The sequence below is a fragment of the Anabrus simplex genome, chromosome 1 (genome assembly GCF_040414725.1).
Source record: "Anabrus simplex isolate iqAnaSimp1 chromosome 1, ASM4041472v1, whole genome shotgun sequence".
Taxonomy (NCBI): domain Eukaryota; kingdom Metazoa; phylum Arthropoda; class Insecta; order Orthoptera; family Tettigoniidae; genus Anabrus; species Anabrus simplex.
The window spans coordinates 821,631,591-821,775,769 of NC_090265.1; the positions used below are offsets into that span (position 1 = coordinate 821,631,591).

A 144,179-nucleotide genomic window follows, 5' to 3' on the forward strand; every position below is an offset into this window, starting at 1 on the left:
CACATGTGTGTTTGGTACAGGAAAGGGCATTTATGTAAGATAATTATGAGAAAACAGAGTCTTGCAGGGAAGTCGTTAGGCGATTTGTTAACACCGTTTCCAGGTGTACGCCCTCCACATAGAAAGACCTGCGGAAACTGAGAAGAACTCGTAAACGAATTGAATTGTTTCTGAATTACTAATTTTCTTCATTCTTAACTTTAACTGTTGTCTCATGTCATGCATGGATAAAGTGAGCGAAATGCTTCCCCTGTTGCTATGCCTTGAAGCGGGCAGTGATGAGTCAACGGGAGGTGGATAAGCTGGGCGCCGCTGCCGGCCAACCAATGAAAGAAATTCGCTGTATAACTGTGGTTTCTATTTCTTCTTGGCCTTCAGGTAAGAGGTGGTGAATGACTGGTTATAGGCAGGTGCGAAGGCTAGTGGATTTCTTGCGCTTGATGTACTGAGCCCGTAATTCTACGTAGCTAAAGGAACCGCCGCACAGCTATGTAGGGCCAAATGCGAGAGGGGAAAATTTCGCATCCATCTTGAATGTTATGCTCATTTCGTGTTCCTTTCTTTGTCAGCCACAGCAGGTGGCGATCCCCAAATCATCGAAGGAGGTCGGAACATTTCGGAAGACCTAGGGAAATTAAAAATGAAATTTTGCCTAATATCCTCAATTATGAGATATTTCGGCACTGTCATTAGCGAGGAAGTAATTAGTTAAGAATTCTGTAAGGATTTGATGAAGCTCACTTCATAGGGAGGAAATATATTTAATTATGCACAGAGAGAACTTAACATGCCTGTCAGCACAGTGAAGCTTCAGGTGTCAAGGACATACAGTCACAATAGGGGGGATCATCGTACACGGAATTAATTAATTACGCCTATGAAAGAAACAGGACAAATCCGCGCACAACACCACTGTGATTGGAAAAATAGGCGGAATCTCTGGGGTGGGTCTCAAAGAAATCGGCCCAACGGTTAACAGATGGAATGATTGCACAATCATAGATAATGCGGTGTACCGCGTCTCTAAAGCGCATATAAATACCCCGAACGAAAACAGGAGGCTCACTCAGCATTCAGTGGACCGAGAGGAAGAACCTATGTCAATTGATATCAAGAAGAGGACTTCCAAAAGTTAAAGTGTTAGGAGATAGACTTGGAAATTTCGAAAATCAGGTGAGAGACGGAACATTTTTACAAAGTATTAACGAGGAGTAGAGATAACTTTGACATTTAAACATTTTAATTACGAAATTCATCCCAGTAGGTGGGAAGATCATAGTGGATATTGGTAGGATTCATGAACTTCCGCAAGAAGACAGCGAAATCAAAGAGAGTTCTTTTAAATTATTACTGACACGGTTATTTAGATAATTTGTAAAGGAGAACTTTTGGGTTCAGGGAGAGACAGCATAATCGTCCCATGGTCATTTACGTGTAGGAAACACCTGATGAAGAGGAGGTAGGAACTTTCCACTACTTCACCAGTTGCTTGGTCGTAACATAGCGGTGTGGTTCATTTTTGTGTATATGTGTCTAATAAAATTTGTTATTATGTTAGTTCCTGCTCAAGAAAATTGGTGTGTGTTGCCTCAAGAAGAGTGTAGAATCAGCGTATTGAAAAGGTAGTATTTAAGAGAAGAATGCCACCTATCATGATGAGAGGCTAAGTCCGATGTTGCTGATCTTGCTAATTGCAGCCAGAAATGTCGCCACATCATTCAACACAATTACAGACCTGTCTAATGTATGTATTATATCTTTGTAGTTAGAAATGTAAATGCTTGTCCTTAAAATTAGTTAGCAAATCATGACGTTATTCACATTATTTATGTGAAAGGTTGATCTACCGATCACTTGTAGTTTAAGGGGACAAGTGTAGGTAGACAGGTTTGTAATTGTAGTTGTAGTTATGTAGAATTGGAAAGATTTTTTGTTGTTCGTTTATATTGTGAACTTGTACTTTAACGAATTTTACGACGTAACTCTTTCATAACCTGAAATTTGGTTTTATCACTTTTATTTAACTTCAGTGAATACATAGTGAATTAATGTTTCGCTGCATTTCGCAGTTTTGTTCCTTCAGAACGATGTAACGTGAGATCCTCTCGGCTCAAGTATTGTTGGTGATGTATGTTTCAGCATCGGGATTCCTTTATAACGTAAGGGTGTCACGAGATGACAATACAGGGTGGAATTTTATTTAGATTGTGGTAATTGCCGTTAATTTGTAATAAACACCTTGATTTCAAGTTATATTTCACAACCTATCCAAAGCAACTGATAGTCAATTTGCTTCGATTAAGGATCCATTCGGGGGATATTCCAATATCCGAGAGGATAGTCGACTGATGGATAAACTTGATTAAATGTAAATCTGGAATTCTACTTGTTGAAGGTCAGAATTTTTTTTTTTTTTTTTTTTTGCTACGGGCTTTACGTCGCACCGACACAGATAGGTCTTATGGCGACGATGGGATAGAAAGGGCCTAGGAGTTGGAAGGAAGCGGCCGTGGCCTTCATTAAGGTACAGCCCCAGCATTTGCCTGGTGTGAAAATGAGAAACCACGGAAAACCATCTTCAGGGCTGCCGACAGTGGGATTCGAACCCACGATCTCCCTGATGCAAGCTCACAGCCGCACGCCTCTACGCGCACGGCCAACTCGCCCGGTGGTCAGATTTTCCACGGATCGTGTGAGTTAACTCTCACTTATTGTTCGGGTCAATGTTGCTCGATTTTCAGGTTTCCCATTCTTTTCCTGATTTTGCTGTCCACAAATCTTATATTGCATTTTCACACTTTGAAAAATATTAGGCCTAATGCAAATCATTTCAAGATCCTTTCACCATGCACGTTATGCATTGCAACTGCGTTATACCATGTTGTGACAAATTTAATTGATTTTCTTTGTAATTTAGTAAATATATTATCGTGATATCATTGAATACATTTTAGTAAGCACATTTTTGCTCCTCATTTGATCTAGTTATGCTCTCCTCTGAACCCTGTCGATCGGTCAGTGAAGTGACTGAAAAGAACCCGAGGCGACCCCAAGATCTAACAATCGATATTGTTCTACCGAAGTAGCCTAGGCATACGACCGACGAAGGAACGGTAAGTTCGATGGTTCGATACGTTAGGAAATACCTTATCCTAATTATCTGAGTTCTGCATTGTGTTTCTTCACATATCTTGGAAACACAAGACTTAAGGTATAAAACCTTCCCTTGCTCTATTAGTCACCTACAGCAGTTGGTCAGTTCGCTTGGTCATGAAATATATTTAGGAAATTTAACCATTGGTAAGAGAAATGTATAACTTCTTATGTTGTCATTTGTGTGATTTCATCAGTCTGACAATAAAGAATACATGCATAAATTTAAAGAAATACTTTAAAATGATCTAAAAAGTTCTAAAAATGCATATTGACAGGGAAACCTTCATAAAAGTTGAAATAATTACTGATTATCCGAAATCGGCAAATAATGCAAAATACAAATCCACAAGAAACTCAACGTTGAAAATGTCCTAAGAATATGAACTAAGAATTTTAGGTGAATAAAATATAATAATAATAATATAATAATAAGAATATTTTCTACATTTATTCCTAAATATTACAATCCTTTCCTTAATCATCGTTATCCAGTCGATTAGATTATCAGTTTTCCTTTTTATACCACTACAAGCGCTAAAGTGAGTCAATTCATTAAGCACTTATATAACTATATTCGGCGTGAAATTGTTTCAAAAAATAAATAGATTTCTTAGGGTATTAAGACAAGGAACACATTAAAGAAAGAATTATGTGAAAACGTGAAATTTGGCTAGTATCTGAATCGAAAAGAAAATATGGAACGGTACCTTCGATTTTAGGCAGTTTTCCGTAACTGCATTTAGGCCGGAAGTGATTTTCGAACATTGTTTTTTTAATTTGATAGAGCTATGCAAGACGCGAAATTTGAAACCTTTCTGAGCTCCTTTACCCTTCAACTTCATGTACAATTGAGGAAATTGCTTAATTTTGCGTTTTCCGTAGTATAAGAACCAATGTTTTGTCTGCTCAGCAACGTTTTCGACATTAAAACGTGTTATTATCGTTTGTCACATCACCTAATGAATTTATGTATTACTGAACCACGTCCTAATGAAAAAATAAATTTCAACAACATCCATCCCTAATTGTAACTTATGAAGAAGATATCCAAAGTCCTCCCAGCACCCACACCCGTACAGAAAAGTCGGTATTGAAACAAGGTTATTAAGAAAATAACTTCCTCCGTGAGTTCACTTCCTGTTAAATAAATTTTAATCTCTTCTATATATTCATCTTGTTTCGTTTCCAAAATTAATTGTAAGTGATATTATTTTACATTATTTTGACTACGAATATTTTGAAGCCTCATACTCTTTGCACTACACTCGTAGAGAACCAATATTTTGTAACCGTGGTACAGATGAACGCATCGCTCTTTGTGAGACCACACAAGGAAGAGCCACGTTGCTATGCAACCCACTTGCCACATGATGGCGTCTGACTACCACAGTGGAACGATCGTCAGCCTTGGAGCATTATTTGTATAGCCCTATAAAATATTTATTGAGTGCAAAATCTGGCTCCTTCCTGATGTATGCCTGCCATGAACAAATAAAATATTTCAAGGTTATGGACATAAAGAAGAAGCGTCGAAAATGTAACGGAATAGACGCGCTGAACAACAAGGTATAGCGCCCAATATGCAAAGTGTAACAAAGCTTTCAGACTTGAATAAAAATGTTATGTGAAGAAGAATATGGCTGCAAGATTCTGGGATGGGAATAGACAGATTGCGGCAGAGGTTACTAAAATTCAACACGATAAAAACTGGGTGCTACTATTATTTCATACTTATGAACTGGTTGACACCGTATTCTTTCTGCTCGTTCTCAAAAGAAGAATGCCATATTTACGAATTATTATGAGCGCAGTCATATGATACTACCACTAGTTTAGAGGATAGAAATTAATATATGAAAAGGAAAAATTATCAACACAGATGGATAATTAAATAAATACTACATTAAGTCGGTCAGTCATTAATTCATTCATAAACGAATGCTCTCTCCCCAGTTGCTGGCTATCCATGACTAGATGAGAGGAGTGCTTACTCATTCATTCATGCACGAACACAATACGTTAATGAAATCATTCATTGACCAATTCATGCAGTCATTCATTCAATTCGTTCATAATGTATGTTGTAATTGTAGGATAACTATATAAAGACTGGTGATACAAAATTAAGCACTAATACAACTTATGAAGGGTAAGATACATCTTGTCTTAGACTTTCTAACACTGCTAACATCTAGGATAAATTAAATAAATACATTTAAAAACTAAAATTTAGAAAGTGGAATAGTTAAAAAGTTTACTTGAATTGGTATTTAATGTAATAATAGCAGTAATCCATGTATCATAAAATATTTTGGATCACAATAAATTATTACTTCCTCCACATTTACAGGTGATTCGAAACTATAAAGATGGGGGTATTCTATTCTATCGTATCATAAATACTACAAATAATAATTATTAGAAATAATTAGCAAATTAAGATTTTAAAAAATCAAGTTATAACACAGTAAGTTATAAATGAATGCTCAGTGGACAGAATGCCGGTAGTGACTAGTGAATGACAACCTTATCTCTTCTATATTTTACTCTTCTTTCGTTTCCAAAATTAATAGTAAGTGAATTTTACCTCTTGACCAGTAACACTTTTAAGCTTCAGAATTTTCTCAATACAGTCGTTGAGAACCACTACGTTATAACCGTGTCTTACCACCAGAGTATTCTTTGTGTGTAACAGTGATCTGCCCATCTATCTGACTGGAAATATTCAGAAATTTGTAATCCTCAGCATTTTCAAAATTACTTTATGCGTAAGTTCTGCAACGAAATTTCCAAGATAATTATTAATAAAAATGATAATTGATTTTGCGTCCCGCTAACTGCGTTTAAGGTTTTCAGAGATACTGAGGTGCTGTAATATTTTCTCACATGAACTAATTTAGTAGTCCATCAAACTACCGACACGAGGACGATTCATTTGAGCACCTTCAAATAACACTGAACTGAGCCGGGAGAGCACAAGCACCCGCCACCTTGAGCTCAAAAGAACAGCGTTCTTCCATCTGAGCTACTCAACCTGACCAAAATACAATAAAAATAAGTAGTATAATACAAGGATTCGGGCGCCACCGCCACCGCAGGCTCCCAGAGGCCACCTCCACCGCCACCACAGCCAGAGGCCTCCCAGATGCCTCCTCCACCACCACCACAGCCAGAGGCCTCCCAGAGGCCTCCTCCACCACCACGACAGCCAGAGGCCACCCAGAGGCCTCCTCCACCACCCGCGGGAAATTTGAATTTGTAAACAAAGCCACGTGCTTTTTGACAGCTATCATCGACAACAACGCATCGCTAACCTCAGTACTGCCATCTTGACGGGCCTAAACCTCAGTAGTACCAACTTAACCTAACTAGCGCGAGATAAACAAATCCACGTGTTTTTTGACAGCCACGTGCTATTTGACAGACAACAACGCATCGCTAACCTCAGTACTGCCATCTTGACGGGCCTAAACCTCAGTAGTACCAACTTAACCTCAGAAGCGTGAGATAAACAAATCCACGTGCTTTCTTGACAGCTGTCATCCGCCATCTTTAAACTACAGAGCACTGTGCTGGCCTCTTTATCGCAGTAGCTGTAAATTCGTCACCTGTCATCCGCAGTGCTGCCATCTTGACGGGTCTAAACCTTAGTGCTACCAACTTAACCTCACTAGCGCGAGATAAACAAATCCACGTGCTTTTCTGACAGCTGACATCCGCCATCTTTAATCTATAGAGCACAGTGCTGCCCTCTTTAGCTACTTACCTTTGAAATGTGGTACGTCACAGCTGTCATCCGCCATCTTGCATCGCAAACCTCAGTGCTGCACTCTTTAGCTAGATTCCTTTGAAATGTGTGGCGGTAATTTGAGAAATTCTTTATGCTCTTGTTTGTAAACAAATCCACGTGCAGCTGCCATCCGCCATCTTTAATCCATAGAGCACCGTGCTGCCCTCTTTAGCTACTTACCTTTGAAATGTGGTACGTCACAGCTGTCATCCGCCATCTTGCATCGAAAACCTCAGTGCTGCACTCTTTAGCTAGATACCTTTGAAATGTAGTGGCAGCAATTTGAGAAATTCTTTATGCTCTTGTTTGGAAACAAAGTCACATGCTTTTTTGTCAGCTGTCATCCGCCATCTTTAATCCAGAGAGCACCGTGCTGCCCTCTTTAGCTACTTACCTTTGAAATGTGATACGTCACAGCTGTCATCCGCCATCTTGCATCGCAAACCTCAGAGCTGCACTCTGTAGCTAGATACCTTTGAAATGTAGTGGCGGCAATTTGAAAAATTCTTTATGCTCTTGTTTGGAAACAAACCTATGCGCTTATTTGACAGCTATCATCCGCCATCTTTAATCCAGAGAGCACCGTGCTGCCCCCTATGTGGGGGTGGTAAATTCTACGCGCTCTTGTTTGGAAACAAACCCATGTGCTTTTCTGACAGCTGTCAACCGCCAGAGAGCACCGTGCTGCCCTCTTTGTGCCAGTGGAAAATTCCACGTGCTTTACAAACTCACGTGCTTTTTGACAGCTGTCATCCGCCATCTTGCATCACAAACCTCAGTGCTGTACTCTTTAGCTAGATACCTCTTGAAATGTGGTGGCGGCAAATTCCACGTGCTCTTGTTTGAAAACAAAGCCACGTGCTTTTTTGACAGCTGTCGTCCGCCATCTTTAATCAATAGAGCACTGTGCTGCTATCATGCGGGTAATTTCGTCAGCTGTCATCCGGTGCTGCTCTCTGTAGTAGCGGGTAATTTGAAAAGTTCTCTTAGCTGTCATCCGCCATCTTTAATCAAGAGAGCACCGTGCTGCCATCTTTAGCTAGATACCTTTGAACTGTGGTGGTGGCAAATTCCACGTGCTCTTGTTTAGTAAACAAACTCACGCGCTTTTTGTCAGCTGTCATCCGCCATCTTACATCGCAAACCTCAGTGCTACACTCTTTAGTTGAAAAATGGTGGCGGATAATTTAAAAAGAAAAATTCTACAGCAGCCATCTCTCGACGCTAATTGCACAAGATGGTGGCTATACATGACTCCTTAAAGGTGCTTATGCAAGATGATCGCTATACATAGGTTCTTATGAGACCCCCTTGGGATGCTTGCGCAAGATGGCGGTTATACAAGGCTACTTATGAGACACCCTAGGGATGCTTGCGCAAGATGGTGGTTGCTCTTATGAGGCGGCTTAAGGATCCTTGCACAAGATGGCTAGAGACGCCCCCTAAGGATGCTTGCGCAAGATGGCTGACGCAAGATGGCGGCTATACATAGCTCCTTATGAGGGGGTGCTCGCACAAGATGGCGGCTACTCTTATGAAGAAAGCTAGCTTAGAGGCTACTGCGCAAGATAACGGTTGCTGTTATGCATGCGGTGGAGAGCAAATTGAAATTCTATGTGCTTAATCAACAGAGCACCCTGCTACCCTCTTTAGCTGAAATGTGGTGGTGGATAATTTGAAAAATTCTTTTGACAGGTGTCATCTTTAAACAATGACGACTATACATAGGCTGTTAAGACCTTATCATTCTCCTCCTCCTCCTTCTCTACCTCCGCCTCTTATGTCAAGGCATAGCTTTATATCGAACAAGTTTAAACCTGCATCGCGAAGGCAAGCGTGTGCAGCGATAACATTATTGTACATGTTTAGACTTGCGAAACATAAGAAGAGTAGAATCAAATGCTGTACTCGAAACAACATGTGATCAGAACATTGATTGATGTGTTCAGAACACAAAATAAGTGATCAAGACTAGAATCGAACACTGTACTCGATGTCGTTAACTTCAACATGTGATTAAAACATTGTTTGGTGTGTTCAGAACACTACATAAGTAGAATCGAACGCTGTACTTAATACAACATGTTAGGGGATACCTTTGTTCTAAGAAGATCAGATTGAAACATAACAAGACTAGAATTGAACACTGCACTCGATGTCGTTAACCTTAACATGTGATCAGAACATTGATTGATGTGTTCAGATCACTAAACAAGTAGAACCGAACACTGTACTCGATACAACATATTAGGGGATACCTTTGTTCTAAGAAAATTGGACTGAAACATAACAAGACTAGAATCCAACACTGCACTCGATGTCGTTAACCTTAACATGTGATCGGAACATTGATTGATGTGTTCAGATCACTAAACAAGTAGAACCGAACACTGTACAACATGTCAGGGGATACCTTTGTTCTACGAAAATTAGATTGAAACATAACAAGACTAGAACCGGACACTGTACTCGATACAACATGTTAGGGAATACCTTTGTTTTAAGAAAATTAGATTGAAACATAACAAGACTAGAATCGAACACTGCAATCGATATCGTTAACCTTAACATGTGATCAGAACATTTATTGATGTGTTCAGATCACTAAACAAGTAGAACCGAACACTGTACAACATGTCAGGGAATACCTTTGTTCTAAGAAAATTAGATTGAAACATAACAAGACTAGAACCGGACACTACACTCGATGTCGTTAACCTTAACATGTGATCCGATACAACATGTTAGGGGATACCTTTGTTCTAAGAAATTTAGATTGAAACATAGCAAGCCTAGAATCGAACACTGTAAGAACATTGTTTGATGTATTCAGAGCAAAAGTACAACTTCAATGATTTACCTAGTGTAAAAATCAAAAACGCACACTGTGCACATATCGCATAGCTATCTCGCCTATCACTTGCCTAGTACGAAAATCAAAAACACACTGTGCACATATCGCATAGCTAACTCGGCAACACTTCAAATGATTTGCATAGTGCGAAAATAAAAGATCTATACCGCGTAGCTAACTCGTTCACCGCACTGCTAAGACGCTTAGTAATTGCAAATACACTGATATATGTCATGCGAAAATCAAGAAAGCACACTGCGTAGCCAACTCGCTCGGTCACTCGCTTAGTAATTGCAACACGACTAGAACACTGATACACGTTACTCTTTTTTTCTCGAAACACACACACACATGGATAAGAATGTTGCGAGATACTACATACTTACATGTTTTTTTAAGAAATAGGGGGATGAAAGATCATAAATTATATGTACACATGTTGTCTCCTCCAAGTTGTAAGACGAAATAGACGCAGTACTGCGAGTTTCCGCTATAGCTGGCGAACGGAAGTAGCATGATATCTCAGCAAAAAAATACGCGTGAGCTTGCATACATGCAAGTCAGACACAATGATGCATACCGCGATTCAAATCCTGGCAACTTATGCCGTCAGGAAGGGCATCCGGCTAGATCATGTTATGACGATCGCGCAGGTCCCTCGCCTAGCATTTGATATTTTTTACGGCTTCCGACAGTAGAAGTTCGAACCTGCTATCTCCCGAAGTAGCGAGAATGATTGCGGGTACAAGAGTGTTGAGGGTGATTCATTTGTCGGATGGAGGTGATAAGCCTTGTGCAGGCTTCTTCGGTAGGAGTAGGCTATATGCCAGTACCGGGACATCTAATTATAAAACCCGTTACAACAAATTTATCGCGTATACTGCGATTTAAAATCCTAGTCAGGAAGGGTAACCGGTCGTAAAACTATGGTGTATGATCTAAGGGGCGGGGTGTGCAAAAAGCCAGCATTAAGTAAGGGCTGTTGATGGGGACGTTAAACCTTGTGCAGACTCCTTCGAAAATGATTGTGAGTACAAGAGTGTTGAGGGTGATTCATTTGTCGGATGGAGGTGATAAGCCTTGTGCAGGCTTCTTCGGTAGGAGTAGGCTATGTGCTGGTACCGGGATATCTAGTTATAAAACCCGCTACAACAAATTTATCGCGTATACTGCGATTTAAAATCCTAGTCCTTTAACGTCAGGAAGGGTAACCGGTCGTAAAACTATTGTGTATGATCTAAGAGGTGGGGTGTGCAAAAAGCCAGCATTAAGTAAGGGCTGTTGATAGGGACGTTAAACCTTGTGCAGACTCCTTCGAAAATGATTATGAGTATAAGATATTGATGGTGATTCATCTGTCGGATGGAGGCGTTAAGCTATGTGCAGGCTTCTTCGGTAGGAGTAGGCTATGTGCCGGCACTGGGTTTTACCCTCTCCCTACGGTAGTATATTACATTCTTAGGTAGTTTCGAGGCCATGCAAAAAGCCAGCATTAAGTAAGGGCTGTTGATAGGGACGTTAAACCTTATACAGACTCCTTCGAAACTGATTGTGAATACAAGATGTTGATGGTGATTCATCTGTCGGATGGAGGTGTTAAGCCTTGTGCAGGCTTCTTCGGTAGGAGTAGGCTATGTGCCGGCACCGGTTTTTACCCTCTCCCTACGGTAGTATATTACATTCTTAGGCAGTTTCGAGGGCATGCAAAAAAGCCAGCATTAAGTAAGGGCTGTTGATGGGGGTGTTGAAACTTGTACAGGCTCCTTCAACAGGAGTAGCCTATATGCCGGCACCGTGCAGGTTCTTTCGATAGGGCTAGGCTATGTTCTGGCGCTGTGTTTTATCCTCTCCGTACAATCATAACATTTTATGTTAGGAACGTACACAAGCTAAATGCTACACGGTTAAGAAGACGTTCCGTGAGTTACAAGTGGCTTATCAGCACGCAGTGTCCTCGTTCAAGGTTAGTACAGCCTGAAGCCGAGTGTACAATTTCAGTCAACACATGCATTCCGCACATCGCTCTGAATGACTGCGCCGATACAACTTCAAAGACTGTGGAAGAAAAAAAATGTAACCTATAGCCAACAGTTTGGTTTAGTTTGCTTGCCTCTCACCCGGCAGTCTCGGGTTCGATTCTCTTGGATTAAAAATATGTTTTACAGCCGAGTGGCCCCTCCTGACGCAAGAGTTTAAATCATAAGAATCTGTTTTACAGCCGATTGCCCTTCCTGACGCGAGATTTTAAACCACAATAATCTGTTTAACGACTGGTTGCCCTTCCTAACGTCAAAGAACTGGGATTAAGAATCTGTTTTAGAACTAGTTGCCCTTTCTAACACAAGAATCGGGGTTTTACAGCTAGATGCTCTTCTTAGATTTTAAAAAGCAGTATCTAGTCTCTTACATCATACACTATTGTTTCACGGTACGGCCGGTTGCCCTTCCTGACGCGAGATTTTAAATCACAATAACCTGTTTGACGACTGGTTGCCCTTCCTGACACAAAACTAGCAGTATCTAGCCTCTTACATCATACACTATTGTTTTCGGCCGGTTGCCCTTCCTAACGTCCAAGAACTGGGATTAAGTATCTGTTTTACAATTAGTTGCCCTTTCTAACACGAGAATCGGGGTTTTACAGCTAGATGCTCTTCTTAGATTTTAGAAAGCAGTATCTAGCCTCTTACATCATACACTATTGTTTCACGGTACGACCGGTTGCCCTTCCTGACGCGAGATTTTCAATCACAATAAACTGTTTTACGACTGGTTGCCCTTCCTGACACAAAACTAGCAGTATCTAGCCTCTTACATCATACACTATTGTTTTCGACCGGTTGCCCTTCCTAACGTCAAAGAACTGGGATTAAGAATCTGTCTTACAACTAGTTGCCCTTTCTAACACGAGAATCGGGGTTTTACAGCTAGATGCTCTTCTTAGATTTTAAAAAGCAGTATCTAGCCTCTCACATCATACACTATTGTTTCACGGTACGGCCGGTTGCTCTTCCTGACGCGAGATTTTAAATCACAATAATCTGTTTTACGACTGGTTGCCCTTTCTGACACAAAACTAGCAGTATCTAGCCTCTTACATCATACACTATTGTTTTCGACCGGTTGCCCTTCCTAACGTCAAAGAACTGGGATTAAGAATCTGTTTTACAACTAGTTGCCCTTTCTAACACGAGAATCGGGGTTTTACAGATAGATGCTCTTCTTAGTGCAGGAACTAAGATTTTAAATCGCTGTATCACGAACTATTGTTTTACAGCCGGATGCCCTTCCTGACGCAAAACTAAGATTTTAAATCGCAAGAATTTGTTTTAAGACTAGTTGCCCCTTCCTGACGCAAAACTGGCAGTATCTAGCCTCTTACATCATACACTATTGTTATCGACCGGTTGCCCTTCCTGACGTCAAAGAACTGGGATAAAGAATCTGTTTTACAACTAGTTGCCCTTTCTAACACGAGAATCGGGGATTTACAGCCAGATGCTCTTCTTAGTGTAGGAACTAAGGTTTTAAATTGCTGTATCATGAACTATTGTTTTACAGCCGGATGCCCTTCCTGACGCAAAACTAAGATTTTAAATCGCAAGAATTTGTTTTAAGACTAGTTGCCCTTCCTGACGCAAAACTGGCAGTATCTAGCCTCTTACATCATACACTATTGTTTTCGACCTGTTGCCCTTCCTGACGTCAAAGAACTGGGATTAAGAATCTGTTTTACAACTAGTTGCCCTTTCTAACATGAGAATCGGGGATTTACAGCTAGATGCTCTTCTTAGTGCAGGAACTAAGATTTTATATCGCTGTATCATGAACTATTGTTTTACAGCCGGATGCCCTTCCTGACGCAAAACTAAGAATTTGGTTTAAGACTAGTTACCCTTCGTGATGCAAGAAGTAGGATTTTAAATCACAAGATTTAATTTTACAGCCGGGTGTTATTTTTGATGAGAGAAACAAGATTTTAAATTGTGTCCCACTCCACAAACTATTGTTTAATAGCTAGATGCCCTTCTTGACGCATAAACTATTAGTATCCAGCCTCTTACATAATACACTATTGTTTTACGGTCGGATGCCCTTCCTGACTAGGATTTTAAATCGCAGTATACGCAACAAATCTGTTTTAGCGGGTTTTATAACTAGATGTCCCGGTACTGGCATATAGCCTACTCCTACCGAAGAAGCCTGCACAAGGCTTATCACCTCCATCCGACAAATGAATCACCCTCAACACTCTTGTACCCGCAATCATTCTCGCTACTTCGGGAGATAGCAGGTTCGAACTCTACTGTCGGAAGCCGTAAAAAATATCAAATGCTAGGCGAGGGACCTGCGCGATCGTCATAACATGATCTAGACGGATGCCCTTCCTGACGGCATAAGTTGCAAGGATTTGAATCGCGGTACCCATCATTGTGTCTGACTTGCATGTATGCAAGCTCACCCGTATTATTTTGCTGAGATATCATGCTACTTCCGTTCGCCAGCTATAGCGGAAACTCGCAGTACTGCGTCTAATTCGTCTTACAACTTGGAGGAGACAACATGTGTACATATAATTTATGATCTTTTATCCCCCCTATTTCTTTTTTAAAAAAACATGTAAGTATGTAGTATCTCGCAACATTCTTATCCATGTGTGTGTGTGTTTCGAGAAAAAAAGAGTAACGTGTATCAGTGTTCTAGTCGTGTTGCAATTACTAAGCGAGTGACTGAGCGAGTTGGCTACGCAGTGTGCTTTCTTGATTTTCGCATGACATATATCAGTGTATTTGCAATTACTAAGCGTCTTAGCAGTGCGCTGAACGAGTTAGCTACGCGGTATAGATTTCTTATTTTCTCACTAAGCAAATCATTTGAAGTGTTGCCGAGTTAGCTATGCAATATGTGCACAGTGTGTTTTTGATTTTCGTACTAGGCAAGTGATAGGCGAGATTGCTATGTGATATGTGCACAGTGTGTGTTTTTGATTTTTGCACTAGGTAAAACATTGAAGTTGTACTTTTGCTCTGAATACATCAAACAATGTTCTTACAGTGTTCGATTCTAGTCTTGCTATGTTTCAAACTAATTTTTTTAGAACAAAGGTATCCCCTAACATGTTAGTAGTATAATAGGAGAGTTCGGCGGCCACCTCCACCTCGGGCTCCCAGAGGCCACCTCCACCTCCACCTCAGCCAGAGGCCTCTCAGATGCCTCCCCCACCTCCACCACAGCCAGAGGCCTCCCAGAGGTCTCCTCCACCTCTCGCGGGAAATTTGAATTTGTAAACAAAGCCACGTGCTTTTTGACAGCTGTCGTCGACAACAACGCATCGCTAACCTCACTGCTGCCATCTTGACGGGCCTAAATCTCAGTAGTGCCAACTTAACCTAACTAGCGCAAGGTAAACAAAGCCACGTGTTTTTTGACAGCCACGTGCTTTTTGACAGACAACAACGCATCGCTAACCTCAGTACTGCCATCTTGACGGGCCTAAACCTCAGTAGTGCCAACTTAACCTAACTAGCGTGTGGTAAACAAAGCCACGTGCTTTTTTGACAGCTGTCATCCGCCATCTTTAAACTACAAAGCCACGTGCTTTTTGACAGCTGTCATTGACAACAACGCATCGCTAACCTCAGTACTGCCATCTTGACGGGCCTAAACCTCAGTAGTACCAACTTAACCTAACTAGCGCGAGGTAAACAAAGCCACGTGTTTTTTGACAACCACGTGCTTTTTGACAGACAACAACGCATCGCTAACCTCAGTACTGCCATCTTGACGGGCCTAAACCTCAGTAGTACCAACTTAACCTAACTAGCGCGTGGTAAACAAACCACGTGCTTTTTTTGACAGCTCTCATCCGCCATCTTTAAACCACAGAGATCTGTGCTGCCCTCTTTATCGCAGTAGCTGCAAATTCGTCACCTGTCATCGGCAGTGCTGCCATCTTGGCGGGCCTAAACCTTAGTGCTACCAACATAACCTCACTAGCGTGAGATAAACAAATCCACGTGCTTTTTTGACAGCTGTCATCTGCCATCTTTAAACCACAGAGCACTGTGCTGCCCTCTTTATCGCAGTAGCTGTAAATTCGTCACCTGTCATCCGCAGTGCTGCCATCTTAACGGGCCTAAAACTTAGTGCTACCAACTTAACCTCACTAGCGCGAGTTTAGAATCGGTAAACAAATCTACGTGCTTTTTTGACAGCTGTCATCCGCCATCTTTAATCTATAGAGCACAGTGGTGCTCTCTTTAGCTACTTACCTTTGAAATGTGGTAGCGGATAATTTGAAAAATGCTTTTTGACAGCAGCTATCTTTAATCCAGAGAGCACCGTGCTGCCCTCTTTAGCTAGATACCTGTGGTGGCAGGCAATTCCACATGACGGCAGCCATCTTTAATCAAGAGGGCACCGTGCTGCCCTCTATGTGGTGGCGGCAATTTGAAAAATTCTACATGCTCTTGTTTGGAAACAGCCGTCATCCGCCATCTTTAATCAACAGAGCACAGTACCGCCCTCTTTAGCTAGGTACCTTTGAAATGTGGTGGCGGCAAATTCCACGTGCTCTTGTTTGGAAACAAAGCCATGTGATTTTTCGACAGCTGACATCCGCCATCCTTAATCTATAGAGCACAGCGCTGCCCTCCTTAGCTACTTACCTTTGAAATGTGGTACGTCACAGCTGTCATCCGCAGTGCTGCCATCTTAACGGGCCTAAAACTTAGTGCTACCAACTTAACCTTACTAGCGCGAGATTTGAATCGGTAAACAAATCCACGTGCTTTTTTGATAGCTGTCATCCACCATCTTTAATCTATAGAGCACAGTGGAGCCCTCTTTAGCTACTTACCTTTGAAATGTGGTGGCGGATAATTTGAAAAATGCTTTTTGATAGCAGCCATGTTTAATCCAGAGAGCACCGTGCTGCCCTCTTTAGCTAGATACCTGTGGTGGCATGCAATTCCACGTGTCAGCAGCCATCTTTAATCAAGAGGGCACCGTGCTGCCCTCTTTGTGGCGGTGGCAAATTCCACGTGCTTTACAAACTCACGTGCCTTTTTCTGACAGCTGTCATCCGCCATCTTGCGTCACAAACCTCAGTGCTGCGCTCTTTAGCTAGTTACCTTTGAAATGTGGTGGCGGCAATTTGAAAAATTCTATGTGCTCTTGTTTAGTAAACAAAGCCACGTGCTTTTTTGACAGCTGTCATCCACCATCTTCAATCAATAGAGCACTGTGCTGCTATCATGCGGGCAATTTCGTCAGCTGTCATCCGCCATCTTTAATCCACAGAGCGCCGTGCTGCTCTCTGTAGTAGCGGGCAATTTGAAAAGTTCTGTCAGCTGTCATCCGCCATCTTTAATCAAGAGAGCACCGTGCTGCCATCTTTAGCTAGATACCTTTGAAATGTGGTGGCGGCAAATTGAAAAATTCCACGTGCTCTTGTTTAGTAAACAAACTCACGCGCTTTTTGTCAGCTGTCATCCGCCATCTTTAATCTATAGAGCTCAGTGCTACACTCTTTAGGTACATACCTTTGAAATATGGTGGCGGATAATTTAAAAAGAAAAATTCTACAGCAGCCATCTCTCGACGCTAATTGCACAAGATGGTGGCTATACATGACTCCTTAAAGGTGCTTATGCAAGATGGCCGCTATACATAGGTTCTTATGAGATGCCCTTGGGATGCTTGCGCAAGATGGCGGTTATACAAGGCTCCTTATGAGACGCCCTAGAGATGCTTTGCGCAAGATGGCGGTTGCTCTTATGAGGCGGCTTAAGGGTCCTTGCACAAGATGGCTAGAGATGCCCTAAGGATGCTTGCGCAAGATGGCGGGCGCAAGATGGCGGCTATACACGACTCCTTATGAGACGCCTTAAGGGTGCTTGCGCAAGATGGCTGCTGCTCTTATGAAGAAAGCTAGCTTAGAGGCTAACGTGTCGTGCTAGTTCGATTCATTAAATTTGGGGCTTAAATGCATAATGTTAAATATCTCGAAAACGGTGCATCGTAGAGCAAAACGGACAAAATTTTTCTACCCAATACCTCGGTTCGCAGTACGAGGAACAAGTAAAACATAGTCTAATGATGAGATCAACGGTTCGGTTCTAACTTAGGCCCTTTGGCATTAGCTCTGTTTCAGCTTGTAATGAAGCAAGTCTTCGTAACATGATCAGGTCTAGCTATGGTAGAGAGTATAACGTACCGTGCAGGTTCGATTCATTACATTTGGGGCTTAAATGCAAAATGTTAAATATCTCGAAAACGACAAAAAATTTCCACCTGAAACCTAGGTTTGCAGTATCAGGAACATGATAGCATAAGAAAAACATAGTCTAATGATGAGATCGACTGTTCGATTCCTACTTAGGCCCTTTGGCATTGGCAGCTATCTATTTCTACAAGATGGCGGCTATACATAGCTTCTTATGAGACAGCTTAAGAGCGCTTGCACAAGATGGCTGCTGCTCTTATGAGACGCTCTAGGGGTGCTTGCGGGAGGTAGCAGCGACAAGACGATGACTATACACAGCTGCTTATGATACGGCCTAGAGGTGCTTACACAAGATGGTGGCTGCTCTGATGAAGAAAGCTAGCTTTGCAACGTGCAGGTATCTTTACAGCACTAAACCTCATACCTTTGAAATGTGGTGGCGGGTAATTTGAAAAATTCGACGTGCTTTCCCTTCACAGCGGCTATCTTTAGACAATAGCGGCTATACATAAGCTGTTAAGGCCTCCTCTTATGTCAAGGCATAGCTCTATCGAACAAGTTTAAACCTGCATCGGAATAGCTAGAGTAAGCGCGTGCTGCAGTGATGACGTCATTAAGCATGTTTAGACTTGCAAATCACAGAAGAAACGTAACAAGGCTGGAATCGAAAACTGCACTCTATGCCGTTAACTTTATCATGTGATCGGAACATTGACTGAAGTGTTTAGAACACTATATAAGTAGAACCGAACACTGTACTCGATACAACATGTGTTTAGAACATGTCAGGGGATATCTTTGTTCTAAGAAGATTAGTTTACCGCACATTCCTTGGCTAAAGGGCTAATGGGCAAAAGGGCTAAAGGGCTAAAGGGCTAAAGGAGCAACAACCTCATCGATCGCTATCAGCAAGAACGCTTGTACTTTGTTAAGTGTAGAAAATTAATCTTTATTTGTAAATGGTTTCATGTTCAGAACAAGGAATGGAACCTAGGGGTTACGTCTTACCTAATAAAATCCCCGAGGTGCGATGACTTACGTTTTTCGAACTAGTGTTTGGAACACTGAACTTTTCAAGATGATAGCAGAGAGTTTAGCAATGTTCTGTTGTTGGATTATAAATTCCGCGCTACAACATGCATAAGGTGGCAGCCCTTGAGGTTTACTGCCGTAAAGATGACAAGAGTGAGGTTAACAATGTTCCGTTGTTGGATTTTAAATTCCGCGCTATAACATGCATAAGGTGGCAGCCTTGAGGTTTACCGCCGTAAAGATGGCAGCAGTGAGGTTAGCGACGCTCTATTGTCCTTCAAAGTGAGGTTAGGGTTCGTCAAGAAGAAAGCTGTCACAAAAGCACGTGGCTATGTTTACCAAACAAGAGCACGTGGTCGTGACGTCACGGTCACGTAATCAATCCTTAGCTCGACGTCGTTAAGAGCAGCATTAGGATTAGCTATGCTTAAAAGTCTTGGGAACAGAGCAGCAGTATGAATTGCCATGTTTCAAAGCATGTACACATCACCTATCGATTTTACATGCATCGACCATCGAACTAAACTTCATCCGCTAGATCGTGTGGCTATCTTAGCATAACGTATACCCATAAAATTAAAGTACAATGAATAGCCATGTTTCAAAGCGTGTACACATTACCTATCGATTTTGCATGCATCGACTTACGTACTAAACTTCTTCCGCTAGATTGTGCTGCTATCTTAGCATAACCTATACGCGAGACCTTAAAGTACAATGAATAGCCATGTTTCAAAGCGTGTACACAATACCTATCGACTTTGCATGCAACAAATATCGTACTAAACTTCTTCCGCTAGGTTGTGCTGCTATCTTAGCATAATTTATACACATGAACTTAAGGTACAGAGAATAGCCATGTTTCAAAGCGTGTACACATTATCTATCGATTTTGCATGCATCGAATCTCGTACTGAACTTCTTCCGCTAGATTGTGCTGCTATCTTAGCATAACCTATACCCATGAACTTAAAGTACAATGAATAGTCATGTTTCAAAGCGTGTACACATCAACTATCGAATTTCCATGTATCGACTCTCGTACTAAACTTCTGCAGGTAGATTGTGCTGCTATCTCAGCATAACTAAGACGCATGAACTTAAAGTACAAAGAATAGCTATGTCTCAAAGCGTGTACACATTACCTATCGATTTTGCAAGCATCGACTCTCGTACTAAACTTCTTCCGCTAGATTGTGCTGCTATCTTAGCATAACCTATAGGCATGACCTTAAGGTACAAAGAATAGCCATGTTTCAAAGCGTGTACACATTACCTATCGACTTTGCATGCAACAAATATCGTACTAAACTTCTTCCGCTAGGTTGTGCTGCTATCTTAGCATAATTTATACACATGAACTTAAGGTACAGAGAATAGCCATGTTTCAAAGCGTGTACACATTATCTATCGATTTTGCATGCATCGAATCTCGTACTGAAATTCTTCCGCTAGGTTGTGCTGCTATCTTAGCATAACCTATACCCATGAACTTAAAGTACAATGAATAGTCATGTTTCAAAGCGTGTACACATCAACTATCGAATTTGCATGTATCGACTCTCGTACTAAATTTCTGCAGGTAGATTGTGATGCTATCTCCGCATAACAAAGACGCATGAACTTAAAGTACAAAGAATAGCTATGTCTCAAAGCGTGTACACATTACCTATCGATTTTGCAAGCATCGACTCTCGTACTAAACTTCTTCCGCTAGATTGTGCTGCTATCTTAGCATAACCTATACGCATGACCTTAAGGTACAAAGAATAGCCATGTTTCAAAGCGTGTACACATTACCTATCGACTTTGCATGCAACAAATATCGTACTAAACTTCTTCCGCTAGGTTGTGCTGCTATCTTAGCATAACTTATACACATGAACTTAAAGTACAAAGAATAGCCATGTTTCAAAGCGTGTACACATTACTTATTGATTTTGCATTCATCGAATCTCGTACTGAACTTCTTCCGCTAGATTGTGCTGGTATCTTAGCATAACTTATACACATGAACTTAAAAGTACAAAGAATAGCCATGTTTCAAAGCGTGTACACATTACCTATCTATTTTGCATGCATTGACTCTCGTACTAAACTCCTTCCGCTAGATTGTGCTGCTATCTTAGCCTAACCTATACGCATGACCTTAAAGTACAATGAATAGCCATGTTTCAAAGCGTGTACACATTACCTATCGACTTTGCATGCAACAAATATCATACTAAACTTCTTCCGCTAGGTTGTGCTGCTATCTTAGCATAACTTATACACATGAACTTAAAGTACAAAGAATAGCCATGTTTCAAAGCGTGTAGACATTACTTATTGATTTTGCATGCATCAAATATCGTACTAAATTTCTTCCGCTAGATTGTGCTGCTATCTTTGCATAACCTATACCCATGAACTTAAAGTACAATGAATAGTCATGTTTCAAAGCGTGTACGCATCAACTATCGATTTTGCATGTATCGACTCTCGTACAAAACTTCTTCAGGTAGATTGTGCTGCTATCTTAGCATAACTAAGACGCATGAACTTAAAGTACAAAGAATAGCTATGTTTCAAAGCGTGTACACATCACCTATCGATTTTGCATTCATCGACTCTCGTACTAAACTTCTTACGCTAGACTGTGCTGCTATCTTAGCCTAACCTATACGCATGAACTTAAAGTACGAAGAATAACCATGCTTTAAAGCGTGTACACGTCACCTATCGATTTTGCATGCATCAAATATCGTACTAAACTTCTTGCGCTAGATTGTGCTGCTATCTTAGCATAACCTGTACGCATGAACTTAAAGTACAAAGAATAGCCTTGTTTCAAAGCGTGTACACATTACCTAATGATTTTGCATGAAACGACTATCATACTAAACTTTTTCCACTAGATTGTACTAAAATCGTGTAAGTGTGCTGTTATCTTAGCATAACCTATCGATTTTACATGCATCGACTATCGTACTAGACTTCTTCCGCTAGAGCATGTAGCAATCGATTTTGTGTATCCCTAACCCATGTGCATGAACTTAAAGCATAAAGAAGAGCTATGTTCTAAAGCGTGTACACATCACCTATCGATAATGTATGTATCGAATATCGTACTAAACTTCTCCTGCCAGAGCGTACGACTATCGCTTGTGTGTGAACGAACTTGAAGCATAAAGAATAGCAATGTATAAAAATCTTGTAAACAAAGCAGCAGCATTAAGTATAGCCATGTTTAAATGCGTGTACACATCATGTATCCATGATGGACGCAGTACTAAACTTATTCTATTAGAATGTACAAAGTTCGCATATGTTTGTGCTGCTATCTTAGCATAGTCTATGTGCATGAACTTAAAGCATAAAGAATAGTTTTGAGTAAAAAATCTTGTGAACATAGCAGAATGTTTACTACGTAGGTGTAGACATTGAACTTTGCATGCTAAGGCAGCATACTACGTGACCGTGACGTCACGACCACGTGCTCTTGTTTGGTAAACATAGCCACGTGCTTTTTTGACAGCTGTCTTCTTGACGAACCCTAACCTCACTTTGAAGGACAATAGAGCGTCGCTAACCTCACTGCTGCCATCTTTACGGCGGTAAACCTCAAGGCTGCCACCTTATGCATGTTATAGCGCGGAATTTAAAATCCAACAACGGAACATTGTTAACCTCACTCTTGTCATCTTTACGGCAGTAAACCTCAAGGGCTGCCACCTTATGCATGTTGTAGCGCGGAATTTATAATCCAACAACAGAACATTGCTAAACTCTCTGCTATCATCTTGAAAAGTTCAGTGTTCCAAACACTAGTTCGAAAAACGTAAGTCATCGCACCTCGGGGATTTTATTAGGTAAGTCGTAACCCCTAGGTTCCATTCCTTGTTCTGAACATGAAACCATTTACAAATAAAGATTAATTTTCTACACTTAACAAAGTACAAGCGTTCTTGCTGATAGCGATCGATGAGGTTGTTGCTCCTTTAGACCTTTAGCCCTTTAGCCCATTAGCCCTTTAGCCCATTAGCCCTTTAGCCAAGGAATGTGCGGTAAACTAATCTTCTTAGAACAAAGATATCCCCTGACATGTTCTAAACACATGTTGTATCGAGTACAGTGTTCGGTTCTACTTATTTAGTATTCTAAACACTTCAATCAATGTTCCGATCACATGATAAAGTTAACGGCATAGAGTGCAGTTTTCGATTCCAGCCTTGTTACGTTTCTTCTGTGATTTGCAAGTCTAAACATGCTTAATGACGTCATCACTGCAGCACGCGCTTACTCTAGCTATTCCGAATCAGGTTTAAACTTGTTCAATAGAGCTATGCCTTGACATAAGAGGAGGCCTTAACAGCTTATGTATAGCCGCTATTGTCTAAAGATAGCCGCTGTGAAGGGAAAGCACGTCGAATTTTTCAAATTACCCGCCACCACATTTCAAAGGTATGAGGTTTAGTGCTGTAAAAATACCTGCACGTTGCAAAGCTAGCTTTCTTCATCAGAGCAGCCACCATCTTGTGTAAGCACCTCTAGGCCGTATCATAAGCAGCTGTGTATAGTCATCGCCTTGTCGCTGCTACCTCCCGCAAGCACCCCTAGGGCGTCTCATAAGAGCAGCAGCCATCTTGTGCAAGCGCTCTTAAGCTGTCTCATAAGAAGAAATGTATAGCCGCCATCTTGTAGAAATAGATAGCTGCCAATGCCAAAGGGCCTAAGTAGGAATAGAACCGTCGATCTCATCATTAGACTATGTTTTTCTTATGCTATCATGTTCCTGATACTGCAAACCTAGGTATCAGGTGGAAAAATTTTGTCCGTTTTCGAGATATTTAACATTTTGCATTTAAGCCCCAAATGTAATGAATCGAACCTGCACGGTACGTTATACTCTCTACCATAGCTAGACCTGATCATGTTACGAAGACTTGCTTCATTACAAGCTGAAACAGAGCTAATGCCAAAGGGCCTAAGTTAGAACCGAACCGTTGATCTCATCATTAGACTATGTTTTACTTGTTCCTCGTACTGCGAACCGAGGTATTGGGTAGAAAAATTTTGTCCGTTTTGCTCTACGATGCACCGTTTTCGAGATATTTAACATTATGCATTTAAGCCCCAAATTTAATGAATCGAACTAGCACGACACGTTAGCCTCTAAGCTAGCTTTCTTCATAAGAGCAGCAGCCATCTTGCGCAAGCACCCTTAAGGCGTCTCATAAGGAGTCGTGTATAGCCGCCATCTTGCGCCCGCCATATTGCGCAAGCATCTCTAGGGCGTCTCATAAGGAGCCTTGTATAACCGCCATCTTGCGCAAGCATCCCAAGGGCATCTCATAAGAACCTATGTATAGCGGCCATCTTGCATAAGCACCTTTAAGGAGTCATGTATAGCCACCATCTTGTGCAATTAGCGTCGAGAGATGGCTGCTGTAGAATTTTTCTTTTTAAATTATCCGCCACCATATTTCAAAGGTATGTACCTAAAGAGTGTAGCACTGAGCTCTATAGATTAAAGATGGCGGATGACAGCTGACAAAAAGCGCGTGAGTTTGTTTACTAAACAAGAGCACGTGGAATTTTTCAATTTGCCGCCACCACATTTCAAAGGTATCTAGCTAAAGATGGCAGCACGGTGCTCTCTTGATTAAAGATGGCGGATGACAGCTAACAGAACTTTTCAAATTGCCCGCTACTACAGAGAGCAGCACGGCGCTCTGTGGATTAAAGATGGCGGATGACAGCTGACGAAATTGCCCGCATGATAGCAGCACAGTGCTCTATTGATTAAAGATGGTGGATGACAGCTGTCAAAAAAGCACGTGGCTTTGTTTACTAAACAAGAGCACATTGAATTTTTCTAATTGCTGCCACCACATTTCAAAGGTAACTAGCTAAAGAGCGCTGCACTGAGGTTTGTGAAGCAAGATGGCGGATGACAGCTGTCAGAAAAAGGCACGTGAGTTTGTAAAGCACGTGGAATTTGCCACCGCCACAAAGAGGGCAGCACGGTGCCCTCTTGATTAAAGATGGCTGCTGTCACGTGGAATTGCCTGCCACCACAGGTATCTAGCTAAAGAGGACAGCACGGTGCTCTCTGGATTATAGATGGCTGCTATCAAAAAGCATTTTTCAAATTATCCGCCACCACATTTCAAAGGTAAGTAGCTAAAGAGGGCACCACTGTGCTCTATGGATTAAAGATGGTGGATGACAGCTATCAAAAAAGCACGTGGATTTGTTTACCGATTCAAATCTCGCGCTAGTAAGGTTAAGTTGGTAGCACTAAGGTTTAGGCCCGTTAAGATGGCAGCACTGCGGATGACAGCTGTGACGTACCACATTTCAAAGGTAAGTAGCTAAAGAGGGCAGCACTGTGCTCTATAGATTAAAGATGGCGGATGTCAGCTGTCGAAAAAGCACATGGCTTTGTTTCCAAACAAGAGCACGTGGAATTTGCCGCCACCACACTTCAAAGGTATCTAGCTAAAGAGGGCGGCACTGTGCTCTGTTGATTAAAGATGGCGGATGACGGCTGTCAAAAAAGCACGTGAGTTTGTTTCCAAACAAGAGCATGTAGAATTTTTCAAATTGCCGCCACCACATAGAGGGCAGCACGGTACCCTCTTGATTAAAGATAGCTGCCGTCATGTGGAATTGCCTGCCACCACAGGTATCTAGCTAAAGAGGGCAGCACGGTGCTCTCTGGATTAAAGATGGCTGCTGTCAAAAAGCATTTTTCAAATTATCCGCCACCATTTTTCAAAGGTAAGTAGCTAAAGAGAGCACCACTGTGCTCTATAGGTTAAAGATGGCGGATGACAGCTGTCAAAAAAGCACGTAGATTTGTTTACCGATTCTAAACTCGCGCTAGTGAGGTTAAGTTGGTAGCACTAAGGTTTAGGCCCGTTAAGATGGCAGCACTGCGGATGACAGGTGACGAATTTACAGCTACTGCGATAAAGAGGGCAGCACAGTGCTCTGTGGTTTAAAGATGGCGGATGACAGCTGTCAAAAAAGCACGTGGATATGTTTATCTCACGCTAGTGAGGTTAAGTTGGTAGCACTAAGGTTTAGGCCCGCCAAGATGGCAGCACTGCCGATGACAGGTGACGAATTTGCAGCTATTGCGATAAAGAGGGCAGCACAGATCTCTGTGGTTTAAAGATGGCGGATGAGAGCTGTCAAAAAAGCACGTGGCTTTGTTTACCACGCGCTAGTTAGGTTAAGTTGGTACTACTGAGGTTTAGGCCCGTCAAGATGGCAGTACTGAGGTTAGCGATGCGTTGTTGTCTGTCAAAAAGCACGTGGTTGTCAAAAAACACGTGGCTTTGTTTACCTCGCGCTAGTTAGGTTAAGTTGGTACTACTGAGGTTTAGGCCCGTCAAGATGGCAGTACTGAGGTTAGCGATGCGTTGTTGTCAATGACAGCTGTCAAAAAGCACGTGGCTTTGTAGTTTAAAGATGGCGGATGACAGCTGTCAAAAAAGCACGTGGCTTTGTTTACCACATGCTAGTTAGTTTAAGTTGGCACTACTGAGGTTTAGGCCCGTCAAGATGGCAGTACTGAGGTTAGCGATGCGTTGTTGTCTGTCAAAAAGCACGTGGCTGTCAAAAAAACACGTTGCTCTGTTTACCTCGCGCTAGATAGGTTTAGTTGGCACTACTGAGGTTTAGTCCCGTCAAGATGGCAGTACTGAGGTTAGCGATGCGTTGTTGTCGATGACAGCTGTCATAAAGCACATGGCTTTTTAGTTTAAAGATGGCGGATGACAGCTGTCAAAAAAGCACGTGGCTTTGTTTACCACACGCTAGTTAGGTTAAGTTGGCACTACTGAGGTTTAGGCCCGTCAAGATGGCAGTATGAGGTTAGCGATGCGTTGTTGTCTGTCAAAAAGCACGTGGCTGTCAAAAATCACGTGGCTTTGTTTACCTCGCGCTAGATAGGTTAAGTTGGCACTACTGAGGTTTAGGCCCGTCAAGATGGCAGTACTGAGGTTAGCGATGCGTTGTTGTCGATGACAGCTGTCAAAAAGCACGTGGCTTTGTTTACAAATTCAAATTTCCCGCGGGAGGTGGAGGAGACCTCTGGGAGTCCTCTGGCTGTGGTGGAGGTGGAGGAGGCATCTAGGAGGCCTCTGGCTGAGGTGGAGGTGGAGGTGGCCTCTGGGTGCCCGAGGTGGAGGTGGCCGCCGAACTCTCCTATTATACTACTGATGTTGTATCGGATCACATGTTAAGGTTAACGACATCGAGTGTAGTGTTCGATTCTAGTCTTGTTATGTTTCAATCAAATTTTCTTAGAACAAAGGTATCCCCTAACATGTTGTACAGTGCTTGGTTCTACTTGTTTAGTGATCTGAACACATCAATAAATGTTCTGATCACATGTTAAGGTTAACGACATCGAGTGCAGTGTTCGATTCTAGTCTTGTTATGTTTCAATCCAATTTTCTTGGAACAAAGGTAACCCCTAACATGTTGTATCGAGTACAGTGTCCAGTTCTAGTCTTGTTATGTTTCAATCTAATTTTCTTAGAACAAAGGTATTCCCTGACATGTTGTACAGTGTTCGGTTCTACTTGTTTAGTGATCTGAACACATCAATCAATGTTCTGATCACATGTTAAGGTTAACGACATCGAGTGCAGTGTTCGATTCTAGTTTTGTTTTGTTTCAATCTAATTTTCTTAGAACAAAGGTATCCCCTAATATGTTGTATCGAATACAGTGTCCGGTTCTAGTCTTGTTATGTCTCAATCTAATTTTCTTAGAACAAAGGTATCCCCTGACATGTTGTACATTGTTCGGTTCTACTTGTTTAGTGATCTGAACACATCAATCAATGTTTTGATCACATGCTAAGGTTAACGACATCGAGTGCAGTGTTCAATTCTAGTCTTGTTATGTTTCAATCTGATCTTCTTAGAACAAATGTATCCCCTAACATGTTGTATTAAGTACAGCGTTCGATTCTACTTATGTAGTGTTCTGAACACACCAAACAATGTTTTAATCACATGTTGAATTTAACGACATCGAGTACAGTGTTCGATTCTAGTATTGATCACTTATTTTGTGTTCTGAACACATCAATCAATGTTCTGATCACATGTTGTATCGAGTACAGCGTTTGATTCTACTCTTCTTATGTTTGGCAAGTCTAAACATGTACAATAATGTTATCGCTGCAAACGCTTGCCTTCGCGATGCAGGTTTAAACTTGTTCGATATAAAGCTATGCCTTGACATAAGAGGCGGAGGTAGAGAAGGAGGAGGAGGAGAATGATAAGGTCTTAACAGCCTATGTATAGTCGTCATTGTTTAAAGATGACACCTGTCAAAAGAATTTTTCAAATTATCCACCACCACATTTCAGCTAAAGAGGGTAGCAGGGTGCTCTGTTGATTAAGCACATAGAATTTCAATTTGCTCTCCACCGCATGCATAACAGCAACCGTTATCTTGCGCAGTAGCCTCTAAGCTAGCTTTCTTCATAAGAGTAGCCGCCATCTTGTGCGAGCACCCCCTCATAAGGAGCTATGTATAGCCACCATCTTGCGTCAGCCATCTTGCGCAAGCATCCTTAGGGGGCGTCTCTAGCCATCTTGTGCAAGGATCCTTAAGCCGCCTCATAAGAGCAACCACCATCTTGCGCAAGCATCCCTAGGGTGTCTCATAAGTAGCCTTGTATAACCGCCATCTTGCGCAAGCATCCCAAGGGCGTCTCATAAGAACCTATGTATAGCGATCATCTTGCATAAGCACCTTTAAGGTGTCATGTATAGCCACCATCTTGTGCAATTAGCGTCGAGAGATGGCTGCTGTAGAATTTTTCTTTTTAAATTATCCGCCACCATTTTTCAACTAAAGAGTGTAGCACTGAGGTTTGCGATGTAAGATGGCGGATGACAGCTGACAAAAAGCGCGTGAGTTTGTTTACTAAACAAGAGCACGTGGAATTTGCCGCCACCACAGTTCAAAGGTATCTAGCTAAAGATGGCAGCACGGTGCTCTCTTGATTAAAGATGGCGGATGACAGCTAAGAGAACTTTTCAAATTACCCGCTACTACAGAGAGCAGCACCGGATGACAGCTGACGAAATTACCCGCATGATAGCAGCACAGTGCTCTATTGATTAAAGATGGCGGACGACAGCTGTCAAAAAAGCACGTGGCTTTGTTTTCAAACAAGAGCACGTGGAATTTGCCGCCACCACATTTCAAGAGGTATCTAGCTAAAGAGTACAGCACTGAGGTTTGTGATGCAAGATGGCGGATGACAGCTGTCAAAAAGCACGTGAGTTTGTAAAGCACGTGGAATTTTCCACTGGCACAAAGAGGGCAGCACGGTGCTCTCTGGTGGTTGACAGCTGTCAGAAAAGCACATGGGTTTGTTTCAAAACAAGAGCGCGTAGAATTTACCACCCCCACATAGGGGGCAGCACGGTGCTCTCTGGATTAAAGATGGCGGATGATAGCTGTCAAATAAGCGCATAGGTTTGTTTCCAAACAAGAGCATAAAGAATTTTTCAAATTGCCGCCACTACATTTCAAAGGTATCTAGCTAAAGAGTGCAGCACTGAGGTTTGCGATGCAAGATGGCGGATGACAGCTGTGACGTACCACATTTCAAAGTTAAGTAGCTAAAGAGGGCAGCACGGTGCTCTATGGATTAAAGATGGCGGATGGCAGCTGCATGTGGATTTGTTTACAAACAAGAGCATAAAGAATTTCTCAAATTACCGCCACTACATTTCAAAGGTATCTAGCTAAAGAGTGCAGCACTGAGGTTTGCGATGCAAGATGGCGGATGACAGCTGTGACGCACCACATTTCAAAGGTAAGTAGCTAAAGAGGGCAGCACTGTGCTCTATAGATTAAAGATGGCGGATGTCAGCTGTCAAAAAAGCACGTGGATTTGTTTATCTCACGCTTGTGAGGTTAAGTTGGTACTACTGAGGTTTAGACCCGTCAAGATGGCAGTACTGAGGTTAGCGATGCGTTGTTGTCTGTCTAAAAGCACGTGGCTGTCAAAAAACCCGTGGATTTGTTTATCTCGCGCTAGTTAGGTTAAGTTGGTACTAATGAGGTTTCGGCCAGTCAAGATGGCAGTACTGAGGTTAGCGATGCGTTGTTGTCGATGATAGCTGTCAAAAAGCACGTGGCTTTGTTTACAAATTCAAAGTTCCCGCGGGTGGTGGAGGAGGCCTCTGGGTGGCCTCTGGCTGTGGTGGTGGTGGTGGAGGAGGCCTCTGGGAGGCCTCTGGCTGTGGTGGTGGTGGTGGTGGAGGCCTCTGGGAGGCCTCTGGCTGTGGTGGTGGTGGTGGTGGAGGAGGCCTCTGGGTGGCCTCTGGCTGTGGTGGTGGTGGTGGAGGAGGCCTCTGGGAGGCCTCTGGCTGTGGTGGTGGTGGTGGTGGAGGAGGCATCTGGGAGGCATCTGGCTGTGGTGGCGGTGGAGGTGGCCTCTGGGAGCCTGCGGTGGCGGTGGCGCCCGAATCCTTGTATTATACTACTAAAATATAACCTCTTGGCCTGTGCACATAACCAACTGTAGTGCCCGGCTCTGCTCGGGTACTTTTATTAATGTTTACTTTTAGGATTTGTGTCACCTCTTTGAAGTGAATTTTTGTAGATTTTTTGTTGTGACGTTGATTGATAGTTTATGAACCCTTTTCTTAGATTTAGAAATATAATTATGTGTATAACTTTAATTTGTGATTATCTAGTTTGACGTTAAAACTTTTTCCTTGTGGCCCGCCAGATTGTGTGGGAAGTAGTCGATCCTTTCAAACAAATGGTTAAACTAAGTTATAACAGTATGTACAGTATTTACGCGTCTCGCTATTGATATGAAGCACACGATTCCGGCTGTCACTGGGACTATCGCCAATTAGCCTAGGTACCCCGAAAACTATGGAATCAACACTCCACTCAGCCATTTTAGAGATTTTCACATTTCATCTGAACCTCCATCCCAATGGAGGCTGAACTTAGACTTAAACGGTATCCAGACTGTCACGATGCAGAAAACTATGAATTCGACACTAAAATTGGTTGTGCTAGGGATGTCTTAACCCTCCACTCCCCGCACAGCATTTTGTTATAGGTAGTAAACGTCATATGTAGCGAGCAATCAGCCGTGCAGTGTGCTTGCATTCGAGAGGCAGTGGGTTCGAACCCCTCTGTCGGCAACCCTGAAGATCGTTTTCCTTGGTTTTCCATTTTCACACCAGGCATGTGCTGAGACTATACCTTAATTAAGATGACGGCGGCTTCCTTCCCTTTCCTAGTTTGCTTGAGATGTGTGCTGGAACATACAGTACATATATGCATCCATTGTATAGGTCATTTTGGACTTTTCATTTTTCACCCCTTTCTATCCCCCATACCTATGGAGCTGAACTTGGACTTAATGCACATCCGGAGTGCCACTGTTCATCTCAGCCAATCCAAACATTACGCATTCTACATGAATATGGGTCATTTTTTATTTATTTTTATATTTCACCCACATTCCACCCCCCGCCGCTCGGGCTCCTAGTGGTTTCTTACCCCCACAATACTTCTTTCAGATAATAAATCATATGTGTACCAAGTTCGGTTGAAATCTATACCTACACGTATACATACAAACATACATCCATAATCTCGGCCACTTTGGACATACTTTTTCACCTCTTCTTAATCCCCATGCCGATGGAGGCTTAACTTGGACTTAAAGGGCATTCAGAATATCATAGTTTATCTCAGCGAGCCCTAAAACGATTAATTCGACATAATATCGGTCGTTTTCGTTAATTTGTCCATGCCATGCCCTCTCTTACGGATGCTAGTGGTGTCTTAACAAAGTGGAATTTGTTTTAGGTAATAAGTGATATGTGTACCAAGATTGGTTGAGAGCTATACTGGATCATACACACCCTACACCCACAATTTCGGTCATTTTGCACATTTCCCTTTTAATCCGTTCTTATCCTCCATGACTTTGGGGGCAGAAAATAGATCTAAACGGCATCCGCAGTGGCACTATTCCGAAAACAATGGATTCGACAATAATATTGGTCGTCTACAATTAGTTGTACATGTCAACCAACCCCCCTGCCTCCTCACCGTCCATAGGGATGAGTTCTCCCCACAGCACTCTTTCATGATATTAGGTCATTTGTTTACCTAGATTGGTTGAGAGCTGTGCTGGATCATAACACAAATACGTCCATCATATCAGTCATTCTGAACATTTTCCTTTTCATCCCTCCTCACCACTTAAACGGCACCTACATCGTCACTTCCCGAAATCTATCGATTTTTAACTAATATTGGTAGATTTCGATCATTTTTACATGTCACCCCCAACCCACCCCGAACCCTAACGTTGCTAGCTGTCTTACCACCACACTAAATGTTTTCAGATAGTAAGACATATGTGTACCAAGTTTGGTTGAGAGCCATGCTGGAGCATACACCCATATACATCCACAATCTCGGTCATTTTGGACATTCATTTTCACTCCTTCTAGCCCCCATTTCGATTGGGGTGAAACATTGACTTAAATGACATGCAGAGTGATAGTGATGATGATGATGATGATGCTTGTTGTTTTAAGGGGCCTAACTTCGAAGGTCATCGGCCCCTAATGGAACGTGATGGACGACATGATACATGATATTTTTAAAATGTATCCACTGACAAGAGTTAAAAAAATATGGTGATGAAAAAATGAGTATGAGATTAAAACAGCAGTGGATCTAATTCGCAATGCCTTATTTTGTAATAAAATAAGTGAAAATACAGGGAGAAAAGGAATAAGGCATTGCCTGGTGGTGCATATATATATACTTCATTTACATTAGGCGTTAAAATAACACATTAAAATACGCACCACAAACTAAAATTAAGTCAATGGGATAAAAGCGCAATTGAAACAAATACACGAGGACAGAGTGATAGTAGTGTCTTACCTCCACGCGGTTTGTCTCCTGATAAGAAGTCATAAGAGTATAAAGTTTGGTTGAAATCACCCCAGTGGGTTAGAAGGAGATGTAATACATTCATAAATTACATACATGCATACATACAGACATACATACATACATACATACATACATACATACATACATACATACATACATACACACACATACATACATACATACAATTACTTATATATTGGTAGACAGATTTCTCTTTCAACATTTAAATTATTCTTAAAAGAACAGAAGAGAGCCCCTGAGATATCCAAGAGTCGGTATATATTTGTTTCCGCATCTTCAGGAGCCAGAAAATATGTAGATACTAGCAAGATACCCGTGCTTCGCTACGGTATTATACTGAAATTTATAATTGAATGCTTATTGTTTTATATATAATCCGCCGAAATTCGCGATTTGACTCGTTCTCTGAGAGAATCCGCCAAAATTCGCGATCTGCTGACTCGTTTTCTAATAGATTACGGCAAGTTTCCTCCCATCCTTCAATCTTTCTTTCCAGCAATCGATTTCGTATTTCCCGGGCTAGGTCCAGGTATTCCACCCGGCCAGTTGGGCCCCTAAATCTTTGCCATCTTTTCCTATAAGCATTTTTGATATATATATCAAATCCTTCAGCAGATCCGGGGTGGTGTCGTCTTGGGTGCCTTGGCGGTACTGAACCAGCGGTCGGACTGCATTCTTAGTCATTACCCGTCCAGGACCCGTTTCCAGCACGGTCCGCACATTTGACGACGGCCCAGAACATTATTATTATTATTATTATTATTATTATTATTATTATTATTATTATTATTATTATTATTATTATTATTATTATTAAGACCGCTACTTGGCGGTAAATTACATGTGCTGCCATTGTAATTGTTGAGAATATGACCAGCACCATTGTCGCGCGTAGGCAAGTGTGCGGGATTTCTGGCGATACGAATGACATACTTCCGTGCATTATTGACCTTATTATAGAGGTGAAAAATAGGACGGTCAATCTCATTCCTATCATTTATTTCAAATGTGTTTAAATTTTTATTTATATGCCAGGAGAATCTACTGTAATCTAAGAACGTTCTCCGAAGGAAAAGATGGCTCTTGAAAACGAACCCAGGAAACATTAATAATGATCGGTTTATGATCAGAATAAGTACATCGAAAATCTACAGCCTGTTTCCAGTCATTCCTCAGGGTCAGGAAAGGAATGAATAAAGCCCCCATCTAGCGACGACAACAGGAATTGTGCCGGCTCCCGAAACCTGTCGCACTCCCCTGGGGCAATGATTAATGAATGACAAATGAAATGAAATGATATTGTGCAGTGTTGCTGGAATGAATGGTGATAGGAAAAACCTGTCCCGCCTCCGTTTTGTCCAGCACGAATGTCACATGTAGAGACCAGGATTTCAACCAGGGAACCCAGCTTTGAGAGGCCGGCGCGATGCCGCCTGAGCAATGGAGGCTCCTTATAAATACATTGTGAACAGTAAAATCAATTGGTCTCACCTCCGTTTACACCCCACCGCCGTTAAGTTTATTTACCCCCCCCCCCCCAAAAGAACTAAAAGAAGGCGTGTTTCTTCATGTTTAAAGGAGATTCCAAACACCAATGTTCACGTCTATTACCTTTAGTTTTGAGATAATTAATTTTAAATTCTTTCACCTACCCCCCCCCCTCCCCCGCACTCATTGGATTTTCCGACAATAGGTGTTTCTTTACTTTTAAAGCAGATTCCAAATATCAAATTTCACGTCTGTAACAACTTCATTTTTGAGATAACAGTAGTCTAATTAAAATAATTCAACACCATTTTCAGTCCCTTTTACCCCCCCTCTCCACCCATGTGGTATTTCCGAAAACTAAAAATACACGTTTCTTTTTTTTTAACAGAGATAAAAATACCATTTTTCACTTCTGTAACATGTTAAGTTTTTGAGATGTACTGTATAAAAATTAACCCCCCCTTGTCATCCCCCATTAATTGGATTTTCCAAAAGCAAAAAAAATGTTTCTTTATTTTGAAAGGAGATCCCAAATACCAATATTCAGATCTGTAATATCTTCAGTTTCTGAGATTTAAGTATCCTCATTAAAGGCATTCAACCCTTTTTTCACCCTCTTCCACCCTTCCTATCGGGATTTTCCGAAAAAAAAATTAGTGTTCCTTTCTTTTTAAAGCAGATTCTAAATACCAATTTTTACATCTGTAAACTTTAAAAGTTTTGAGATATAGATACACTCATTTTAAAAATTCATCCCCCTTTTCACCCCCCGATTATTTGGATTTTCCAAGAACGAAAAAATACGTGTTTCCTTATTTTTAAAGTAGATCCCCAATACCAATTTTCAGGTCTGAAATATCTTCAGGTTCTGAAATATAAGTAGCCTCATTAAAGGCATTCAACCCTTTTTTCACCCTCTTCCACCCTTCTTATCGGGATTTTCCGAAAACAAAAAAATACGTGTTTCTTTATTTTTAAAGGAGATTCTAAATACCATATTTTACATCTATAAACTTTAAAAGTTTTGAGATATAGATACACTCATTTTAAAAATTCACCCCCCTTTCACCCCCCCCCCCATTAACTGGATTTTCCAAAAACAAAAAAATACGTGTTTCCTTATTTTTGAAGGAGATCCCAAACACTAAAATTCACGTCTGTAATATCTTCAGTTTCTGAGATATAAGTATCCTCATTAAAGGCATTCAACCCATTTTTCACCCCTTTTCACCCCTCCTATTGGGATTTTCCGAAAACAAAAAAAGTACGTGATTTTTTATTTTTAATGAAGATTCTAAATATCAATTTTTACATCTGTAATCTTTAAAAGTTTTGAGATATAGATGCACTCATTTTAAAAATTCACCCCCCTTTTTACCCTCCCATTAATTGGATTTTCCAAAAACAAAAAATACGTGTTTCTTTATTTTTAAGAGAGATCAAAAGTACACATTTTCAGGTCTGTAATATCTTCAGTTTCTGTTTCGGTATCCTGATTTAAGGGATTCAACCACTTTTTCACCCTTTTTCACCCCTCCTATTGGGATTTTCCGAAAACAAAGAAATACGTGTTTCCTTATTTTTAAAGAAGATTCTAAATACCAATTTTTACATCTGTAAACTCTTAAAGTTTTGAGATATAGGTACACTAATTTTACAATTTCACCCCCCTTTTTCACCCCCTTAGCGACGGAATATCCAAAAATCCTCTCTTAGCGAGCACCTACGTTTTAATATAAATGTATCTCCAAAGTTTCATTTCTTTATGTCCAGTAGTTTTGGCTCGGCGATGATGAATCAGTCAGTCAGTCAGTCAGGACAAGTTATTTTATATATATAGATTGGTACAGTATTTATGTTCTTTCATTTTCAGCTTATTTTGTAGATAAATTTTGAATCTCTCGTTACGTTACTAACGGATAATGCGCTTCTTACATTTGGTCATTTTGTACTCAGGAACTTAACATTTTTAGACGGTAACTGTTGTGTCAAGAAGTACACTGTTATTGCTTGCGAACCAGAGGATTTCAACATTACCTTCTAATTAATGTTTGTATCCAAAAGAGTACACATTAATAAAGGATAACCCCGAAAACCGTAAAATTAGTTAGTGGGACGTGAAACCAATAAAATTAAAATTATTATTATTATTATTATTATTATTACTATTATTACGAGAGAATATGTTATTTATAAATTCTGTACTATATATCAGGAAACGTTTTTCGAAAAAATATTATCATGCGCGAGGCAACATCTTGACCTTGAAACCGCAGCTTGGCCTAGTAATGACTGGAATTTCCAACTTCTGCAGACATTCGTATGGCACTGCAGGCAGAAACCTGTATTTCCTGAGTACTGTGGCGAGCGTGACAGCCATCTCCATTTCAGCATACTTGTAGCCGACACACATTCGTTGTCCCGCTCCAAATGGCACGTAGCTGTAGGGATGACGCTCTTGAGATCTCTCAGGCAGGAAGCGATCTGGATCGAAGCGCTCAGGGTCAGGGAAGAACCGAGGATCTCGATGAACGAAGTAAAGGGGTATAAAAACCATGCATCCTTCTGGGACGGTACAGGTACTGAGCTTCAATTCCCTCGTAGTTTGTCGTCCAGTGAAGAAGATGGAAGGGAATAACCTTATGGTTTCCTGAAACAAGAGTTCATCAAATTCAAAGACAATTCTTTGTATTTTATCGGCTGTAGCAGAAGAATAAATAAATAAATAAATAAATAAATAAATAAATAAATAAATAAATAAATAAATAAATATGTGACGAAACGAACAGTACTGAATTATTACGAACATACTCTGGACATCAAAGAGAACCGAAACGTCCACGCATACGGCAAGACAGTGCTATAGCCCACAACACTGCAGATATTTTTAATTTCAAATGGAAGGGAATTACCGTTGCCTTCCCGCTCGACGGACCTCACGTCCCTAGATGCCTATATATGAGGGAGTAAATCAGACCCGATCCAACCGCGAAATGAGCGACTTTCAGTCCCTCCTAAACGATAGAGATTGCTCCCTCATTCCCATTCCCGCCCTCACTCTCCCTGACTTTAATTCCTCTCCAGACGTCATAATAGCCCACAACTCCCTCATCCAGATCCTCATCGTCCAGCTACTCCCCAGCATTGGAAGTGACCACCTCCCGGTCCTCCTCCAAATCCTTTCTACTAATCCCCCCTGCTCCCCCACCCCCAAGCCCCATTCCTGATTTCTCCAAAGCAGACTGGCCTACTTATAAAACCCAACGTTTCCAGGCCCTATAAAATTCTCCTCTTCCTCTTTCCAACCAAACATCCATCGATACACTGAACACATTCATTCTCTCCGCTATATCCTACGCCTCAGAATCCAGTATTCCGACTACTCTGCACACTCCCTCCCAACCACGGCTCTTTTCCCGCTTCGTTCACTTACAGAAACTCTCCCAATCCTACTTCCAAGAATTCACGACTACCCGAGATCCTTACTTCCTTCGCCTACATCGTCAAACCATACGTACCATCCGCAATCACCTAGAAGCTCGCTCCCGTCGCACTTGGTCACAAACCTGTACCAACCCAAATTCCCTCCACACACACCGATCCAAATTCTGGCGCAAAATCAACAGTCTCATTGGTTCAAAATCCACATGGGGTCGCTCCAGCCAAAATCATGGAAAAACTGGAAATATTCGCCCAGCATTTCCGCTACTCACTTTGACAACACCGACACAAAAATTTACCGGAACCTAGCCTATTCCTTCCACTCTCACCCCACCTCTCACCCATATCCTCTCCAACCACCCCATCGACAATCCCATCACCACATTCGAAATTCAATCAGTCCTATCCAAGTCCGGCAACAAAATTCCCGGACCCGACAAAACCCGATACCCACATATCCGACATGCTCCACTAGCCCTCCTAACAATTCTAACTGAATTTTACAACTTCATCCTTCGCGCCGGAATTTACCCCTCAACTTGGAAACACACCACAATGATCCTATTTCCTAAATTGGGAAAATAACTTCCTGAACTAGACTCCTACCGTCCCATAATCCTCATCACGGTTCTATCCAAAATTATTGACAAAATCATCGTCCAAACACTCTACCCCTACCCACAGTCCAACCATTCCCTGCCACCTTCCGCCTCAAACATTCCACTTCCGACCAACTGCTCGGCTTTATCCAGACCACCTCCAAGAACTTCAACAGTGGCCGTCCTACCATATAAATCACCTTCGATTTTCAGTTTGCTTTTTATTCCTTCAGACACCCCGCCCCCCTTTTTAAAATCAGATTCTTCACGCTTCCACTCTCCTACATCCGGATCATATCCTCATACTTAACTAACCGCTCTACGTAGATATCTATCAAACAACAACTATCATCCTTCTTCTCCCTTGCTCACGACGTCCACAGAGCTCCACCCTCTCTCCTCTCCTCTTCATACTTTTCGTTGGTGACACCTCACAATCCCCAAAACCCATCCAACTCCTTCAATTCGCTGATGACACCACCACCCTGGCTTCCCTCTAGTCCATTCACTCCATCAACCGTAGCATAAAACGCTACCTCAATAATTTCCTCTCATGGTGTGATCGCTGGTACCTCAAACTCAATCCCTCCAATGCCCAATCTGTCTTCTTCCGTTGTAAACTACGAAGAAACAGTACCAACCGCAACCCAGACCAGCTTAAACTGCAGATACGAAACACTCCGATCTGCGCCTAACCCACCCTGAAATACCTTGGCATCATCCTTGACCAACAGCAAACTTTTCGTCCCCATTCCCTTGACCTGAAAATCAAGACAGCCACTCTGCCCGACTGGTTCGTCACCTACCCGGCACTCGGTGGGGATCTTAACTCTTCCCTCTCACCTACAAGACCTTCGTCTGACCTCCTATTATCTATTGTCTCACCACCTGGGTAGCCATAGCCTACTTCAACCCCAACCTCTACCACTCTCTCCTCTCCATTGAACGCAATATGGCTCCCATTCCGTTTTCATACCTCCGAGTTTTATGATACCTTTCCCTTACCTAAACTGCACTCTTGTGTCCTAACCTTCTTCCAACGTGCCCTCCTTAGAGCCCTCAACCGAGACCAACCCGCCCTTAACCAACACCTACGTGATCTGCACCCCCTTCCCCACACTTTATCCAAACTCCTCTACATCTCTACCCCCCCATCAACCAATGTGATGCTTAACTCTGATCTGTGACAGAACGCCCTAAACGGTATTGTCCTCCAGTGACTCAGCCAAATATAGAAGGGGCAATATCATACACAAAACAATGTTAAGGTAAACTTTGTACATAAATAATATAAAGAAACACTAAAAACCAAATACATATTATGTACAACATCTTGACAAAACTTAAATTGTAAATATCCCAAACTATGTACTTTGAATAACAGTAAAAAGTATAAAGAACGCAGAAATTTAAAAAGAAATAACGAATATGATTAGACAATAGGCCAAACTTCTCCCATCTCCATATTTCCACACATCCATTGCCCAACTCCTAAACCCCTCACTTCAGCTTTAATCCGCCTGAATCTCCTGGCCAGAGAGAAGGTGTTACCTTCTAGGTGGCCGATCCCCCTTCATAGGAGGAATGAAATAATAATAATAATAATAATAATAATAATAATAATAATAATAATAATAATAATAATAATAATAATAATAATAATAATACAAAATACACTCCGGCATTATTATAAGACTGTAAAACTAATTCAGTTGTCCGTCTCAACGGCTGAATTGTTAGCACGCTGGCCTTAGGTCTAAGGGACCCCAAGTTCGATTTCCAGTCGGGTTGGGGATTTTAACATTTATTAGTTAATTCGTATGTCTCTGGGCTGGGTGTTTGTGAAGTTTTCAGTATTACGTTTCATTTTATATAGGGCCATACAGAAGCGCAGATCGCCTATATGGTGTCAACTCGAAAGACCTACACCAGACCTCTCTCGAGTCCACACGCGTTTATTATTATCATCCCGATAATCCTATTCAAGGAGATGGTACGATAACGATATCACGGTATTCTTTTTATGAGGAACTGGTTCCGTGTAAGAATAATATACCTACATACTCTATGTTACGTCGTATTCCCAAGTGTGCTAGGTATTTCGCGGCCGAAAATTTACGTCACGTAATAGAGCGTTGCATTTAAGATAATACTGAGGACTGCTGGAGATGTCTACTGCTTTTCGCTTATATCGCTCTTCGGGTCCCTGATAAATTTCCAAAATATAAAGCCTCATCTCTTGTAACCAGTATTAAACATAACTTAAAGGAATTTAAAGTGTAATCTCTCATAAAGTGATACCACTAATCAAAAATACATATTGTAGAATATTTTATTGATCGTGTCTACTCTGCAGTTAATTTTTGGAAAGTGTTGGCTGCGGGTTATAATTCGCCCACGGTCGTAAAAGGCGACTAAAGGGGGGACCGACTGGCCGCCGTTATAAGTGCCCCCCCCCCCCTCAATATCGTCAACAGCCTCCTCCGAGGGTGGATGAACGAATTGAGGTCAGGGCACTCTCTTGTCCTTGGGATGAGGAATTTCACCTAAAGGCGAACCTATACACATTGATCAACGGCATAGAATGGAGAATGCAACGGAGAACCACTCCAATAAAGATCCTAAGGATATTCCAAGTAGAGCGGAACCATGGAAGCAAACCTTAATGAGGAAACGTTAACAACTGATCATGGATTTCGGAACCCAAGATCTGGCAGGAGAGGTAAGAGGACTTCTCAGGTTATTAGCAAGCGATATCCCTCTAAAACCACCATGAAGATGCGAATGTGGAATGTACGAATGCTATGGAAAGTGGGAAAACTAGACGAAGTGAAAGGCCAGATGAGGAAGAATGAGATAGATATATTAGGTATATGTGAGACAAGATGGGAAGGAAATGGAGACTTCTATAGTGATGAGTTTAGAGTAATTTATAGTGGTGGAGAAAAAAGAGGAAAGCGTGGAGTGGCACTTATAATAACAGTAAAATGGTTAAATAATGTTTGCAGAACCTACCATGTCAGCGACCGGTTAATGATGGTGAAAATTAATAGTACTCCTGTGGACTTAGTAATAATTCAGACATATTTCCCAACATCGGCTCATGACTTGGAAGAAGTGGATACTATGTGTGAAGATATTGAAGAACTATTAAAACTAAGTAAAGAAAGAATGTCGCAATAATGGGCAATAGTGGGATCCCATACAGGCAATAAGACAGTACGAAATTATGGTCTAGGGGAAACAAATGAAAGAGATGCAAATTGGTAGATTTCTGCAGTCAAAATGCTATGGTTACCACAAACATATTATTTGAAGTTCCCTTATAAGAAGGTACACGTGCGAGGCGCTAGACAAAAGACGACCTCAGATTATATACTAATGAAACACAGATACAGGAATCAGATAAAATCATTGCACAGCTACCCAAGTCCTGAAATAGATACTGACCATACATTTGTGTTAGCCAAGTGGAACATTAGATTTAAAAGAACCAAAAGATCTATCAAAAAGAAGTGGAGCCTAGATGTACTGAAAGAAGTAGCAACAAAGGTAGCTTTTGAAGAACGAACCAGTAAAGTAGATAATAGAAGTGATGAGCCAATGTAGTGGGATAACATCAAGATGAGGATAATAAGTCGGCCCCGCAGTGTAGGGAGCAACGCGACCGTCTGTCACCCGGCATCCCTGCGTTCGATTCCCGGTCGGGTCAGGGTTTTTTAATTGTAATGGTTAATATCGCTGACCTGGGGACTGTGTGTTTGTGACGTCCTTAATTTTCCTTTCCTCACACTCAACATTCCACACTACCACCATTCCAATTACACGCAGGTTCATACAATATGGTGCCACTAGAGGCAAAAGATCCACATGGGTCGACGCCCCGAACAAACAGCATTTTGAAAAAAGGATAATTGAAGCAACAAATAAGCTTTTAGGAAAACGGAAATTGGAGCCCAGAAAACTTTGGATAACAGAATAAATACTAAACCTAATTCAAGAAAGGAATAAGCTCAGGAAGGAAAACAATGTAGATGACTACAAAACGGTTAAAAATCAGATCACAGCCAAATGCAGAGAAGAAAAGGAGAAATTAACCAAAAGCATTGCTGAAGAGATAGAAGAAGATATAAAAAATGGAAAAAGGATCAAGTTTATAAGAAAATCAGTGTCCCTCAGTACCAAAATAGAACCAAATCTGCAGTAGTAAAAAGTAAAGAAAGAATATTACTGGTAGACAACTATAAGATATGTGCTCGCTGCAAATAATACGTAGAAGAACTGTACTATGATAAGGTCTTAAAGAATGAAAATAAGCAAATTTAAGACATCAGTGAGTGTGGAAGAGAAATGCAAGGACCTCCAATCATGAGGAATGAATTTTAGCATGCCCTTCGGGGTCTGAAAGAAGTAAAATCAACCGGTAATGACGACATCCCAGCAGAATTACTGAAAAATTTAGGTTTCAACATGAAATACCAATTATTCAGAGTAATAAATGAATGCTACGAAAGAGGAATCTCGCCAGAAGACTTCACACAATGCAGAATCATTACCATACTTAAAATAGGATGGGCAGCTGACTTGCTCAATTATAGAACACTATACATGCCTCCAAGATACTAATTAACATAGTTCAGAACAGAATAAACAGAAAAGTAGATAAGTATGTTGGAGAAGACCAATTTGGATTTAGAGAAATTAGAGGAACAAAAGAAGCAATTCTGGCCTTACGCATGTTATTGGAGAGAAGGATGGAAATGAATAGAACAACTTATCTCACCTTCATTAGCTTAGAAAAAGCTTTTGACAATGTGAACTGCGAACTACTGTTTAGAATTATGAGGAAAATAGGACTGGACTGGATGGATAGAAGAATGATTAATCAACTGTATCTGAACCAAAGCACAAAAATTATCATCAATCAGGTAGAAGAAAACGCCAGGGTTAGAGAAGAAGTTGGACAAAATTGTCCCCTATCACCGTATTTAATATGTTAACTGAGGAAACTATTCAGATCATGTAGGAGAAGACAAAGGGAATAAACGTCAATGGTGAAAGGATACATTGTATCAGATTTTCAGATGACATCGTATTCATTGCAGCCTCAGAATACGAAATGAACACAATGCTGAAAGTCCTCTCAGACACTCTTAAACTATGGAAATTAAAGGTAAACAAACGGGAAACGAAAGTAATGGCAGTACGGAAAAATATGGAAGAAATTAAACGCAATATAAAAATTGATGACGTCAGAATTGATCAGGTGAAGCAATTCTGTTATCTTGGTAGTATGATAACAGAGGATAATAGATGCTTCCTGGAAGTAAAGAGAAGAATTGCATTGGCAAAAATGGCATTTATGGCTAAGAAAAACATTTTAACCAGCACACACACGAATATAGATATCAGAAAATCCTTTGCAAAATCATTTGTATGGAGTACACTTCAGTATGGAAGTGATAGTTGGACTCTGGGAAAATTAGAAAGGAATCGACTTCAAGCTTCTGAAATGTGAATATGGCAGAAAATGACCAGAAGGAGATGGACGGAAAGAAAAACCAACCTGGAAGTCTTAATGGAAGTTAAAGAAGAGAGAAGATTATGAAAGGAAATGGAAAACAGGAAATTAAAATTTATTGGACATGTCATCAGAAAAAACACCTTCATCACTAACATTCTTGAAGAGAAAGTGCTGGGAAAGAAAGTGGAGGACCTAGGATGAAGTATTTGGACATAAAGAAGAGGTTAAGTTGTGACAATTACATGGAACTGAAACGAACACACAATAAAAGAAGAGAGTGGTTGCATCGACAAGGCATTAGACTTTAGAATATTGATTGATTTTATTATTGGAGACGGGAATTTGACTATTTGCCTATTTTATTCCTGTTTTCATAAAGGTAGGCTTTTGAGATATAAATCCGTTCTAGGGTCTTTTTAGCTATATTTCGTTGGTTTATTGTGCCTATAAATGCCTATTTCAGAGGTTTGTGCCTAAGTATGATTGACTATTTGATGCCTTTCGACTGTATTTTTAAAAAGCCGATTTTCTTCCAGTGCATTATATTGTAGCTAGTGTGCTCGACAGAATTATCTTCTCTTTTCTCAATATCTCTTTACCCCACGAACAATTTCTTAGAAGTCACCAGAAATAGTTCTAGGGAAATTTCCATCAGGAGAAACAAGGAACAATTTGACCTCGAAGCCTTCAACCCCTCCAATCTCCTAAGACAAATGCGAGAACCAGTCAACGTAACTACTGTATGTTGCACAACCCATATGCCCTGTACCTCCCTTTCGATGCGAACTGTTGTACGCGTACGCTTTATGTTCAGAACGTGTTGTGATTTCTTTCGAAGTGGAAGAAGAAGAAGAGGAAGAAGTGTGTTTGCTGCAATGCCCAATGAAAAATAGTCGAAGTTCTGCTGGCTGAAGCAGTGGATCACAGGGGATCCCAATGTCACTACGGATGGAAGGGTAGTCCTGTCAGGCTTGCTGTAAGGAGGTAGGTTCGCTTGTTCCGTTTATACTTTCTGTGATTGAGAACTATGTTCACATTTCATTGTAGCATATATAGACCTATTAATTTATGTATTGAGGCAAGTTGTTTTGTTACAATACTGTATTAGTCGTGAACCTTCAATAATTGATATTGCCAAAATGTAAATAATCTTTAAATTACTGAACAAGGAGTTAGAAAGCCGGTGGTCATTTGTCACAGAATGGATGAAAATAAAATTGGTATTTTGAAATGACATTAATTTTCTGTGAAAATAGAGATTTACAACTGAAATGCAATTTTTAGAACTCCCTTTAAATAATCGTGAATTATATTACACTTCAGCTAAACCTTCGCGAAACACAGGTTGCAGATCCAAAGTAGCCCGGCTAGGACGATGCCACAGCGTGTTTTACAAGGTTGCCAAGACTATCTTTACAAGTACAGGCCAGCGAAAAGACCGTTGGTCTGGATTGGTGAGGTCCGGTCAGTAACCGTTGTGCTTCGGGGGGGGGGGGGGGGGGGAAGCAAAGAGAGACTGAGGGGCGTAAGCTCCCAGGTTAACAAGCCTCGAGCATCTCCTCTAGAGTCTTGCAAAATTGTGACAAAGATAAGATTATGTGCGCATGTCATGACAATTTCAAATTACGCGGTTTTTAATTTTCAGTGAGGGTGGTGGCCTTGTGGGCATACATGATACATGATCTATTGCATGCAACAGAAAATAGTCTTCATGACAGCTGACTCGACTGACCAAAGCCGGCGAATAGAAAGTACTAGGTTCACAAATCTAAGATTATAGTGCCTCCGTTTCATTCTTCTATATCAGTAAGAATACTGCTAGGGCCAGCTTGGTGGGTCCTTGGTAAGCATAACCCTCTTCTACGCTACTCCGGTATCGTTTCACGTACTTTTTATTATTTTTTCACCCGGTGAACTCCACTCGATAACGCCAAATTATAACTGAGAATCCTTGAGGACATATTTCCATGTTAACTACTAATTCCCTTGTTCCTACTTTAAAGTTTTGTACTTCTACATAAATCATCTCTAATAGTCTTTTTATGAAACAAATGAATGATATATACTAATCATTATTGTCAATTAGCCTAACTGTAGAAACATATGATATAGGGACAATGTAATTTATGTCAATTTTATTATTTTTCAGATCAAATGTGAGAAAAATACCACGTTGATCAACTTAGAAATACTGCGATGAATCTGATACGAGTACAGAAATCTGTATCAACGCAGCCTTTCTACCAGTCCACTTTGGGCAGCGACCAGCAACCCTTTTCTTCAGACATATGCACTGCAATGTTGGGAGCTAATATGCCCCTGCATAAACCGGAGCATCTTCAAATTTCAACAAGCTGCCGGAAGCAAACACCAAGTTGGAGAGGAGTGGCATGCCCCTGGTGGAGTCTTTTAGGATTGTGGAAGAAGTCAGGGGAAGTTGTGAAGGCAGACGTTGTCAGCGAAATAAAACCAGATGAAGAGACTTCATTGAAGTTTTGTCCAATCACTTCATGGTTGAGAGATCTTTCTCTCAGTACAAAAACATTATGCATGAGAGGAGAACAAGATTTTTACCGGAATACATTGAAACGTTGCTTGTAAATTCCTTTTATAATATTTGAGTGTGTTATTAAATTATACGGAAAGTAATTTTTTCATGCCTATTTTGTTGCCTATTTTACACGTTAGTGCCTATTTAAATGCTTATTTTGACTAATTTAAGAACCTATATGCCTGCCTATTTTAACTATTTTAGTGCCTATAATTCTCGTCTCTAATTATTATTATTATTATTATTATTATTATTATTATTATTATTATTATTATCGTCAAATCAGTTCAATAATAATTTTAGTTTGAATATATCAAATTACAACTTATTAAACATACTGTTTGTTAATATCACAGAAATATAATCATATGTATATTATCAGTATATTATGTGAAAAATGAAAGGTTGTTTTGATTTATTCTGATGTATATTCTTATGCAAATGAAAATAATTTCATGTGACTGTTAGGGTTTGGTTTTATGTAATTGTATTATATTCCTTAAATTTTCCATACTGATGCGCTGTAAGAGTAAACAAGTAAATAAATATTCAAGAAAGAAAATGCACCCGTCCATTTCAAAATTGATAACTTTGACATTGTGTATTTCTTTCTTTCTTAATACGTTTACCCTCCATGGTGTGTTGTTCCCCCGGACTTAGCGAGAGATCCGACCTTTACCGCCTCAAGGGCAGTGTCCTGGAGCATGGGACTTCTGGGTTGGAGGGATACAACCAGGAATGAGGACCAGTATATCGCCCAGGTGGCCTCACCTGCTATTCTGAGCAGGGGCCATGTGGGGAGGGTGGGGAAGATCGGAAGGAATAATCGAGGAAGAGGGCAGGAAGCAGCCGTGGCACATACTGTCTGAGGACGTTCAACACCCCGCCCTGGAAATAGAATTACAGGTCACTTCATATCGTAAGAAAGGTTCTAGAGTCTCCCAAACAGGTTACAATTCCGGGAGAGCTGATTTTGTACGTTTCTACACTGAACTGGGAAGATTTATACGTATGCACTGTTGTCTATTATGCAATAACTCATTTCATACAAACGTATACTCTGCGAAGAACCTATTTGTTCCTATAATATGCAAGATAAAATCTGGGAAGTATCCGGTTAGGTATACTACTTTTTTTTGCTAGTGGCTTTACTTCGCACCGACACAGTAGGTCTTATGGCGACGATGGGACAGGAAAGGGCTAGGAGTGGGAAGGAAGCGGCCGTGGCCTTAATTAATATACAGCCCCAGCATTTGCCTGGTGTGAAAATGGGAAACCACGGAAAACCATCTTCAGGGCTGCTGACAGTTGCGCTCGAACCCACTATCTCCGGAATACTGGATACTGACCGCACTTAAGCGACTGCAGCTATCGAGCTCGGTGGTTAGGTATACTGACGATTAAAAATAATAAAAGAAAAAAATACTTCCGAAAACGTAAGCACATTTACGTAATAGACAATGTAAAAGATTAAGGTCGGAAATAAAGTCGGCCACAGATTATGAAAGGTATCTGTATAGCATCAGCAGAACATGATTTATCAGGTAATACAAAATATTTCGGTCTTATGTTAAAAATAAATGAAGAATTAATGGTAATTGCAATGCAATCAAATACGGGCATAAAAATATTAGAGATAACGATCACAATAATGCGAAAGAATTTGCAAATTTCTTCTATTCGTTATAAGCTCCAGATACAGCGCAATATGTATGTCCGAGCAATCTATGTGTTAACACAAACTATTTGCACATCAGCGCTAAATTAACCGTAAAAGAGGATGACGAAGTCATCCGCGGGGCCAGATCAGATACCACCATATAATTAAAGGTTGCATGGAACGTCTTCAGCACCCCCTTATCTTCACTCACACCAACAATTTTTATGTTTAAAACGTTCGAATTTCCATCTTTATGGAAAGTGTCTAGAGTGTGCCCCAAATTTACACCAGGAGACCAAATAAGAATTAATTAAAACATGAATTTCCTTTAATTATGAACTAGGTTACGATGATATGAAACCAGTAAATGAGGTTAAAGACCTCTGCATATTATTAGACCGAGAACTCATCTTCACCCCACAAGTATAAAAGGTCTTTGGTGAGTCGTGCAGGACATTAGGATTTGTGATGAGGAATGTCAAACCCTTAAACGCCTAAAAAAATGTATACACCTCTATATCCCTCTCGTCAGGCCCAAAGTAGAATACGCAAGCGTTGTATGGAATCCAGCAAACAATATATTGCACGAATAGAAAAAGTCCAAACGAGATATTTGAAATACTTACATTTCAAAAAATCCGGTAATCATCCACACATAGGATACAACGAACTTCTCCTAAATTTTGAAATCGATAGCTTAGAACTGAGCAAACAAAAGAATGACATGAAGTTTGTGAAAAACAATGTAAATATTATGACTTTTTATGCCTCTTTAGCTTTCACGTGCCCCGCTTTAATTCGAGAACAACTGTAACTTTTCAGAATAAAAGAAAGTCAGAACAACCACTCATAATGAATTCCCCATTCTACAGGCTATACAATGTCTACAACAGTGCAGAACAGAAAATTAATTCTTTAGACTTCTGTGTACCTCTAGAACTGTTTCTACAGCAATTAACGATCTCCGTTAAAATTCTCTAAATAACTTTTAATACTGATTCCAACCGCAAAATATATTTTGAACGTTCTACATTAAGCCCTATCCCGTAAATGTAATTATAAGAGTTAGAGCTAGAAGAAAATATAGTTTAGATACGAAATTACTTTTTTATTTCACTCTTTCTTAAATTATATTAGATATGAAATCTTGTTTCTTTTTCATTGTAAATATAATGAGAGAATAGTTTAGATATTAGGTCGCCGGGTGAGTTGGCCGTGCGGTTAGGGCTGCGCAGCTGTGAGTTTGAATCCGGGAGATAGTGGGTTCGAATCCCACTGTCGGCAGCCCTGAAGATGGTTTTCCGTGGTTTCCCATTTTCAGACCTTAATTAAGGCCACGGTGCTTCCTTACAACTCCTAGACCTTTTCTATCCCATCGTCTCCATAAGACCTATCTGTGTCGGTGCGACGTAAAGCGGCTAGCAAAAAAAAAAAGATAGGTTATTTAGACTGATTTGAAACATTGAACAATAAACTCATGTGAACTATTGCCATTGTAATTTGGATTAGAAATCCTGTATTGCGCAGTAAATAAATAAATAAATAAATAAATAAATAAATAAATAAATAAATAAATAAATAAATAAATAAATAAATAAATTATCAGCCGGTATCCATATTGTCAGCAGTGGCAAATATATTTGAATTTGTACTGTAACTTAGAATATAGAATCACATACCTTTAATATTAGAAAAACTGCATGTATTTCTTTCAAAATGATCTACAATTACAAATTTGGTTAATTTCATAGGACGAGACAGCGGCAGTAACCTACACATGGCAGATGCCGCCCACCCTCATCGGAGGGTCTGCCTTACAAGGGCTGCACTCGGCTAGAAATAGCCACACGTAATTAATTAATTAATTAATTAATTCTCATGACTTCAAAATATTCAAAGCCATTTGAACCATTAGCAACTATGAACATATTTCAGTTAGAGCTAAACAGCATAAAGGACTGTACGAAATAAAATAAATTATATCTAAATATTCCAGAATATGTGTCCATGTCGTTCATCTAAAGTAAAGCGCCCACCTTCTTCACTTACCAGCTATTGTACGATGACCTGTGAGCCGTAATAGACTGGAAACACCTCGGACTATTGTAAGACTCACTTCTTCCCCTCAGGTACTGAAGGTACCATTTAAAAACATTAAAACGTGAAGTTGTACAACACCTTGGTCAGGCCCAAACTGGAATACACGAGCGTGGTGTGAAGCCATAGGCGCAAAATGCATTTGTATCAAGTTGAAAATGTGTAACAGAAATGTTTGATATACTTCTTCTTTCTTTTCTCTTCTCTCAATCCGTTTGCCCTCCAGAGTTGGTTTTACCCTCGTTCTCAGCGAGGGATCCCAGTTCTACCGCCTCAGGTGCAGTGTCCTGGAGCGTGAGACTTTGGGTTGTGGTTACAACTTCTGAGGAGGATCTGTACTTCGACAGGCGGCCTCACCTGCTATGCTTGTGGGGTGATGGGGAGATTGGAAGGGATGGGCGGGGAAGAGGAAAGGAAGCGTCCATGGAATTTAGTTAGGAGATGAAATGGGAAAGTACGGAAAACCATTTTGAGCATGCCTAAGAAGTCAATCGAACCCCTTCTACTAATTGACCTCCCGAGGGTTAGTGGACCACGTTCCAGTCCTCGTACCACGAACCCGGGCCTGCAGGGGTGGCAGCTAATCACACTAACCACCACACCATAGAGGCGGACCCTGATATATAACATTTTAAATATCCACAAATGGTTTCGTACAACGAGCGTTTGATAAATTTAGAAGTGGAGAGTTCAGAGCATCGAAGGCAGAAAGATGCGGTGAAGTTCAATTGTAATATAATAAATTCGCAAAATCATAATCGTGAATCAATTTCACTCCTTAATTTCAATGTGCCGCACCTAAATTCAAGTTTTCATTTAAAATGTTAAAATTAAAATGTTAGAACATCTGCCCATCAAAATTCAACACTTTACAGACTATGCAGTATCTATAACAGTCATATCGGAGAAATAACACACCTGATTTCAGTATAACCAGGCCAATATTTTTAAAACAATTCGCGACTAGCATTGGCAGATAAGTATTATGATAAAACATTATGTAAAAGTAATGTCGCCGGACTGAGTGGCTCAGACGGTTAAGGCGCTGGCCTTCTGACCCCAACGTGGCAGGTTCGATCCTGGCTCAGTCCGGTGGTATTTGAAGGTGCTCAAATACGTCAGCCTCGTGTCGGTAGATTTTACTGGCACGTAAAGGAACTCCCGCGGGACTAAATTCCGGCACCTCGGCGTCTCAAAAGACCGAAAAAGTTGTTAGTGGGACGTAAAGCAAATATTATTATTATTATTATTATTATTATTATTATTATTATTATTATTATTATTATTAAAAGTAAAGTCATCTCCATACAAGTCATGAAGGCCCTGGGAAGAGTGCAAAGTAAACTATTCCACAACCCGTAACCTCGACAGTTGGTGGGGTAGCTCTATGCCCAGCCTCCTTTGCCTCCAGGAATTAACCTGGTACCCATTTTTGCTGAAGGCTGAGTGAACCTCAGGGCCATGTGCACCTCCGGAAGTGCAAATCTCGTTTCTTAAATTTGTTGACTTTCCGAAGGGGAATCGAACCCGCGTCCTTCCGGATGAACAGAGCTACCACCTCGGACAAGCATCTCCTAAACACTGTATGTAAAGTACATTAAATTAATTTGGAACAACAGCTTGTAAACCCAACCCCGTAATAACAAGATAGACTGGATTAGGTTAATTATATTAGTTTTAATCATGTTATGCTGGATAATATTAAGTAATAGTTATTTGTGTCCGCCTCTGTGGTGTAGATGTTAGTGTGATTAGCTGCCATTCCTCAAGGCCCAGCTTCAGCCCCCGGCTCTGCCACGAAAATTTGAAAAGTGGGGTTCACTCCGCCTCGTGAGGTCAACTGAATAGTTGGGGGGGGGGGGTCTCGATTACAACATTAGCCATCCTCAAAGTGGTGTTCCATGGTTTCCCACTTCTCCTCCAAGAAGATGCCGGGATGGTACATAACTTAAGGCCACGGCCGCTTCCTTCATACTTCCTTGTCTATCCCTTCCAATTTTTCCATCCCTCATAAGGCCCCTGTTCAGTATAGCAGGTGAGGCCGCCTGGGCGAGGCGTTGGTCCTTCTCCTCAGTATCCCCGAACCAAAGTCTCGCTTTCCAGGACACTGCCCTTGAAGCGGTAGGGGGATCCCTCGCTGAGGCGAGGGGAACCAACCCTGGTGGGTAAACGGATTAAGGAAGAAAGAAGGAAATAATATCCTATAGTCTCCAGAGATGCCTGGTGAAGGGTTTTACACCTTACAAGCGACCTGCGCCCCAGTGGTCACGGTGTCCAACCAATTAATATTTTTAATGCTGAAGGCGGACGACTCACAACTTCTGAGCCTTCGGAATTAACCAACGAATGTTAAGATCCCCCAAGTTTCCCGGAATCGAACTATGAGCCCCTTGGACCAAAGGCCAAAGGCCAGCCAGCACTTTAACAATGTGCCCATGGAAGCTGACACCTTGAAATCTTGGTCTCTGTTCATCAATCTTCTAAACTTGTCCTTGTTAATTTCTCTGTCTAGGAGACCGGTTTGCTTCAGATCATTTTCGCATTTCTGAAATCACCTCGATCTTTTCTTCTGCATTGATTTAATAATAATAATAATGTTATTTGATTTACGTCACACTAACTACTCTTTTACGGTTTTCGGAGACGCCGAGGTGCCGGAATTTAGTCCCGCAGGAGTTCTTTTACGTGCCAGCAAATCTACCGACACGAGGCTGACGTATTTGAGCACCTTCAAATACCACCGGACTCAGCCAGGATTGAACCTGCCGCTGGGGTCAGAAGGCCAGCGCCTTAACCGTCTGAGCCACTCAGCCCGGCTTGCTTTGATTTAATGAAATTGCAATTTATTCTAGTTAACCCATATTATTATTATTATTATTATTATTATTATTATTATTATTATTATTATTACTAGCGAATGTACCCGTGCTTCGCTACGGTATTCTACATTGTATTCGAATATCGAAGTAAATAGTGTGCATGCAGTAAATAAGATAGTTTTAAAATTGCATGTCTCTTAGCGTTATCCGAGAAAGAGCATGGGGAGGTCCCCGTACGTTTCCAATGTAAAGTGTTTGTTACGGATTTGTGATATAACGGCAGGCTCACTTGCCTACTGGCATTCACAATCAGGTTGGGAAGTTTACATTATAATTGCAGGCCCCATTGCCTACTATGCGGACAGAATCGATTTGGGGAGTTTTCGTTAAAATGGCAGCCCCCCTTTCCTACCTCCAGACAGATTACAGTTTTTATTATAATGGCAGGCAATTACCCTACTATCACTCGAAATTGAGTTGTGCAGTTATCATTATAATGACAGGCCCCTTTTCCTACTGCCAGCCAGCGTACTGCCAGTCACACCAAGTTGGTGAGTTTCCATCAAAATAGCAGGCCACTATGCCTAATGCCAGTCACATTTTAGATGAGTACATTTCTTTATAATGGCGGGCTCCCTTGCCTACTGCCAAACACAATCGGGTAGGGGAGTTTTAAACAAAACTGCATGCTCACTTACCTTCTGCAAGTCAAATCGAGAAGGGAACTATTCATTACAATTGTAGGCCTTCCTTACTAATGACAGTTACACAGGAGTTGGAGAAGGAACCCTTTCCTACTGCCAGTCAAAGTCGGTGTGGGGAGTACTGATTACAATAGCAGACCGACCCTTTCTCGATCGCTAAATCGACATCAGTGAATATATATAGATCGACATACGAAAGTATATGCGTGTTTACAATATTGAAGACCTTCATTTACAGATTAACTGCTACTAAACGTACGTCATATCGACAAAGGATTATACCATAAGACACGCCGGATTTAGTGGCCTAAATGGCTGGTCCAATGATATGTCATCTATTCTTGGGTCAGATTTAGAAACGTGGAACAGGGTAAAGGTTTTGTAAGATCATCTCACATTACATTACTTTTCAGATAATAATGTGACAGCTACATACGTAGCATTTGGCTCACATATGGCTACTGAGTGGGCCAATTTTCGTGAAGAGTTTGATGATTCTGTATTTCATATAAGTAATTGAAAGTATGAATAATGCATGTGAAAATTCCAAATTGACTTAACATCGATTAATAGAGAAAAATCAAACGTAAAAGGGATACAGATACGGCATAAAGTCATAAGACCAAGGTTGTAGATCATTCCAAATTGAACGGAGATTGTGCAATCCGTTACGTGATAGGAATTTCCGAAGGTCTGCACCATCATTAAAATTGCCTGCATATTTCGATATTCTTCGGGGATAAAAAATGAAAAATTTAATGATATAGGATTTTTCATTCGTTACAGGCTAAAACGTATAATTTTGTCAAATTTCAATTATCTTCTTATTCTTCTGGCAGATTATGCCACAATGTGGATTTTGGGCGAGGCGGGTAAAAATTAGGACTTTCAGGAAATCAAAAATTATGGAGATTGTTATTATTACCCCTTAAACGGAAAGCTGTACGAAAATTTCGCCAAAATAGTCAGTGTAGAGGTACACAGTCGTTACGATTTGATTTATATAGATAAGGAATCTGCTCCATGTAAAACACCTTTTGGGCTATGTCCGCTGGACTTAACCTGCAAAAGTGACCATTCATGATATCTCCCTTATTAATCCTCCTGACGAAAAAATGCACATGAAAAAAAAGGTTTAGAGGTGGAATTCCATCAGGTTTGGTCGATTTCCAGTCAGGTTGGTCTTGTTCTGTATATATTGTGGAAGAGTAAAATCACCATTTCGGTTCCTTATAAACCGCCAGTCCATTCCGGAACATGAAAAGTTATTTACGTTTAAAACCTACCTTTGGACAGGTGGATGCTAAATATAAATTTTGTTTCGAATGTCTTCAGTAGTTTTCAAGTTGTAAGGAATACGCTTTACACGCACCCGCTCGTGAGTTAAGTCCGATGGGACTTGTACAGAAAAACGGTCCTTTAATGATATCTCCCTTATTGATCCTCGTATCGAAATGATGCACATGAGAAAAAAAGGTTTAGACATTAATTTCTACCAAGGTAGGTAGACTTCCATAAACTTTTGTTGTGTATATTTTTTGGAAGTGCAAAATCACTGTTTCGGTTTCGTATAAACCCCCAGTTAGTTCAGGGATTTAGAAACAATATTTGCCCTGAAACCTATCAAGGACAGGTGTATTCTAAATACGAATCTTGGTGGAAATGCATCCAGTAGTTTCTAGCATTCACGTACATACGGCGTAATTAAGGAAGAAAATAATACAGTTAAGAATGTTGAAACTAATAGAAAATGGATTATAACTGAGGACAGCCGGGTAACGACAAATAAATAAATGCCGTGAGTTATGGATATAATAAAGCGCTAACAGAGGAGAAATTTAGGTTCAGTGATTCTTAGGTAAACAAATATGAAGATGACTAATGGTGTTATTACTTAATCTATTCGAGGGCGGTTATAACCTCCAACGATATTCCGCCAATATCCCGCAGATGAGCCGATTGATGCCTCTCTTGCCATCTACCCAAGGAACAACCACGAATTTAAAAGCATGATGAGGAAAATGGCAATACGTTACTTCCCTACTGGCATGCAGTCAGAGACGTTGCCATGGTAACCTGTAGGTTCGTTGTCGGTCTGTCGGTCACTAAATGCAGAGCATGATACCAGCAGAAAATTGTAAATTTCTCCGTCATGTGAAGAGTAAGGTAAATTATGAACATAACGAAAGTTGTTTATAATGAAGAGACGTTTCACGTACGGTAAACGAAGTTTACAGAAAATCAATAGTATAAGAGAAAATAGAGGAAAACCACTGTGGTTTTCCTATAAACACCCCGTCTATTCAAAGATTTTAAAATTATATGCATATCGGAACCTTTCCTGGGATGAGTATACTCTAAATATGAAGTTTGGCTGAGATCTATCCAGCCGTTTCGACGTGATGGTGGGAAAACCACTCTGGTTTTCCTATAAACCCCCCGTCTATTCAAGGATTTTAAAATGATATGCATATCTAAACCTTCCCCGGGATTAGTATACTCTAAATACAATGTTTGGTTGAGATCCATCCAGCCGTTTCGACGTGATGGTGGAAAAACCATTCTGATTTTCCTATAAACCCCCCATATATTCAAATATTTTAAAATGATATGCATATGGAAAACTTCCCCGCGATGAGTATCCTCTAAATATGAAGTTTGGTTGAGATCTATCCAGCCGTTTCGACGTGATGGTGGAAAAACCATTCTGGTTTTCCTATAAACCCCCTGTCTATTCAAGGATTTTAAAATGATATGCATATCAAAACCTTCTCCGGGATGAGTATACCCTAAATATGAAGTTTGGTTGAGATCTATCCAGCCGTTTCGACGTGATGGTGGAACAGACAAACAGACAGACAAACAGAAACAATTTTATTTATATAGATTTTTACACTCGTTCTTCACCCCCTTTCCATCCCCGCCCAAAGGAGTCCTATGAGTGCCTTACACAACAGTATATTTTTTTCCCAGATATTAAGTCTTATTTGTACCTATTTTGGTTGACAGCTATGCCCAAACGTACATGCATAATCTCACTGCTCTAGAATCCTGGAGCTGACGTTGCCATGGTTACGGCAGTTCATTTCTTTATCCGATTCCTAGAGCAGGGGTAGTGTGGTGCCAATATCTCCGTAACGGTTGGTTTTAGGGCCTTAAAACATGGTTTTCGGGCCCGTAGGGCTTACCGAGTTTTGTTCTTTGCGTCAAGAGGATTAAATTGAGCTTTGTCTCGTCCTTATACGACAAATTCGATATTTTGCCTATAATAGTATAAGAGAAAGTGGAGGAAAACCGTTTTTCCTATAAAACCCCCGTCTTTTCAAAGATTTTAAAATGATATGCATATCGAAACCTTCCCCGGGGTCAGTATACTCTAAATATGAAGTTTGGTTGAGATCTATCCAGCCGTTTCGACGTGATGGTGGAACAGACAAACAGACAGACAAACAGACAAACAGAAACAATTTTATTTATATAGATTATTATTATTATTATTATTATTATTATTATTATTATTATATGCATTCTTGTATTCCGATATGAATGTACACTCTTATCTCGTTAATACAGGCAAATTATTTACGGTTTCACGTAGTAACCAATCCTCAAATACGGGGCTTATATTTAACGGGAGTCTACTTCGGGCTGTGTCATGCAAAGTTTCAAGCAGCTCCCGTTCCTTGGATCGATTCTTGACGTATATGTGGGTGATCCATATCAGATTTACCGGTAACTCAAAAAACTCCGTATTGAAGGGAAATTACCTCACTTCGTTGAGTGCTTATCGACGGGAATAGTTGAGAAGAAGATTTAAATACATTAATTTTTCCATACCTCTTCTGTCCCAGCCTGGCCAGTTTAAAAAAACGGACATGTCGATGTGCCAACCTGTTTAATTACACATCATGTTGAATTATATACCTAACCATTTTTCAGAATAATTTAGAGAATTACGATTTATGATCGTCACCAAACTCTTAAAAACACAAAAACACACTACCAGAAAAATTTTCAGAGAATGTAAGACTGTTATTTCGATACTTGCTGGACGGCTACATTGCGTCAATGTAGGCGAGTCAGAACTGATTCTTGAATGATAGATATTTGAATGGCTGGCTCTGAATTGATTATATGTTTATCAAACATTATTTATATAAGAAATTAAGTTCAACACTGTATAAAATAGAGTACGCCGGGCGAGTTGGCCGCGCGGTTGGGGACGTGCAGCTGTGAGCTTGCATCCGGGAGTTAGTGATTTCGAACCCCACTGTCGGCAGCTCTAAAGACGGTTTTATATGGTTTCCCCCCTTTCACACCAGGCAAATGCCGGGGCTGCACCTTAATTAAGTCCATGCCCGCTTCCTTTTCATTCCTAGGCCTTTCCTATCCCATCGTCGCCGTAAGAACTATCTGTGTCGCTGCGACGTAAAGCAAATAGCAAACAAAAAAATAGAGCATTGAAAGTTACAAAGGCGAAAGTGGTTCACACATTCGTTCAAACTCCTGATGTAAAACCTCATTTTTGTGCCTTGTGCCATAAGTAAATGTAAACATTTTTAACAAAATGAATACTTACTTTAAAAACTCGATTCAGAAGCTGCAGCTCTTTCGCATCTAACGGTGTGACGGGTCGCTCCCAGTCGTCAGCGAAAACTTCCTTCAACTCCTGGTATACGTCTTCTTGTATTTCGGGATGACATGCCAGTAACATGAGAGCAAAACACATGGAGGTGGCAGTGGATTCAATTCCAGCCAACAGCATAGTAATCACTTCATCCCTTAACTGTTTGTTTGACAGATTAGCACCTTCACTTTCAGAGGAATTTATTAAAATATCTAGAAATGCTCTTTTACTCATTTGCTCATCATCCTGCTCTGATTGTTTATTTTCGCGTAGTTCTCGAAGTTTATTAAGAATAACGGTATCACTAAGGCCGTAGAGCAGTTTCTCCACTTGCTTATATTTTCGACCTGTACCAGTCAGATGGAAGATTGTATCTAACATCAGCCAAGGTCTCGTAGCACGTTTGTACCCAATATTTAATATATTTAAAATAAACTCCGATAGTTGTTTATTTCTTCCCTCCTGTGCCTTAAAATTAATCCCCATAGTGCTTTCACAAATCATATCAAGAGTGCAAAGGGACAGAACCGAATAGATGTCAAACACATCCCCACCGACAAACTTTTCTAGTTTACTGACTAAAATGCTAGCTTGTCTGTTAAAAACTGAAAAATAGCTCTCTAATACATTTGTTTTGAAGGTAGGGGCGACGATCCTACGTTGTTGTCTCCAGTATTCACCTCTACACGTTAATAATCCCTTTCCGAAAAACTTCTCTAAAGCTCCCATGATTATATGGTCCCTATCAATTAAACGTTCTTTAACGCAGATTTGCTCCACATCCTCTGCATTTGTAGTGACTACGTAAAGAGAATGTCCCATCCAAAATCGAAATGCCTTGCGTTCATATCGGTCAACTAAATCACAAAGCAAAAGGAATGCCTTTTCCGGACCTTCAAACAAATAATGGATGTTGCCGAGAAAAGGTACTGTCGGAGGACCAGGAATTTGAGCCGCTAATTCACGGAGACGTCGACGCGACCACCAGAATTTGGTAAACCATACGCAACAAGCCAATACGAACAGCAGCAGAATACTCATCTTGAGTTGGAGTCGACTAGATATCGGCTAGGAATAAAGTCGAACTCAATTTATAGGCTGGTTGTAAAATGCCAAGGCCGCTATAGGCTAGGGGGAATGAAGGAGTCGATGGTGGGGATTTGATTGCCAGTAAGCTCGCGGACATTTGCAACTTCAGAACACGCTTTCACCATTGAAGGAGTGACACCCAGTGTTACTACTTGGTGAATAATAATATCCATTTATTTCCATTTCAATCACCACCTTAGGGTAGTCGCCCAGGTGGCAGTTCCGCTATCTGTTGTTTAACTAGACTTTTGTGAAATAATTGAAAATAACTTGGAAATGTACTGAGCACCACCCTTCGTAAATTATTCCAATCCATAAGTTTCCTTCCTATAAATAAATATTTGCCCGAATTTGTCACCTCGAATTCCAACTTTATCTTCAAACTGTGATTTTTCCTTCTTTTAAAAACACCACTCAAACGTATTCGTCTACTAATGTCATTCGATGCCATATCTCCTCTGACAGCTCGGAACATAACACTTAGTCGAGCAGCTCGTCTCCTTTCTCCCAACTCTCCCCAGCCCAAACGTTGCTACATTTTTATAACGTTACTATTTTGTCGGAAATCACCCACAACAAATCAAGCTGCATACCTTTGAATCTTTTTCCCATTTTTTCAATCAAGTAATCCTGGTGAGGGTGCCATACACTGGAAACATAGTTTAGTTTAGGTCTTACCAGAGACTTGTATGCCCTCTCTTTTACACCCTTACCGAGCTCGATAGCTGCAGTCGCTTAAGTGCGGCCAGTATCCAGTAATCGGGAGATAGTGGGTTCGAGCCCCACTCTCGGCAGCCCTGAAGATGGTTTTCCGTGGTTTCCCATTTTTACACCAGGCCGGGGCTGTACCTTAATTAAGGCCACGGCCGCTTCCTTCCAATTTCCAGGCCTTTCCTATTCCATCGTCGCCATAAGACATATCTGAGTATGCGACGTAAAGCAAATAGCAAAAAATTGTACATCCTTACTACAAGCCCTAAATACCCTCATAACCATGTGCAGAGATCTGTGCCCTTTATTTACAATCATATTTATGTGATTACCGCAATGAAGATCTTTCCTTATATTACACCTAGGTACGTACAACTATCCCCCATAAGGAACTTTCACCCCATCAACGCAATAATTAAACCTGTGGGAACTTTCTTTATTAATAAAACTCACAACCTGACTTTTAACCCCAACTTACGTGACAATGGCGAAGCATGTTTGAATATTTATATGTGTATATTTCGAGATGCCCTTCCTTCAATTGAACACTTGTCCGATATTGATGATCAAATTATTGGTTCTAACTTGTTTACTGCTTATGCATCACAGGACGCAACGACTGCTGCTAATAAATTATGTTGGTGTTCGAAGAGGAAGACTAAATTATGGAGGGGACACGTACTGGGTGTTGTAATAAATATAAAATCAGAAGAGAGTTCATTGAAATTAAATTTGTTTGCTAATGCAATGCTATACTTGAAAGTATAAGAATCATCCTGTTTCCTACCATTTCATGTCTGACCAGGCTTTCGTGGGAGGTCCAATGGCCCTTTTAAGGGTCCCTAAAATACTTTGATAACAATAAATTGGCCGGCGCAGCTGGCTGCAAAGGCTGCACACACAGCAAAGATGCATACTGTCCATTTAACAACATTGTCGAGATACAGAAAAGCATCATCATCAAAAGCCTTGCTCTGACTGCAGTTTTTATTTTCAGCGAATTATATATATATATATAATCTATGACCTCAGTCCGACTAGTTGGCTGGATTGTCAACGTACCGGCCTTCAGTTCAGAGGGCCCCGGGCTCGATTCCCGGCCGGATCGGGGATTTTAATCGCTTCTGATTAATTCGTTTGTCTCGGGGACTGCGATTTGTGTCCGTCCCAACACTCTCCTCTTCATATACCGGTATAAGCAAACATAAAGGTCCAATAGCACTGTCTTGAGAAATTCCCCTCTTAATGATGACAGGATCAGATGATGTTGTTAATAATAATAATAATAATAATAATAATAATAATAATAATAATGAAACAGTTCTGAAGCAGACGAAATGCCAACAAAGGAATCCTTGAAGAAGTGGAAAAAAAAGAGCGCAAATTTTTGAGAGGAATCTTGGGATCAAAGTACAGAAATGGAATCCATCACAAGAGATCCAATGAGGAAGTCTACAGCAAAATAGAGAAAATTACCGACACAATTCGATAAAGACGGGCACGATTTTTTACGGTCATCTGATAAGAATGGACGGAAGAAAGTTAACTAAAGAGATCTTCCACTTTTTTATTGAAACCCAAACCGCAGTTCCCTGGTTTAGAAGACCAGCAAATGCTACATATCTCAGCTGAAGACGCACTTAACAGAGATCGCTTCCGCACGAAAATATTGACGAACGGGCTAAAGCGAGATGAGCAACCGAAGAGAAGACACGGTGCCCCAAGGACAGAGGGGCGTAAGCAGGCCCACTCAAACAGAATGAGGGAAATTTGGGCTCTAAAGAAGGCCTAGTTCAGTGTCAAATGCAACAAGACTTAACATGGTCCTTAATAGCCCCAGCGAATTATATATATATATGTAATAATCTATTACCTCAGTCCGACTAGTTGGCTGGGTTGTCAACGTACTGGCCTTCAGTACAAAGGGCCCTGGGCTGGATTCCCGGCCAGGTCGGGGATTTTAATCGCTTCTGATTCATTCTTCTGGCTCTGGGACTGCGAATTTGTGTCCGTCCCAACACTCTCCTCTTCATATTCACACAACACACTACACTACCAACCACCACAGAAACATGCAATAGTGATTACATCCCTCCAAATAGGGTTGGCGTCAGGAAGGTCATTCGGCCGTAAAACAGGGCCAAATCCACATGTGCGACGCAGTTCGCACCAGCGACCCCACAGGTTTGGGAAAAGCGGTAGTAGAAGAAGAAGAACTACCTTTGCACAGGCTTTTTGAGGTGATACTATTTAGGCTGCCTCAGTGTCAGTTTCGACATCCGATTTCCTCCGTAAGATAGCAGAATATACTATCTCCATTAGCTGAACTATGGCTGAGTTTTAAATTATTACATTTCCGGATAAACGTCTAATATGTCACCAGAGATCTTAGAGCGTCTTATGTGTCACCAGAGATCTTTCACACGCCGACAAGGAGAACTATTCAAAAATATCTTTATCTGTATCAGTTTGAAGCCGGGATGAATCGTAGTCGTTTTGTTTAATTACTTTGTACAGGGATTCATAATATTAAACGTTATGCAGTTCTCTGATCGTCCGCCTCTGTGGTGTAGTCGTTAGTGTGATTAGCTGCCACCCCCGGAGGCCCGGGTTCCATTCCCGGCACTGCCACAAAATTTGAAAAGAGATGCGATGGCTGGAACGGGGTCCACAAGCCTCGGGAGGTCAAATGAGTAGAGGGGGTTTGATTCCCTCCTCAGCCATCCTGGAAGTGGTTTTCCGTGGTTTCCCACTTCTCCTCCAGGCAAATGCCGGGATGGTACCTAACTTAAGGCCAAGGCCACGGCCCCGTCCTTCCCTCTTCCTTGTCTATCCCTTCCAATCTTCCCATCCCCCCACAAGGCCCCTGTTCATCATAGCAGGTGAGGCCGTCTGGGCGAGGTTCTGGTCATCCTCCCCAGTTGTATCCCAGACCCAGAGTCTGAAGCTCCAGCTCACTGCCCTTGAGGCGGTAGAGGTGGTATCCCTTGCCGCGTCCGAGGGAAAAACCGACCCTGAAGGGTAAACAGAATAAGATAGAAAGAAAGAATTATTAAACATTATTTTACTTAAAAATTCACCCTGCTATAGAACGCGCGTAGTGAAATGACTGCTGTTTGTTTAAAGTCCGAAATCTAACACATTGTAGTGAACCGTATCCCCTGTCATAAAAGTGGGCTAGCTACAGCGGAAAGAACGCGTGGAATGGTTCGATGTGTTTGGGAGAAAATAAATCAAGCAATAATATCAATCGTACTAAATTTGTACCTGGACAGGATCTACGGTCAATATTTTAGTGAATAAGAACCCCCCCCCCCAAAAGGAAAGATGGATTTATTCAATAAAACATAGATATCATTCATACTAAATTTCACAAATAAAGAAAAATTAAACGAACCAACGACCTCTCTGGGCCAAAGAAAACCTGTGCCGAGCACATTATTTGAAAAATACAAGTGAATCAAATTTACATAAATCGGGTTACGACCCGAGGAACAAATATTTATGATCACAGGGGAAATGTACTTGGATACGCGTTACATTCGAGTGGTTTGTCGCCGCCGCTAAACTTTCTAATTTCATGTCTAACGTTCGCAACACTAAAATTGTCCAAGAAAATGCCGTGTTATCAGAAAATACACTATTAGGCAATACACATTAACTTGATATAAACACGGTCCGATGCAAATATATTCGGACAATGGGATAAATAAACCTCTTGTTCAAGCCATCCTATTCTCCCTTCCAAAAGAAAAACACAGACTCTAAATATGGCCCGAGCCATATGCAAATGAGAATGGTTAAGAAACCTTACAACCCAGCTATTAGCTTACGAGCTAAAATAGACGCACATTTAAGCAACGTTGGTTAAGCAAAATAAACAATAAAACACTGGTCACAACACCATCAGAAAAACATATGTACACACACACACACACACACACACCTGTAAAAATAGGACACATGGGAAAATGCATATCGTGGGATATCTATCGGGGTTCAGCTCCGATATGTGGGCGTAGACCAATTGCGCCTGGCCCGGCACAATACTTCCGACTTGCACCCTCACTGAAAGGAATGCATACAGCTGTGACACACAAACCAAAACACGACGGGCTAGCAAGGGGCTGCAGGTTTCTTAGAATTGTTCTAATAGGCTGGACTCAGTTGCCCGCTGTCAGCTAAGGCCTTCATTCATTCATTCATTCACCAGCCAGCTTGGCCTGCCTGGCTTAAGTCTCCGTACCCGAGACAAGGTTCCTCCTCACAATAACAAGCTCGGCTCTTATTTTCAATATTAGCACACATCACCAGCCGGCGAAATCACATACAATAATACCTCGACCTCAGAAAATACATAGGGCTACTGCCTATCTCATACACGTATCTGGCCTCACTAGCCATTTCGGGTTACACGAGCTCTTTGCTCAACGTAACGTGGGTTCGACCCCTACTTAATTCAACACAGATGGGCGCTCAGACCTCTTGGCTTCACTCCCTAGGTACACTCTCCTAGTTTTAGACCCCCGTTATCCATATATAAGCATCCTCTAGCCTTACAACTCGCGTCACATAAGTCCGACCCGTATCAATTCCAAAATCTGCTTTCCCTGCATATCTAAAGATCTTAATTCACTCGACGGTGTCCACAGCTCTGTCGCACGTCTTAATGGTACCTGAAATGCATGCTGCGTGCAGAGATGACAGTAAATAAAGGATAAAGAAAAATCCTTCTCTAATCCTGAAAACATAACCCTCGCTCCCATGCGACATTTAAGGCTTAAGGCCTAAAAATTCTGTGAGGACGCTATCCAAATAAATCTCAAATGAAATCGTAGAACACACAGACAGAAACATATCCCCAGTGAATAAATTCACACAACACTAACTATATCCTAATTATTCCCTTTAAACCCCAACTATCTATATAACACACTCACGTCCCATGCTAATACATGCTATAGCTTATGAACACATTTACTTGACTGAAGTTAAATCAAGACATACGCCTCACTGGCTGACTTTAAATATGCACAAATATTTACATAGAAATCTAATTTGCCTATAGTATATCTATCTGATAACTACAACATGCTAATACATATTAGAAAGCTTAGCTTTGACGACAGGAACCAGCAACGGCGGTCACATGACCACTGGTGTCATTCAGGCCTTAGCCTGACATCTCAGCGATCTCCAGGAATCGAAGCCTCGTCCTCTTGAGTCCAAAGACGGCCATGATTCTCCAGTAGGCTTCGGTATCCTCCAATATAGCTGTTGTGGAAGTCTTCTTCTTCGCCGTTTCTTTAATCAACAAGCACATGGGACCCACCCCTAATGATTAGGTTGTAATTAGGCAACAACCTGTGCAACAGAGTTATAGTTAAATAAATGCACCATTGGATTGCGGGCTGTTTCCTGTCCTTCAAAACGGCAATATATAAGACGGTACACACACGGCATACGCGCATTCCGCGCCCGCGTCCCGATCACTCGTTGCTACCGTGAACAAAGTACATACGTGAGACGCCTAAAATATAATGAGAAAATCACTCACAGTCTGAAGTAAGCAACGTATACAGTCATTCACCAGCCCGCACCCTGGCGACTACTCAAATACGAATATTTTAGACAGAGGTAACTGTCCAGATCATTGTTTATACTATGTAAAACACCATAATTAAAACAAACAGAGCTTCTAACATGGCGCGGCTTCCCCTTTCCAAGTTCTTTTTTCAACCACCTTCCTTCCTCCCTCCTGCCAAAGAACTTCGCCCCGTAAATACTGGCCTTCCGGACCACCGGCCAAAACAGGTTCAAACTAGGCCATAGGTTTGAACGTAATACACATGAAACAGGCATAATTATACAATGTTATTATTCACAGGCATATGACAATTCAAGTCTCGTTTTCTCCATACGAATAAACTGTGGAATATGGCTCCGTGACGGATATTATCTGACAGATTCCAATAAAAAAATTTACCAGGTTGGGTCAAGTTGTCTCCATTCCGCTTGCTGTTTGCCACCTCCGGAAGCTCGGTTATCCCCACTCCAGCACGCGGTTGGTTGAAAATGTTAACCAGCGGACAGAACCTCCGCGCCTACACGTCGAAAAATTTCCGTCTATCCATGCTTCGTACCGACTTCACTCTAACTAGGCGCAGTATAGCTTCCTAACAGCCATTGTCCTCCTACCTGCATTAATCCGTTTTTTTAATGAACCCTGTGTGTTACTCATGATAATATGTGGCATATGGCGATATGTTACAGTAGCGCTCCTTAGTAAACCAGCAACTAGGCAACCCATTCCTCACTTGTGTATGCGGGGCACTTGTAAATAGAAAGTACGGAGCTAGAGGGCTACCTGGTATAAATAGCGTACTGAAGAATGTAAGAGAAAAACAGTTTTCGTTAATTGTATGTATATGCTATGTACTACCGTTGTAAATGGAAAATTTTGTGCGCACTAACACTCATAATAATAGATAATATTCAATTTTGGCATAAACTCATAAAACGCTATAAAAGACTAATGAATCTTAACTGTTATAATCAGCATCAGCACAGTTCGACACACTGGAGCACATCGTACTATGTTGTTTCCACAGAGTAACTATGTGCCCAGTTCTTGGTGCCAACTCATTGATCGCTAATGTCTTAAAGGGGAAATAATGTTTCCCAGTACAGTACATAGTTTCTCACTTGGCAGTAGCAACAGGCTAAGCGACGTAATTTGTCAACAAATCTCACTCGAGGGAAGGTTGTGTTAGGGGCGGCCAACACATTTTCCCTTGTAGAACACATTCTTATAAGTGGTGTCTAGAATTTAAATACTGTGTGCAACTCAGACGCATATGTTTGAGACAGAGATTCACTTCTTTAATGTTTGTAATTAATATGAAATCCGCTGGAAATGATTTGTTTCTTCCTATAACTAAACTTCAAACGAAAACTTAAGACTAACACTTAAAACTCTTCATATTAATAACATACAAATATTAAAAATATGTGGCAAGAGGAAACACGAGAAAATAATGTAATCACTGTTTTTGTAACATTGTATTTTTTATATATATATATTTTTTTTTTTGCTAGTTGCTTTACGTCACACCGACACAGATAGGTATTATGGCGACGATGGGACAGGGCCGGGCTAGAAGTGGGATGGAACGGCCGTGGCCTTAATTAGGGTACAGCCCCAGCAATTGCCTGGAGTGAAAATGGGAAACCACGGAAAACCATCTTCAGGGCTGCCGACAGTGGGGTTCGAACCTACTATCTCCCGAATACTGGATACTGGCCGTACTTAAGCGACTGCAGCTATCGAGCTCGGTGTAACACTGTTTAATATGCAGGACGAGGTAGTGATAATTTTTCCGGGCTGAGTGGCTCAGACGGTTGAGGCGCTGGCTTTCGGACACCAACTTGGCAGGTTCGATTCTGCCTCAGTACGGTGGTATTTGAAGGTGCTCAAATACGTCATCCTCGTGTCGGAGGACTTACTGGCACGTAAAATAACTCCTGCGGAACTAAATTCCGGCACCTCGGCGTCTCCGAAAACCGTAAATGTAGTTAGTGGGACGTAAAGCCTATAGCATTATTAATTATAATTCGGAAAATGCATGTAAACATTTATTAGGCTTCATTAATGTATTAATAAGCAAAATAACCCTAGTAAAGAAGGTCAAATACATATATATAAAAGAATTGATTGCAATGGATTTATACAATAAATTCAAAAATATCCCATGTACAGAGACTAAAACTTTTTAAGAGAAAACTGGATGTTGTTAAAAATAATTACCGATATTGCAGTCATTTTTTAAAACTCCGTACAGTAATAATTCATTCGGTATATATTCCTAGGAAAGGAGAATTTTGTAAGTTTTATCCGTGGCCGTCGGTGGGGATACAGTGCAAGTGGACTTGGGACGTTTTTGAAATCAATGCTCCTTATATTGAAGTAAAATGAGTTTGACTCTGGTTGAATACTTTTTTGCAAGATTGTGCGTTATTACAAGATACAGGAATAAAAATAAAATAATTGTACTACTGTTCTGAGTAAATATACCCCAAGAAGTTCCAAACATACCCACTGCACAATTAGCAAGGCATTCTTTGAAATATTCGTTTACGTCTTTTCTGCAATAGCACCATCATCTCCGTCCCCCTGCTCGTTATGTGGATCGTCAGATCCAACAAGTGGCTTAATAAACTTCACAGGATGTGGTTGTAAATAGCCTACTTCATCAGAGTCTTAACATCATCAAGTTTCTTTTGCTGAATGGTGGTTGCCTTGTTTTGAGCCTTACATTCAGGGATTACCGAGCTCGATAGCTGCAGTCGCTTAAGTGCGGCCAGTATCCAGTATTCGGGAGATAGTGGGTTCGAACCCCACTGTCGGCAGCCCTGAAGATGGTTTTCCATGGTTTCCCATTTTCACACCAGGTAAATGCTGGGTCTGTACCTTAATTAAGGCCACGGCCGCTTCCTTCCCATTCCTAGGCCTTTCCTCTCCCATCGTCGCCATAAGACCTATCTGTGTCGGTGCGATGTAAAACAAATAGCAAAAAAAAAAAAAACATTCAGGGATTACCGGCTCCGTATTAGATTTTAATATGGGGAAAAGCTCTGGGCTAATCCCAGTCATTGTTTTATCTACGCTAACTTCATTAATATGGTGACTATCAAACTTGAAAATGTTATACATTGTAACGCAAAATCTCTCTTTGTGTTTTGCTATGTTGGAATTAATGCATGTCTCATAACTTTATTTGAGATCAATCCTCTGTTTCTAAGCAATGCACAAGAAATTTCTTTATTTCCACCCATCCTTCGTTTAGTGACAGCAAGGCTATGCAAGACGGAACGTGAGTTTAAGAACTTCCCACGTCCTGGCCTCGGGATTCTCTTGAACTCACAGCAATACTCAGTTGTTGTTATACACGCCAGTGAACTGCAAAAGTGGGTAGTTCTTCTCGTCACTGGATGCGGTCCACTTAATAAAATAACATGCAGTGAAAATCCCTATTTGGACTTGGGATATTTTTGAAATCACCGTTTCTAGTAAATTTGGACGAAGGATCATGAATACGCCACTGTATCTCCGATCCTCAGACGCAACTACCTTCACGGATATATTGTAAGAGGTACGTCTTTTCCCATTGTCAGGAGATCCGTGTCTACGGAGTAGGAGTGTTCTATTCTGTTCTAAAGCTTGTCATATGTATCTTAATTTTCCCAGCTAATGTTTAAAGTGATGCCTAACAAAGGGCCTTGACTTCGATTCCCGCTCGGACTAAGGATTTTAGCCGCGCGTAGTTGATTCCTCTGGTGTGAAGACTAGGTTTTTATGTTTGTCTTTATACGCATTTCTTGAATTACGCACAGTACAGTTCCTTGCCAGCAAGCATAGAAAAATTAATAACGATGACGTTGAAAATGATTTCATTCCCAACCATGATGGGGTAGTGGGTGGGAGTGGGGAGCAGCCGGAGAGTTAGCTACACGCACTCTCAGGCCTGAAGATGTGGACGGTTGTGGGAGGGTAGATTGTATCGGAGGGGAGGATGAAAACACATAATTACTGAATGCATCTCTTCACAAATGTTTGGCGTGAGATAGGGCATCCTGTCGTAAACGTCGGTGAAACTGACACAACTGACATCAGCCAACCCATCGCGATATGAGGAAAGTAGCACTGTAAAATACTAACAACAATATATAACAAAATGTCTCTCTCCAAATGTAAAACTGGCAATTAAGGAAAGGAAGATTATGTGAAAAATTCTTGATCCCAACACAAATGATGGTGTTTACAGAATTCGGAACAACATACAAATACACACTCACACCGAAAATATATCAAGCGTAATCCGAAAAGAAAGATAATGTTTTAGGCTCACCTCTTCAAATTGCCAGCTGAAAGAATCGGTAAACGTTTGTTAACCTACTTCAGAAGTCTCAAAACGATTCTTGCATGGTTGGTGGGGGTCGATGAGGATCTTTTAAAATATGGAATCTCACAAACAGACATTCAACTCCGAGCACCACTCAAACACAAACTTAGACAGGTTCATCAAGAAGTTCCAACTTGAATGAAGCATGCCTATTCTGATGCATGGAATAATAATAATAATAATAATAATCATAATCATAATAATAATAATAATAATAATAATATTAATAATTGTACCGGGGGTAAACCTTCTCCGTCCTGTTAAACTGCGGGCCTTGTATAAGTCCATCTGTGTTATGGAACTTGAACTAATGTTATGCAAGTTACTTGGATTTTCAACCATAAGATATCTCTACCATCGGCCTAAGTGCCCCCTCTGGCGATATTAAAGACAATTAATTCTTAAGGAAATTTCAATTTTCAGTGTTGGCAAACCTTAAGTTTGTGAGGACCGTTTTGTTCTTATGTCAAAGTTGTCAGCACTTCTATTGTTTCCTTCTTCCAATTATTAACCAATCAGGAATTTTGTGAATATATCTCTTGCCAATTAGAATTGTGGGTGTGTACAAGCATCAAGCCTATCTGTATAGAGTTCTGGAAACTTCCCCTCGAAACGCTATAAAACCTGAGAGCTTTAATCCCGTATTGTCAACTTCATCGCTCCAGTTGATCGTATGTGGCGAGTATTAACAAGGCAGGGGCCGTAGATCGGCGTTAGGAAGACTAAGCAAGAAAGATAATGGCAGAACTTTCTTACTATATGATAGCTCCGGCAGATAGCTTGAGGAGAAGATTTGAAACTTCTTCTAATTTATAGTCCTAATTTATGGCTTAAATGTGGATTTTCAGCAAATCTGTACGTAAAGTAAAGGAACACAGAGTGACCACCCTCTGTTGATTCCGATTCAGCTTGGTATGGGGGGGGGGGACTAACAGTTTCTAAGCCTCTAAATTCTTGACACATGTTCGGCATTTAATATTTCTCGTCAGTCACCCCTCAGCAGAATAGGATTAGCCTCTACAACTTCGCACCATAAGCCCAGTTAGGGTTTTAAGAATTTTCTAAAATGAGTGCAAGTGTATCGCCTCATTGCCTTTTGTTCATGGCCGATTATGTTTTCTTTCATTAAGGCCATTCAGAATGGGCATTCGGTGCCCCTGTTTAAATTGCAATTGTATAGACCAGTGTATAACGAACGGTTGAGCAGAAGTGACTGTAAAGTTTGTCAGGCATTACCTTGTAAGAAACTTATGCCTCTGAGAGTCTGAACTACAGTAACGTTTTGAGCTCTGTCTCCTAGGATGTAAATTGGTGGAGCGAACATGCTCTTATAAAGATATGCCGGTGTAGAGCTATATTGCTCATCCCTTGTAGATTATCGTGGATAATTTTTCCTTGTTTTTGTATCTGATCTTTGGACTTATAGTCCGCTGTTATTATCAGAGCTGACGAGATCACTTGTCGTTTATTCAGATTTTCTATCTATCAAATTTTAAACTAAAAACAGTGGAGAGAAATAAAATTTCCAAATTTAGTGTTTTAACATATGCTCTAGTCATTTTCTTGTCCGCCCATTCACTCCGGAACCTTCTTACGCCTCTGTGATCCGCGATATTCCAGTAACAACAACAATAATAATAATCATAATAATAATCTTCGGCTGCTGGGTTGCAGACTACTTGAAGTGTTGCCATCTAATAGACAGCTATTAATTTTGAGGTTCCGATTGAGCAGTTGTCTAGGATACAGTCCTCAAACCAAATTCCATGGTGCAACAGCTCCAAAGAGCCATGCCCTTCCAAGCGACCGCTGCTCAGCCCGAATGCCTCCAGATTACGAGGTGTCGTGTGGTCGGCACGACGAATCCTCTCGGCAGTCGTTCTTGACTTTCTAGACCGGTGCCGCTATCTCACGGTCAGATAGCTCCTGAATTGTAATCACGTAGGCTGAGTGACCTCGAACCAGCCCTGGCATATCGGAAAAAATCACTGGCCTGGCCGGGAATCTAACACGGGGCCTCCGAGTAAGCGGCAGGCAAGCTACCCCTAGTTAACTTTTGCTTCATCAGACATATTTAACTTGCCACCATCTTTGATAAGGGAGTTCAGAGACTTTTGCCCATCCTTCAAATATCATCTAACATTCTTTGCGGGGATCGAGACCATGAACTACAATCGCGAATCTGACACCGTACCTCTAACCCATCGAACACCTTTCACGTATATATTTTAATAGGTACGTTTGTAGGTTACTTTTTTTGTGTGACCAGGGAGAAAGAAGAAGTGTGTTTCTCCATAGTCCCTTGACTAAGCGTGGCTATTAAGTTGAGGATATGGGCAGAAGAAAAAGAAGAAGAGAGTGATTGAAGATTACATCAATGCTTTGTGATGTGAATCCTCTGTAGAGGCTTATAAGCTTCGGAAATTAATATCCTCCCATTTCGTTGGGATATGCATCCACTCCAGTTGCTTTCAATACTGCTATTTGTAATATAGTTTCTGAAAGATGATGGTATTTTTAATCAGTACGGTTTATCCGCCTAAATTGCTGTTCCTATCTGTGTTATATGCTCAATATTATTTTTCAAATTCATTTTATTCCTTTACCCCCTCTATAATGACATATAACAAGGGAAGTTTACTTTTCTTCTCTGTATAGCTTCAAAATATTTATTGCATAGTTAAACATACATAATTATAATTATTCTTACTCTATTGCGACTTGCTCATTCCGAAATCATGCATAATAATTATTTATTTAATTAACATTACAAATTCTGTTATATTACTCTACATGTATAAACTGTCTTAATCTGTTATTTACATACACTAATATTTAATAATCTGATCTACTACCGTCTAAATCAATCGAATTTAAGTAGAAAAAATTATTTCGTAATAGATAGAAATTTTAGTTTAAATTCCCATGGCCTGTTAAAAAAATAATAATGGGAATGTTAACTTTACTCTATCCTTTAAATTGGAAAAATGATTTGTCAGTGCCCCGTTTGTTTTATTGTTAAATTCCAGTAGGCAGCGCAATGATAAGGAACGAATAGAGTGAATTTTCTTTTATTTTTTTTTGCCAGTTGCTTTACGTCGCACCGACACAGATAGGTCTTATGGCGACGATGTGACAGGAAAGGGCTAGGAGTGGGAAGGAAGCGGCCGTGGCCTTAATGAAGGTACAACCCCAGCAATTGCCTGGTGTGAAAATGGGAAACCACGGAAAACCATCTTCAGGGCTGCCGACAGTGGGGTTCGAACCTACTATCTCCGGAATACTGGATACTGGCCGCACTTAAGCGACTGCAGCTATCGAGCTCGGTAGTAAAATATTAATGCTCTGATGCTAGTCGGCTATCCTACATATCACACTTCATTCCGTATTCTGCATCATATGACTTGAATTACGATGACATAATACCATCTACAGCGAACTGATAGTTCCTCAGTGTTCATTTCACTTCCATCAAGACGTGCTGATCGGCTTATGGTGAATATGTACAAGCCTTATACGGAAGGTTTCCGTGATGACGATACCAACTTACGAGGATGCAGAAGAAAGGCACGTATCGAAAATCGACAAAAAGAGTTAGTGGGACGTAAAGCATATAACTTAACAAAAAAGACTAACCTTCTGGCCTCAGAAGTCCTACTAATTATGTCGGGTTGGAATTCGTAATCTTCCGATCCGGATCTTCACTCCACTTCATCATGCACTCAGACGAGAAGATTCCCTTCTGCTGGCATCTGCATTCTTCAAGTGTCACTTTTATAGACCGTTGTTAATTTTCTAATATAATATAGGTTATTTTAATGTGTTGTGTCGTTAATATTTCTATTATTCAGGTGGTGATGACACCCTAGTAGCACATCACAGCAGTTGAAAGTGTTTGGTGCTGGCTCCATAGCTCACTAGTCAAGCCTTTGAGCCTCGGGTCCCTGTGTTCGATTTACGGCCATGTAGTTGGATTTTAACCTTGTGCCATTTCCTAATCGGATGTCGGCTTTTATCACGGCCATTCGGCTTTTATACTCTAAAACTCAGAAGTGTGTGGAATTCTTAGGGCTCTATACCAGTCCCGAAGGTTCTTTGGCCAGGATATTCATCTTCTTCCTTCTATGTTACATGGTATGAAAATTTGAAGTCATTTGTGTTGATGATAATGATGATTGTTATGTTGCGGTTGTTGTTGTTGTTGTTGTTGTTTAAAGGGGCCTAAAAGCTAGGTCATCGGTCCCTGATGGTACGAGATGCAACGAAATGAAGCGATAATTAAAACAAAAATATATCCTCTGACTAAAATCTAAAACGAATGATGATGAATAAATGACCATGAACCCAAAACAATCAGTAGATAAAATTCACAATGCATCATATTCTGAAATGATGCTTGTTGTCCAAAGGGGTCCAAAATCCAAGTCAAGGCCCCTCATAACTGTATTAATTACTGGTAAATCAGACCCATGGTGTTCCTCCTATACTGGTACTAATCACAGTTAACGCAGATCCATGGTGTTCCCCGCACGGTGGTACTACTCATAAGTAACACAGTCCCATGGTGTTCCTCACATAAGGGCACTACTCGCAAGAAACGCAGGCCAATGGTGTTCCCCACTTAGTGCAACTAATCACCGGCGTCGGTATTCCCTTGGTGTTCCTCGCGTAGCAGAACTAATCAGAGGCCAAGTATACTCATGTGTTGCTCACATAGTGGTACTAATCATAGGCAATGTAGTTCCACAGTGTATCACACATGATGGTACCACCTACAGCTAACACAGGCCTATGGTGTTCCTCACATAAAGACACTACTCATAGTCAACGCAAACCCATGGTGGTCTACACATAGTGGTACTAATCACGGGCAATGCACAATCCCGTAGTGCACCAGTCACAAGCAACGCAGACCCATGGTGCTCCACGTGTAGTGGTACTGCTCATAGGTAACGCAGACCCGTTCTAAATACAGGAGAACCAACGCAATTCAGCGTGGCGCATGACAACTCCTCCCTCACGGACGCCAGTCCATGATGCCGCGCGTCTGATCCCACACTTCGGTGGAATGCACACGGTGGTACTTGGCGCATGACAACTCCTCCCTCACGGACGCCAGTCCATGATGCCGCGCGTCTGATCCCACACTTCGGTGGAATGCACACGGTGGTACTAATCACAGGCCACACCCAGACCCTCACATAATTGTACTCATCGCAAGTAACGTGGATCTATAGTGTTCCTCGCATAATGGCACTAATGACAAGTAATCACATGGTTCCCATTCTATCATCCGTTGGTCACCCCTCTGAGTCGCCTCTTACGACAAGCAGGAGATACCGTGGGTGTATGTGGGGGTGTAATTGGTATGTGATTTTAATCATAGAACGTTAATTCCCTCAATTCTGAACTGGGTGTATTTCAGACTCCTTTCTTGTCACACACGTTGTTCCATATACGAAGAGCCGGATCCCACATGCATCAAAAATCCTTTTCTGGAGGGATACAGTTCACAAGTCGGCGTTAATTTCCAGCAAGGTAATAGTAGTGCAATAAAGGAGGGTGCTGTTCTATCCTGTACCCAACATTCATGCAGATCACGCGTTGCAGGATTGTGAGTGACTTCAGAGTGTCTTAAACAATTTAGTGAGGTGGACAGCAGACAATGGGATGAAAAGTCAAGTTGTAGATTTCACCAAGAGGAGAAGTCCTCTGAGTTTTATTAATTATTGTGTCGATGTGAGGATAGTACCTCCTGGGGAACAATGTAAGAATCTAGGTGTTAATATAAGGAATGACGTTCATTGGGGTAATCATATTAACGATCTCTTCACATGGTTATGTGAGTATTTAGGGGTTGTAGTAAAGATGTAATAATAATAATAATAATAATAATAATAATAATAATAATAATAATAATGTTATTTTCTTTACGTCCCACTAACTTCTTTTACGGTTTCCGGAAACGCCGAGGTGCCGGAATTTAGTCCCGCAGGAGTTGTTTACGTGCCAGTAAATCTACCAACACGAGGCTGACGTGTTTGAGCACCCTGAAATACCACCGGACTGAGCCAGGGTCGAACCTGCCAAATTGGGGTCGGAAGGCCAGCGCCTCAACCGTCTGAGCCACTCAGCTCGGCTAGTAAAGATGTAAATGAGAGTGCGTTTAAATCTCTGATAAGACCGCAGTTAGGAGTACGGCTCCAGAGTATGGGACCCTCACCAGAATTACTTGATACGGGAACTGTAAAAAAATTCAAAGGAAAGCAGCACGATTTGTTCTGGGTGATTTCCGTTAAAGGAGCAGTGTTACGAAAAATTTTGCAAACTTTGTGTTGGGAAGACTTGGGATTAAGGAGACGAGACGCTCGACTATGTGGTATGTTTCGAGCTGTCAGTGGAGAGTTGGCGTGAAATGACATTAGTAGACGAATAAGGTCTTTTTGCTTTACGTTCCACCAACATAGATAGGTCTTATGGCGACGATGGGATAGGAAAGAGCTATGAGTGGGAAGGAAGTGGCCGTGGCCCAGCATTTTTCTGGTGTGAAAATGGGAAACCATAGCAAACCATCTTCAGCGCTGCCGACAGTGGGTTCGAACCCACTCTCTCCCGAATGCAAGCTGACAGCTGCGCGACGAATAAAAATAAGCGTAGCTTATGAACTAAGAAATATCATAATATGAAGATAAAGTTCTAATTCAAAAGGACAAATTAGGGCAGATATTTATTTATCGAACGAGGAGTAAGGGAGTAAGGAAAATGTTCGATAAATGTCCTGCTTCTTGGAAAACGTTTAAGGAAAAGGTAGGTAAATAATTAATAGTAATCGGCCACCTGGGCGACAGCCCTAAATGCAGATCATTGATTGATTGATTGATTGATTGATTGATTGATTGATTGATTGATTGATTGATTGATTGATTGATTGATTGATTGATTGATTGATTGATTGATTGATTGATTGATTGATTGATTGATTGATTGACCCTATTGCCACCCCCTACTCTCCCTATGGAAGGGGTGGTGGTGATTACTGTTTTAAGAGGAAGTACAACTAGGCGGAAAAATACATACACGTATTCCCTGGGGGCATGGGCTAGTGACCATGTTTCCCGAAGCTGAGTCTAGCATTGTTTTCACTTAATTGTGTCAGTTTCCTCACTTTGATCTTTCATTTCCGAACTCACTTGTTTCTTGCGACCCCGACAGTACTATGTTTGCGATGCCCAGGATGTCTTTAACTTTCAAACCCTTCGTGGTCCACCCTTTCCTTTTGCCGATCACTTCATTTAACTTATATAAGAGTCGAATCTCTTCCACTATCCCTGCAATTAGTGTTAAGAGAGGATTGTTGCCTAGATGTGCTTTATCTGAAAACAAAAATCATCACCACCACCTCGACACGTAGCTTCCTGTGCACAGTAGCCTAACCTCGTCAAAGGGTTTGTGTGATACGGGCTGCACTGTGAGAGTATTAACCACACGGTATTGTCATAAATTGACTGAAGAAAAGCTCCATTCTGAAAAGTCCGTAACTGATATACATCAAAGCAATTCAGTTTGTGCTTGGCTTCAAGGACATTTTCTATCTCAAGAAAAGCAAGTGCTTCTTGACTTTCACGTTAAGTACAAGAGATGGGATTCAGGAGGTCAGTGTTCATTTGTCCATCTTTCTTTCATATCATACAAATAAAACACAACACTCCACTACAATAAGGCGCAGTTTTCTACACACGGCAGACGCCGCCGACCCTCGTCGGAGGGTCTGCCTTACATGGACTGTACCAGGCTTGCAATAGCCACACGAAATAATAATAAGGAGAATAAGAAGAAAAAGAACATACACATGTGATAGAAATTTAATTAAATGTAAATTGTTTTCATTTATTATTCGTTGACTATAGACTTAAGCATACATAAAATGTAATCAATAATTTTCTAAGAATGAGCACCAGAACACTCGTTGCGTGCTTGTGCGTTGAACTACCGCAGGGGTCACCAAACCATCGATCGCGAAAATGACGTTGTCAGATGTTTGCATTTCATGTTCCCCAAAAAGTATGAGCTGAATAATTCTAAGAAAATAAACTATAGAGTAAAAATGTCATATCCAATAGGCGGATTAGAATAAAGCGGATATGATGATACATGACCTTGTAAAGAATAAAATCCTATTAATTGAATTTGGTATCACAAATAAAAATTATCCTGAAATAGACTGAAACCACTAAAGGAAGAAAGTACGAGATGCTAGGCAACAAACTCCCACTTATGCACAATGGAGCCAAGGTGACGATGGTTCCTGAGGTAATAACGTGGGACGGGCTAGTCACCAACTTAATCAAGAAGCACATGGATAAGCCGGAAGTGAACAAATAGCTACAGGCCTACCTACAGACTATCGTACTAAAAAGAATGTGTGAGAGTGTGCTAATTGACTTCAGACGAGGCAACTTGGATAACGAGTTGTGGACGGAAGACTTGCAAAGAATGATGGAACAGATGGAGGCAGTCTTGTTACCGTAAATGATGTGCAGAAAGTGTGCATATAAATGGTAGAATCATCGGATGTAACATGGACTTGAAAACTAATTGAATAAATGTATTATTATTATTATTTTATTATTATTATTATTATTATTATTATTATTATTATTATTATTATTATTATTATTATTATTATTATCCAGTCTTGAGGTGGAATTCGTTTCCCGGCCAGTTCAATGATTTTAGTTCTAGAATGAATGAAGAGTGGAAAGGAGTTTATTTAATATAATAAATTTTCTCACGCTCTTAGTTACAGGAAGAAAGCGCACAGTGAGAAGATGACGCCACTGACCTAGTATACATAGACGAACACCGGTTTCCATGGTTACAGTTGAGTCGGTAAAATGAAAACAAGACACTAATTCCAGATAGACCCCTAGCCCATGTTAAAACAAAATCTATTTCATCACACTCCGATTTCATAAAATATTCTTTGTAGATCATCACATATTTCCAAATCCAGGAAGCAGCCCTTTCCACGCGGAGTGTGGACACCCTTGTCTCACCAGTATTTGCCGGCTTTGAGGGCTCCTTAATATGTGGTTAAGTGTACATGCAAGCCGTTCGGGAACAGAACCGTGATGTGGTTGATATCTCTAGATGGTCTGAACTCAGAGTACATGGTGACGGTCTATCCCTGTAACACAGACATTCTGTTGTGAGAAGTGCATTGCAGTGATGCTATATATGTAATGAACCGCCGCTCCACTAATGATCTGGACAGAGCTCATTCGTCTGTCGCATACCATTCCAGCTCTATTAGTGAGATAGTCTGTGAACTATTTGCATGTCTACATAGTGTCTAGTTCAGTTAATTATCAGTATATACCATATATTGCTATCCCGTGAAATCCCAGGGAAACTGATTAGAACAATAGTATGCAACGTGAGTGTGGAACAGGATCTGTCACAGGCGTTATGCTCCCCACACTGCTCTTCAACGTAACACTAGAAAAAATCATTCGACAACTACCCATCAACCCAGGCCTAACCATTCTGGAAAGATTATAACAAGTGATAGCATATGCTGGCAATGTGGCAATTATTGCAAGAAACGAGAGAGCTCTTGGAGAGAACCATGTTCTGTTAAAAGAGAGAGGACGGGACCCAGGATTAGAAATGAATAAAATAAAATATGAGAAGATGGGGATACTGAGGGAGCAAGAGGAAGGACCACAGTAAGATTATATGAGAAGTAATATCGAAGAGTTACAACTTTCAAATATCTAGGCTCAATAATAACAGCGGACAATCTGTGGAAGTACAGGAAAGGATAACAAGTGGGATCCGATGCTTTTACGTATTAAAATATTTGTGTACATCCAGGAATGTCAACAGGAATACGAAAATAAAAATATACACAGCAATACCTTTAGTGATGCACGGATCCGAATGCTGGGTAATGATCGCCAGAGAAGAACAATGGCTGTTACGGTGGGAGAAGAAGATATTGAGAAAGATATTTGGAGCAATGAGAGATCAGGATGGATGGACAATGGGGGTAAATGAAGAGTTGCAAGGACTGTTTGGCCAGCCAGATATTTTCGTTGAAATCAAGCAAGAAAGAATTAGGTGGGTTGGTCAGGTCCAGAGATTGGAAGAAATCCGTACTGTCAAAAAGGTATTTATAGAAAAACTAGAAGGAATGAGGAGGATAGGAATGTCCAGAAGAAGATGGACTTATGATGTTGAGGAAGATCTTAGAAGTATAGGAGTTACATTCTTGAGAATAAAAGGTGAGGACTTAGGTGAATGGAGGCAGCCTGAATGGACCCTGATGCCGACCAGTAAGTAAGTAATATATAGGTTATCACAGGTAATTATTGTTTTGGGACAAAATTATCACCTACAATACCTCATGAAATATTTAATAAAATAAATGACTTTTATTTAACACGTTGAACAACAAATAAGACTATGTATGTCGAGGTCCGGCCCCGCGGTGTAGTGGGTAACGCGTCCGCTTGTCACCCGGCGACCCCGGGTTCGATTACCAGCTGAGTGAGGGGTTTTTAATTGTAAATGATTAATATCCCTGGCCTAGGGACTGGGCGTTTGTGTCGTCCTTAACGTTCCTTTCCTCACATTCAACACTCTGCATATCCTCTATTCCAATTACACGCAGATTCATATCACATGGTGCAAGTAGGAACAAAATGCCTCTACAGGTCGACGTCCCGAACAAATAGCATTTTTATGAAATAAAGGTTAGTTTAATACCAAACAGCCGAGCTGCGTTTCTCATACGGCACACGATGTGAAAGTGCCTTAAGAAGGGGTGATGCTTAAAATGATATTTCTTACGCATTCAGTTAATGTTACGAATGGTATGAAAGTATGGCTTGTTGAGTCTGTTAATGTTGGAATATGATAGCTTTCTATGGAATCCAAGGTTCGGTATACATTAAGTTAATCGAAAGAGTGCAAAAACGTTTAGTAAGATTCCTACAAGGCCAAATACATGGCTTGTACCCGTTTATGGTGCCATACAAAAACTTACGAACCAGTATCGGAATGACCAGCCTTGAAAATCAGAAAAATAATAATTTATGCCAAGTACCTGCATAAATTATTAAACAATAAAAAAACATAGAATTCATTTATTGTCCCTGTTGAATTTTCGCGTACCTCGCTTGCACTCAAGAGAACGCAGCCCATTTAGGGCTGAAAGAGCTCTGACAACCGCCCATGACCATTCACCACTCTATAGGTTATGTAACAACTTTAATGAAGCTGTTATAGCATAGTCAATAATTTGGACTTCGACATGGTGATATCCAAATTCATAAAACGTTTTGCAGATATACTGTCACAACACTGAGAATTAACATCACACTGAGAGCTGTCAAAATGTTACTGTAGGTACTGAATAATTTAGTTATTAAGAAGTGTATTTTTAGTTATTAAGATCTGAGACTTTATCAGTGTCATTTTTAAGTAAGTTAAAGTTTTTTAGGTATACTCTAATTGGGGTTTAGTACCCTGCTGTTAGCCCAACCCAGCCCAGTGATGGTATATGACATCATGATGTTTATGTCCATTTTTCATTCATTATAAAGCCATGTAATGACAAGGTAATTTACCTAGCGGTTTTAGGAGATAGCTGGTAACTCACGAAGAGCTCGACAAATGAGCAATTCAAATTATCTAAGTATTATCAGGACTGACAGGATGTATCAAGAGACGCTGTTCTTAAACATCATTATTTGTATTAGGCCTATTTTATTGACCAGAAATACATTAACTTTCACTTCAAACTGTATTAGACAGCAGAGAAAAGACCTTGTGTTAATATAGTATTATTATATATTATTAGCAGAACTAATAATAATCATTTTATGACATTCAGTTAGAAAAACATTGTCTGCTTTCCTCTTTGGACTCTGTATTTTATTTCTGATTTACTTACATGCGGAGGTCACTTCTAGAAAAGTGTTCAAATTTTGAAGATTTGCCCTTCATAAAATATAGTTTAGCCCTGTTCAAGCATTTTTGTCAATGTACCTTACTTTGTTCAAAATATAACATTTAAAATCTAACCTCAAACTATTGTAGTCTCATTCCCGCAGATATTTCTGACTTGTCTACGTGGCGCAGTCGCCATCAGACTGCTCCTCAATTTTAATCATGTAGACTGAGTAGACCTTGAACCATCCCTCAGATCCAGGTAAAGATCCCTGACCTGACCGGGAATCGAATCCGGGTCATCCGGGTAGGAGACAGGCAAGCTGCAACTACACCACGGGGCAAGCTTCCTCTACATAGCTTAGGGTACTTATGTTTCTAATTTCAACCAGGATAGAATTCCAGGAACGTGTGGTCCACTGCACAAATTCGTCGTACATACTACTGTAATGAGTGGAGATGGAGAGCAAGGATCGTGTTGGTTCTTCCATTGGACAGTTTCTATCTAAAAGTAATTCTACCGTAAATTTTCTTTTCATCCTCATGGTACGCTCTTTAAAGGAACTAGTTTCTTGTAATAACCTCTCGCTTCAATATTTCAGACATTATAACATTATCTCGATCTATACAGGCTCTTGGTGTATTTCTTTCTAATAAAAGCTGATGAGTTCACGACTGAGATATTGATGGCGATATCATTAAGATGCTGGTGTAATCGAAATTTGAAGGCTCTCTTGATGAAGGTCGCAGATCCTCCTGCTGATGTTATCAGATTGATACCTCGTCAAATTTAGAAGAGAGATATACAGTTTCCCTTCTCGTTCAACGGAGGATAATGCCCTTAAAATGCAAGTACAATAATTCAAACTGAAATATGCATCACTATACTGCAAATATTCGAACTAGCAAATGTACCCGTGCTTCGCCACGGTATTTTACCTTGAATACGGATAACAAAGAAAATGACTGTTCACACAGTGAAGAAGACGTTTTAAATTGCATATCTCTTAGCGTTATCCAAGAAACAGCATGGGGAGGTCCCCATACATAGTTTCCAATGTAAAGTGCAAATTGCGGAGTCCTGATGATAACGACAGGCTGAATTGCCGACTGCCATTCACAATAGAGTTGAAAAATTTCATTTATTATACAAGGTCCCCTTTTCTACTGTGCAGTCACAATCGATTTGGAGAGTTTTCGTTACAATGACAGGCCCCCTTTCCTACAGCCAGACACAATCGGGTAAGGAAGTTTTAAAGAAAATGATATGCTCCCTTGCCTTCTGCCGCTCAAATCGGGAAGAGAATTATTCATTACAATGGTAGGCCATCCTTACTAATGTTAGTTACACATGAGTTGGAGAAGGACCCCATTCCTACTGCCTGTCAATGTCGATGTGGGAAGTACAGATTAAAATAGCAGACGCCCTCCTGCTGACAGTCATTATCAATTTGTAAAGTATTAATTATAATGGCAGACACACACCTTCTAGATCACTATAAATCGTCTTCATTAATGTAATATATACATCAACATACGAAGATATATGAATGTTTATCAATTTCAGACCGTCATTTACGGATAAACTGTTGCCAAACGGTACATAATATAACGACAAGCTGATTCCACCAAAAGTCGCCTATTGGTTATCATGTAACATTTCCTCGTATCTCCACTATTTATGGGTTAGATTGAGTCAGAAACTACGAAATTTTGAATAGGGAGAAATTTTGGTATAGTTTCCTCACACTGCGTTACTTCTCGGATAGTTATGTGACTGTTAGAAACATAGAATTTGGCTCACATATGACTACCGGGAGGACCATTGTTCGTGCAGAATTTGATGATTCCATCTTTCATATAAGTGTATAAATATATGAATTGTACATGTAGGAATTGCAAAATTTACGTAAAATCGAGAAGCACAGCCAAATCTAACGCATAAGGGAAAGAGATATGACAGATAGTGCCATCCGTTTTTGCGATTCGACTTAGCGGTTAGTCGTGAAATACATCGAAAAGAAAGTCTGCACCACCATTAAAATTGCCTCGATATTTCGATATTTTCCGGGAGTAAAAAGTGAAAAATTTAAACATCTTGGAATTGTTTCGTCGGTTACAGGCTAAAACCTATAATTTTGCAAAATTTCAATTTTCTACCTCGTCTGGAAGATTGTGTCGCCATCTTCATTTTGGGGAGAGGGGTAAATTTGAGCACTCTCAGGAAACGAACGCTAAAATATATGCAGATGATTATTATTACACCTGAAACGGATAACTGTACGATAATTTCACCAAAATAGTCAATGTACAGGCACACGGTTGTTACGATTTTATTTATATTGATAAGTATCATAATAAAAGTACTTCAACACCCGGTTCACATCTTTTCAAGCCCCCTTACTTCTTTATTTTTAATGAAGATTCCAAATACCGTTTTCACATGTGTAACATCTTCAGTTTTTGAGATATAAGTATCGTTATAAAAGGTATTCAACCCATTTTTCACCATTTTTCACCCCCTTTAAGGGAATTTTCAGAAAACAAAGAATACGTGTTTCTTTATTTTTAAAGTAGATTTCAAATACCAAGTTTTACGTCTGTAAACTGTTAAATGTTTGAGATATAGATGCGGCCAGTATCCAGTAATCGGGAGATAGTGGGTTCGAGCCCCACTGTCGGCAGCCCTGAAGGTGGTTTTCCGTGGTTTCCCATTTTCACACCAGGCAAATGCCGGGGATGTACCTTAATTAAGACTACGGCAGATTCTTTCCCACTCCTAGGCCTTTCCCATCCCATCGTCGCCATAAGACCTTTCCGGTGTCGATGCGACGTAAAGCAAATAGCAAACAAAAAAGGGGATATAGATGTACTCATTTAAAATTTTCACCCCCCTTTTCACCCCCATAGCAATGGAATATCCAAAAATCCCCTTAGTGAGCACCTACACTGTAATATTAATGTATCCCCAAAATTTCATTTCTTTATGTCGCGTAGTTTTGGCTGGGAGTTTATTACAGGCAATCGGAGTTAGTCTTTTAATTACAGAGATAACCTCTTTCAAAACCCACGTAATTCAGTGAACAGTAACTTATTACTAATTACAAAGAACCTTCTTATAAGGACACTGGTGTCATAGATATACTCATAATTGATTTAAAATATAATTTTTCTCCAGTGTTCGAAGAGGAGGCCCAACAAAATATTTAGTCGCTGCCGGGACAAAAAAATATGTGAAATATTTTAGCTTAGAATTTTGGCCGGTAAGGTTCTGTCATCTGAGGTGCAATATTGTGTGAATATTGTCAAGGCATTCTCGCTCTTCATAATGTATGTGCTGCGGGTCAGTATATCTATACACCGGGCGAGTTGGCCGTGCGCGTAGAGGCGTGCGGCTGTGAGCTTGCATCCGGGAGATAGTAGGTTCGAATCCCACTATCGGCAGCCCTGAAGATGGTTTTCCGTGGTTTCCCATTTTCACACCAGGTAAATGCTGGGGCTGTACCTTAATTAAGGCCACGGCTGATTCCTTCCAACTCCTAGGCCTTTCCTATCCCATCGTCGCCATAAGACCCATCTGTGTCGGTGCGACGTAAAGCCCCTAGCAAAAAAAAAGTATATCTAAAAAATATTATCACATAGGAGGTTTTGTCCCGGCAACGACGATATGTTCATTCTGGGTTATTGTTGGCCAGAAAATGGTGGGTTTTATTTGTACTTCTTTTGCCCTTTCTTGGCGTTTTTGGCTTATTGGTTGTTTTCTAGCTCTCAGCAGCTCTTTTGCAACTTTTACTTTCGACTACATTTTTACTGCCCATTCTCAATTCGAATCATTATTAGTTCATCCATCACCCTTTAAACATATTTCCTCTAGTAAATACATAGCTTATATTTGAACCATATCTGAGAAAAAGTGAAAATGAAATGAAAACGAAATTAAAAAGGAAACTAGTGCTTGAAAAAGGGGCTGTCTGGCCGAGGCGGTAAAGGCGTGCTCGGTTCGCCCGAAAGGACGTGGGTTTGAATCCCCGTCAGGAAGTCGTAAAATTTAAGAAACGAGATTTCCACTTCCGGAGGTGCATATGGCCCTGAGGTTCACTCAGCCTGCACAAAAAATGAGTACCAGGTTAATTACTGGGGGCAAAGGCGGCCGGGCGCAGAGCTAACCACTCTACCCCCATCATGCCGCGGTTAACAATGGTGGAAGTCTTTACCTTCCACTCCTCCAAGGGCCTTCATGGCCTGTACGGAGGTGACTTTGTCTTGGTAGTGCTTGAAAACACAACGGTTATCAAATTATGTGCAAGATAACTGAAATATTTAAAGGAAAACATGTACGCGATCCTTTATGAAGCGGAGGATCTCACTTGCTTTTGCTTCAAGTATGAACTCTGAACATCCTTTGATGTGGAGAGTAATTTCTCGATGCTACGCATCGTGCTGTCTGAAAACTGACGATGCTTTGCACCTAAGGACCTGGAGATGAGTGTTGTGATATACTGCAAAGCCCCCGAGGTAATGTTTCCGAATTCCAATTTCTGTAACCTTAATGTGGTTAAGCCAAATATGATTCCAGTTATACTAATTACAATTTATTTCCCTCGGATGTCCATTGCGGGCTCGCTGAATTCATCCAAGGTGGAAAAAGTATTTCATTCTAAATTCTGCAAGTAGTTTTTCTTAACAAAAACGGAATTCCTTCTTTTAATTTATGTTATTCTAAAAATATATTTCACTCATATATTTTTGCACTGTATGTCGCATACCACCAGAATTTTGCATTTTTAAATGAGGATCCTTCATCAAGTATATTATTAAAATTATGAATGAATTTGGTTCACATTTTCACGTCCTTTTTGTCAGGTTTTAGTGCCAGCCACCAAAACCTATCGTAAATCTGTCAACGGAGAAATATCATATCCGAAGTTGGCAATCCCACGAAAACTGTAGTGGCAACTGCTCGTACAGAACTGGCTGTCCACTTACAGTGATGTGGAAACTGTGTGGCTGACTTGACTAGATGTCACCAAAAGATACAGTCCGGTTACGAGAGGCACTGGCGGGAAAAGCAAGGTAGATTGAAACATCGTGAAATTTTAAGTTAGACTCTGCCATTACATCACTCTTCTTGAAGGAGTCATTAATCTTAAGCTTAAATTTAGAATGTAAATTGTAGTATTATTTATTTTAATGTCTTCGGCGTACTTCGTAATAAACTTCGCCCAGCAAGTGGCTCCGCGGTATACATCAGTTTGCATTCGGGAGATAGTGGGTTCGAACTCCACTGTCGGTAGCCCTAAAAAAAGGGTTTCCGTGGTTTACCATTTCCACACCAGAGAAATGCCGGGGCTGTACCTTAATTAAGGACATGATCGCTTCCTTCTTAACAGTAGCCCTTTGATATCCCATCGTCGCCGTAAGACCTATATGTGTGGGTGCGATGTAAAGTAAACCACATAAAATAATAATAATAACAATTTTGTCCATCTGAGCTAAGAACCAATCGAAATTTCAAATGCAACCACTAAGGAAGGGCCGCCATATGACGTGCACATAATGTGATTACACCCGTTCCTATATTATATAATATCACCAGGATATTCTCTCGAAAGCATTTTCCTCAATATCCTCTTCGTTGTAAATCGCTGCGACAGGATTTAGTAGATTTTCCCGCTTCAGGGGGGTGGACTTCAATTGTTTGCTTTCCTTTAGCAATGTAGTATGACTTCCTCTCCTGTAACATTTGAGTCGTATGCCCGAACAAACGTCTATGATTGTTGACCGCGGGACATGGCTACGCGAGAGAATGTAACATAGACTTTTGTTCCGTAAACCAACAGGTTAGAAGTGCATGCGCTCACTTATTCGCACATAATGTATGCATACAGAGGAGAACAGTGTTATTTTAAAGTTTTAGCCTAATTATAATGATTTGGTGCGTACAACATCTTTCCACTCACTGGGGTCACTTTTCCTTTTCCTGCATCTGTTTTTCGTCAACTTGTGTACATTGCTTGGGGACAACAGCACATTGACAACCACTACTACGTCTGATTGCATGACTATGGTGTCGATGAGTAACTAAATAAACTCAGTAATATAAGACTGAACAAACCAGAACAATCTCCGGACTAGAATGTGTCCATTACATTGCATTCAATTCGTGACATTGTCGAGAAATCGCGCGGGAAACGATGTAACCTAAACTTAGGTTCCATTATTTTTCAAGTGCATTTCTCTTCACAATTTCAGGAATACTATAGCCATCTGTTGAGAAATGCTCAAACTACCTGCAAATACAGATCCAGGATGCAACATAGATGTTTGTTCAATATGTCAAATGCCACAAAAATGTAACATAGATGTTTGTTCGCGCATACGAGTCATTTCCTTTGGCTTTCATATAACTCAGTAGTACGGGATGAGCACTTGTCATTATTTAAGATAAAGAGCCGTATGCATGAAATAACTTATATTCTAATTTCTTTTTATTTCTGTCTATTGCCTTGAATGTGCACGTGCCTGTTAGATCTGAGATTAACTTTATATCAGGTAGCTTTTTACTGCCCCGTACTGTCTACTTACAAGGGTCCCGCATGCAATAGTGCTGAATGGAATGCCTACCCCCTGGTTTACAAAGGAGCGCTACAATGTGCTATATTTCGGATGTGACACAAATAACAGTCAGTTTACTACACACGTTGTGTACAGTAAGAGGATGCAATTATAAACACGCCAAAGATGCAGAAAATAAAGTTTAATAACTCATTATTAATACACGTAGAGACATTACACTCGACCAAAGGTTGCTTGTGTGTGGTAATTGCCTTTGATAGGAACGAATATAGCGAAATTCTTAAATGTGGCCAGAGCTATATTTATAAAGAAATTGAGGGAGTAACAGGGGTTGTGCAGATAATGTCGTTCGTGCCGAGGGAGAAAGGGGGAAGGCATTCTGCTCAGAGGAATGGATCTCCGCCCTGAGCAGATGCGGGAAGGGTATCATGGTAATCATGATATCAGAAGAGGGAGCTGTAGTGTTAGGGGAAAGGGGGAGAGCACCTTGCCCTGTGGAAAGGTGATCCGCCTGGGGCCAAGGGAAAGCCTGAGAAAATTAGGTAAGAGTTGAGAAAAGGGTAGGTTGAGTAGGTTTGAGGGTAGTGTAAATTTAAGTTGGTATATAGTTTAAGTTTATCGTGGATAGTTGAAATGAAGCTTAGCAAAAAGAAATAGAGTTGACTGAGTGAACTAATGGACTTGGAATAGAGTACTGTCTGTTGGTGTGTAAATGAGGAGTGGAAAAAATGGATTGTTTAAGTGTATTTGTGTGAGGAGGGAGTATAAAGAAGGTGTATGTGATAGAATTGAGATAGATTAAGTGGGAATGTAGTTAAGGAGAAAATGTTGGCAGTATGGAAATTATGAAAGTAGTTCATATGAAAAAAATGTTAAATGGTGTAGATGCCTTGATGAGGGGTGTAAAATTGAGGGATTCTTGATGTTTATGTATTAAGTTTAATAGGATGGAAGAAATGGGATAAGTCTAATAGTTTGATGTAATTGAGGTGCTGTAGACTGAGAAGACGGAGTGAACTAATGGATTTGGAATGGAAACTGTTTGTTTGTGAGTAAGTGAAATGTTTTAAAAAAAGTTAAATTGTTTTAAGTGCGATGATGAGGGATGTAAAATGATTGTTAGTTTATGTTTAAGTCTGAAGCTTAATAAGGTGAGACGGTTTGATATGTGAAGTGTGGTGCGGTAGGTGGAGAAGACTGAGTGAACTAATGGACTACGAATGAAAACTGTGTGTCTGTGTAAAAAAAAAAGTTAATTGTTTTAGGTGCATTGATGAGGAATGTTAAATGGTTGTTAACTGATGTTTAAGTCTTAAGTTTTATAAGGTGAGATGTAGTGAGCGGGAGTAGTGCGTGAGAGGTGATGGTGACGTATCAAGGGAAGAGGGAGGGGTGGGGACTTGACCCCACTCCAAAGAAGTTAGATTTGAGCATGTCTGCACGGAAAGGAAAAGGAAAGGGAAGGTAGTGTGCTGACAATGGACAAGAGTATGTGTGACGTACATAGCGGAAGTGTGTGGCAGGCCACCTGTTGGGTCTGGTTTCAGCCAGGGTGGCTTGTAACACATGATAAGGAAAGGAACACAGTGTTTGTCAGCGAGTGTCGGTGAGATACGATACCAGTTCTCACGTGGCAAGGCTGGTGGCTGCTGTAGACGGCTGTTGCAGCGACCATTAAGTTTTTTTAGGTGGTAGTCATGGGTTGGGCTTAGGGTAGTTAGTAGTGCGGTATCGTCCTGCATGTGTGCTGGCTATCCGCGTACGTGTGGGATGATACTGAGTAGATGTAGAGGTAGTTAATGTAGTTAAGTAGTTTTAAGAGAGATGTAGTTGCTATTATTGCTTGTTTTCCTTTGTTTCGCTCTGTCTGTCTTTATTGCATGTAAGCCGATGGTGTACACTAGGGTGGGCAATAAAGATATGTACGAATGTATGTATGTATGTATGTATGTATGGTAATTGCCTTTGATGACTCATTAGCTCTTAATTGCAATTCTGTTTGGCGAAATACGTGAATAGAAAGCAGGTGACTATTGGAAACTCCTGCACATACCGTCTGCAAGCTTCGGCTGCATTCCGACCTGATTCTCCATAAATCAAACTTATGTCTGTGTATTCACCGTTGCTGGACACACCAGCCATTGTCAATATGTTGGCAACAACTGCAGTGTTACTCAGCGGTCGAAAACGAGACTTATTATCGCAAGGGAGCGCATTTGACGGGTAGCGCTGAGGAACATGGAGCGAGCGGCCATCCGTTTGTTAGCTCTTCATATTCTGGCGCAAATAATCTACAGGCAGTAGTACGCCTGTGAAAATCAGTAATTAGACAACTGAATGATCATCAGTGCATGCAGGACACTTTCAAGTAGAAATTACGGCGCTATTGGGCCACCTGATATAATAAAAGCATTTTAAATTTGGCGTTCTGTCTCTGTATGAAGTATATTTGGGGGGAAAATATTACGACCTCGACTCACAGCATTACCCTCCAGCGGCAGCCCGGTGTCTATTAGCGGCTTATAGTATTTACTACGTCTACTGCAGCTGGAGTTGCCTGATCGTCTACTGCACTCGACACGAAAAAAGGGTAAAGACTGAAGAGAGTTTGAAATAAATTGGCTTGGCAACTTCTCCACATCAAGCAAGGATCACATAGAACTCGTTAACTCAGCAGGGTGTAGGGTGTGATTGACTGCTGGCTTCCAGCTCACCTCCAGGAACTGAGGCCGTCATGTTTTGTTCCAAAATATACTGTACCTCATACATATCTGGCAACAGTTTCTTTTTCTAATTCTACTACAAATGTAAACATAGAAACCCTTCACATTAGACACTAATATTATACTTTTAAAAAACATAAAAACATATTTCTTCCTTCAAACTGATTTTTAGAGTTCCTGGACAAAATTTCAAAAATTACATTTTTGGCCTGCTGTGTAACCATTCTGTATAGAATGTCGTACATATTTCCTCTTGAGGAATATACTCCATCATGTTGAGAATGTCACCAACTGCTTTCTCCTTTATTTTAAAATACCCTTCAGGATTTTGTGATGTGGTAATAAAACTTAATTGGTCGACGCCTTTTATGGAGAACGTGAGACACTGTAAGCCATCAATAAAGTTCCGTACAATAACACACCGTCATTAATTATGAGGTGGCTAAAGTGCATATACTGGCTTATTTTGAAATTATACTTCCTATAACCTTGGAACGTCTCTTACTGATGTCTGCACCTTATAGTCGTTAAATGTCTTGGTCACCAGTGTTTATAGGGGCTGCCTGGCCGTTGCGGTAAAGGCATACTCGGTTCGCCCGGTAGGACGTGGGATCGATTCCCCGTGAGGAAGTCAAAAAATTTAAGAAACGAGATTTCCACTTGCTGAAGTGCACATAGACCAGAGGTTCACTCAACCTACACCAAAATGAGTACCAGGTAAATTCCTCGGAGCAAGAGTGGTCGGGCGTAGAGCTCACCACTCCACCACAGTAAGGGCCGAGGTTATGAATAGTAGGAACCTTCACCTTCCACCCCTCAAAGGAACTTCATAGCCCGTGCAGTGATGACATTTTAACCAAGACTTATAGTCTATTAAACTGAACAACCTAGGATCACTACTTGAAACCTGTTCTTCTACTGCTCACTTCCTCCGGTATGGAATGTTAAGACTAGAAACAACAAATGCCAGTGACATGTGGTATCTGCATTGAAGTCAATTTTCATCGTCATCTACTACCCTCAATAATAAACTGACTTACATTATTTTAACGTTCTAAAAATGTGTAAACGTTATTCCAGCATTCACAATCCTATCGTTCGTTCCCCTGTGGACCAAGGCAGTTAAATGACCAGACAGGTCAACAAGGAAATGTTGTGGGAAGTGTCAAAAATAGTCTGTCCTGATCACTCCTGTAATATTTATTTAGATTATCCCAGTGGAGAAATCGTGTTGATATATTCCGGTCTTACTGTGACATTGTCATGACATTATGCACAGAAAAATAACAAACGTTGGAAGGCAAACAGAATTGTCCACAAATAAAAAAACTTAAATGGAATAAAGATGTTCTTTGGCAGTTTTCTTACTGTACAGTACATTATTATTTCCTGTTTCTCATAAGGTTGTTGTAAAAGAAATAGCCAAGGCTTTATTAAGGTATTTATGAAATTACTTAGAATTCCTTCGTTTCTTTCCAGAAAACATTTCGTGAATGTTTGTGATAAAATGCGATTTCATTCACAGGTTGAATTTTTCACTTCATTAAGAAGGAAAATATATTAGACCCGGGCTGTGTGATATACACGGTAGATGCGCTGGCTTTCCGACACCAACTTGGCAGGTTCGATCTTGACCCAGTCCGGTGGTATTTGAAGTTGTTCAAATACGTCAGCCTCCTGCCAGCAGAATTATTTTCACGTAAATGAATTCGTGCGGGAAAAATTTCCGGCACCCCCAAAACCCGTTAAAATAGTTAGTCGAATGTAAAACCAACATTATAATTAAGAGGTATTGCTTTCGCTGAATAATCGCAAGTATCTATGAGGCACCCCACTCTAAAGTGGTGTAGGCACAGTCGCATTAAAAAAGAACTCCCGAACTGAGTGACTCAGATGGTTGAGGCACCGGTCTTCTGACCTCGACTTGGCAGGTTCGATCCTGGCTCCGTCCGGTGGTATTTGAAGGTGCTCAAATACATCAGCATCATGTCGGTAGATTTAATGACACGTAAAAGAACTCCTGCGGAACCAAATTCTGGCACCTCGGCGTCTCCGAAAAACCGTCAAAATTAGTTACTGAAACGTAAAAATCAATAAGATTAGAAAAACTGTAAGTGTAAAATAACCGATATTTTGTACAAATAAGACATATTGTGAGCGGTTGTCTACGTCCCACTAACTACTTTTGACGGTGTAGGGTAGCGTGTCTGCCTCTTAACCAGAGGCCCCAATTTTGGGCCAGTTCAGGGAATTTTATTTAGATCTGAGGACTGGTTCAAGATTCACTGACCCTACGTGATTACAATTGAGGAGCTATCTGACGGTGAGATAGAGGCCCCTGTCTAGAAGGCCAAGAATAACAGCCGAGGGGATTCATCGTGCTGACCACACGACACTTCATTACCTGTAGCCCTCCGGGATGAGCAGTGGTCGCATGGTAGGCCATGGCTCTTCGGGGCTGTTTCAGCATGGGGTTTGGTTTTCTGGGTGTCTTTGAACTTGAACTGCCGTTTGGGCTACTCATGTAACCTACGCGAGTAACCATAAAAAGTCTCTACTGAAAGTGCCCGACGGTTAATCTGCCTCATTCTCATACTTGTCTTTGAAAATATGGAAGAGACCAAGAATCATTGTAACTTTTAATGCTTTTTTCTTTCCAATAGTTACTTTCTTATGAAAAATAACAAATATTGGAAGGCGAGCAGAATGGTCTACAAATGAAAAAGTTAAATGGAATATAGATTTCGTTTGGCAGTTGTCTTACTGTACAGTACATTATTATTTCCTGTTTACTTTCTCATAAGATTATTGTAAAAGAAATAGCCAAGTCTTTATTGAGGTATTTATGAAATGACTTAGAATTCTTTCATTTCCTTCCAGCAAACATTTCGTGAATGTTTGTGATAAAATATTACATTAATTTGACTTAAAGATATTTTAAGTAAGTTCTTTTTCTGATTTGACGCCCGTAGGTGACCAGCGCGACGTGATGAGGATGAAATGATGAAGAAGACGGCACATACACTCAGTCCTCGTGCCAGGAGAGTTAACCAGTTATGGTTAAAATTCCCGACTCTGCCGTGAATCGAACCCTAAATACCTGTGACCAAAGGCCAGCACGCTAACCATTAGCCATGGAGCCGGACATCTTTAACACTAAGTAGTTAACATTTAAATATCAAGTTTACTGTACATACAAGGCGTGAAGAGACTCTGGGAATCTTTTATTACACAGGAGTGTCGTAGTTAATAATACTCGATTAAACCTTCCCTAGCCAGGGACATATGTTACATCCCAGCTGTTAGATCGGTTCTGAACAACAAGTACATGCAAACCAGATGTTGATTACAGAACTAAAATTACACAGAACGACCTGGGGCTCGAAACAAGTACCTACCCATGTTTGTAAAATTGATTTAGCCATTAAGCTGCCGTGACAAGACATAACTGGCTGAACTGTATGCCATGTTGTGATGACGTTTTCCCTCTGTACACTTTGTACTTTACACCACCTGACAGGTGAGACAACCATTAAAGATATCACGGCCATCGAACCTGAATATTACCGTGCAAGTGGCTGTGCAGTTTGAGTCACGTAGCTGTCAGCTTGTATTCGTGGGATAGTGGGTTCGATCCCCCACTGTCGACAGTCCTGAAGATGGTTTTCCGTTGTTTCCCATTTTCACTCCAGCAAATGCTCGGGTTGTACCTTCATTAAGGCCACGGTCGCTTTCTTCTCATTCCTAGCTCTCATTATCTCCTTAAGACCTATCTGTGTCGGTGCAACGTAAAGCAGATTGTAAAAAGGAACGAAGCTCAATATTCATATGAATATTAGATTTCGTTCCACCCTCGTGTAGGTTATCTATACAATTGTTTACAGCGTGGATATAAAAATTATCAGTAGACAAGTATATTGTGATTATCAGAAACAGGGAAAGGGTAACTTGAACGGAAGGCTATGATTTATAACATCGTCGTTGCGCCAGCGAAAACCGGTATGTGACGATATTGTTGGAAAAATACTGACTCGCAGAGCTTATCTAATTAAAAACGAGAATCCTTTGAGGATCTTCACATAATATTGAACCTTAGATGACAGATGCTTACCAGCCAAAATTCTACGCTGAAATATTTCACATAGTGGTTTTCGCAGGCGCAGATACAATATAAAGTTATTTACCGAGTAGAAGAATAAGTCACCCCACTCTACAGGGTTGTAGATAGAGTTGCATAACTGGCAGGGCTGCTTTGCACACCTGTTGTGCGGATTGGAGGATAATATTGGTGGTGGTAACTTTGGTCGAATCCATGTGCTGTAAACTTTTGGCACAGTGACCCATGCAAATCACAGTGCCTGTGAGTGGGAGTGGTAACCCCTGACTGTCGTAAGAGGCGACTAAAAGAGGCCTCAGGGGCTCTTAACTCTGGAGCGTAGATTGGTGATCACGGGGTCATTAGCTGAGTCGTGGCATTACTTCCACTTATTTGAGTAAATATCCTTATGTTCATCCATCCTATGCTACCTTTCTTGGTCAACTTTTGTTCTTTTCCGACTTCGATGGTATTAGAACATTCGAGGCTTAAGGTATCTTCCATTTTCACGCCCTTCGTGGCCCTTGTCTTCCTTTGGCCGATACCTTGAGTTTTCGAAGTGTCGAACCCCGTCAATTTTTCATCTGATTAATGTTAATAGACCTCCTGTGGGTAGGGACGGTAGAATAACGCCCATGGTATCCCCTGCCTGTCGTAAGAGACGGCTAAAGTTGGTCCCAGGGGCTCTGAACTTTGGAGCGTTAGTTGGTGACAAAGGGGTTCTTAGCTGAGTCCTGCGATTGCTGACACTTATTTGTGCCAGGCTCCTCACTTTCATCTATCCTATCCCATCTCCCTTGGTCAACACTTGTTCTTTTCCAATCGCAAGGGTATCAAGTATCGAGACCTACGGAATCTTCCATTTTCGCGCCCTTCTTTGGCCGATATCTTCATTTTTGGAAGTGTCACCCGTTTCATTTTTGCGGCTCTGATTAGTATTAACAGAAGATGACTAGCTAGTTGTACTTCTTCTTAAAACAATAACCACCACCACCAATGGCAACACCGTCATCGGAGATACATCTGGCACCGACAATAATCTATTCACGATCAAATGCACTGAGCTGTCGTGCCTTATCCATCCTTTGCTTAGTTGTTACTTACATGGCCAATAAGAGTTCTGACGGCAGTACAGCTACATCTCATGTCATACTGTTGTATTTGCCCTGCCTACCTCAGAGACATTTCATCAAAATTCTAAATAAAACCATGGCGCAACAGCCCCAAAGGGCCATGTCCTACCAAGCGGTCGCTGCTGAGCCCGAAGGCCTGCAGATTACGAGGTATCGTGTGGTCAGCACGACGGATTCTCTCGGCCGTTATTCTTGGTTTTCTAGACCGGGGCCGCCATCCCACTGTCAGATAGTTACTCAATTGTAATCACGTAGGCTGAGTGCACCTTGAATCAGTCCTCAGATGCAGGTGAAAGTCCCTGAACTGGCCGGGAATCTAACCCGGGGCCTGCGGGTAAAAGGCAGGCACGCTACCCCTACACCGCGGGGCTGGTCACCAAAACTCTAGCTAGCTCTAATTCAGTTGATCATCAGTACATTTACCGCTGAATTCCACGCGACTATTGCAGGACTAAGTACACGTAATGGTTGTGTTTAAGGGTTTGCTTAATAATATCCTACCGCATTCCAGAGCTATAATTATTTTTATTTTTATTTTTGACGTGGCAAGGTCTTGGTTTGCATACACGGTACTTGCAGTAATTGGCCGTTATGAAAACCTGTTTGTTCACTTACAGGCCGTTTTTGCCAAATGAAGGTCATACACTTGATATTACGATATCGCTAGGTAATTAAATGCCTCGAGTAAGGGGAAAAACGAAAAATTTAGCGCGATGTTGCAACATCACCCCGTGGGGCCCCCGTGCTTTGAGTGGTAGATTATGCCCACTCTTTCACTTTGAATCGCCACACAGTGGTCCAAATGACTCAAAAACCCAGTTATGTTATTAATAAGTGTATAGAAAGCTAGAGAAACATGTATCTTAAGAATAAATAATGAGACATGCCCTAGGCAACTGGAAAGGAGGATTCTCGATTGGTGGGCAGAGAATCAATAACCTACATTTTGTGGACAACACCACTCTTGAAGCCAGTAGTGTACAGGAGCTTGCTGAGACAATGGACCCTGTCCAACATGAAAGTCGCAATGGAGATTAATTGTAGTAAGGCAAAATGAATTATCGTCAACAAAGCTGCAGCGATTCAACACCTAAGCAACCTCCAATTATTTTGTCAGTTTACTTATCTGGGTACAAGAGTAGAGGATTCACGTAGTTGTGGAAAGGAAATCAAGCGTCACATCTTGCAGGGACGTATAACTGCGGCAAAACTAAAGAAGCACTGGGAAGATAGAGCAATTACACTTAATACGAAGAAAAAGGCTAGTCCACTCACTTTTCTTCTCGATCTTCATGTATGGATGTGAGCTTGGACCATACAACCTAAAGATAGAGACGAATCAATGCCTTTGAAATGTGGTGCTGGAGAAGGCTGTTGAGAATACGATGGACAGCTGGGAGGACAATTTTTTTTATCCAGAAAGTTGGAATTCAAAATAACCTATACCAAGCTTTGTACAATAGAATCCTGCAATTCTTTCGCCACATTATGAGCAGAATGGATAAAAATTCTACCAAATAAAACTGAGAAATATTTATAAATATATAAACATTCCTGTTTATTTCTGTTTAAATTCTTAAAGACTTGCAATTTGTAACGTGCATTAACGAAGTCCTCACTCCTCTCTACTCTAGCGTAAGATGGGAGTTGTTGCAATACCAGTGTTCTGTCACTGAAATGTTCCTTGACGCAAAGTGGTCAGCTCTACAAACCTTGTATATCCAAATGTTTTCCTCATAGGTCAATGACATACCAGGGTGGAGGCTCGAGACATGGCAGAAAATCAACGGAATGACTAGCCAGCTGGGCTTACGCCAACGACGGCGCACGACCTTGCTTGAAGTGAAAATGGAAGGTAGAAGGACCAAAGGAAGACCTAGAGTGCAATTTATAGACAACATTAAAGGCAAGCACACCTATTGCACTTGAAGCTGCTGACCACAGAAAGCAAAGGCTTGGAAGACATGAATATTACCTTAGGGGTGAGGAGAATGAGATGAAGAGAGTGTGATCTGACAGAATCTGATGATCTTCTTTGAAGAACGAAACATATCATTCTATTTCAATTAAGGTTTCCTTTCAGGTATACTTCTCTTATCATGTCACCTTTCCCAGATATCTTATAAATTTATTTATCAAACCCTCGTCCCATTTCTGTATGGAGTCGGGTATGAGGCGAGAATAATGTGACATGGCATGTTTTTTACAACCTGATGCCCTTCGTGACGTCAACCTCATCAGATGAGTTAATGAGATGAAATTAATAACGTGATATGTGATAGTGGGAAGGGAGAAGATGAAACCCGGTGCCGGCACATAGTCTACTCCTGTCGAATAGCACCAAGGGGTTTGCTCATCTGACGAATGAATCACCATCGACAAAGCATCATGTACCCTCACTCGATATGAGCACTGCGGAGGGGTTTGGAATTTAATCCAGGCTTTTGGCACGTAATCTCGTGATTAGAAATTGTATACTACGACCTCCCCTACCCTGCCGGCCAACGTTCTGATGGTGAATATTTTTCCTCAAAATTAGCTTCGGCAGGCTGAGGAACCAAACGGTCTCGCTAATAGGTCACCACATTGATAACAACTAGTTATTTTGCTCTTTACAGTTTGCCTTACGTTATCCCGACACAGGCAGGACATATGACAACGATGGAATAGGAAAGGGATAGGAGTGGGAAGGAAGAGGCCGATACCTTAATTAAGGTACATTTGCTACGTGTGAAAATAGGAAACAACGGAATACCAACTTCAGGGCCGGTGACAGTGGGGTTCGAACCAATTATCTCCCGGATGTAACCTCATAGGTACGCCCCCCCCCCCTTCTAACTTTAAATTTAATAAGCATTGTGAGTATAGTTCTATTTCTTTCATTGCAGCCAGACGTTGTGACGCCCAAAACACTCGCGTCCGTCTAGACGACACGGCTTACCTAGCCTTGGTTTGTTTACTTCAGCTGATGAAAATGTCACCCGTAGACCATACAGTTCCATGACGCAAAACGTCATCTCTACAGACCTTGTATATTCAAATGTTTTCCTCATAGGCAGCATATGTTCACGACGTTGTCGGGCACGCGACTTAATTAGCCTTATTTAACGCCGTTGATATTAATATCGCAGCAGACGGAGGAGCAAATTACCAACCCCACTTGAACATGCTGTGCTAGCCAAGCTTTCAGCGTCAGAGATGCCGTACTACGGGAGAAACAGGTGACGAGCGATAAGCGATTCAAGTTAATGAAGGCGCTTTCAACACACCTAATTATTAATACTTCTATTAATTATCTTTCTCTGTGATACTGTAACTTCACTCGACTTGTAATATACAACAGCTCAGGCAATCAGATATAATGAATGAATATAGTCCTCAAGGATGAGAGTATTTGTAGCGATGATCTCAGTTAACTGGGACACGTTCTCAACATAAATACACGTGTAAAGCAACTGGAGATGAAGATTTTTATGAGACGCTATCATTTTAGATTTGATGATTTTCTCACTGTAGCACCTTAATAATAATAATAATCTTTCTCCTTGATCCGCTTGCGTCCAGGGTTGGATTTCACTGAGACTCAGCGAGGGATCCCACCTCTACCGCCCCAAGGGCAGTGTCCTACAGAGTGAGACTTTGGGTCAGGGGTATGAACGGGGGTGGAGGACCAGTAACTAGTCCAGGCGGCATCAGCTGCTATGCTGAACAGGGGAGTTGTGGGGGAAAGGGAAGATTGGAAGGAATGGACAAGGCAGAGAGAAGGAAGCGGCCGTGGGCTTAAGTTTGGTAACATCCCGACATTTGCCTGGAGGAGACGTGGGAAAGAAAACCACTTCAAGGATCGCTGAGGTGAGAATAGAACCCCCGTCTACTCATTTGACCTTCCGACGCTGAGTGGACCCCGTTTCAGCACTCGTACAGCATTTAAAATTTCGTAGTAGAGCCGGGAATAGAACGTGAACCTCCGGAGGTGGCAGCTAATACATAACAGAAGTACAGCAAACAGTTACCTGTAAATACAATATTACAAGGATGCATATCAAAACAAGAAATTTCATGATAGAGAAAGTAGAATATTATTAATAATAATAATAATAATAATAATAATAATAATAATAATAATACATAAAAAGTTCGCCGCTACACGGTAAACACGAAATTCATGGATATGTTTTTCAGCCTAGAAGATAAGGCGAGTTATTACCCGGCCCAAAGTCTCACTCTCCAAGACACTGTCCTTTAGGCGGTAGAGGTGGGATCCCTCTGCGAGTCTGAGGGAAAAATCGACCCTGGACGGTATATGGATTAAGAAAGAAATAATTTATGACTTACTGCTATACCACTGTAAGCTGAGGAAAACAATGGTAAACTACCTCATTCCTCATCACGCCTTGTACGCCACAATATGCCGCCACCGTCGGTTCTTGCGTTTCCTTATAACCACCACTGGTGGTGCTATTTGAGGATCCAACCAACCTATGGAATGATGAATTAACAGACAACTATAATATACTGCATTTCTTAATAATGCCCCCCAGCTATAGGAAGGTGGAATGGAGGAGTGAAATGTGAAAAAGTAATAGGAGAGATGACAAATGGGCAGCAAATGGGTGTATTGGCAACCTTGTTGGTAGCCGCAGTAACAGCAATCTTATTGGAAACTAGCGAATGTACCCGTGCTTCGCTACGGTATTCTACATTGTATTCGAATATCGAAGTAAATAGTGTGCATGCAGTAAATAAGATTGTTTTAAAATTGCATGTCTCTTAGCGTTATCCGAGAAAGAGCATGGGGAGTTCCCCGTACGTTGTTTCCAATGTAAAGTGTTTGTTATGGATTTGTGATATAACGGCAGGCTCACTTGCCTACTGCCATTCACAATCTGGGAAGTTTACATTATAATTGCAGGCCCCATTGCCTACTATGCGGACAGAATCGATTTGGGGAGTTTTCGTTATAATGGCAGCCCCCGTTTCCTACTTCCCGACAGATTACAGTTGAGGAGTTTCTATCATAATGGCAGGTAATTACTCTACTATCACTCGAAATTGAGTTGTGCAGTTATCATTATAATGCCAGGCCCATTTTCCTACTTCCAGCCAGCTTACTGCCAGTCACACCAAGTTGGTGAGTTTCCATCAAAATAGCAGGCCACTATGCCTAATGCCAGTCACATTTTAGATGAGGACATTTCTTTATAATGGCGGGCACCCTTGTCTACTGCCAAACACAATCGGGTAGGGGAGTTTTAAACAAAACTGCATGCTCACTTGCCTTCTGCAAGTCAAATCGAGAAGTGAACTATTCATTACAATTGTAGACCTTCCTTACTAATGACAGTTACACAGGAGTTGGAGAAGGAACCCTTTCCTACTGCCAGTCAAAGTCGGTGTGGGGAGTACTGATTACTTGCTTGCTTGTTGTTTTAAGGGGCCTAACATCGAAGGTCATCGGCCCAGTACTGATTACAATAGCAGACCCACCCTTTCTCGATCGCTACAAATCGACATCAGTGAATATATATAGATCGACATACGAAAGTATATGCGTGTTTACAATATTGAAGACCTTCATTTACAGATTAACTGCTACTAAACGTACGTCATATCGACAAAGGATTATACCATAAGACACGCCGGATTTAGTGGCCTAAATGGCTGGTCCTATGATATGTCATCTATTCTTGGGTCAGATTGAGTTAGAAACGTGGAACAGGGTAACGTTTTTGTAAGATTATCTCACATTACATTACTTTTCGGATAATTTTGTGACAGCTACATACATAGCATTTGGCTCATATATGGCTACTGGGTGGGCCAATTTTCGTGAAACCGGGCGAGTTGGCCGTGCGTGCAGAGGCGCGCGGCTGTGAGCTTGCATCCGGGAGATAGTAGGTTCGAATCCCACTATCGGCAGCCCTGAAAATGGTTTTCCGTGGTTTCCCATTTTCACACCAGGCAAATGCTGGGGCTGTACCTTAATTAAGGCCACGGCCGCTTCCTTCCAACTCCTAGGCCTTTCCTATCCCATCGTCGCCATAAGACCTATCTGTGTCGGCGCGACGTAAAGCCCCTAGCAAAAAAAAAAAATTTTCGTGAAGAGTTTGATGATTCTGTATTTCATATAAGTAATCGAAGGTATGAATTATGCATGTGAAAATTCCAAATTGACTTAACATCCATTAATAGAGGAAAACCAAACGTAAAAGGGATACAGATACGGCAAAAAGTCATAAGACCAAGGTTGTAGATCATTCCAAATTGAACGGAGATTGTGCAATCTGTTATGTGATAGGAATTTCCGAAGGTCTGCACCATCATTAAAATTGCCTGCATATTTCGATATTCTTCGGGGATAAAAAGTGAAAAATTTAATGATCTTGGATGTTTTCCGTTCGTTACAGGCTAAAACGTATAATTTTGTCAAATTTCAATTATCTTCTTTTTCTTCTGGCAAATTATGCCGCAATCTGGATTTTGGGCGAGGCGGGTAAAAATTAGGACTTTCAGGAAACTAAACCAAAAATTATGCAGATGGTCATTATTACCCCTTAAACGGAAAGCTGTACGAAATTTTCGCCAAAATAGTCAGTGTAGAGGCACACAGTCGTTACGATTTGATTTATATAGATAAGGAATCTGCTCCATGTAAAACACGTTTTTGGCTATGTCCGCTGGACTTAACCTGCAAAACTGACCATTCATGATATCTCCCTTATTAATCCTCCTGACGAAAAAATGCACATGAAAAAAAGGTTTAGAGGTGGAATTCCATCACGTTTGGTCGATTTCCAGTCAGGTTGGTCTTGTTCTGTATATATTGTGGAAGAGTAAAATCACCATTTCGGTTCCCTATAAACCGCCAGTCCATTCCGGAACATGAAATGTTATTTACGTTTAAAGCCTACCTTTGGACAGGTGGATGCTAAATATGAATTTTGGTTCGAATGTCTTCAGTAGTTTTCAAGTTGTAAGGAATACGCTTTACACGCACCCGCTCGAGAGTTAAGTCCGATGGGACTTGTACAAAAAAAAACGGTCCGTTAATGATATCTCCCTTATTAATCCTCGTATCGAAATGATGCACATGAGAAAAAAGGTTTAGAAATTATTATCTACTAAGGCAGGTAGATTTTAATTAACGTTGGTTGTGTATATTTTGTGAAAGTGCAAAATCACTGTTTCGGTTTCGTATAAACCCCTAGTCAATTCAGGGATTTAGAAACAATATTTGCCCTAAAACCTATCAAGGACAGGTGTATTCTAAATATGAGTCTTGGTGGAAATACATCCAGTGGTTTGTAGCACTCGCGTACATACGGCATAATTAAGGAAGAAATAATACAGTTAAGAAAGTTGAAAGTAATAGAAAATGGATTATAACTGAGGACAGCCGGATAACGACAAATATGTAAATGCCAAGTTAATGTATTGGAAAATCAAATGCCCCTCAATAAATTATGCTAGTGTGAGTAATGGATATAATAAAGCGGTAACAGAGGAGAAATTTAGGTCAGTGATTCTTAGGTAAACAAATAATAAGAAGATGACTAATGGTGTTATTACTTAATCTATTCGAGGGCGGTTAAAACATCCAACGATATTCCGCCAATATCCCGCAGATAGGCCGATTGACGCCTCTCTTGCCTTCTACCCAAGGAACAACCACGAATTTAAAAGCATGATGAGGAAAATGGCAATACGTTACTTCCCTGCTGGTATGCAGTCAGAGACGTTGCCATGGTAACCTGTAGGTTCGTTGTCGGTCTGTCGGTCACTCAATGCAGAGCATGGTACCAGCAGAAAATTGTAAATTTCTCCGTATGTAAAGAGTAAGGTAAATTATGAACATAACGAAAGTTGTTTATAATGAAGAGACGTTTCACGTACGGTAAACGAAGTTTACAGAAAATCAGTAGTATAAGAGAAAATGGAGGAAAACCATTCTGGTTTTCCTATAAATCCCCCGTGTATTCAAAGATTTTAAAATGATATGCATATCGAAACCTTCCCCGGGATGAGTATACTCTAAATATGAAGTTCAGTTGAGATCTATCGAGCCGTTTCGACGTGATGGTGGAAAAACCATTCTGGTTTTCCTATAAGCCCCGTCTATTTAAAGATTTTAAAATGATATGCATATCGAAACCTTCCCCGGGATGAGTATACTCTGAATATGAAATTTGGTTGAGATCTATCCAGCCGTTTCGACGTGATGGTGGAAAAACCATTCTGGTTTTCCTATAAACCCCCCGTGTATTCAAAGATTTTAAAATGATATGCATATCGAAACCTTCCCCGGGAGGAGTATGCTCTAAATATGAAGATTGGTTGAGATCTATCCAGCCGTTTCGACGTGATGGTGGAAAAACCATTCTGGTTTTCCTATAAACCCCCCGTGTATTCAAAGATTTTAAAATGATATGCATATCGAAACCTTCCCCGGGAGGAGTATGCTCTAAATATGAAGATTGGTTGAGATCTATCCAGCCGTTTCGACGTGATGGTGGAAAAACCATTCTGGTTTTCCTATAAACCCCCCGTGTATTCAAAGATTTTAAAATGATATGCATATCGAAACCTTCGCCGGGAGGAGTATACTCTAAATATGAAGTTTGGTTGAGATCTATCCAGCCGTTTCGACGTGATGGTGGGAAAACCATTCTGGTTTTCCTATAAACACCCCGTGTATTCAAAGATTTTAAAATGATATGCATATCGAAACCTTCCCCGGGATGAGTATTCTCTAAATATGAAGTTTGGTTGAGATCTATCCAGCCGTTTCGACGTGATGGTGGAACAAACAGACAGACAAACAAACAGACACGAACAATTTTATTTATGTAGAAGATTGGTGGAGTTGAGCAAATCCCGGGGCTTGGATCAGTTATTGTAATCGGATGGGAAGAATTCGAAATGATTTAGGAACTGATCAAAGAAGCATATCAGGATGAGCAAACAAGAGACCTAATTAGAGATCAAGCCAAGGAAATAAATAAAGATATACAAGAGTTAAAATAGTATGTTAAAGAGGAGATGAATGTGATAAAAGAGAGAGTGGCTCATAACACGGAGGAAGTAGAACGACTGAAGACCGAAGTCAGGTATTTAGAGGAGTACCTGAGTCAAGTAAAGTGGTTTGAAAACAGGATTAACCAAGAGCTAGGAGGAAAATCTTTTTTATTTATGGTGTGCTGGAAGGAGATCATGCTGCTTGTTGTTTAAAGCGGCCTAACATCGAAGGTCATCGGCCCTGGAAGGAGAAAACGAAAGCAAGGTGGAAATAGTATATAAAGTGGTAGAAGTAATACAAAGTAAAATGAAGATAAACTTTAGTGAGGTGGACATAGACGATGTATATAGAGTGGCGAAAGAGAAGGGTAGGAGACCGATCAAGGTTAAATTAATAATGCCGTCCACCCCCTCTACACGGCACTACAGCCTTGACGGGCCTTGGCTGGCCAAGCGACCGCTACTCAGCCCGAAGACCTGCAGATTACGAGTGACACGTTGTCAGGGCGGCGAATCCTCTCCGCCGTTATTTTTGGCTTTCTAGACCGGAGACGCTATTTTACCGTTAGTTAGCTCCTTAATTGATGTCACGTAGGCTGAGTGAACTTCGAATGAGACCTTACATACATCTAAAATCCCTTACCTGGCCGGGAATCGAATACCTTCCGTACAGAGGTGGGAGGCGCTATCCCAAAGACCACTGAGTAGACGTTCATGATAATAGTGAGAGAAAACCTGCAAGACAATATTCCGACACTCTAGCATCTTCGGAAGCAGTAAAATCAATAGCTTCTATATTTATATTTATATTTATATTTATATTTATATTTATATTTATATTTATATTTATATTTATATTTATATTTATATTTATATTTATATTTATATTTATATTTATGTTCATATTTATATTTATATTTATATTTATATTTATATTTATATTTATATTTATATTTATATTTATATTTATATTTATATTTATATTTATATTTATATTACCGTGAGTTTGACAGGACGACTTGCAGAGTGTTTTCAAAAGTTTAAACATTTCTTGTCGTATATTTTTAAATTATTAAATAAAAATGTAGCACATTCTGATTGACCAAAGCGCTCGTCAGTACTTCAAAGCCACCTGCTGGTCCACTGCCAGCCATGTGCGTCCTGACAATTCTAAGGGGTGCACACGCATGCGCGCACGCATACGCCGTCTGGTATTACGTCTCCCCGCTATAGTCTACATAACTGAGTGGTCAGTCGTGGACTCATTATTATTATTTTTCATCTTCAAGCGTGGGTCGATTCTGAAGAAATTATCAAGAAACAAGAACAATAAAGAAACGTCCAACAGTACGTATTTCTTGAATACTTAGTTCGACACCTGCTTCCTTCCATTAATCATGAGGAACGCTAATTGATATCGCTGTCACCGAATGTTCATTCCTGTAATTCACTCCTCTGATTCTGAACTACAAAATTAGGATTAGCCATTACGTTAACATTAATCAATCACAGGCAGAGACAGTTCTCTATATACCGTGAGTTACATTACTGCTCATTAATCAGGCTACCCAAGAAAGGGGAACCACGTATCGTTAAGTGCCAGTTGAAATACAACACAATACATTTACTTTCACAACATGCAGCCCATTTAATATACACATCGCTAACTTGTGTGACATACGTGGGTCTTCATTAGCGGAGTGACTTGTTCCTTGGTTTCCACCCAGACGGCAGAGGCTTAAATCTCGAAAGCAAGCAAACTAGCTCTTAGTTTTAAATGTTCGTGGATATTGTGATCGTACATAAGGTACCTCACTTTTTTAAATCTGAATCACAAGGAGGTAACTTTACATTTCAAAAATACCACATACATTAGTGTGGATTCGAACTGCGAACACGATTATTAGAAGCCATTGGCTCTGCCACTCGGCAAAATCGCTCCTACTAGTGTACACTAGTGTAGAATTTTTATCCGAGAGCCACGTGGCGTCAGGAAGGACTTTTAAATTTGAACTATTGTACCAATTAAAACCCAAGGCGACCCAAAGTGGCTCCAGGGATCTAAAAAAAACTAAATATAATTCAAAGAAAGTTTCAACTCGTGTCACAATTATTTCTTTCTTAATCAGTGTCTTGCAGCGTGATACTTTGGGTCGCATGGATAAAACTGGGGAGGAGGACCAGTTACTCGCCCAGGCGGCCTCACCTGCTAAGCAGAAGAGGATCCTTGCCAGGGGATGGGAAGATTGGAAGGGATAAACAAGAAAAAGTGAATGAAGCGGCCGTGGCCTGGAGGAGAAGTAGGAAACAACGGAAAACAGCTTCGAGGATGCCTGAGGAGGAAATCGAACCCCGTACACTCAGTTCACCTCCCGAGGTTGAGTGGAACCCGTTCCAAGCCTCGCACCACTTCTCCAATTTCGTAGCAGAGTCGAGAATCTAACCCGAGCCTACACCACAGAGGCAGACCGGATCTCAAAAAAAACTGAAGATAATCCAAAGAAAAATACAACTCGTGTCACATGTACCGTGATAAAGATGGCCTCAGTGTATAGGTCACGCGATTGTCAGCGAGTATAGTCCTCGACTCGTAAACGTAGTCACTAAGGGAACAACCTAACTCCCTATCTCCTGTTAAAACTGAAGGTGCTAATTTATTGTTACTTTCTAACTGTCCAGTTCGATTCAGTGTCACCATCCATACAGTTTTAGGAACGCTATTTGCCAATAGGACGTACCGTTCATCTGGCACTATGTAGATATGTTTTTCATGACTTGCGAGATTTTACGTACTGCCACTTCCGTGTTGTGAAAATTACTACTGTTACATTTGCGAGTAAGGCATATTTTCCTTTTCTGAAGAATTGTAAATCTATTTGGATAATATCGAATAGTGCAGTTCGTAGTTGGTGTGAAATGACCAATGCAGCAGTTTATTAATGCGGTCTTATTTGGTCCAATTCTTACGTAGATAATTTAATTATCATGTCTAAGAACCAAAATCTGCAAGAACTCCTCCGAAGAGGAGAGTAGTGGAACTTTTGAAAAATCACACTACAAAGTTTTACGTAAGGCCAGCCTCGTTTATTAAGACTAACTGGGACCAAAGGCAATTCGGACAATCTAAATCCGGATAATTCGGATTATATGGATAATAAGCAAGAAGAAATCCATAAATAAGCAGACTTACCATTTATGATAAAAAGAAGCTATCTTTTGTAAAAAAATTATGTACATAGTTTTGTTTACAAGACATGAGAAATTTATAAATTTTTATCACATAAAATCACATAATTTCTTAACAAAGAATAGGTCCACCGTTTCAAACACGTGTGGCATTTGAATGTAGCACGGTCACGCAAACACTTTATCATTAATAGTTCAGTTGGAGTGGTGTCGGGTAGAGGGAAGGAAGCGTCCGTGGCCGTAAGTTAGGTACCTTAGAGGCATTTGCCTGGAGTAGAAGTGGTAAACCACGGAAAACCACTTCGAGGATGGCTGAGGTGGAAATCGAACCTCCTCTGTTCAGTTGACCCCTCAAGGCTGAGTGGTCGCCGTTCCAGTCCTCGTGCAACTTTTCAAATGTTGTGGCAGAGCCGGGAATCGAACCCGGACCTCTGGAGGTGGCAAATAATCACACTATTGTGGCATTGTGGTTAGCCTGTTCGAGTCTCGTTGGTGGAAAGCATTTTTACCATCAGAATGTTGGCAGGAAGGGTAGGAGAGCTGGTGGTATATGATTTATATTCACTAGACTGCATACAAAAAAAGACTGGATTCAATTCCACAGTGTACATACGGAGTGAGGTTATATGATGCAGCTGACGGCGATTCGTCCGTCGGAAGGGACGTTGAACCTTGAGCAGATCCCTTGGTGTTATTGGAAGACTCCACCTCTGTGGTGTAGTGGTCAGCGTGATTAGCTGCCACCCCCAGATGCCCGGGTTGGATTCCGGGCTCTGCCACAAAATTTGAAAAGTGGTATTAATAACTGTGTGTGGCAGCCCTTGTAAGCCAGACCCTCTGATGAGGTTGGGCGGCATCTGCCATGTGTAGATAACTGCGTGTTAGTGTGGTGGATGATAGTGTTTTGTGTGCTGTGTGTGAGTTGTAGGGATGTAGGGGACAGCACAAACACCCATCTCCCGGGCCACTGGAATTAACCAATGAAGGTTAAAATCCCCGACCCGGCCGGGAATCGAACCCGGGACCATCTGAACCGAAGGCCAGTACGCTGACCATTCAGCCAACGAGTGGCACAAGGGCTGGAACGGGCCCACTCAGCCTCGGGAGGTCAACTGAGTAGAGGAGGGTTCGATTCCCACCTCAGCCATCCTCAAAGTGGTTTTGCGTGGTTTCCCACTTCTCTTCTTTTGCAGTCAAATGCCAGGAAGGTACATAACTTAAGGCCACAGCCGCTTCCTTCCCTCTTCCTTGTCCATCCTTTCCAATTCCCCGCCCCCCTCACAAGGCCCCTGTTCAGCATAGCAGGTGAGGTAGCCTGGGTGAGGTACTCGTCCTCCTCCTCAGTCGTCTCCTCTGTCGCATAGTATCACGGTCCAGGATACTGACCTTGAGGCGGCAGGAGTGGGATCCCTCGCTGAGTCCGAGGAAAAAACAACGCTGGAGGGGGAATCGAACCCGGGCCTTCGGGGGGTGGCAGCTAATCACACTAACCACTACACCACAGAGGCGGACTATTCTCATTCATTACTATATAAATCCTGACAATGTGTTTTCAAAATCTCTTATCAGTCAAAATGGTGGTAATCATCTAGTGTAATTTGGAGTTAGGACATTTTGGAATTAAATCATTTACTGGCATATATATAGAGTGACATTTCTCAACATTCAAATAGCTAAAATACAACAGTTATTACCTACATTCCAAATATTGATCGTAAAGAAAGTACACCAGTTATTACAATACCTACATGAGCAAAATACATTTTAAGTGTAAATTACATCGTATTTTATCATCGCCATCACTGTCACTGTCATTATGAATATTACCAGCTAGAGCAAGCACATGTTCATAAAACGGCGTAGCAGGATGGTCCTCCGTTATGTCGAGGTTATTGAAAAGCATTTTAATGTATTTCATCTTTTTCTGTATCACCGGGTGGCCTATCCGTTCTTGTCTGGGGTTGAGAGACAACGAATTTTTCACCCCTCCTCAACAATGTGTGAAAACATCCTCACATCCCTGAAAAAGTGGATATGCAGAACAATTGGTTTACACTTATCTGAATAGAATCCCTAGCTGAGATTTTCCACTTGTACAGATACCAGTCCTCGGCAAGAACATGTGCAGTGACAACAATTCCAAAACATTTTCGTAGTCAGTAGGCAAACGGACAATTTCACTCTTCCGCAGCTTCTTTTCATTCCTTCCAATTACGCGATCTACATCACAAACACTATTCCTCTACCAGCCGTAAGCATCCCCCTCCTCCCACTTCTGAATGAGAATGTATCCAACAAATCAGTTATTTTTCACGAGACCGGAAAATTATTTTTGGGATTTATTTTTTTGCTATTGGCTTTACGTCGCACCGACACAGATAGTTCTTATGGCGACGATGGGACAGGAAAGGGCTAGACTGGGAATGAAGTGGCCGTGGCCTTAATTAAGGCACAGCCCAAGCATTTGCTTGGTGTGAAAATGGGGAAAGCACAGAAAACCATCTTCAGGGCTGCCGACAGTGGGGTTCGAACCCACTATCTCCCGAATATACACTACTTGAACCAATTGTATCTGTAAGTTTACAAATGAGTTCATATATTAAAAACAATATTTTATTTTTAGAGAATACAATACTCCCATCCTAAATTCCGGATCGTCCGGAACTAAGGAAGAGAGCACTCTCTTTTTGCAGTTCGTTCAAATTTGTTACATGCATTACATTTTTCTTTTATGATTAGGTACTACTATACTAGTCCGCCTCTGTGGTGTAGTGGTTAGCGTGATTAGCTGCCACCCCCGGAGGCCCGGGTTCGATTCCCGGCTCTGCCACGAAATTTGAAAAGTGGTAAGAGGGCTGGAATGGGGTCCACTCAGCCTCGGGAGGTCAACTGAGTAGAGGTGGGTTCGATTCCCACCTCAGCCATCCTGGAAGTGGTTTTCCGTGGTTTCCCACTTCTCCTCCATGCGAATGCCGGGATGGTACCTAACTTAAGGCCACGGCCGCTTCCTTCCCTCTTCCTTGCCTATCCCTTCCAATCTTCCCATCCCTCCACAAGGCCCCTGTTCAGCATAGCAGGTGAGGCCGCCTGGGCGAGGTACTGGTCATACTCCCCAGTTGTATCCCCCGACCAAGAGTCTGAAGCTCCAGGACACTGCCCTTGAGGCGGTAGAGGTGGGATCCCTCGCTAAGTCCGAAGGAAAAACCGAACCTGGAGGTTAAACAGATGATGATGATGATGATGACTACTATACTAAATATAATTTGTTTGTCCTAGACGTTAACAATGCTATATTGTCTAGGACAACATGAATCTTTCCTTAATTTATTTACAAACTTATTTATTTATTATTTATTAATGTCTTTCTGTACATGGCGGGGCTCAGGCTATGAAGCCTGCTATTATGCCAAACCATATAATTGTACACCTGTGTAAACAGAACATTATAACTACTTAAAATTAAAAATAAGTTTAATATAATTTAAAATTAACGTGAAATGTAATTTACCTGAAAATCTAAAGTATCATAATTTGTTTTTTACATTTTAAAATGAATTTATAGTATTTACTATTATTAAAACTATACCTCGAAAATTGTCAATGTTACTAATCTTACATTTACATTTTATTCATCTGACTTAATCTAACATTTGAGGGTAATTCTTGGAGTAAATTATTCTGATTGTAGATAAAAGTTCCAGCACATTCTTTTGAATACATTTAGGTTGCTTATGTCTCTAATTTCAGCCGGGAGGGAATTCCAGGAACGTATGGTCCCCGGTACAAATGAGTTGTTATACATCCTACTGTGGTGAATGGGGATGGACAACAGGGATCGTGTTGATGACCTTGCGGGTGTTCTGCCTGAGGGAGAGAGGTAGCTGAAATCTATTCTCAGGTTGTCTGGTTTACCTATTCGCAGTATTTTGTGCAGAAGAGAAACAGCATGGTGCTTGCATCTATCGCATAATCTTAACCAGGACAGCTGATGGAGGAATGGGCTGATGTGGGAATGGAGCGGAACATTTAGAATGAATCGAATGCAGGCATTATGTGCCCGTTGAAGTTTGGAACCAAGTGAATAACTTATGTTATTATAGACTACGTCACCATAATCAAATATTGGTAGAATTAGTCCTTGAACAAGCAGTTTCCTGGTTTTGACAGGAAGAAAGTCCCTCAGTTTGTGCAGTGAGTGTAATGAGCCGAATACACGTTGACAAATTTTTGTTACGTGCTCTGACCAACTTAACTACTTATCAAAAATTATTCCAAGGTTCTTAACGGAGTCTTTCATTGTTATAGGTGTTTCATTGACGTTGATAACCGGTATATTGATACTTTCTAACTTGGCATGCGCTTTTTTAGATCCTATTATGATGGATTGCGATTTTAATGGGTTTACCTTCAGGCAGTGGCTACTAGTCCATTCGTTAATGTTAAATAGGTCTTCGTTTAGTTTCATGGTTGCTTCTTGTATGTCATTCGGCTTGGTATGAATATACAATTGGATATCGTCAGCATATAAGTGATATTTACAGTTCGTCAGTTGTTCTGATAGGTCATTCATGTATAGGGAGAACAGAAGCGGTGATAACACCCCACCCTGTGCTACACCCATCTCAGTATTTAGCCATCTAGACATATTGTCTCCCACTGACACACATTGTTTACGTCCACTGAGATAGGAACGTACCCAGCATAATACATTATTAGAAAATTTCATCGCTTTTAATTTGGCTAGTAAAATGTCTTTGTCTACGCAGTCAAATGCTTTTGTAAGGTCTAGAAGAATTAGAATTGTCATTTGTCCGTTATCCATTGCTAGCTGAATGTCTTTAGTTACTTTTACCAATGCTGTGTTGGTACTGTAATTCGATCTGAACCCTGATTGATATCTGTCGAGTAAGTTATGATGTAAGATATAGTTTGTCATTTGTTTGTGTACTAGTTTTTCCAGTACTTTTCCCAGTACAGGGAGGATACTAACAGGCCGGTAATCGTCAAAGGTTATAGGGGTACTATTTTTCGGCAAGGGTCTGATGATGGCATTTTTCCAGTTCTCAGGAAAGATTCCCGTCATAAGAGAGGTGTTAATAATGTGCGTTATTGTAGGAAGAATGATGTCTAGAACTTTTCTTAAAAGGGACAGGTTTATTCCGACGTGTCCGGTAGACCCTGATTTTATGTCATTGAGGGCGCTCTTTACATCACCTGGAGTCACATGAGAGAAGTAGAATGTTTCTCCACCATGCTTTCTCTTTGAAGATATTTTGTCAATAGTGGCTCTCTTGGTATTTCCGTTCATCTGGACGTTTCTTCAGCTAAAATAATTATTCAGATCGTCCAAAGGTACATTACCGTTACTATCCTTTGTCTTCGTTTTACTTAGACCCATATCGCGGAGAGTTTTCCATACAGCTGCAGAGTTATGTGTATTTAAAACTTCGTACGAGTAGCGTATTTTAGCGTTTCTTATCATCTGCGTTGTTTTATTTCGGAGTCTTTTATATTTCTCAAAATTGTCCTGTGTTGGACATTTCACATAGTAGCTATAGGCTACGTCTCTGTCTTTCATTTGATCACGAAATTCTTGATTGAGCCAAGGGTTAGATGGTCGCTTTACTCGAGCAGTACGTAATGGGGCATGTCTGTCGTATAAAGTTAAGAGAAGTTCGTTAAAATGAGATACTTTGTCGTCAATGTCCTTTATGTACTGAACTGTGTGCCATGGTGTGCTCAGAAATCTTTGAAATCTCTATATTCGATTTTCTTAGGCTTGTATTTTGGACACTTCAAAGAGTATGCAGCGTAAATCATATCATGGCGGGAAAGGCCTGGCACAGGAATCTGTCCATGTGACAATATACGGTCTTTATTGTTTACAACGATTATTAGGTCAAAGAGTGTGTGCGATGTTGCAACATGATGTGTGGGTTGTATGGGCAGAATTGTCATATTAATGGATTCAAACATGCATGTTAGTCGCCTAGTTTCAGTAGTTGCATTTTTCAGGTCAGTGTTAAAATCTCCCATTTAAACCATGTGTTCATACCTGGATATTAAGTCCTGTAGGGCTTCCTCTAGATCCGTTGTGTTTCCGGTCTTCTGTGGGCGATACACTACACCGAGTAAACACTTCGTACCACGAATTTCAATTTCTACGCACAAGAACTCTGGCCTGTGAGAGTATTCACTTGGCGATTTGAATATTACCTTGTATTTCTAATCGTCACGTATTAACATTCCGACTCCGCCTCCAGGCTTTCCTTATAAATGATAATTATCAATCATATAATACAAAAGCTCACCTCGCTGCAAACTGGTAAATAACACATACTTCTACTTCGCAGCAGAAATAATTTAAATAGTTGTAAATACCCACTTTCCAGTAGATACTGCAACAAAGCCTTTTCAGGTAAAGCACAAAAGCACCTTCACAGGCATTTAGAAAACTTTTCACGTATATCACACCATTCCAATGCTAACCTTAGTGTCACAGGTCTTTTGGGGGTATCCTACTACCTACAACATACTTTACTTAATGGCTGAATTATGAATATACAATAATTTAAAGATTACTACATTTGACATAATTTTAACTTACCAGTATGTTTTCCATACTTACAACATGCCATACTTAATGTCTGAGTTATGGCTAGAAAATAAGGACAAGACACTATAACAATTGTCCGACTCGTTGGCTGAATGGTCAGCGTTCTGGCCTTCGGTTCAGAGGGTCCCGGGTTCAATTCCCGGCCGGGTCGGGGATTTTAACATTAATTGGTTAATTCTAATGGCCCGGGGGCTGGGTGTTTGTGCTGTCCCCAACATCCCTGCAACTCACACACCACACATAACACTATCCTCCACCACAATAACACGTAGTTACCTACACACGGCAGATGCCGCCCACCCTCATCGGAGAGTCTGCCTTAGAAGGGCTGCACTCGGCTAGAAATAACCACACGAAAAAAACTGTAAAAATTTATACATTACAACATTTGACATAATTTGTTACCTACTATTAATTTTATTCATTATTGTACGATACGCAGGCCTCTTATCCATATTATCTTTATTTTTCGTTTGTATTTGTTTTGATGTTTTTAATTTTCTTTTTCCACATACTTTTTAAGATACAAAAGATTTTTTCTATTCTTCCCGGTGTAACCCACACTTTATTTAATATTTTAGCAATTGTATAGAATTCTCTCTCTTTCTATTTTTGTTTTACATTCACTTCCCACATATTTTGCTCTCAGTGCTTCGGTTGCTCTAGAAATTCTTAATAAATGCGCTTCTTCCATTTCTTTTCCACCAAGTGGACACTGATTTTCGTAATTTTTCTCTCTCGGACCCTTATTTTTTCAAATTCCCATTAGCCACCATACCATTCTACTCACTTCTCTGTTAGGCTCCCTTTCTCTCCTTATTGCCATTTAGTGTATGATTTAACGAAATTCCAGCAGTGTCCTTTTAGTTCCACATTCCACCATAATCGTCTGTTTCTCAATATCCTTCGTTAGCCAGTAGTCATCCTTTAATTGTTCTATATGTTGTTTGTATTCTAAATTCAGTATTTACCTCCCCTCTTCCCTTTTTAATCTTAAGCAATATCTTATTACTTTCCTGGCTATATCTGCTTGAATACTTATGTCCTCGCATAATCTTCTAACTCCACATGATTATTTTTCAGAATTTGTGGTTTGTTACATCTATTTTTTCTCTCTATTTTAACGCCCCATACATTGCTCTTGAAATCACTAGTGCATTTAAAAGATTCTTATGTAACTTGTATTCAGTATTCGCCATCTTTCTTTCTAAGCATCTTGTGCTGGATAAAGCGGCCAACCCTGTTCATTTTAGCACGTCATATTTGATTATTCCACTTACCATTCGATGTCATAATAATTGCTAGATATTCTGTTTTATTAACAACTTCCAGGTCTATACCCTCTAATCTGCAGCCTCTTTCATTTTTCTTTAATTTATCTCCTTTTTTATATACCATTACTTTTGTTTTATTGATATTTATTTTCAAATTACATATTCTGCAATATTCAGCAGTTTTATCAAGACTGTTGCACACCGCCTGGTGATAGAGAGAGCAGTAGGATGACGTCCGCGAAAATTAGGCCAGGAATTTCTTTATTATTCATACGTGAACATGTTCTATCCTCCTTCCCTCAATTATCTAATACATTATTATTGAAAAGTATGAACAATATTGGTGATAATTTACATCCCTGATTGAGTCCAATATTTGAATGTATCTCTCCTTCACTTTAATCGTGCATATCACCTCTGTGTATAATTCTTCTATGGCCCTGATCATTTTGTTTGACAACCCTATCCTGGCCAGCTCCGCAATAACAGCCCGTCTGCTCACTGAATCAAAAGCTTTTTGCAGATATATCGCTGCAATATATAATCTCTCATCTTTTCTCTTTAAATATTTCTATTATTGTTTTAATTATAAATATATTATCAGTAATTCTCATTTCTTTCCAAAACCCCGACTGGCACGCAGAGTATATATAGTAATCTTCTGCCAATTTTTAAAATTCTTTTTGCCAGAATCCCGGTATAAATCTTACTAAGTATATCCAGCAAGGTAATACCCCTATAGTTGCTGGTGTTAGATCTATCCCCTTTCCTTTTGTATACTGGGCATATAATTCCTTCTTGCCAAGAACTAGTAATTTTTCCACCAACGAAGGTGTTGTTGAGTATTCTAGTTAATATTTACAGCATCTGGCTGTTTTTACCAAACTCGTTCCGAAATTCATAAGTGATTCCACTGATAGCACTTGCTTTACCTCCTTACCTTTTTTAAAAATCAGCCACTTCACCTCTTAATATTGGGTCGTCTAATTCAGGCGAAGTGTACCCCACATGTCTAAGCATAACAGTATGGGTTTTATTCATTTTCCATGCATCATTATCCCCTAACAAACCTTTGAAATATACTAACCACTCCTCATTGCTTATGATTGCTTGATTACTACTTTTATATTTACAGATTTCGCTTATTTTGTTCAATATTTTCTTTTTTTTCGTTTTCTTTACAATACATATTTAATAATTGTACATATTTTTCCTGCCAGTTTTTTCCACATAATAAATCTTTGTACTCTTTCCTCATTTGGCAAAAATCTATCCTTAAGTCTTCCGATCCCTCCTTTCTGTATACTTTTAGTGCCTTTAACACTCCTATTTTTCTTTTTTATTACACTCATCATTGTACCAAGAATTATATTTGTCTTCCCTACTCTTTCTTACAGGTCGTGCGCGTAGAGGCGCGCGGCTGTGAGCTTGCATCCGGGAGATAGTAGGTTCGAATCCCACTATCGGCAGCCCTGAAGATGGTTTTCCGTGGTTTCCCATTTTCACACCAGACAAATGCTGGGGCTGTACCTTAATTAAGGCCACGGCCGATTCCTTCCAACTCTTAGGTCTTTCCTATCCCATCGTCGCCGTAAGACCTATCTGTGTCGGTGCGACGTAAAGCCCCTAGCAAAAAAAAAACTCTTTCTTACAATCATTTTTGCTTGCTATTGTTATTGATCTTTCAACCAGTTTTATTACTTCTATGTCATTATTCTCTATCATGTTCTCAATACCCAACTTCAAAATATCAAAAGTTTTCCACCTATAATAGTTCCTAAATTCGTCCCTATGCTCCTCCACCCATGTATACCTAACCAGTTGCTTTTGTACGTAGTTCGTGTGGGGTTTCCCTTTTGGTTTTCCATCATTTATCACTAGTCGAATAACAACCGGAAAATGATGGGATGCTGTCCAATTCTGTACCTTAATGTCTTTGATACAAGTTAGCGCTACCCGGGAAGCTAAATCTAGGTCTGTCACACTCCTGACTCGACAATATACGTTAAGTTTCCTGTTGTATCTCCCGCCCATCCACTGTTCAGAATATATAATTCCTCTACTGCACACATTTTTCTCCATTCTCGTTACTTTATCTTTGCTACTTCTTACTTTCATTAGAATTTCATCAATTTCTCTATAGTACATTGAATTTTTACTCGCATTCCTGCATTGAGATCTCCCATTATAATTATTCCTGCTTCTTCATTCTTTAATTTTAACTCCTTTATTTCACCAACAAGATCATCAAAGAAGGATTTTTTGTCAAAGGAGTACCCCAAGGGATGGTTGTAGCAGAAGCCTATGAAAATATCTCTTTCCTCCTGCTTTTTTAAAAGTTATTTTTACCCTAATAATTTCATCCACTCGTGATTTCCATAGTTCTACCTGGTTACTTATTTTATCTTTCATGAACACTGATATCCCCTCGGTATAGCGCCCTTTCAGCTCCTTCTTTGCTTCGTTTTACTCAAAATTTTACAACCCGGTATTTGCAACTAATATTCACCCTCCATCCACATTTCAATCATCACCGTAATATCATTTTCCCGCATTAAACCCCTGACCTCATCATTTTCCAGTTTACTCAGTACACACTCTAAATTTATTACTCCCACACCCCAGCCTAGTTATTATTTGCGAGTATATCTGTTGAGCTCGCGGCTCTACTCATGGTCATTCTTGATTGATCTAACTGAATAATAAAACCTCCTGGGGAACTAATTATTCTTTCTTTCCTTCCCCTAGTTTCCTCAGTACCCGTCAATCCTTTCTTAGCCCAAATATCCCTTAATTTTAACGCTGGCTTACGTTTTTTTCTTCTCTTCTTGCTGCGCTGGTATCTCTCCTTGGAACCACTCATTCCTGTGCTGCTTGTCCGGAATGGTGCTGATGACTTACTTTCGTAACCGGGTCGTCGTGACCTCCATTCGCTTTGATCAACAACACCTGCTGGGGCTGCTGCTGTTCTGCAGTTTCTGTTTCTGCTGCTGGTGACTCATTTGTGCCTTGCTCGTTGTCCATATCCCTGACCTTTCGCGTAGCTGACACATCAGGCCGTTGCTCTATCTCGCGTAGCTGGTTCACCGTCCACTGTCTGTTCCACGTGTCACCCACAACCACGGGTCTGCTTCCGCGGATATAAGCTTTTAGTCCTGAATGCCACGCTTTTTATAAATGAAAGCGAAGCGTTTTCATATTTATCATTTCCTCTTGATCCAGTACTTTCTTGATCCATATTTTTGACCCCTTCTGCTTCTTCGCAACCTCCAATATTTGTTGAGCCTTCAAGCTCGATACCATACATACCTTGATCGGTCTCCTTCCTCTATTCTTCCCTAATCTGAATCAATGTCACTATCATCCGACTCGTTGGCTGAACGGTCAGCGTGCTGGCCTTCGATTCAGAGGGTCCCGGGTTCGATTCCCGGCCGGGTCGGGGATTTTAACCTTAATTGGTTAATTCCATTGGCACGGGGGCTGGGTGTATGTGTTGTCTTCATCATCATTTCATCCCCATCACGACGCGCAGGTCGACTACGGGAGTCAAATAGAAAGACCTGCACCTGGCGAGCCGAACCCGTCCTGGGATATCCCGGCACTAAAAGCCATACGACATTGCATTTTTCAATATCACTATCGAGTTTCTCCCTGATTAAGGAGAGTACTCTATCCAGCAAATCATTTGCGTTCTCTTTATCTGACTCTACCAATCCATAGATTATTATATATTTCTCCTCCTCTCCGCCTTCTCTCGCATCCGTTCATTTATTCAGTATTTCTTATCCTTACTTCTAATTCCAGTACCTTGTTCTTCATTTCAGCCTTCTTCTCCTGTAGCAGGCTCTGCTTGATATCTTTGAGTTCTGATTCTGATAAGGTCCTCAATTCCTTAGATTCTCTCATTTGTTCCATTATCATATCCCGCGTCTTGTCCACATTCAAGACCTCCCTAATCTTCTCCATATCTCCTCAAGACAGTCCAGGCACTGGGTTTAGTTCAATACCACCAATCACCAACAGCACCGTCACCACCACTAATGTAAACAGCATCTGCATGATGTTATGGTTATTGATTCCGGTCTGTACTGCTTTCTTTTTCATTCTGCATTGCCACTTGCCTATAACACACCGATATTGATCTATGGATACTTCCATGTTTCACTCGCCTTTGCAGTTCCTACACTTTACACTCGCCCAGCACTATTGCGTCCTTTCACCTTGCGGTCTGAATTGCAACGGATTTATTGTTATAACATAAGGTTTTGTTGTTGTTGTTGTTGTAGCTATTTTGCTTTACGTCGCACCGACACAGATAGGTCTTAATGCGACGACGATGGGATAGAAAAGGGCTAGGACTGGGAAGGAAGCGGTCGTGGCCTTAATTAAGGTACAGCCTCAGCAATTGCCTGCTGTGAAAATGGGAAACCACGGAAAACCATCTTCAGAGCTGCCGACAGTGGGGTTCGAACCCACTATCTCCCGGATGCAAACCCACAGCTGCGCGCCCCTGACCGCACGGCCGACTCGCCCGGTAACATAAGGTTTTTAAAATAATGTATGAATTGGAAGTGATACAGTGTGAAACAATCTGCAAACATGCCTTACGTTTGTATATAACAGAAGAGAAATCCTGAACATGCACCTGGAACACAAATTATAGAAAATTATATTAGTGTATTACTTTCTTTTTTCAAAAGAACATCATCACATGTACTGTGCGTGAACACAAAGATCCTGAATTTTACAGAAAAGCTAATAGACGCAACGTTAAAACTTGGAAAAAATAAACTATTCCTGTGCACAAATAAAAAACTGCTTGGACTTTACGGAATGCAACACATCCATAGGAGATTATCACACAAAATGGCCTGGATTAACAATTATGAAACATAAAGTTAGCGGTGCAAAATCACTGACGAGTTTTTGATAATGCCTTTGTGTCATTGAGTGTATTTCTGGGGATACCTAACCCTTTCAAGATATTTCAGGTGTATTTTTAAGTACCTCGCCTGCTACCAAAAAGCAATCCTTTAACTGACCAATGCTCAAGCCGGATGTCGTAATATTCGCTTATATGGGAGACATGATTCTTAGATATCTTTCCTTCCTTTGTCAACTTCAGTCGACTGCTCAATTTCTTTTTAAAAACGAATGGTGGGATCCAAAACTAAAGCAGTGTGTTTTTATGGATGAATGGCAATTAAACACAGTGAACTTCTTCATAAACTTGGACATCATTTCCCTTAATGCTGAAGATAGAGCTAATATAACCCTGTGATACGATCATTTCTTTGCAGTGCTCCATTGGGACAGATAGCAAGCAGGTGTCCTAAAGTTTCAGCCTCGACGGCGGGTTGCACGTTTCAGGGACTGCTCGAACCGCCGAGATGTTAGACGACATTTTAAGGGGATTTGTCCACTCCGAAGATTGAGGAAAGCTACAACCTGTTTTCCAGTCAGTGACTGGGTCAGGGATGGAATGAATGACGCCCCCATCTTGCGGTAAGGATAGGAATTGTGTCGGCTGCCGAAGCCTGTCGCACTCCTCTGGGACAAAGATTAATGAAATGAAATGATATTGGAGAGTGTTTCTGGAATGAAATATGACATGAAAAATCGGAGTACCTGGAGTAAAATCTGTCCCGCCTCCACCTTATCCAGCACAAATCTCACATGGAGTGACCGGGATTTGAACCATGGAACCCAGCGGTGAGAGGCCGACGCGCTGCTGCCTGATCCACGGAGGCCATAATCTACTGTGATTATTCATCCAAAAGTTGGATTTGGGTAGTGCAACGTATACTGAAGGAAATTTTCCAGACATAGGTGTGATTTCATCTATCGCATTTATTTTAATGATCTACTAGCTGTAATACCCGGCGTTGCCCGGATAGTTTCTGAATATTTATCTTTAAGATTTGCATTACCAGTTAGTTATGTGTGAAGTGAATTTTTATAGAATTCCTTTTTGACTTGCAGATTGATATGTTACGATCTATTATCTAGTTTTAGAATTATTTAGATGTGTTTGATTTCATGTTTTAGATTATTTAATTTTCGAGTAAAACTTCGTCCTTATGGAAGCTCGAATCGACTGGGAAGTATTTTATCCTGTCAAAAATTAATAAGTGATAACTATATGTATTTAGCCGTCGCACTATAGATACGATGTACAGGATTTCAACTGTCAATGAGACTGTGGCCCCTCTCGGCCCCCACCCCTAAGAGATAAAAAAATCTGGTTTGTTACCATTCATCTCAGTGACCCCGAAAACTGTAGATTCGACACTGTTTTCGATTATTTTTATATCTCACGCCCCCCTCACCCTCACCCCAAAGGGGACTGAACATGTACTTAAAAAAAATCGGAGTGTCACTATTCATTTCAGCGACCACGAAAACTATGGATTCGATACTATTCAAGATTATTTTTATACCACCCACCTCGCCCCCCTCCCCATAAGGGTGCTAGGGGTGTCTTATCCCCACGCGGTTTGTCTCCTGATACAAATTGATAAGTGTACCAAGTTTGGTGAAATTGCTCCAGTGGTTTAGGAGGAGATGTGTCATTTACACACCCACACCCACACACACACGCACACACACATATCCATTTTTATATATAGTAAGAAGAAGAAAATATTTTTATATATAGTTTTTCGATTATTTTTATATCTCACCCCCTCCGCCCCCACTTGAACTTGTAAAACATCCGGAGTATTACTATTCATCCCAGAGACCCTGAGATCTATGGATTCGAAACTGTTTTTAATTATTTCTATAACTCACCCCCCTTCGCTCCTCCCCCTAAGAGGGGGCTGAACTTGAACTTTAAAAAATTCTGGAGTATTATTTTTCAACCCAGCGACCCCGAAAACTATGAATTTGACACTATTCTCGATTATTTTTATAACTAACCCCCCTTACCTCCCTCTCATAAGGGAGCTAGGGGTGACTTACCCCCACAGTGCTCGTCTCCCGATAGTAAGTAATGCGTGTACCAAGTTTGCTTGAAATTGGTCCAGTGGTCTGGGGGAAATGTGCCATTTACACACACACATCCATTTTTATATATAGTAAGATTGCACCTGGTGATGCAGCACCACAAGCACTGTTGACTGATGTTCCATCCTTACATCACGGAGGACGATGTTCTGCCGGCTTTAAACCAGCTTGAAGTTCAAATATAAGACATAAGATGACACCACAGCACAGAGGAGAGATGATACACCCTGTTTCCACTGAAATATCACATTTCACGATTTTGTTGGTTACATCTTTATTCCGGCGAGGTCTTAAATTATTAAGAGTAGAAAAGAATGATGAAGGAATGAATGAAATAAACAAAGGAAAGTTCCTAAATAAAACATCTCAACAACAACATCCAAGCTCAGAAACAGATTTATAAATAATTGATTTTGGAGTTGCTGAAGAGCTCAGCTGATAATTTATCACATGTCCACAGATTAAAGTATACCACTACGGAGAGGAAAGTCCTAAAATTGGAACAGGTTTCATCTTCTTGAGTGTATTGATTAACAGCCCTCCAGAGAAGCACTTGTGAGAGGCAAGAGGAGATGAAGTGAAGAATCTACTTCGTTAAGGCGTTGATAAATCTTAAAGGAAACGAGGCATGACGGCGAGTTGCGTCACCAAAGTAATGTGTCACTTTCGCTTTCGGTGCTCGTAAACACGTATTTCCTTAACCTATCTCCTATCTGCCATACACAATCCACAATTACCAGAATGCATAATATTGGACCTTACAATTTTTCATCCAGAAAATCAAAACTTGCTACACTTGTTTAGCAGTAGACGGACTTCAGACATGTTTTATAGGTTTTCACATTCTTGAACTACTTGACCTCCTTTGGTCAACACTCAGTGGCGGAGATTAGATCGGAGGGGGAACACAGGCACTCTTCTCCCCCCCCCCACTTTGTGGAGGAAAAATTATTTTTTATTCCATATTAGCCACCTGAAGCTAGGAATTGTGACAAGAAAGCAATTTTTGCAAATCCTATTGATTTTTCAACTAATTATTTCCTTTTACTTCTTTTATATTAAGAAATACATGGCGGAAATGCGCCCCAAATGTCATTCGTCGCGAGTTGTACATGTTTTGTTATGAAGGGTAGCAGGGGTATATTTTCGAGGTCACTCGCTTGCCGCGTGCAATCGTCAGTCTGGCAATCTCACTCAGTCAATGTGTCTGTTCAGTTCTACCGAGTGTGTTAGTAAGTAGTCAAATACTAAATGACGTTTTAATTGTATAATCACGCCTTACTTCTATTTCTTTGAAATACAGTACGTGAATTATTATTGTGCCTTTGTTGAAAGTATTATTGTGTTATTGTATAATTACCGCACTTAAGGGAAGACCTACACCTTTGAACATAGAAAAATGGGGTGTATTAAATTTTTCTCTTAAGCATTGGAAATTAATACTAAAAGTTAACTTAGTATGTCAAACACATTATTCTTTAATAATGTGCCTACATATTTAGATACCATATAAACTTATGCCATTAATTCATCTCTATATATATAAAAGAACATGTCCTGACTGACTGACTGACTGACTGACTGACTGACTGACTCATCATCGCCAAGCAAACACCACTGGACATAAAGGAGTTGAATTTTGAGGATACATTTATATTACAATGTAGGTGCTTGCTAAGGGAGGATTTTCGGATATTCCGTCGCTAAGGGGGTGATTTTTTAAAATGTGTGTATCTATACCTCAAAACTTATGCCATTATATATAATTTATTGTTCAATATTGCGGCGTATCATGGCCACTGTTTTGCTGTTCCCCTGATAATTTCCAGTCACATGAATATTTTTATTTAATTTATTTTTATTGTGACTAATAATGTTATAGCTATAACATGTATCTGAATCAGCGAAGTCCATCAAATATAACTAATTTTTCATGAAGAAAATTTCAACTGATAAATTGTCTCATTAATTTTCATTTGAAGATATTTCCTGAATATAACCAATGAAGCTATCTCAATAATTATAGTATATCTTCTTCTTCTCTGCGAAATATACTTGCCTGCCAAATTTCATTTTAATATCTTAAAAACTTCCAGAGTTATCAGGGAAACGGTTCTGAAAAGCAAAAGTTACGGGAAAGGAACAACGAACTTACTGGTAAAGGGCTTGCTTGGGTGACAGGGTTCACGTTCTTGGTCATAACTCCGAAAGTATTGGGGATATTAACAAAAAATTTGCACTGTTATTAAGAAAAAGTTCAATTTTAAATGAAAAAATAAAATCGCATTTTTGGTCTGTCAAAGGTGTTGGTCCCCACTAAAGTTCGTAGACTGTCAACCTATACGTCTCTATCGAAATTCACTCAGAGAGCATCAAAAACTTACCATTTTGTGGCTATTTTTTTAAAATGTGGATGTATTATCACCTTATGTCCGGGTTCTTTTTGTGGTCTATAAATGTGTATGCCCCTCTACTTCTAATCCCCACTCGCCACTACGGATAATATTTGTTGTATTTTCATTACTCTGCTGATAGATTTACAGTGTCCAGGGAGGTTTTCACTTCGTCACAATTCGTAAGTCTTCTATTTCGACAATCGATACCCTCACCCGGATCTACTCCTTTCCTTAAAGCAAATTAAAGTAAAGGCCTCGGACGTTCTGTGGAGGTGGTTAGGTTTCGGCTATGCTTATCCGTAGAACTAAGTTGTTAGCTCTATGGACCGGCTACCTTTGCCCTCAGGAATGAACTCGGTACTCATTTCTATTTTAGGCTGAGTAAATCCCACGTCCATGTGCGTCTTTAGAAGTGTACGCCTTTCGTTTCTAAATTTTTCGATTAAAGCATCCCGAAAATTGGCAGCAATTTATCAACTGCGAAGGAGATACTTTGACACTGAAATATAACTTTATAATCTTCTTTCATCCTTCATCACTAATATGCATTTACCTCTGTCGTCCAGGTGGCATTTTCCGAATCAATTGCTAACCAATTAATTTTCGTAAATGATTTCAATAAAGTTCAAAATTCATCGAACATTTCCCTTCGTAAATTATACCCATCCCTAACTCCTCTTGCTATAAATGAATATATATCCCAGCTTGTCCACTAGAATTCCAAAATTATCTTTATATTATGAGTTTTCCTACTTTCAAAATCTCCACCCAAGCTTATTCGTCTATTAATAACATTCCACGCCAACTCTTCGCCAACAGCTCGGAACATACCGCTTAGCCAAACAGCTCGTCTCCTTACTCCCAAGCCATCCAATCCCAAAATTTTCAACATTTGCAAATCGCCCTTTCAATCTTTTCCAGTTTTCAAATCATGTAATTCTGGAGAGGGTTCCATACACCGACACCATAACGCTAATTGGGGTCTTACCAGTACCTTACATGTTCTCTCCTTTACATCCTTACTACAACCCGTTAATACCCCTACAACCACATGAAGGGTTCTGCAAACATTATTAACAACCCCGTTAATGTAATTACCTCAATGAAGATATTTCTTGAGCACGGTTTGGGTCACGTAGCTAACAGCTTGCGTTCGCGAGATACCGTAGTGGGTTCGAACCACACTGTCGACAGCCCTGAAGATGGTTTTCGGTGGTTTCCCATTTTCACTCGAGGTAAATGCTGGGGCTGTACCTTAATTAATGCCACGGTCACTTCATTCCCACTCCTAGACATCTCATCTTCGCCTTAAGACAGACCGGTGTGGAAATGGGAAACCATGGAAAACCATCTGCAGGGTTCCCGACTGTGGGGTTCGAACCCACTATCTCCCGAATTCAAGCTCACAGTTTTGCAATCCTAACGGCGCTGGCAGCTCACTTATTATTATTATTATTATTATTATTATTACCTTGTTGCAGAACCGCAGGTTTTCTGTTTACTTTCAAGGACAAAGAAGCAGATGGAGATCACAGAAAAATGGATTGCCCCAAGGAAGCGTACTGGCTCCATTGCTATTTAATAATTATACCAATGACCAACCACTCCCTAACAAAACAAGAAGTTTCATATATGCAGATGACCTTGCACTAGCCTGCCAGCGTGCAACTTTTGAAGAGGTAGAACTCACTCTTGACGGCGCTCTGCACATATTACAAGGCTAACCACCTAAAGCTGAATCCGTCAAAATCTCTGCTTTGTGCTTTCCACCTCAAAAACAGAGAGGCATCAAGGAAATTACATGTCTCGTGGAATGGAACCCTCTTAGAACATTCTTTCACCCCAAAGTACCTAGGGGTAACGCTGGACCGCTCTCTCATTTTCAGAAAACACTGTTCCAACATCAAACATGAAGTCAGTGCCAGAAACAACATCCTGAGGAAGCTGAGAGGTACAAACTGGGGTGCAAAGGCACAAGTTCTTAGAACCGCTGCATTGGCTCTGTGTTACTCTGCTGCAGAATACGCATTGCCTGTGTGGTACAGATCATCCCACGCCAAGACTGTGGACCCTGCCCTGAATGAAGCTTGTAGATTAATCACAGGATGCCTGAAACCTACCCCTGTTGAGAAGCTACACTGTCTTGCTGACATTGCACCTCCAAGTATTCGTCGAGAAATCGCTGCTGATCAAGAACGACTGAAGGTCGAGAACGTTTAAGCTTACCCGCTGTTTGGTCATCATCAATCTCAATATAGGCTGAAATCCAGGAAAAGTTTCCTCCAGACATCGAAGCCCTTGAAAGGACCACCAGATAAGGCAAGACTTTCCTTGTGGAAATCTAAGCAGCAAGAATGGATGGAGCCGCGTGAACATCTTCCGGCTGGTTACAATGAAGACTGGAGTGTTTGGAGGTCCCTTAACCGATTAAGAACTGGTGTCGGCAGGGCTAAGTCCTCACTTAAGTTATGGGGCTTCACATCAGAGGACAGCAAGTGTGACTGCGGTGAAGAACAAACTGTAATCCACATGTATAAATGTCCTCTCTGCCCATTTTCATGTTCAGAGCAAGATTTAATGCTTGCTGATGAGAATTCCATAGGTTTTGGAAAAACACCATCTAGATGTATAGTAAATTTGATCAATATTCCTTTGTTTGTCAATTTTTGTAAGTTTTGTAAATAGTCTAATTATCACTTTATTTTAACTGTTTGATTAAGTATGCTTCTGACAAGAGTGAATAAAATTAATAAATTATTTATTATTATTATTATTATTATTATTATTATTATTATTATTATTATTATTATTATTATTATTATTATTATTACGGGGTAGACAGTTTCAGGAATTAATCTGTGAATTTGAACGTATAACATACATTCCAGTATCAATGATAACTTTCTTATCTGTCTCTTCTGCTTCCCAAGAGATTCAATTACCTTCCGTGTTGGTGGCGTTGTGAAGCGTGCTGTAGGCCTACTTACATTGTTCAGGACAACTAACTTCATAATCCAATTACCGAGCCATTTATCTGTCCTCGGACAGACAGGCACCTCAATCCTATCTCATGTCTCACCTGGTAACCAACTTGATGCAGCACATAATCACATTTGATGAATCTTCTGTGACCTAAATTTGGTATCTGTGACACCCGGCGAATCATTTCACCTTGTGCGCAGCTTCCTTCCGAACAGGAAAACACTTGGAGTAACACCACTACAACGTATGAATACCAACCATACAGTACGTAACCCTTTTAGACCCTGCGTATCCAATTCTGTATATTAATGTTTCCTCTAATTTTTATTATATTTTAATTTTTTGAAAATAAACCTCCTTCAGGATTTTACGAATATTTGAAATGCATATTCATCCTTAACGATCTCTATTAATATATATGCATCTTGAATGTTACACCGAGAAAAGAAATAATAATCTGGAAAAAATCGGATCAAAATATTTTTTTTAATTTTTACATAGAAAATGACCCATATATTAAAGGTCATTTTAATTTCAACATAAGTTGAGACCTGATGTACACAATTGTGTACAAAGTGTACTTTTGCCGCTAAAGACCGAAATTCATGTTTTCCTTATTATATCACAATATACAGTATATTTATCCTTCATAGATTTTTGTTATAGAAAAATCGGGTCTAGGTTAAAACATGCATCCATATAATAAATTTCAAGTAGTCATCATTATTGTTATTATTATTATTATTATTATTATTATTATTATTATTATTATTATTATTATTATTATTATTATTATTAGCACAGTACTTTTGCATCCATCTCTTGGCACAGGCCAGAGTAAAGTGTAGCTTCCACCGAAGTGCCAGTCAACATCCATGGCTGTGACAATATGGAAGTTGCTGGGGTATGGGTAGTGCTGAGTAATGACATTCAGAGCATTACTAGTGCATCTGAATGTAATGAAAGGTGCTGCTCATAGGGTCAGTCGTGCTGCAATAGTACTTTCTGACCCAGTGAGGAAAGCAATGGCAAACTACCTCACGCCTCATCTTGCCTAGTACGCCTCATTTTGGTGCTGCCATTGGTTTTTGGGGTTTCCTTATAACCGCATAACCTTTGGTGGTGCTATTTGAGGATCCAACCAGCCTCTGGGCTGATGACCTAACAGACATTATTATTATTATTATTATTATTATTATTATTATTATTATTATTATTATTATTATTATTATTATTATTGGCGTATGGCAACATGTTAGATACATATATACAAGTACATAATATTTACAAATATACACAGACAAGAAACATGTTTCGTGGGAGTAAGATTTAGTTATAGCAGAATGTCCAGTTGAGTGATCGACTGTATGGCTTCCTCTGTTGGTTCCTAAAAGTCACTCGGGCTACCTGTGTAGGAACGTCGTTACATTTTGCTCTGCTGATGCTTTCTACGTTAAGCTGGAAGACATGGATGAAAGGTCCAATGTTCCTTGTCTGTTAGCTCTGAGAACTATTTCCTACCGGGCGAGTTGGCCGTGCGCGTAGAGGCGTGCGGCTGTGAGCTTGCATCCGGGAGATAGTAGGTTCGAATCCAACTATCGGCAGCCCTGAAGATGGTTTTCCGTGGTTTCCCATTTTCACACCAGGCAAATGCTGGGGCTGTACCTTAATTAAGGCCACGGCCGCTTCCTTCCAACTCCTAGGCCTTTCCTATCCCATCGTCGCCATAAGACCTATCTGTGTCGGTACGACGTAAAGCCCCTAGGAAAAAAAAAGAACTATTTCCATGATATAATCTTGTCATTGCTGGTAAATCTTTCAAAAGATAGGTCCAGCAGCCACAGTTATTGCTTTCTTAGTACCACCCGGGGGTCACGTGTAGGGCAGTTTGAGGTTAAATCTATGGGCGTGAAGCAATAGTACGTCATTCGTACGTCGTGCATTCGTGTTTTGCCGTGAGAGACGCGACAGGCTGAAGGAGAACTTCATAACAAGGAATGCATAATTTATTTCAGTTAAAGGTCGCAAAGCCTGCCTTTCTGGTGTAGTAGTTATTCCGTTTAGCCGCCACCCTCAGAGACCCGGGTTCGATTCCCGGCTCTGCCACGAAATTTGAAAAGTGGTACAAGGGCTGGGATGGGGTCCACTCAGCCTCAGGAGATCAAATGAATAGAGGGGTGTTTAATTCCCACCTCAGCCATCCTCGAAGTGGTTTTCCGTGGATTCCCACTTCTTCGGGCAGATGCCGGAATGGCACCTTACTTAAGGCCACGGACTCCTCCTTGCCTATCCCCCCACGAGGTCCCTGTTCAGCATATCAGGTGAGCCCACCAGGACGAGGTAGGCCCTACTAGTCCACCTCACCAGTTGTATCACCGACCAAATATCTCATGATGCAGGACACTGTCTTTATAGCGGTAGATGTGGGATTCCTCGCTGAGTTCCACTGAAAAACCTACGCTGGAGGGTAAATTGATTAAAAAAGGTAAATAAATAATAAAGAGCGAATAATCTACTATCTGAGGAGGAAAACGCGAAAAGGCGGAGGTTCGCCTTAAGATAGCAAGACAGCACTTCGTAATAAGATCGTTAGTTATATTTAAATACTTCGTGAAGGCTTTCCTCCACTTCTTTGCTCCAGTAAAATTCGGCCGAACACGACTTTCTAATGATCTGTTTATAGCCTATAACAGTCGCCGGTGAGACAGCTGGCCCGGTCTAGAAAGCCAAGAATAATGGTCGAGAGGATTCATCGCACCTGTCACACGACACTTCGTAAACTGCAGGTCTTCGGGATGAGCAGCGATCGCTTGGTACGCCATGATCCTTCGGGACTGTTGAACAATGGGGTTTGATTTATAGCCTACTTTCCTACCAGTGGTTCATAAACATTTTCGACTCGCGAAAATCAATCTGAATAAGGTTTAACAACGTTAATGAGTCTAAAGTTGCTGTAATTACGGTATTCCCTCACAAAAAATTATGTAGTTGTAATTAATGCTTCATTTAAAGTTAGATATTTGCGAATTCCTTGGTTGTTCATTTATTGAGAAGAATCTCAATCATTCCGAAGATAAAGTTTGCATTTTACAAATTAATTCAACCCGTAAATATACAAAGATCATTCAGGAATTAAGAATGACCGAACGAGTTGGATGTGCGGTTCGAGTTGCTCAGTAGTGAGCTTGCACTCGAGAAATGGTGGGCTCCAACCTCACAGCCGCCATCCCTTAATATATTATTCCGTGGTTCGTGGTTTCCCATTTCCACACCAGGAAAATGCTGATGCTGAAACTTCTTTGAAACCACGGTCGCTACTTTCCCAGTACTATTCCTTCCCTATCCCATGTCGGAGTGGCGTTAAAACACTTGTAAAATATGAACTATGAAAGTTGACTTAATGGCCAGGTAAGAAGTCTTCGTTCCAGAGCTGGATAAAAAAAGGATGATGATGACGATGATGATGATGATGATGATGATGATGATGATGATGATGATGTGTGAAGCTCATTCTGTACCCAGTTCGTCAGAAAAACTAGTCTAAAATTCAAAATTGAAATAAACAAACACAGCGACATGACACATTGTTGACAGTAGTACCAAAAGCTAAGCAAGAAATTACCTTCAAAATAAGGACACGTACAGTAATGTATTTGCATTTCCCAAATAGTTATCAAAGTGTAAAATCCACCGTGCTGTCAGAGGAGGGCGTGGCATGGGAGGAATATTCAAATTATGTTCACTTGTAACGCGATTTCGCTTAAATGAAAAACGATGCTCTGTTTAATCATCATCATCATCATCATCTGTTTACCCTCCAGGTTCGGTTTTTCCCTCGGACTTAGCGAGGGATCCCACCTCTACCGCCTCAAGGGCAGTGTCCTGGAGCTTCAGACTCTTGGTCGGGGATACAACTGGGGAGTATGACCAGTACCTCGCCCAGGCGGCCTCACCTGCTATGCTGAACAGGGGCCTTGTGGAGGGATGGGAAGATTGGAAGGGATAGGCAAGGAAGAGGGAAGGAAGCGGCCGTGGCCTTAAGTTAGGAAACCATCCCGGCATTCGCGTGGAGGAGAAGTGGGAAACCACGGAAAACCACCTCCAGGATGGCTGAGGTGGGAATCGAAACTACCTCTACTCAGTTGACCTCCCGAGGCTGAGTGGACGCCGTTCCAGCCCTCGTACCACTTTTCAAATTTCGTGGCAGAGCCGTGAATCGAACCCGGGCCTCCGGGGGTGGCAGCTAATCACGCTAACCACTACACCACAGAGGCGGCTGCTCTGTTTAATACCAAAGAATATTAAAATTCATTAAAATGAAATCCGAATATGTTTTCCTTAAGGGAAATGTTCATTTTTAACCTTAAAAATTCCCCAATTCTTCCTGTTTCAAATACCGTCATCAGTATTTCCCTCCCACCATTTTAAGGCTCTAAATGCCGGATGTATAGGGATGCGTTATGGCGTATATAGAACAAGCCTACGCCCCTTTCTCACACGCTGTCAGATATCATTAGCTTCAAATTGTTTTCGGACTACCATTTCAACAATACCACTGAATGTATTGAACTCTTAGTTGGCCTAGGCTGTGCATAAGATGAAAAAAAAGAACGTTTGAGGGAGAAATTTGCAGTCCAGAGCAGTTTTAAAGCAAGTATGTTTCTTAAAACTTTCAATTGCGTTTTTCCACCTTAAAAATGTTTCATCTCTTTGCCACTGAATTCTAACCAGATTCACCTGGAATTTTCAGAGAATGTTTTATTATGAACAGGAATTAAAATTGGATCTGCATTTTATTATCATTTGAATATTACCACCGTGTTTGTGCTCCCAAAATAGCACGAAACTAGATTTTTGCCTGCCGGGCTGAGTGGGTCAGACGGTTAAGGCGCTGGCCTTCTAACCCCAACTTAGCAGGTTCGATCCTGGCTCAGTCCGGTGGTATTTGAAGGTGCTCAAATACGACAGCCTCGTGTCGGTAGATTTACTGGCACGTAAAAAGAACTCCTGCGGGACTAAATTCCGGCACCTCGGCGTCTCCGAAGACCGTAAAAGTAGTTATTGGGACATAAAGAAAATAACATTATTATTATTGTACCGGGCGGTACACCTCTACACCGTTTATTTAAAAGTTGCGCCAGTTGAAACTCCTCTTCTGGAGGAAGGTTGAACTTTATCTATTCTATTAATTCTCTACTTTCTCAGAAGATGTCACCACGTGGAAAATTTTGAGTTTTTGAACTGTGTCACTTTTGATGTGTTTTTGTTTCGCTTGAAGTAAGAAGTGTGAACTTTCTCTTCTAGAGGACACTACTGAAGATCAACAATAGTGCGACCTAGTGCGGAGTTAAAGAACTATTTTGTTGGAGAAATTTTTATTTCAAGAGTTTGTTCTTTGTTAAATTTCCTTCTGTCATTGTTTAAGTTGGCTGTATACCCCTCTTTTTCCCCTTAGTTTGGATCTAGCCAATCCCGAATTTCTTTAATTAATTTTCCACCAATAATGTGTTTCTTTTTCCTCTATGTAGGGGTTTCTTTTCCCGAACCAATAAAGATTTTGTGGGAGGGTGTTTTCTTTCCCCTAACGCCTAGAATCTTCCGCGAGAGGATATAAACTGCTGATTTTGGGGTCTCCGGGCCACTTCTGTTCCATCTTTCAGTGTATTAAGTACGTAGCAGGAGGCGGGAAGCGCCTCTTTCTTCTTCAGCCGTTCAACACCAGGTAATGGCCTATTAATAACTTCTTTTCTTGCTAGGTCGGCAGTTTAACACTCGCGGCGGGTTCGAAGCATTTCCATCATGTAACCTTTTCCTAAAATGTAATTACTCTTTTCATCTTTTTCTTGTAAAGCTACATATTGGGATAGAGAGTGCTAACCCTCTCGAGCTCCAACTCACATTTGTTTTGAGGTGAACTTATTTTCTCAAACTATTCTTCGTTTATGTAATGTAAAGCGTTCTTCTCTAAGTCACCTCTGTAGTATGGGATTAGCCCTTGCGTTAGTGGCCCCAGAGCCAGATTAGGTTTTAAAAACAAAGTGTATTAGGAGTGCAAGTTCGCCTCCTCTCAAATTGTTATTTTAGAGGTCATGTAATCAACCTTATTTTCATGTAATAGACCTCCGTAGTTTGGGTATTTTACCCCTGTAAATACGTCCTTAGAGGACAGCTTGAAGGTAGAGTTTGGTGTGGCCTTGTGATAGGCTTACAATTTTGAGAGCGGATCGCTCTTTGAAATTTGTTTCTGTATGCCTCGTGCAGACTTTATGTGTAATGTTTGGAGCCAGTGCTCCTGGGCATGAATGGGGTTTTCTGCCCCTTGGCTAAAATTTTCTTTGGGAGTAAGGCGGGGCTGATTGCCCAAGAGTTATGAAGTAAGGGCACTGAGCCCGAACCCAGTAATATTGTACCTACATTTTTGCTACTCTGTACCTGTTATGATTGTTATCTCTTGTCTTTGAAAAGAAAATATAACCTAGTTAAATTTTAAATTAATTTTACATTGCACGTTAATTTCGTAGCTTGAAACCCATTCACACCCGCACCTTCTTTCACCTCTACCTACCACGGATATCTCCGTAACAAGTGGTAGCAGAGCGTGGTTGAATGGGTCTCAATTTAGCCCCTTTTGACGGCTAAACATTGCTTTGATTCGAACTCTAACAATTTTCTCAGTTGCTGGAATTTTTTGAGTTTTTCAAAATTGTTCTGTCATCATGCCCGGCCCTCGCGATGTTCTCCTCCTTAACTACTTGCGCAAAGAGGAGTTGATATACGAGTTAACTATCAGAAACGTTCAATCTGGAGGCACGGTTGCAATAGACACTAACAAGCTTAGAGAGTCCCTTGATTTGCCCATTTCCATCCCCAATTTGGGAGAGAAAGAAATTGATGACTCTCTTTCCACGATTGTCGAGAATATTACTGGGATAGCATCGGTAGTCAGCTTTTTTGATGAAAACGATCCATCTCCTAATCAAATTAAGCGTGTGCAAGGCAGGCTGTATCACTTTGCAAATAGAGTTAATGATCTATTGTCTCTAAAGGTGAATGACGTTCAGAGGAAGCAAGCTAATACGCTCCTTGAAACTATTTCTGAATTGTCTAATAAGGTCACTCAATTGCTAACCGGCGAAGCTCCTCCCAAAACTGATCAACCCGCCACGGTGAATGTAGGTAACGAGGAAGAGCCTCCTCAGGGAGAAGTCAATAGGATAACCGTTGCTGCTCAAACTATCTCTGCCCCATCGAACAACGAATCTGAACGCCGTGCGTCATTGAGTAACATCCGCTCTGAATTAACTTCTTTGCCATTGAAACCTTTAACGACTATGTCACCTGGGTTCAGCAGCTTGCCTCATCCATTGGCAATGTTGCTTAGAGGTATCTCTAAGTTTTCCGTCAACACCACCAGTGACGTAATTTCATTTTTAAGATTTCTAGTGGAATTTCAGGATCATGCCCTTGTGTTTTCTCTTTCCCCATGTCCAATTTTGCAAATTATCTATCCTTATGCTATTGGTGTCCTATCTGACAAAATAGTTAGAGCCATCGCCGAGCAATCTTCTATTGAGGATTTCCATGCCCATTTGCTAGCTAACTTCATCCCGGCTAGGGCCAGGTCCTCCCTTATTCAGAAATACTATTATCGGGTACAGCGCTTGGATGAAAACCTGGCAGACTTCATCCAAGATATTAAGTTTTATACTAGGGTGTTTGCTCTCCACTTCCCTGAGGATCAGATCGTGCAAGCTATTGTCGAAGGGATTTCACCACCCTACAGGTCATATTTGTGTTTCGCGGCGTGCCCGCAAACCTTCTCTGAACTGGAAGCATTAGCCGTCTCTGCGGAAGGAGTTAGGTATGCCGATTCCTTGCGTGTGGCGAAAGAACCCCCGCCTTCCTTTAGTAACACTCGGCCTCCACCTCGCCGACCAGTCAATCCCCGTAAATGTTATGCTTGCGGGTCGCCTGACCATCTGCGGAATAAGTGTCCTCTGATCAAGTCAAGTGGGACAAGGAATGGAGCAGGGTCATCACAAGGCTGTTTTAAGTGTGGGGCCTTCTCACATATCGCCAAGAATTGCCCAAACTCAAATAGCACCCCCTCCTGCTCAACTTCTGGTGCAAATTCCAGCTATGCCAATAATAAAAAGTGACTAGTGGCGTCGGCTGAGCCGACTAATCCATCTTCCCGAGACTCAGCCCCTAGTAAACAGGTTGTAAATGCAGAGAACGACCAGCCTTCAAATTCATCTTTTGAATGCCCTAAAGAGTGTCTTAGGATTGCGGCGGATACCCCCGCACCTGTTCCTTTTCTTAAGATTGAGTTAAATAACGAGCCTATAACAGCTCTCTTAGATTCAGGCAGTGTTTGTTCCATTATTTCGGCGGATTGGTATTCTAAATTGAAATCTGTTTGTAAACTCCCTGAATATGTCTCTTCTCCTGTTCAATACGTTTCGGCTAATTCATCTCCATTAGAAATTCTAGGTTCCTTACTGGTCAAAATTCGTGTTTTTAAGTTTACATGGAAAGTTAAATTGTTTGTGGCCAAGCAATTGTCTTGCCCCATTATATTGGGAGCTGACTTTATTTCTCACACTGGTCTTGTGCTCGATCTCCAGAGTAGGTCGTGCACATTCAAATTTGCGTCCAATTGTAGAATTCCCTTGTTAAAGTGTAATTCTGTATCATGTTCATCTATTTCGCCTACCCAGGATGAGATGTTGTTAGACCTTAGACATCTACCTAAGGAGCAGGCTGATAGTATTCGCAAACTGTGTCAGTCGTTTCCCGAGGTGTTCTCTGATACTCTTGGTGTTACTGACCTTATTGAATACAAAATTGAGGTCACGGACTCGATTCCTGTCCGTTTTCCACCCTATAGGCTATCTCCACCTAAAATGAAGGCTCTGAAAGATATCATCGATCAGATGTTGAAGGATGGTATTATTAGGCCCTCTAAGTCAGCGTATTCTTCGCCTATTTTTCTAGTCCCGAAACCCCAAGGAGGCTTCAGGCCTGTCATTGATTACAGGGCTCTCAATCGGAAGGTGGTGTTGCAATCTGTGCCCCTTCCCGAACTTCATTCTTGCTTTTCATGGTTTCGAAAGGCCAAGTTCTTCACCATCTTGGACTTGAATCAGGCCTATAATCAAATTCCCCTTGCCGAAGAGTCTAAACATCTTACAGCGTTTGCCACGGACTGGAACTTATACGAATACAACCGCGTGCCTTTCGGGCTCCCCACGGGGGCAGCTGTGCTCACTAGGCTACTAGATAGGGTCTTCTCCGACATCAAATTTGAGTACTTATATCACTACTTGGATGATGTCGTCGTATTTTCCGAGACTTTTGAAGAACATCTAGATCATCTGCGAGAAGTTCTGAATCGCCTTCGTAAGGCTGGGTTAACTGTCAAGTTGTCCAAGGTTGCCTTTGCTAAGCCATCTATGTCATTCCTAGGGCATATTGTGTCACCCGATGGGGTAGCTGTCGATCATTCTAGAACACAGGCCATCCGTGATTTTAAACCTCCTAAGGACATCAAAGGTATCGCTAGATTCATTGGTATGGTGAATTTCTTCAGGAAGTTTATTCCTAACTTCGCTAATAGAGCGGCGCCCTTAAACCTTCTTCGTAGGAAAGGCATCAAATTCGAGTGGGGACCTTCTCAACAAGCCGCTTTCGAAGATCTTAAATTAGCTCTCTGTAATGCCCCTGTACTTGCTATGCCTGATTTCTCGAAGAAATTCATCGTCCAAACGGACGCGTCGTCGTCAGCTGTAGCTGCAGTCCTTCTTCAAGAGACTGAACTAGGGAGGCGTCCCATCGCCTATGCATCTAGGACTCTATCGGTTCAAGAAGCCAAGTATTCCATCTATGAGCTCGAAGGGTTGGCAGTCTTATTCGCCTTAGAAAAGTTCCGTCTCTATCTGGAACATGTCAAATTCGACCTGGAGACAGATAATCAAGCCTTAAGCTGGGTCTTAGGTAGGCCGCGTCGTACTGGTCGTATAGCCCGTTGGGCCATCCGTATTTCTGCCTTCCAATTTGATGTACGACATATCAGAGGTACCGAAAATGTTGTGGCTGATGGACTCAGCCGTATGTTTTCAAACGAGGTCGAGACCCATGAACCGGTCGACAGTTCATCACCTTCCGAGTCCATACTATCCGAGGTTAATGCCATCCTAACCGATGCTCCCATGCTCTTTAGGGATATCGAGAAATACCAACGTGAAGATCCTACGCTGGCTCCGATAATGGAAACCCTTTCTTCTGGGGAACATGCTGTCCCTTATGTTCTGAGGAATGGTGTTCTATGTTGCCCTTCGAGGCATGATAAGTTGATGAAAGTTGTTGTTCCAGCGGTTCTTGTACCTATGATCTTCAAATACTATCATGAGACCCCATTGGGGGGGCATCTTGGAATCTTTAAAACTCGTGAAAAGATTCGTGAAATGTTCATATGGAAAGGTATGGACGGTGAAATCCGTGAACTTGTAAAAGCTTGTAAATCTTGTTTGCTCAGTAAACCCACCATGTCCACTAAAGTAGGCCTTTTGTCTTCTCATCAAGCGTCGCGCCCCATGGAACGCCTGTATATTGATTATGTGGGACCCTTCCCCCAGTCAAAGGGCAATGCCAACAAGTTCATCTTTGTGTGTGTAGATGGTTTTACAAGATTTTCCTGGTTATTTCCGACTAAGCTGGCTACCGCTCAGTCAACCATTACTTGCTTAAATTCTATTTTTGCTTCTTTTGGTCCGTGTCAATATATTGTATCTGATAATGCTAAGGCTTTTACATCTAATTTATTTCGTAAATTCTGTTTTGACTTGTCCATCTCTCATGTAACTACATCTGCTTATTATCCTCAACCATCTCTGGCTGAACGGGTTAACCGTAATCTCAGGTCCGCACTCATTGCCTATCATCATGAAGATCCTTCCAGGTGGGACACGTCCCTGCATTGGATAGCTTTTGCTTTGAATTCGGCGGTTCATGAATCTCACAAGTTTACTCCAGCTTCCTTGATGTTCAAGTTTGTTCCCAACTCGCCGCTCTCTAACCTCTGGTCTTTGAATGACATTCTACCCGAGACAATAGATCCGGATAACATTAAAGATCTTTGGAAGAAGGCTAAAGCCAATCTTAAAGTGTCTCATGAAAAGGTTAGGGAAAGGTATGATCGTGGACGGAGACCCACCACTTTGAAGGTAGGTGACCAGGTTATGGTCAAAAATTTTGTTCCCGCGGGCAAGCTTGCCCCCAGATTTCATGGGCCTTGTATCATTCTCGATTTTCTTACGCCGGTTACCTTATTGCTAAGTAATCCAGCCACCGAGAGGATATTTAGAGTTCACCTGTCCCAGGTGAAACCGGTGTAATTTCTGTGTTAACTTGCTTCATATTATTTTGAAAGGATATGAGGTTATATTTTTTTTTTTTTTTGAGTTTCACTTTTAAGGCATTCTGCCCCTTCTGTAATATTTTGGTTTTAGATGTAAGCCTTGTGTAAAACCTGCCCCGACCCGTTAAACTGCCATCCTGTTCTTGCCACGGCCATTACCACGCTCCCGTCTCCTGCTCCACCTTACACTGTGGCTTCATAATAGTAAATGCCATGGATATCTACACGCCGCTGGCCCCTCAACCTCTCCACAAGCCTGTACCCTCAAAGAAGATGATAGTCCAACACAATTCTGCCGCCTAGCTTTAATGTTTCAGCGCCCCCGCAGCCGCGCAGCGCCGTGCAGCGACTGGGGAGGGGGATGGGCCCCCTCCTCTCCAGCGAGGACGACATGTGCACGGCGAGCCGGAGCTCTCCCCCCGGCCAAGGCTGATGTGCGGCGCACGTCCTGCTACATGCCCGCAGCCTGTATCTGTTCACCGCGGGCGCGGCGTACTTCAACACCTCTGCTCCCCTCATAGTGCGGGCGAGCGGTATCTCAGGGTACTTAAGGGGTCCGAGCGGCCTCCGTTGGACGCAAGCTGCAACGGCCGGTCTGGCCATCCGACTCAATCTACATCAACTACATGGACAGTTACTATAAGAGATAACTACATTTGGGAATTTAACAACAATATTTGGTGGACATTGCAAAACTTTTCTTCACTTTTAAGCATTAAAGGTTTATCTTCAGAAATTCAACTACTACAAACAGAAAGACTTTACTGCACCTGCAACAACAAAATTTTGAAATTGAAACCAACCAAATTACTAAAATCTTATAAATGCTTCCGCAATTAATCTTAATATCAACATCAAAACTTGGACCTTATTTTGGAAACAAGTTTATGTTCTTCTGTGTTACCCCTTGGAGGAACTTTTGGGGGGGGAGGTCTGTACCGGGCGGTACACCTCTACACCGTTTATTTAAAAGTTGCGCCAGTTGAAACTCCTCTTCTGGAGGAAGGTTGAACTTTATCTATTCTATTAATTCTCTACTTTCTCAGAAGATGTCACCACGTGGAAAATTTTGAGTTTTTGAACTGTGTCACTTTTGATGTGTTTTTGTTTCGCTTGAAGTAAGAAGTGTGAACTTTCTCTTCTAGAGGACACTACTGAAGATCAACAATAGTGCGACCTAGTGCGGAGTTAAAGAACTATTTTGTTGGAGAAATTTTTATTTCAAGAGTTTGTTCTTTGTTAAATTTCCTTCTGTCATTGTTTAAGTTGGCTGTATACCCCTCTTTTTCCCCTTAGTTTGGATCTAGCCAATCCCGAATTTCTTTAATTAATTTTCCACCAATAATGTGTTTCTTTTTCCTCTATGTAGGGGTTTCTTTTCCCGAACCAATAAAGATTTTGTGGGAGGGTGTTTTCTTTCCCCTAACGCCTAGAATCTTCCGCGAGAGGATATAAACTGCTGATTTTGGGGTCTCCGGGCCACTTCTGTTCCATCTTTCAGTGTATTAAGTACGTAGCAGGAGGCGGGAAGCGCCTCTTTCTTCTTCAGCCGTTCAACACCAGGTAATGGCCTATTAATAACTTCTTTTCTTGCTAGGTCGGCAGTTTAACACTCGCGGCGGGTTCGAAGCATTTCCATCATGTAACCTTTTCCTAAAATGTAATTACTCTTTTCATCTTTTTCTTGTAAAGCTACATATTGGGATAGAGAGTGCTAACCCTCTCGAGCTCCAACTCACATTTGTTTTGAGGTGAACTTATTTTCTCAAACTATTCTTCGTTTATGTAATGTAAAGCGTTCTTCTCTAAGTCACCTCTGTAGTATGGGATTAGCCCTTGCGTTAGTGGCCCCAGAGCCAGATTAGGTTTTAAAAACAAAGTGTATTAGGAGTGCAAGTTCGCCTCCTCTCAAATTGTTATTTTAGAGGTCATGTAATCAACCTTATTTTCATGTAATAGACCTCCGTAGTTTGGGTATTTTACCCCTGTAAATACGTCCTTAGAGGACAGCTTGAAGGTAGAGTTTGGTGTGGCCTTGTGATAGGCTTACAATTTTGAGAGCGGATCGTTCTTTGAAATTTGTTTCTGTATGCCTCGTGCAGACTTTATGTGTAATGTTTGGAGCCAGTGCTCCTGGGCATGAATGGGGTTTTCTGCCCCTTGGCTAAAATTTTCTTTGGGAGTAAGGCGGGGCTGATTGCCCAAGAGTTATGAAGTAAGGGCACTGAGCCCGAACCCAGTAATATTGTACCTACATTTTTGCTACTCTGTACCTGTTATGATTGTTATCTCTTGTCTTTGAAAAGAAAATATAACCTAGTTAAATTTTAAATTAATTTTACATTGCACGTTAATTTCGTAGCTTGAAACCCATTCACACCCGCACCTTCTTTCACCTCTACCTACCACGGATATCTCCGTAACAATTATTATTATTATTATTATTATTATTATTATTATTATTATTATTATTATTATTATTATTATTATTATTATTATTATTATTATTATTATTATTATTATTATTATTATTATTATTATTATTATTATTAGATTTTTGCCTATTGAATGAATAATGAAAACTTGAAAAAATTCTAATTGTTTATAGCTGACTGCAAAACCCTGAGTTGTTATTAAGTATATGAATATTTATATAGGTGTACCAAATAATACCCAAAATAATGAAAACTCTGCCACGTATTCAACATATAAAAAAGGTATTTGTCATTAACTTTGCAACCAATTAACTTATCAACCCCAAATTTTGTGTATAACTGTATCTTATTGATTGAGTTCGGAGGTTTAACCTAAAAGGGTACGAAATATGCAAATAAATATGCCCTAAGGACTAGCTAAATATGACCCCAAAACGGTAAAATATTCCTTAAGCATTTTAGGGATACGTAGCAGGTATTGAGGTATTACTGACATTGAACGTGCCGAAAAGTGACGAGCGACAATACAGCAGACACATTTAATCATGAAAACTGACAGAGCAAAAGGAGTTGAGTTAAAACTTTTGTACACCGGGCGAGTTGGCCGTGCGGTTAGGAGCGCGCAGCTGTGAGCTCGCATCCAGGAGATAGTGGGTTCGAATCCCAATGTCGGTAGCCCTGAAGATGGTTTTCCGTGGTTTCCCATTTTCACACCAGGCAAATGCTGGAGCTGTACCTTAATTAAGGCCACGGTCACTTCCTTCCTATTCCTAGGCCTTTCCTGTCCCATCGTCGCCATAAGACCTATCTGTGTCGGTGCGACGTAAAGCAAATAGTAAAAAAATGCTTTTGTACATTCATTCAGTATCAGTCCTGAAAAAAACAAAAGACCGAAGTGTTATCATGCTATATCTCCAATCCGATTTGATAAAGCCGTTAATAATCCCGCATCGTCGTAAGGTTTTGTATCTGTCGGCGTACGTTTGTAGAGCACCACCTTTGATTTCGGAATCACATCTTTATTATAAGCGTGAACAGTTAG

The 144,179-nt window shown here is 40.9% G+C and overlaps 1 protein-coding gene across 1 annotated transcript; it reads right to left on the bottom strand.

Moving 5' to 3' along the window:
* Positions 1-36,722: 36,722 nt before the first annotated feature.
* LOC136857147 (cytochrome P450 4C1) lies at positions 36,723-120,863 on the bottom strand. Its single transcript, XM_067135569.2, has 5 exons — positions 120,705-120,863; positions 119,799-119,990; positions 86,493-86,550; positions 58,514-58,908; positions 36,723-37,189 (listed from the first exon to the last, which is right to left on the bottom strand). Exons 1-5 carry the CDS (start codon positions 120,861-120,863, stop codon positions 36,779-36,781), a joined length of 1,215 nt encoding a protein of 404 aa, XP_066991670.2. The 3' UTR covers positions 36,723-36,778.
* Between the last annotated feature and the right edge of the window lie 23,316 nt (positions 120,864-144,179).

What these genes read in the sequence shown, in the direction of transcription:
- LOC136857147 (XM_067135569.2), bottom strand. Translation starts at nt 120,863, where the DNA reads ATGGAGAAGATTAGGGAGGTCTTGAATGTGGACAAGACGCGGGATATG. An exon ending in AGGCTGAAATGAAGAACAAG is followed by an intron (nt 119,991 to 120,704) that starts GTACTGGAATTA and finishes TGGAACAGACAG; the next exon opens with TGGACGGTGAACCAGCTACG. An exon ending in GGCCCTTGGAGGAGTGGAAG is followed by an intron (nt 58,909 to 86,492) that starts GTAAAGACTTCC and finishes TGACTGGTACAG; the next exon opens with GTCGAAAATATAAGCAAGTG.